Source organism: Amia ocellicauda, chromosome 5, assembly GCF_036373705.1.
Source record: "Amia ocellicauda isolate fAmiCal2 chromosome 5, fAmiCal2.hap1, whole genome shotgun sequence".
NCBI lineage: Eukaryota > Metazoa > Chordata > Actinopteri > Amiiformes > Amiidae > Amia > Amia ocellicauda.
Genome location: NC_089854.1, coordinates 13,407,324 through 13,533,943, shown reverse-complemented (window position 1 = coordinate 13,533,943; position 126,620 = coordinate 13,407,324). Strand labels below are relative to the sequence as shown.

The 126,620-nt window shown below is 39.4% G+C and overlaps 4 protein-coding genes across 5 annotated transcripts; 3 read left to right on the top strand and 1 right to left on the bottom strand.

Moving 5' to 3' along the window:
- Nucleotides 1-11,829: 11,829 nt before the first annotated feature.
- LOC136749526 (DNA-directed RNA polymerase I subunit RPA34) lies at nt 11,830-14,815 on the top strand. Its single transcript, XM_066703924.1, has 3 exons — nt 11,830-12,064; nt 12,951-13,092; nt 13,809-14,815. The coding sequence occupies exons 1-3, from the start codon at nt 11,956-11,958 to the stop codon at nt 14,551-14,553; spliced, it is 996 nt and encodes a 331-aa protein (XP_066560021.1). The 5' UTR covers nt 11,830-11,955; the 3' UTR covers nt 14,554-14,815.
- A 20,096-nt stretch (nt 14,816-34,911) lies between these two features.
- LOC136749525 (RNA-binding protein Nova-1) lies at nt 34,912-86,397 on the bottom strand. Its single transcript, XM_066703922.1, has 4 exons — nt 85,409-86,397; nt 74,086-74,229; nt 54,921-55,087; nt 34,912-40,849 (listed from the first exon to the last, which is right to left on the bottom strand). Exons 1-4 carry the CDS (start codon nt 85,569-85,571, stop codon nt 39,830-39,832), a joined length of 1,494 nt encoding a protein of 497 aa, XP_066560019.1. The 5' UTR covers nt 85,572-86,397; the 3' UTR covers nt 34,912-39,829.
- Nucleotides 86,398-95,025: 8,628 nt separating this feature from the next.
- irf2bp1 (interferon regulatory factor 2 binding protein 1) lies at nt 95,026-104,121 on the top strand. Of its 2 annotated transcripts, none has more exons than XM_066703921.1 (2): nt 95,026-97,608; nt 98,867-104,121. In XM_066703921.1, the coding sequence occupies exons 1-2, from the start codon at nt 95,662-95,664 to the stop codon at nt 98,882-98,884; spliced, it is 1,965 nt and encodes a 654-aa protein (XP_066560018.1). In that variant the 5' UTR covers nt 95,026-95,661; the 3' UTR covers nt 98,885-104,121. The 2 variants fall into 2 exon arrangements, with proteins under 2 accessions (XP_066560018.1, XP_066560017.1); XM_066703920.1 differs by having other exon boundaries at nt 95,030-97,641.
- Nucleotides 104,122-108,378: 4,257 nt separating this feature from the next.
- On the top strand, nt 108,379-114,060 carry foxa3 (forkhead box A3). Its single transcript, XM_066703919.1, has 2 exons — nt 108,379-108,917; nt 110,847-114,060. The coding sequence occupies exons 1-2, from the start codon at nt 108,846-108,848 to the stop codon at nt 112,083-112,085; spliced, it is 1,311 nt and encodes a 436-aa protein (XP_066560016.1). The 5' UTR covers nt 108,379-108,845; the 3' UTR covers nt 112,086-114,060.
- Nucleotides 114,061-126,620: the final 12,560 nt, after the last annotated feature.

The window sequence follows — 126,620 nt, the reverse complement described above, 5'->3', positions numbered from 1 at the left end:
CTATAAATATGCTAACACTGCTGTCTTCCTCCTACATTTTTTCAGTATCTTCAGAACAATTGACTTCACTTTCGCTTTAGTGCAACATGATAGTCTAAACTTCCAGATGTAGCTGTTTTTGGAACAGTGCTTTGAATTATCATTACCTTATACAATCCACCACAGTTCTGTTATGCCCTGAGATGTTCTTGCATGTTTAATCTCTGAAAGGTTTGGCCTAAGGAGCCCAAGGCTGCAGGAAATTCTCATTTATGTATTTTTATTTTTATTTTGTTTTGACTGTTGTTTGGTTTAAATAATCTTGAGAGAGTTCATTACCAGATTATTATCTTCATGCCTCAGGCTAGGTGGCAGCTCGAATACATTCCATAAAGCTGAAGAAGTCAAAACATTTCACTAAGAAACCTTTTGGTCCTCCAATAAAAGAAATATTTCCAGTCTCCTTTTGGAAATGTGGCTATGGAAAAAATATTTCTGGACTTGAATGTACTGTATCACCAGAGAGACAGAAACACAGATCACCTTAACTGAGGTGGATTGTCTTGCCAATGAACTTCCCCAAACATTTTTGTCTGGACTGTTAAGAAACAGAGATGTTGTCTTAATGTTTACTAAGATGCTCATACCTAATTTCTATGCAGACTGCCTCGTCAACTCCACCCCAGCCCCCACCCTGCACAAATTGTAAATACACAGCATTAATGGCTATAGTTTGCTGGCCAAACACTGTTACTGTAATGTCTAGAAAACCTATAGTGGCAAGCTATTACCTCAGAAGGCAGTTCTACTGTATCTATAATTACTCCCTGTATAATTTACCCAGTGCGTATGATTTAATCTTTCCTGCTAAAAACCCCCAACAGTAGCTGAATACAGTTTTAAAACAACAAAACAAAGAATGTATACAAACCCAGCCCCCACTCTATCCCACTTTTATGCTTAAAAATTACAAATGTTCCTATCTGAATGCATGATCTCCGCAAATAACTGATAGCAAATAAGATGGAATGTTCCACATAGCACCAAGATTGAGGAAGCAATTTGTATTTGGGCAGCTATGTACTATCCCCCAACATTTATTTTGTATTATTCCTAAAGTGAAGCCATGAGTGGGCAGGGTGGGGGGGGTCTGTTTCAGTACAACTTGTAATCAAAGGCTTTTCATCACCTTTTCTTTCTTTTCAATGTCTTCATCCTCAGCAGTGTGCACTACTGTCCAGCTAAGAAGAATTCTCTTAAAAGAACTGTGCTTGAGTAAAACCTCAACTATTGGTATTAGGTGATTAAATACTATTCCCTTTGTGGTACTCCAGACTGTATGGGAAAACACCACCCACCACACCAAATCTATTTCCTTTCTTAGAAAGAGGCAGCTTTGTTTGCCACTATTTGTTCCTTAATTTTTCTTGGCACACATAACAGCAGTGGTCATACACACAGAAACTAAAGGCGTGAAAACAGTGATTAAATTGCTTTTTTTGTCTGTGATTGTTTGTCTGTTTTGTTTGAATGAGCCTTCTTGAAAGACTATATATCCGCCTAGAAATACAATTATTAAACTCGTTTTTGTGAGACCTGAGGAATGAAACCGAATGCCTAAATTATGTGTAACTAATGGTATTTAATAGTTCCTTACTAGACCATCATTAGCAATTTTAATACAACTTCATTGTTCAGCTTTATTTTGAGTTACTGGTGATGCTTTAAACAGAGATGGTACTATTGAGAACCACTGAAAACTGTGCATAATTACAATTCCTATTCTTGCATACATTTTTTATATATATATTAGGATGAAGCTGTTCAGTAAAATTAAAATCATCCACTTGACTGTGATTCCACTGGCTTTGTTTTGTGGTCTTTCTTGAATCTTTGTCTGATTTGTTTGTGTGTTTTGTTTTCATTTGTTGTTTTTTGTAGCAGTATTGGAAACACAGGTTTCTGTTTCCAATCAGCAACCACCACAAAAAGATAAAGAAAATTATTTCTTATTTGTTCAATGCTGTAGAGGAGAGGGTTTCTGTTTTTCTTTTGTAATAAAAATTGCAATTTGAAAAAAAAAGCCTGTTGTGTCAAGTCTGATCCTAATCATTCACTACTGATACATGGCTTTTCTGAAATGCATAGAATGAGATACATCTTAACTATCCTATACTGGTGGCTGTTCATTGTGTTTAAAGACTTCAGGGTAACACACCAAGACATTATATCACCATCTTATCCTACAATTAGATGACGTTGGAATCTTTACAACTTTTGTACTCCATAACGTATTAGTGAGACAAAAAAAACAGTGATTATGCTATATAACTTTAACAATGCTCTGTTAGTCCTGATTCACCCTGTCTATAAAAGGGTTAGGGGGTAAAATACTGAGGTAGGAAGTTGTGATCTGTCTGGGAGGTCGGTGAGTTAAACATTCCAGGAAATTCATCTGACATTAAAAAAAAAAAATTAAGAGTACGGCCAGGAACCGAACCTTGCAACGAATTAGGCTTCAAATGTCAGCCGGTCCATATGTGGCCTGCAGCATTCCATCCCCCGCTGACAATTGATGTTATGAGTGCCAGGAAAGAAGAAAAAAATATATATATTCTTTCAGATTAAATTACAGCTCCATAGTAAGTGTTAATCGAGCTCTGTGAAACCATCCATTCATGTTCTGGTAATCCAACCTTGTTGCCCAATAGGAACTTTGAACACGACCTTTGTTTTCATCCCTGCACAAGTCTGTAATATTTGCTTTTGTCCCCAAAAAGGTATGGTATGGTGGTTAAGTTAAATGAAAGCTACAAATATGCCAAATATACCTTTATTTTCAAATAACTTTTTATTCAAGGTACTTTAGTGGGTTTTTTGTTGTTCTTGATTTGGTTTCTTATCCCAGGCTACCAAACAGAATTAGATGCAATCCTATTTTATCTGTCAGGATATTCAAAGCTTACTACACTGTCCCAGCTTTGGTTTTGGTAAGTGTGGTAGGCAGGCAGGAGCATTGTTTTTATTCTTGCTTACAATTATTGGAAAAAAATGCTTAAGTCTACAAATGTATTTAAACCAGTTTACTTACAGAATCACTGTACTGTGGCAGTTTTCATGAGGGGGGTTGGGGGGGGTCTGCACTGAAAGGTCAAAAGTGTTTGTCACAACTCATTGAAAAAATAAATAAATGCATAAATGCATAAATAAATACAGTTTGATTACAAAGGACAACAGTGACACCCTGACTTCCAAGAGTCCAACTCAGGGTGAGTGCAAATAGTACAAATAAGGAACTAAAATTACTCTCAGTTCCTTCCTTCCTTCCTACAGCTTCGTGGCTATTTGTAATACCATCTGGGTGACTGTCTATCCCACATGCTAGGACATTTCTAGACTTCTAGTTTTATGGGGGCTTCGAAATGGTGTCCAGGATCAGGGGGGGCGGGCAGACGGTGGCTTTTTCCTTTGTAAGGTGGGGGGCTGCAGACGGTGTTTTGTTCCTGTGTAAGGTGGGGGGGGGGGGGGGGGTTGCTGACAGTGTTTTGTGGAGTTACTTATTCATTTCTGTATTATTTTGGTTGTATTATTTTTAGGGGGGCTGAGAGAAAATCCAAGGGGCGGCTGACAGTGTTTTGTCGGACTGTTTGACCGCGCCGTTACTTCATAATCATATTATTTTCATGGGGGCTGAGAGACACCCCTGTCTCAGACACACACTATTTCTGTCTGTCACCTGTACTTCTTTCCCTTTCTTTTGCTACCTCTTAAATTTACTCATTTATATGCAATTTGTAATGTATAATTGATAGTGCATTTTAAGTATTTTATTTTAGGCCAATACAGTAGGAGAGCTTTGCACTTTGATACAAAGGAAATATAGTAAATCATTTGTTTTATATTTTAGGTCAAATATTTTTTTTAAACAGCCAAATTGGTAGTTTACAGGGATAACAATGAATTTGATGGGCAAATAATGGATTCTCCTAAATGTTTGTTCTGAACTGTAGCTATTTCCCATATTCCTGTTTCCCCTTAAAACACCTCTCCAACCAAGTCAGTCCTCTTCAACCTATTTTAGAAAAGCAAGCCTACATTTAAGCATATTACTTTAATCTTTTGCTCGCCTTTGTATCTAGATTTGCCAGTTGAAAAAAAAGATTTAAAGTGTACATTGACGAATCTTAGTATTTGAAGATTTGTCTTTCCTTAAAAAATGTGGGAAGGAGGGATATCTGAAGAGGATGGTGGGACGTGGGAAGACTTACAGTGTTTTTCCCACTCCTCACTCTTGTAGTATAGTCACTGGCTATCAACTTCACTCATTGACCTAAAGGAAGGGCATCTTCAACGTTGACCTCACCCTCCATTATTTTCTAATGCCTAAATATTTACAGATGGTTACAGATGGAGAAAGTCAAGCAACAGCTGAGTCAGAGACAGTGTGCTATTCTTTTAGCTGAAAAAAAAAACTGATGCAAGGTCACCATGACGCAGTAAACCTTTTTTTTTTAATAGTAGAGGAGTCAAACATAAAAAAGGGCTGTAGATCAAATATTCATAAGAGAAGGCTTTGCCTAAGACAACTTTACATTATAATTTGCTGAAGGTAAAATGTTCTATTTAAATTTTTTTTTTGTTGTTGTCATCTTTGTCTGATAGCACTCTTCTTTGTTTTCAGTGGTGGAAATTGCTCCTCAACAGCTGCTGGAGGTAAAAATGTTTCCTTTCTGATTAGAGATTAACTGTCTCAGATATATATTTAAGAACACAAGAAAGCCAACAAAGAAGAAATTACCTTCTTCTCATCTTTAGTTGCTAGTAGATCAATAGACAAAGAATCCCAACAAATTAATTCTCAAATGTAGCCTACCCATGATTCACCTCAACCTTTGTTATTGTTCAGACACTAACCAAGTGAGCAGTTTACAAAATGGGGATTTTACCTAGGTAAAGTACCTTTCTCAGGAAAAGAACCCACAATCCTCAATTTTAAAGTCTGCTACAGCTACTGCTACTGTTAAGCCACTGGTTAAGCAGCTCAATGATTTGATCCAGAGCACCTTTCCCATAAGAGTTTGCTGATTTGAAACCTCCTAAACCTGGATTTCCACATTTTGGTAAAGCACCTTTCTCAGGAAAAGAAGCCACGACCGTCAAATTAAAAGTCCAAAACCTGAACTGCTACTGCTGCCCATGGCTATGCAGCAAAAATGTTTGATGCAGAGCCACTTTCCCATAAGAGATTGCTGATTTGAAACCTCCTAAACCTGGATTTCCAGTTTTAGCATCCTCTAGTCCTTGTAACATGGTTGGTCAATCTCAAAGATGTCCTTTTGATTGACATGGTCAGTGTCATTCAGAATCTTGGAGACCTGAACGAAACCCATTCTGTTCCAGGCAGAAAAGATAGACTGCCTGAGTATGATGCCCCAATGAGACTTGGAAGTAAGCCAATGGCTTTCCTTTGAACTGCCTCAAGTGCCATGAAATGCTTCTCCCGGAGCTTGGTGACTAAAGCTTGAGGGTCATGGCAACTCCCCCCACAACCCCCACCCCCCCCGCCTCCCTGCCTGGCCACTTGTACATGTCTGTATGACAGAGTGAAGCAGGAGGAAGTGTGTGTGCGCACTTTCCAATTTCCTGCCTACGTCACCCATTTTGACTCTGAGCCCAGGCACTGACCCTAAACACTTTCCCTGGGCAGTAGAGATGCTGTGAACTTTGATGGAATGTATTGAGGGAGGGGTGGGGTGCGTGTGTGTTGGGATGTGGTTGCAATTGCTGTGTTCCCATCACTTTTGTAAACAAGACCTCAAAGAGGCCTTGTCTTTTTTTTTAAAGAGGCATTTTCATCCACCAACAATGACCTGGACACTAAGCAACCAAGGACATACTAAGGCCAAGAGGAGGCCACACCTTCCCTCCAAGCAGCCTCTCTTTCATAAGCCATTCTTTGAATGGAGATATATTGAGAATGAGGTACTGCATTATAATTTTGGAATTTGTCTTTATTCTATCTTATTCCTGAGCACAACTGCACAGCTGTGTATTGTGTAGTACAGAGAACTGGAAATTGAATCTGAGGCCTAGACCTAAGGCACTGACTTAACAGTACCTGCAAAATGCACTTTACAAACTTGTACTCACTAGCCTTTTTAATTTATAAGTAGTAGAAAATGGCCTCTGACAATTAAATAATGCGTGACTGTGTACAAGTCCGTAATTTGTAAATTGCAGGTAGCTTTAGATTTAATGTGATTGAGGTGGATACATGATACATGCTGCAAGATCTAGGACAACAATCAAGTTAACATTTTAACCAAACAAAGAAGAGACATGCAGCCAGAAGGGAAACTTAGAACAAGAAACACCAATCACAATAATATTGGGGCCAATGCGGCAGAGACTCCAGCTCCCTTGATTGTCAGTGTACTAATGTAAAGCATAAATGCATAAATGCTGCTCATATTTTTTAGCAGTAATGGGGGTACTGTATTGGCTTGGTGGTTTCAAAACAACTATATATTGTGTGTATATATATATACACACTCACCTAAAGGATTATTAGGAACACCTGTTCAATTTCTCATGAATGCAATTATCTAACCAACCAATCACATTTCAGTTGCTTCAATGCATTTAGGGGTGTGGTCCTGGTCAAGACAATCTCCTGAACTCCAAACTGAATGTCTGAATGGGAAAGAAAGGTGATTTAAGCAATTTTGAGCGTGGCATGGTTGTTGGTGCCAGACGGGCTGGTCTGAGTATTTCACAATCTGCTCAGTTACTGGGATTTTCACGCACAACCATTTCTAGGGTTTACAAAGAATGGTGTGAAAAGGGAAAAACATCCAGTATGCGGTATATATATATATATATATACACACAATATCTCCATCCTTGATTTTACACCGCTGCAGGTTATGGTTTTTTTTCCCAAAATGAAAGATAGTAAACCAATTTGAACACCCCAGTGTTGGGGGAGGTCACACAGTGGCTTGGACAATGGCATTTCACAACACTAGCACAGATTGCTCCAGCTGAATGCAGTACAGAAGCACAACACAACATACTTTTAACCCTTAAAAGTGGTATTGTGCTCCACATGAAAGATCCTCTAGTGCCCTCTATCAATTAATCTTGTTCAAGCAAGATTATCGTTAGCGCTTATCACTATCAGAACCTTAAACATTGTCGTCTATGTCTCTGATTGTGTCCAGGAGAATGCACCAGTGTTAAGCAGTGTAATACTGAACATATAGTATTATTTATGCATTGATTGCACTCTTGTAAACTGCACTGGATGCAGTCATCTGCCAAAACAATAAATAATCATTAAAATTATATAATATCAGCTGTGGTGACTTGTGTAGGTTGATATATGCAGTGCTGCAGTGTCACAGTCCACACCCAAGCCTTTCAGAAGGCTGAATAAACGTAGTGCACTAATATTGGTCTTTAACAAATTAATCTTTAATATTTGTCCTTAATAAATATTAGTGAATCTGGAGAAGTTGATTTATTACAAAGGCCTTTGGAGATCCTTTTGAATGATTTATTATTGAAAAAGTTTCAAGAAATTTAAAATAGTGCAATAAGTCAATACTATCATATTCTTCCTTTAGATTAATCTGAAGCTGTGTTTGTTTAAGAACAGATCAAAAACGTTAGTGGCGTTATTAATATTACACCTGAGAAAGCAGAAAAGTAAGAGATTGAAGAGAAATATTTATTGGTTTCACCCTGGTGACATGACTTCTGAGCTGGGAGTTTGGATTAGTGTCAAGAGGTAGCAGAAGCCAGTATGATTATTTTGAGATAGAGGATGGTAGGAAGGGTAGAAATGGGGCCATGCTTCCATATAATTTGAATATTTTTTTATAGTGAAGCAGTGAGATTATTCCTTACGAGGGCCAATCTGTACCACCTACCTACAATGCCCATATGGGACATACAGTGAGGGAAAAAAGTATTTGATCCCCTGCTGATTTTGTATGTTTGCCCACTGACAAAGAAATGATCAGTCTATAATTTTAATGGTAGGTGTATTTTAACAGTGAGAGAGAGAATAACAACAAAAAAATCCAGAAAAACGCATTTCAAAAAAGTTATACATTGATTTGCATGTTAATGAGGGAAATAAGTATTTGACCCCTTCGACTTAGTACTTGGTGGCAAAACCCTTGTTGGCAATCACAGAGGTCAGACGTTTCTTGTAGTTGGACACCAGGATTGCACACATCTCAGGAGGGATTTTGTCCCACTCCTCTTTGCAGATCCTCTCCAAGTCATTAAGGTTTCGAGGCTGACGTTTTCTATGGGATTAAGGTCTGGAGACTGGCTAGGCCACTCCAGGACCTTAATGTTCTTCTTCTTGAGCCACTCCTTTGTTGCCTTGGCTGTGTGTTTTGGGTCATTGTCATGCTGGAATACCCATCCACGACCCATTTTCAATGCCCTGGCTGAGGGAAGGAGGTTCTCACCCAAGATTTGACGGTACATGGCCCCGTCCATCGTCCCTTTGATGCGGTGCAGTTGTCCTGTCCCCTTAGCAGAAAAACACCCCCAAAGCATAATGTTTCCACCTCCATGTTTGACGGTGGGGATGGTGTTCTTGGGGTCATTCCTCCTCCTCCAAACACAGCGAGTTGAGTTGATGCCAAAAAGCTCGATTTTGGTCTCATCTGACCACAACACTTTCACCCAGTTCTCCTCTGAATCATTCAGATGTTCATTGGCAAACTTCAGACGGGCCTGTACATGTGCTTTCTTGAGCAGGGGGACCTTGCGGGCGCTGCAGGATTTCAGTCCTTCACGGCGTAGTGTGTTACCAATTGTTTTCTTGGTGTCTATGGTCCCAGCTGCCTTGAGATCATTAACAAGATCCTCCCATGTAGTTCTGGGCTGATTCCTCATCGTTCTCATGATCATTGAATCTTCACGAGGTGAGATCTTGCATGGAGCCCCAGACCAAGGGAGACAGTTATTTTGTGTTTCTTCCATTTGCGAATAATCGGACCAACTGTTGTCACCTTCTCACCAAGCTGCTTGGCGATGGTCTTGTAGCCCATTCCAGCCTTGTGTAGGTCTTGTACAATCTTGTCCCTGACATCCTTGAACAGCTCTTTGGTCTTGGCCATGGTGGAGAGTTTGGAATCTGATTGATTGATTGCTTCTGTGGACAGGTGTCTTTTATACAGGTAACGAGCTGAGATTAGGAGCAGTCCCTTTAAGAGAGTGCTCCTAATCTCCGCTCGTTACCTGTATAAAAGACACCTGGGAGCCAGAAGTCTTGCTGATTGATACGGGATCAAATACTTATTTCCCTCATTAACATGCAAATCAATTTATAACTTTTTTGAAATGCGTTTTTCTTGATTTTTGTTGTTGTTATTCTGTCTCTCACTGTTAAAATACACCTACGATTAAAATTATAGACTGATCATTTCTTTTTCAGTGGGCAAACATACAAAATCAGCAGGGGATCAAATACGTTTTTCCCTCACTGTACATCTATGTATCTATATATCTATCTATACTTGTAATTAATAATCTGCTCGACTCAAGTTTATGGCACAGGTTTATCATTTTGAAACTCCCTAAACTGCTTTCATTGGGGACAGCTTGCTTTGGGGCTCCCCTTGTTAATGGTTTCCCCAGACTCTGATTGAGGGTCCGGGTTTGTCGTTCACTGAGGCCTTTTTTAGTTTCGGTTTTAAATACAGAAAGATGAAGCAAAGTGTTATTCAACTGAACAATTTTATTTCTGGACAGGCCAAGTTTGCCATTTTAAAAAGCAGAAAGAACAAGGTCAATGGTTTAGCGAATCAGGATCTGGTGCATATTATTACAATGCTAGTGCTGCATAAAATCAGAATAGACTTTTAATTCTACAGAGGAATGCAGGATCTAGACAGGTTTGAGCGCAGGTGGTGTGTTAATAATGTGTTGTGTGGAGTAGAGGGGTGTGAATTAGTGATGAATATATTTTGTCTTTTTTCTTATCTTTGCTTGTAAATAGTCAGCAGTATGTGGGGGTTTGGGGGGTGTGAGGTTTTTGGAGTGTTTCATCTTTGCATCTCTTGTTGAGTTGCTGGGTTAATATATGGTCGAAAAGTTATTTTCCAGAAGCAGTCAGATTCCCTCTTCATTTCAAACAGGTAATGCCATCTAGTTTTGTTTTGTTTTGTTGTTTTTGCAAAGTTTTCATTTTGCAGCAGATTTTTCTCCCATAAAACACAAGGATGTTTTCACTGTTTCTCGGTGATTGGAGACAAAAAATATTGTATTGTTAGATATGTCTAACCTGTGTATTTTTTCGGTGTCTATACTTTATGTATGGTAGTACTTAAAATAGAAACTTGTCAGTAAATATACGAATGTTGGCGTTTCCAATGCAGAATGAGACGTCACACCGGTAACTGTAAACTAAATTAGGATATTATTGTTTATTTATTTATTTCTCAGACACCCTTATCCAGGGCAACTTACAAAATATAAGCACAAGCCAAGTGCAAAAATACAGTGCAATTCAAAGCATAATACATTTTACAAATTCCAATTTACACAAGCATATACAATATATGAGGTCTTACATCCTGGATTGTAAAAGCTGAGTGCGGAGAAGATGTTAGGTCACAGTCAAGGGCCAAGGGAAAGGGAGCATAGGGGAAATCAAAATAATATTAGTACTAGTAACGCAAGTCAAATAGTGTGATAAAACGTTGTAAAGTGCTATATTACAGGAGAGTGAAGGACTAAATTACAAGTACTGTCTGTTCAAAAAGTTGCTTCTAGTTACAGTTACTATTTAATTTATCAGTAATGTAACTAGGGGGTTCTGATTTTCATGATTTGGGAGATTAAATCAGATTTTAACCCCCCAAATGCTTATTTCAGCATTCGGGTTAAACCTGAAAAGTCCTAGAATCAATGGAAATTTGTGCAAAAGCTTCAAACGCAAGAAAAGAATATAACCCGATTTCTGTCAGATTATTTCCTCTGTTTGGATCAAATCTTATCTGGTGGTTTGTTGGTTCAAACAATTCGGAATCTATTAATATGAAGTTGTACAATTACAAGTTCAACCTTTAGCCTAGTCAGGACAACTGAAGGCTCAAGCCTGTCCATGCTATGGAGGATTCTACGTTCATTTGCCTTTGCACATCTAAAGCCCATACATTTCCCCATTGTAATAAAAGCAAAGCTATAGAGCTAGGAACAATATTCTCATAGTACCATACCATACCATAAATATATAGGCGTCTCCAAAGGTGGGCTAAATGTTGCAATAGTTAAATAATAGAATAATCCATAGTAGGAGTCAAAGTCTTGGTTTGGTTCCAGTTGCCTATAACCAAGTTAGCATTGTTAAAATAATACCAAACTAGTGGGCTTACTAACAGTTTACACGTTGTTGATGTCTGGAGTTCAGTTTCTTCTTCTTCTGAATAATAATGTATTAGATATATTTGAAATATGTTGATATATTAATGTTGCTGGCACTCTTGTTTGCAGATAACCCAGGACAGCACAATTACCCCATCGTGTGGACAAGCATCATTTTGAAACCTTACAACAATTGCTACCATTATTATTACTATTACATTCAGTTCTGTTAAATTATAGCCTATCTATACATATGTTAATATATTAATATGCTATGATGTTGTATTTTACTGAATATCACTACAACACTGTATATAATTTCTACAGCAAAATTACCTGTTTAAATACCCGCTGAAAGAAAACGCTCCGCCAACTGCTCGACCCCCCAAACGCTCTAGACCTCGAGCTGGTGTCGATGGTGCTGACGTCACTAGAGCTGCGACGCGTATTTCCGGCGGAAGGGGAATTTTCCGGTAGTGTAACGCACGTGTTTATTTGTGTTAGAGCGGCGTAACTATTGGCGTGTTTTTAAATGTGTTTCCATGTAAATACTAATATATATCTATATATTTATTAACGTAAGTCATGTCTGCGAGGCATAAAGATATATCATATTTGAGCAGCGAGGGAGAATCGGACTCTGACAGAGAACCGCTGCCTTCTGCACAGCCACAACAACAAACCCATGCAGCACGTAAGTACACTAAGGGTCCAAGGGAAGACGTGTATTATTGTATCATTGTTATCGTTGTTGTTCTTTCTTAGTAGATGCCTTTATTCTGGACGATTTAAGTTTACATAAATATTTCATAGCTTTACAAACTGTTGTAGTTCAATACATAAAGAATAAAATAAGCATACATTAATAGTGCAATGCGCTAATAAGCGCATAATGTTTCTGTGCTGCTTGATAGTGATATGGTGTATTATAAGCAAAATGTTAAGCCACTCGAATTTGATGGATGTTTGAATTGAAGGTAAGAACCAACAGTTGACCAACTTGTATTTAACATGATTGTTAAATGCAAGTTAAGTTAGCCAGCAGAATAACTTGACGAATGAAGTCCGTTTGTGCATTAAATGAAGCAGCTTTACATTTCAGTCTCAAACTGATACGAGCTGTGTCAGGCATACAAGCTCTTAAAAGTAGTGGCTTATTTCAGACATCAGGTGTTACTGAGCAATAGTTCGTCGTCTCAATCACCGAACACAGAAATTGTTTTAATTTATTTTACACATTCATTGTACTCTGACACCTTTATCCAGGTGAAATTATCCTTGTAATGTTTGTCATTTGGTATATTGAGCAAACCTTTATATTTACATCAGTCTTTTATTATTATTATTATTATTATTATTATTATTATTATTATTATTGCCCACCTTTTGCTTTGGTCTGTAATCGTCCTAGGAAATAAACGACAAATACAAACGTTTAAGACTTTTATGACCTGATTTCACTGGCTGGCAACCTGTCTTTGCACAATAGATGGCGCACAAGCGAATTTGCTGGTATGCCTGATAGGAAGAGGGTGAGAATTCTCATTGCATTGATTTTTGTCCTCCTTCTGACATTGCAGACAGGATCACGAAATTTCAGTGTCCTGCGGATTTCATTTCTTCTCCCTACAAACCCTGTAGTGGTACGAGCTTGAAGAACTTGACCAACAGCAAAACAGAAGTATGGCTGATCAAAGCGCCAGCCAACTTCAACCCAGAGAGGTAAGATTATTGCAGTTGGCTTATTCCCTGCCCCGTTTGCTTTCCTACTTGTCACAGTGCACACAGGAGCTGGAGTCTTATAGAATTGGTTGATGGCAATAATTGTGTGTAGTATGTATGCAGGTAGTTTAACAGTCTTGTTAAATGCATGTGATGTTTTGTGATGATCATGTCTAATTGCTTTGTTTCCGTTTTTTTTTTTTGGCTCGATATTGTTTTTTTAAATGTATTTTATATTCTAAAGGTCATTGGCATTTTGCTAACCTTGTTGCATAGAAATGTTGCCCACATGTACGCATTTAAAACTACCTCCAGTTACTGAATGGTTCATGCCCAAATCAGCTATTCATCGTCTGCCTTCTACCAACCCATCCCATTGAACACACGGCACACACTTACTGATAGTGTTCAGTGTCGGCTTAACCTCGTGGAAATTCAGGCATCCAACACCTATCTACTTGAAAATCTTCATTAAATGGTCCCTGAACTAGTGTGGGGGTCTTAAGAACTGCCACGATAAGCTTTAGATGGGTGGGGGCATGTCCCATTTAAATTCTGCGATGTCCCATCTCCTGTGTCTGGTAATATCGTAGAGAAGTTTAAAAGGTAGGTTTACTCATGCGATGTTCGGGAGCGGGTTGCTTTCTCGGTGTCAATGCACTATAGTGTTCCCTTCAGTTGGCTTGGAGTCTGATCTGGAGTCTTTTGTTTTTCAGCTTTGCTGGCACCAAGATTCCCCTGATTGGCACTGAGACATTGAAACCGAAGAGCAGCGGTGGCACCCAGCAGGTGTACAACATCTTTAGCACCCCAAAAGAACAAAGGGATATGTGCTTGTTGACATCAAGTGGAGATTCAGGCAAGATTCTGTGCACCCCGGGGTTTGCAGGCATCATCAACATCTGTGAGACTTTTGGCGACTGTAACGCCAACCAGGCCCCCAAAGCTATACCAGCAAGCCCCCCTCCTCGAATCCCAGAAGGGCTGAAGCAGAGATTCCAACCGTTTGGCAGCGAAACCCCCTGCGGCACAGGCAGGAAGAGGTGTCGCGAGGACGATCCTGCTTCCTCGTCTGCATCAGCCAAGAGATTGAAAACTGAGCCACCTGGGTCCCCAGTCCTGCAGGAGCAGGGTGCCATTCGGAAGACTAAGAAGAAAAGAAAGAAAGAAAAACGGGCTGAACCGGAGGAGATGGAAGCAGACGTGGACCTAGCGGCAGCGCCTGAGGAGCCGGTTCTACATGAGATGACAACAGAAAGGAAGAAGAAAAAGAAGACAAAGAAAGAGAAGGACCAAGGGGGGACAGAACAGAGCCCTTGGGAAAAGACAGAGGAGGAGTCTGGAATGAAGGAAGAGGAAGTGGAGGTCAAGATCGAGCCACTGCAGTCTGGCTGGGGGGATGAAGAGGATGTGAGAAGGAAAAAGAAGAAGAAGAAAAATAATTTAAAACTGGAGAACTAACTTGCTTTATGAAAATGTAAAAACAATATGTGGTTCCCAGGACTAATGATCACCTCTTCCTCAGCAAGCATGTAACTAATGAGATAACGGGACACTCTCAGTGGTCAATACTTACTGTTCCCTCATCACAATTATTTGTTACCATGTAAAATTTGTAAGAAATATTTTGAATGTGCACCTTTTCCCTTTGTGATGTTCCAGTATATCTTTACCTGAGTTGTTTGGTACTTTTTTGATTAATTAAATGTTCGCTGAAATCAAATGCCTCAAACCTGCTATATTTATGTACAGAATTAAGTGTTATCTGCTGTGCAGGTTGGGCACATGTATGGCTGCAGTAGTACACAACACTCACCGGCAGGTAGTGCTATTACACTATAATGACTTTTCTAAGGGGGGCTGGTTATGAAACCCTCGTGTGTGTGCCGACATGACTTTGTTTTCTTTTCCATCCAGTTCTGCAGTGACGCATGGCCGTATGATCTAAAAGGAATTTTTTTTTCTCCCAACATCATTATCATACGCAGGCTGTAGGGTATAAAATATGCCTCCTACATAGCATAACCGAAATTGAGTTCAGCATGTTAAAATACAATCTTAATCAGTCCTTTATGTACCTGTATGCTAGCTTTTATTATACAGTATTTGGTAAGTTTATCTACAACGGAACCAGTATAAAGGTTGCATGAACCTAATCGTATACCGTATTATTTAAAGTTGATTCTGCAAATGTCCCTTCTAAATAAAATGCATTATTTTTAATAATAAACCACATACACGTTTCGGTGCATTGTGTATATATATATTGCATTCTTCTGTTGGCTGTTTTTTGTCTATTCTGTGTGCATCTCATAAATGCAAACGGAACAATTATAAAAAAACATTGGAGAATGCCAGGCAACGAGTCCCATTGCTTGACACACACGACACATGCGTTAATGTATCGGCTCTTCTCTCTCTTTCAATCAGCTCGATTAGCGTGCGTCCAAATAAAATAGAAGATAGACTTTTCTTATAGACTATTATTAATAATCAGTAACGTTTGTATACAGCTATTTTTTTCGTAAATCGGTAGCTAGTTGTGTTTGAGTCCTGCTTCTCTTAGAATAATGAATGAATACAAACATGAATTTTGATGAAGACAATAATCTGATCACAATGATGCAGGAGCTTTTAGAAAGTCCATAACTGGAGCATTCTAAATTCCGAGACAATCTCGAATGCCATTACTACTACAGCAGCTCTCTCTCTCTCTCTCTCTCTCTCTCTCTCTCTCTCTCTCTCTCTCTCTCTCTCTCTCTCTCTCTCTCTCCCTCTCTCCTGATGGTTTTTTCTGTTCAGTCCTCGCTTCAGCTGGCCTGCGGCACGGAGGGGTTTCCATGGCAACGCAGACCTGCTGAGACCCCCAAGCCTCCGTGAGCTGGAGATGCAAAACGTATTCATCCGTTACAAAGGCGAACCTGCATTTTGGAAGGACGACTTTAAAAAACAAAAAAATCTGCATTTCCCCTATTTTCTGCTTGCAACATTAAAATGCATCATGCTTTCTCGGGGATTAGTTATACTGGTGCGCTACATTTTATTTTGAATAATGCGACGTGGGTTGGATTTGGGAAGATGTGCAATTTTTTTACATATATATTTGACGTGTGTGTGTGTGTAGGCTATGTATAGAGGCTATGGAAAATTAAATAAGTTATTAAAACGCTGTTACTGCAGAGTAGGTGTCGTGCTTGGAAATGTAATGTTTCAAGCCCCTAGATTTAATTTTGAAGATTATTCTAAGACCTAACTAGGCCATTATAACACAAACACTAAAAGTCTGTCAGAATCAGAGTAGAATTCAGTAATTTAAAATAATAATCATACATCTGTACTATTGTGTATTTAAACCTGTACTAAAACATATTTGCTAGATTATGTCCTTGTTTAAACAGAGCAGTATCAAGGGCAATGCGGGTTTTCATTGTATTACACTGCTCTTATTACATTTTCCTTGCGGGTTGTTTTAATAACATGTTTTCATCTAATTTCTAAATGCGGGAATGGGTAATGCTTGTCTGCGATTTATTGAGGAGTTATCCTTGTGTTGTCATTTTACTATATACATCACAGTATACTTTATTCTGTCATTTGCCTTCCCCCTTTTGCAAGGAAAAAGTTTAAGTATAGACTATACTCTCACATGGATTCAAGGGTGTTTTTACATTATCTAACCATTCATAGTATATGGGACAACACATTTTTGTAATATAAAAGCAACAATGCGTTTTTATCATTTTCTCTTATTAATAAGCCTTAGTGTTCCTTTTAGTCACAATTGTTTGTAACGATGTGAATATTAGGCCTAGGATTTGTAATTAAACTATAAAGTTTGTAGTCAAAATATGACTGTTAATATTAGACAAATAAACAGTTAGATGATAAATATAAATATTAGACGTATTTATTGGCATATCTAATCTCAAATCAGTCTGAAAAGAGAAACTGGTCTCTCTGGCAACATGATTCAATGAATGAATCCCTCTTGGAATAATTAGAAAGAGGTCTCTTTGAGTGAATATATCATTTGAACTTCAGCAAAAATAAAATAAAGGATTTCCCGATTCCAATAACTGTTACACACACACACACACACACACACACACACACTATATATATATATATATATATATATATTGTACAAGATTGTACAATAATATATCACTTACTGAATCAATACATTTTTAATATGCTGTTTTAAATATAAACCTTTCTAATTAACGTATTTGATCCAATAGGGGGGTGTCCAGTTATGAAAGAGAGAATGCAATCCAAATGATTCTTGGTTTTTGTTTTGTCTTTGTATTACCTCCATTTTATAAAAATATCTATAATTTTTTCTCTAAACGTTAATATCCAGCTTAAAAACTGTCATTATAATAAGAATGATGATATTGTTGTTTATAATAATAATAATAATAATAATAATAATAATAATAATCATAATACATTTTTCTCTATTTAAAACCAACGTGTTGATATTCTTCAAAATGCATGACTATTTGTTTAAAAAAAAAATTACAACAGGGTACCGTTTACTTCTCACACAGAATCATCATTTACCAGAATTTTCTTTAAGAGGCATCTGGGAGTTCTTCTTTTTCCAAAAAATGATAAATACTGTATTTGGCTGAGGGGTTTCTTTTTTTGTGTGTGTTGTTTAATTAAAAAAGAATGACCAAGGTCGAACTTTGGTCTGTGCTGCAAGACAAGACCTCCAGTGTCTATTCTGGGACATTAGTGCACACGTGTGGGACATTTAGTTTCACAGATTAATTATTTTTAAAGGCATTTGTCAACTGCTACTGAGAAGATGGTGGGATCTTAGTGTTTGAGGCATGTGTACAGGCAGCTTCTGCAAAGGAAAAACACCCGCCGCGCTTCAAAGCAGCAGAGCGCGGTGATATGAATAGTTAATCGGCCAATTCCATTAAAACCGAGAGAGAAATCGAGGGTTTGGTGTGGAAACGACGAGGGACTGAGAGACTGCAAGCACTGCAGTGAGGGGCTCCTAATGGCTGCGCACTGCTTCCAGCTCCTTGCTCAGGGGAATCTGTGTGGATTTTATTTCCCACCCCACATTTTTTTGTATTACCTCTTTCTGAAAGACACTTTTAATTAACTATAAATCAGGAAGCAAATCGTGGATGTGCGTAATTATTGATGCATGCGTAAATGTATGTGGTGTTGTAAATAATATGAATAATACGAATTCAGTGTTAATAGTTTAATTGGAGCAAAGGCTTTATGTGCTGCACTCCTCTTGGGGGGAGGTTTTCCCAAACTGCTTCGGTATAGTATTCCTGTGCTACCACACGCATGGTGATATAACAGTTGTAGTAGATTGGGAATGTGCCCCCTTCCCTAACCCTCAGTGGCAATATAGATATCCTTGCCAGTCCTCCCGTGTGCCCATCTGTCAACAGATTAGAGGGCATCGCATGTCTTACCTCCAGGGCTGTCATAACGCAGAGAGAGAGAGAGAGAGAGAGAGAGAGAGAGAGAGAGAGAGAGAGAGAGAGAGAGAACGAAAAAAATAAAACGATTATAAAAATAATAATAGTAGTAGTAATAATAATAATAATAATAATAATAATAATAATAATAATAATTGTTTCTTGTGAGTAACTATAGTTTACATGTTTATACTATATGTATAGGCTATATTAATATATATTTACCGTTCAAAATGCACAACCGTTGTTGTGTGCACGTTTTAAAATACAAATGCATTGAGTTTAGTTAAATTCAAGTGTAAATTATTATGGTCATTGGGGTTTTCTTTTTTCACATTTGTCGAAAGACTGTTAAAAACAGCAGGCCACCCTGACAGTCTTCAGATTGGAAAGGATTTGCCAGATATTCATGAACAGTTCCGGAATTTCCTTTGTTTGAAAAGGATATCGCACTGTTAATATTGGCAGACTAGAGAATTATGAAAGAAATTATAAATGAACGATACAATTAGAATCAATTGTTATACACACACACACACTTCTATTCCAACGAATATATTTATCCTTTCTTTTGTAGTGGATGAAAGCTTGTGGCTTTACAATAAATAAAACGTATCACTGAAGGACATCTGGACTGAACTAATAAGACAGTTTGTGAGGATTGGCTGCGACTTTATGGACAGGCACAATAGTATATGTAAATTTTTCTTTAAGGTTATTATACATTATACATATAGTTTTCCCTATGAGTTAAAAATAAATAATGAAACAAAATCGCTGATTTGACGACTCAGTGGCACACTATGCTGTGACACTAGTAGTGGTGACCCACTCGGTGCATTCCAAGAATGATGTATGTACATTTTCTCTAATGTATTTGTTTCTATTGTGTTTATCTTTCTTTTCCTTCTTCTTCACTAATGCACTAACCCTTGCATTGGACCCCTGTTTATTGGAGCTGTAATATAGGTTTGCTAAGAAACAGTAAACCGAGAATTAATGGCTCAGCCTTGTTAATCTGGGTTATATAAAAATGATTTGGATTATTTTATGCAGTGCCATAAATGGGTCTGGAAAGCACTGGCGCTAGCTTCAGATTTCGTTTTTTTAAAGTAGAGCGATCATGATAAATCTTGTCGTTTAACACTATATGTTGTACTTGTATATATGCGTTTTAATGCATTGAGTAGTGTTTTACTCACTTTGAAATACGACAAAATGCTGGAAAATATTACGTATCATCTAATTCGGATTGTTACTAATATGTTCCTGTAATTTATATTCCAGGCATATCATATTATTATTATTATTATTATTATTATTATTATTATTATTATTATTATTATTATTATTAAATTGTTGTTGCTCAATATCAGGTTCATGGATACCTACCAACCCTCAGATAATGTTTGCAGTATGTAGCCTATATAATATGTGTGAATATTTTTTCCAGCTCTCTGGGCCCTATTGCCAGCAGCCTGCACCAGCCAATTTTCCTTCTATCAATTAATTTCGAGCAATAACTGCTTGCAATAGTTTGCAATTGAAAAAAACAAACCATAGATAAGACAGCACTGTCCGGTACAAGACAAGCCTGTGGGATTTTTTAGGTATATATAGAGAAAAATGACATGACACTGTCAGTGGGTGATTTTATTTATCGTTTTCCTTGTTCTTGAACTCGGGAAAGCTCTTTCTCAGGAAAGACGCACCTCTGTCTTCTGCTTTGATACATCCTCCACAGGGTCTGTGTGCTCGAGTGGCAAGGCACTGATCCTTCCCCACCTCCGGTCGTCAATCACAGTCGCCTCGGCGCTCTCTGTGGATTTTAGCCGTCTCCTCCAGAGAACTGCCTCTCTTGTCCCTTTGTGGCAGAGTTCTCGTCTCCTGTCTTTAAAAAGAGCAGAGGGAGAAAAGGGGGATTGCACATCCTGTCAAATACCGTATTCCCCTATCAGTGAGACCCAAGGGAAGATTGTTTTGATTGTGATCGCTTTGTGTGCAGAAAGCTTCTTCCACACACTCTGAAGTTGAGGTCTCTGAGGTTCACTGTGAAGGTCTGGCTATGTCATCACTGTTTTACAAAGTGTTTCTCTCATACAGATCAGTCCACTAAAATGGCAATCATCTGATTTTTCATAAGCTGGTTGACACATGGCCTAGTTCCCAATGATTTCCTTGAGCTTTTTTGCAGAAATAGATTGAAATGGAAGGAAGCGGTCTCTTAAAAGGGACGTAGTCCGAATACAACGTGTTTAAATGTTTTTTCTGGAAGCAGACATACATTGGATGGGATGGGGGTCAACGTCATACTGTTCTCGCTGACCACTAGTAGGACATGAGACGAGAGAAGCTGGACTGTTGTAGATCGACAAGGCCTACCAGCCTTTCTCCTTGTTGGCTGCACGACCTCAACATGGGGCCGACTCATTTCATCACACCCAATTAAATCCCACGTAGCGAATCCGTTAATTAGTCAAAGCAGCACCAAATCTCCCGAGACCACATCATCAAAGAATCTGGGAAAGAATGTAGCCGGCATAGACATACATGCCTGCTGTGAGTACGTTGGGATTGTCTCTCTTTCTCTCTTTTAATTTTTTTAAACCCAGCTTCTGATCAAGAGCAGAGAAATTCTCAAGACGAGCCTGTCTGGCATGCTGTGAAGTGCTTGTTGGTGATTAATATCTCGGTAAGGAATCGAACAGTAGAAGGATAAACGTCACAAATGGAATATCTGGTATCTTAGGGCTCTCCCTTTGTGGCACTTTTGGATTACTTATATGGCTCGTTTCACAGACCTCGGTTAGCATTAGTCAAGGATTACTCGATTTAAAATAACATTGGCAAGTCCATAGCCTGTGCTAATTTGAGTCTCTGAAACGGTTTTATATTTATTCACACACACACACACACACACACACACACACACACACACACACACTTATTAACTATTATCAGGGTATCGTTTTCACAAAAGTCTATTGACTAAGTTTGAACTTTCTCATCCTTGCCTTAACCCATGGCCTTGGCACTATGCAGTTCCATTTGCCCAAGTGTGATGTTTCTTCTGCGTGTACGTTTGTCTGTTGCAATACAATGCAGAAGGCCAAGCAACTAGATGTGGTCGTGTTTGAGCCTGATCCTTTTTGTGCCTGGTGCTGATTTTCATTTGCATTATCTTGATGTGAAAGCTGCTCATTTTGATTGACAGTAAGGGCATTCTCCATGTTTTTTTCCTAGTAAGTATCCTGGAACGTATATAATGAGCTATACAATGCAGGCTTTTGTCATCTCTGCGCCTAGCAAGGCTTGTAAGATTCTATGTATTATGTATGTATACATTTATTTATGTATTTATTATTGCTGCTGTTACTATTGTGACCTTGTGTCTAGTGTATGGTAGTTTGAATACTCATAACAAATTAAAATAAAAAAAACTTTAATGAAATGCGGTTTGCTTTTATATTTTAGAAAATCAATTTATTAAAGCATGTGCTATATAACGAAAAATAAACAAACAAAAGAAACATCACCTGCAAAGTTGCAGAACACATTTGATATACCATAAAATTGATAAAGAAATCACTGTAAACTGTACAGTGCTTTTAAAAATTCAGTTCTTGCATTGCAATTCATATCATATTTATATTCGTTTACATACATGTTAAACCTTTTAAACATTCATTCCATTGTATATTTGGTCAAAGAAGAAGAAAACGAAACATACTGAGACGTAAATTTTCTTTAACTTTCAAAACAAACATTTTCTTTTTAAATTTAAGAAATATGGCAAATCATTCTTATTCAAAGTAATGAAAAGTAATTTATCCATAATCTATAATGATCATTAAAAATGTTTACAAAACCCTATTACAATCAAAATCGTATTTGTTGAAATTGACTAGAAAAATTTAAATAAATACATAAATACATAAATACATAAATAAATAAATAAACAAAAATAAATAAATAAATAAATAAATAAATAAATAAATTTCATTCAGAATGAACATTCCAAATTTTGACATTGCGTTTTTTATGTATTTATGTATTTTCCTCATGGGGATATTTCTGCCTTCAGTCCTGAAAAAGAGCAGATAAGAGTTCTTGTACAGTGAGGATCGAATAATTCGCTCTTCTCTTCCAGAGTTAGGGGTTTTGATACTGTCCTTGCAGCTTCTGAGCGCCTCATCCGCGGTCTCTTCTGTCTCAACTCCTTCTCGCTTCAGGGAATTCAGAAATTCGGGACAACCAAGGGACGGCAAAGATATCTGAGATGTTTTTAACACATCGCTGTTGCTTAAGTTTAATAGAATCAAGACCTTTCTGCATTTTGGCTGAGGGTGGGGAATTTTGAAATTTAGGCAAAACATGCAATCACAAATAAATACATAAATACAGCCTCGAAAATGTGCTGCTTTCAGAGCTCCTATGTTCTACTAATCAAGGATGAAAAAAAAAAAAAAAACTTTTAAGGCCTTTTTCCTGCACAACACATACAAAGTTTATGGCCCTGTTTGTAAATAGAGCTCAATCTCATTTCTCTGTATTCTCAATAATTTGTAAGGTTCTCTTTGAACAGGCCAGTTTACTATAATGGTAAAAGTAAGGTTTCAAAATACAGGGCTTAATTCCTGGATGCATACAGAGGAGTCCGTTCAGACTGGCACCAATTAAATTATTTTGGTCACTCATTGGTTAATCCTGAAACTAATCAGAAAATGCCAGTGGGAGAATATGATATGAATATACTAAGAAAATGTTTATTTTTTATGTTTTTAGCATAGTTTAAAATACCCATTTAAGACTGGTATCTATTCGTGTTCGGTATCCAATTCATAATGTTTGGGGATGATGAAAAATCCTCTTGCAGACGGCAGCAGAAGATTAGACTTTTATTCTTCTTCTCATTGAGTGACTTCATTCACTTTCCAATTAGTTTCGTTATCTGGGACTTTGAAAACAGAGCACTGTAATCTGCAAGGGTTTTTGGGTGTCATAAACCTGGACTTCAAAGATACATATTAATAAACCCTTCTGTATTGCCCCTGTATATCTGTTGACATTTGATATTTGTGTTACAAAGCATCCAGTTATAAGTGCATTGAATAGCTTTTGAAGCCTTAATTAATGACATTGGAACTAGCAGCATCACCTAAATATTTTAATGTATTTGCTTGGGATTATCATTTGAATTAGCTGGTTTGGCCCTGATTATGTTTCTTTTTGTTCCTTACCATGACCAGTGCATTTCAACCTGCACCCCATTCCAGGGTAGGGAGTTACTTTCTTTAAAACTGCTATATAATTTTGAGGATTGAACAATCTGCCTTTAACATAACATTTGGATGAATATGATGAGGGAAAACCGGATTGATCAGACAGTATTTTGGGAGATAACTAGAATAGATATTTGGACCTTAAGGTTAACTGGGCCCTGATCTGCATCTTCAGTTTTTAACTCACCAGTCGCATGCACTAGTTTGAATAAATTGGGGAGATGTGCATTTTGAGTAGTTCAATAAAACAACAGAGAATGAAAGTCAAAAGTTTTACTGATTTACAGATGTAACGATTGGAGTTCCCGAAATCTTATGTAAACAGAATAATTTTCAAATTGAATCTACATTTGCGAAAGCAAGTCAGAGGATTTTGTTTTACTCCTATTTTATCTGCCATACTTTTTTATAGATCGATATCTATGAACCTCTATGTTAAATTCATTTCCTCCCACCACAAGTTCATTTTTTTCAATTAAATGATAATAATCTGATGTGCAGGCTAGTTCAGAATTAAGTGTCAGATTTCCAGTTACGAGGAAAAATCTTGCCCACGTAATGACGCCTTATGCAAAATGAAAATTAGGAGAACAATATCTACACCAGCTTTCAATTAGGAACGAGCCCCTCTCTGATGGTAAGGAGGATTAGACACTTGTGTATTTTTCCGATTAAAAACATCTGCTGTTTGTTCTGGCGCCAAGCAGAAAGCCCCACTGATGACCTGGGCAACAGAAAGCTGGGGCAGGCGAGATTACTGCACATTTATAAAAGCAGCTTCATCAGCCAACTTAGAAATATGGAGAGCGGAGACAGAAGGGGGCACATGAGGGTTTTGTTAATGTAGTGCAATGCGCTTTTATCAAGGCCAACTTACTACTGGTATGCAAAGTACACTGCAAGGTTTAGCAATGGTTATAGGATGGTGGCAATTCTGGAGAAAATGAAATGGCCTCATTTAGTTTTTCATGCATTTATGCATTTTGCAGTCAGGAGTCAGGAGAGATACTGTACCCAAATAGCATAACATTTGATGTCACCTCTGGGACTCCAGGTTCAAATGTGCTTTCATGTAATGGCCCATTCAAGGGCAATCAAAATTATGCCCTTGAGTATCATTGGAGATACCTGAGATTTTCCTTTTGATACACCCTCACGAAGCAGGAGGAAGACATTTTGTTTGAGGTCTCACAGTGCTTGAATGCTTAAACTGCACTGGCTATATATAAGTTAAGATCTAGGCCACTGGGAAAATCTTTTTCAGCTCCTGAAAAGGGTGGAGCTGTGACAGAAGTTGAAGAAGATGCTGTTTTTTTGCTGCGGTTTCAGACACAAACGAAAATGCTCGCTGTCTGAACAAATGGGGCCCAGGCTCCCTAAGGCCCAGCCTGCATTCCATACCATCACCTCCACACGTCCCCTTGTCCTAAATAAAAGGAGCCCAGCTCTGTGGAGAGTTGGATTCGGTCAGGGGAACAGCTGGTACTAAACTAATGATGCTTTCAGTTCAAGGACCTCAAAAGAGAAATAGAGCGAAGAAAAAAACAACAATTGGAACACGTTTCCAGTAGAAAAGGTGTATAACTAGCATGATTAAATGAATTGGAAGCTCTGGTGTGAAGCTTTCCAAAGCCCTGCTGCCACATGATCGAAACGGTGGAGAAATAATTGGTGGGGAGAGGGGTAGAAGCTACCCGGTAAAGGACAGGATGTCAAACTTGGGTTCCTTTGAGGGAGGAAGGGGGTGGGCAGCAGTTGGTACAGTGTTTTCTTGATTTTGTTCCAACCCAAGTCTCAGCTACTAATGACGCAATTCATTGGATGCGTTTCACACTTCACACTTCTCTCTGGGCTCCTAAAAGATCTGTGGGCGCTATAGTTTGACGACAAAGTTTAAGCCACTGTTTCCGATCCCATGTGCTGTGGCATAATGATGTGCCAGCCTTAGGCATCAACAGGTGTGGCACTTTAGAAAAATACAGAAATAAACAAGAGTAAATACCTTATCTATCTATCGTAAACCTCAAAATCCTCACTTCGTAGAGGGAATCTAAATTCTGAACTATGATACCGCATTACAGACTTTACATATTAGTATTCCATCGGTAGTTTACCCACCCCCATTTTAGGCCCAGGCCAACAGCCCAACCCGAACCCTTGCAAAAATTCAAGTTAGACGCATACAAAACTACTTCCAATTTACTTAACATAAAAGTAACCCTAACAAAAGACTCTAGGTCAGGTCAATATATAAACATAATTATAACATTTGTCTTAATTCAAATGCAAATGTTGCCTAAATTACTCAAAATATAATGGGGTGGGCAGGCAGGAGGGATTGGTGTGCTGCTCAAATGTTTATGTTGAGTAGGTGTGTCTCACACATGATAGGTTTGGGAAACACTTGTTTAATCTATCAACAATAAAATAGTATTTCAGTTGCACCCCTGTAGTAAACTGTACTGGCAACTGTATTTGGATTTTCTTAAATAGCCCCACACTATCTAGTGTGAGCTTCTTAACCCGATTGAACAGGATTACTGCCTGAAATCTATACAGGTAATACAATGTATTCAAATGAAGACTAATCAAGAACCTCGAAAACTTAATCTAACACTGGAGGGGCAAAATAGTGAGGAAGTTTTGTACTGATACACAGATTTATTTCCTGGGAAGGTATCATGTGTAAGTTAGTTTATGTCATCCCCCATTGACTCTGCATGGCTCTTCTGTTTTCCCATAAAATGGGTGTAGATTTGAAGACTCTCTTGATTCTAGAAGATACTTCTTGACACTTGTAGTTGGTTAATGGAACTAATAACCAAGTGTATATCAATTCCCAAAGGTGTTCCTGTAACATGGACTGTTGAGGTCTGTGGCCCAATCAAGCAATATGACAAGTAGGTGGGACCATTGAGCTGAATGACCTCTTTCCTCTATGCTCCCAATGGAGAATCTTCACAATCAGTTAGGTGCATTTGTGCTCAGAAGGTTAGTGAATGAAAATGGTGCTCATGATATGGTTGTAATCAATGGGTTTTTTGCTTTGGTAAATACACATCAGCTTTTCTTTTGGAAACCTGTTTTTTTGTTGACACATTTATATAGCAAACTGAAACTATATCAATTATGTGGCCCAATTCTCTAAACATGTTCCTGAATTGTGTTATTTTAATCGGCATATTGATGTATCAGTGGCCATGCAATTTTTTCATATCATCAATTTTATGGAGACAGACAGTAGGTTTATTGTTAATGTAACATTTGTTAAAATGTGTCCAATATGGATGAAGAAAGCCCCATTTACAACCCTTAAAGTGCAGCTCTAAGCATGACACCAAGGCTTGTTTATAACCTGCAAAACATTCTCTGTTCCCTTGATATAAGAAATTATAGGACTTACCTTTGGATAGCAAATATACCAGTATTTTGTGAAATCAAGGTCATACTTTGATATAAAGGTCTTATGACTACTCAATCTGAGAACATTGTATACAATCATTTATATGGTGCTAGTTTATTTGTAAATATGAAAATCCCGTGGGTCACATTTATTTAATGTCTAGATTTAGAAAGTTTTGGTATTTATTGCTATAATATTTAATAGTATTTCATAGCATATATCTTCAGCTTCTCCGAGATTAGTTAAGTAGTCAACTTAAATGATACTAGTATGTTTTACACACATAATTAATTGAAAAAGGTGAACTCACCGTTGACTCTCCTTTAACTCTCTCCGAGTTAAATTAATTAGTCATGCATATTCTCTCTATAGAGACTGTTTAATGCAACACATACAAAAAAATCTACTTTATAAGATAAAATGTTCATAATTGAACAGGATATGAGAAAATATGCAAAACTAAATACAAAAGTAGAAGACTGAGACCAAAGCAATGCTATTTGAATTTCCCTGACTAGGTAGTTAGTGACCGTGTCTATAACTGAACTTCACTGGTTAAACCATATGATTTATTTTGATGTATGTATAACTCCTATTTATACAATCTATTTTTATCCTTCCACCATCAAAAAGTAATTTTATAATTTAATTTACACTTATACTTATCACTTATTACCCATAACCTATTTGAACATCATATTATCACAATTAACCAATACACCAATTAAACATATATTCAAGGCATTGCAGGAAATAGAAATACAAATAAAGAAGAATAAGCAGTGTCCAGGGTGTCATATATCTCTAAAGATGTGAAGCAATTTTGGTTTTCAGCAAAACTCCTGTAAGTCCTTCCTTCCTTTAATTTGGAAAGCATTGTGATTTTTTAATACCATATATATACTATACAGTCACCACCTCCAAAATAATTGGAACCCTTGATAATGATGAACAAAAAAAGCTGTATACAATAACACAGGTAATGAGCTATATTTGGAATCGGGTGCTATGGGCCAGATGAGCTGGCTATGCACACCAGTGGTGGGTTTGGCGTTGAAAGAACTGTAAACTATGGTTGTGGATCTTTGGTGTTATTGGTCTGTTTTGTTTCCACTAGGCCTGGGGCCCTTGTAAAGGTCAATGGTATCATGAACTCATGATATTTTAGCCAAAAACCTGGTTGCTTCTGCCAGGAGCCTACAAATTGACTACAAAATCTACATTTTTTAATGGCCATCTCAGTCTCCAGACCAAACCTGTGTTTGAATTGAAGAGGACGGTCCATAAATGCAGACCAAGGATCTGGAAAGGTTCTGTATGGAGGAATGGTCTCAGATCCCTTACAATGTGTTCTCCGATCTCAAAATGATAGAAAAAGGCCCCGTGCCATTATCCTTGTAAGGGGACAGTGAACAAAGTACTGAAAACAAGGGTGCCAATAATTGTGACACTTTTTTGGGAGGGGAGGAATAACTGTATAATTTGAGATGTTATTTTAGTTGATTCCCTTGAATCATTAATAAAGTTCAATATAGTTCACGTTGGAAAATTACAATATAGCTCATTACCTGTGTTTTTTGCTCATCTTTATCAAGGGTGCCAATCATTTTGGAGATGGCAGTATATATTTCTCAAAGTGGGAAATGCTTATACCCTTTGTTGTCTTGTCATTGAAAGTAAAACAAAAATCCTGATTGGATTAAACCCAATGCAGAACACTGCAGTAGAGCAGTGAATATAAATTGAAAGTGAATCCCTCACTTTGATGTGAGGTATGAAGCAAAACATTTTGCTGTTTTTTTTTCTATGTCTACAGAAATATGTCAAATTGCTGGAGAAACCAGCAAAGATATCTTAAATAAAATTAAAAAAACATTGCACAGCATAACATTTGATAACCCAGTCCTAATTGCATCATAAACCTTTACTTACTTTATCATGGACGCCTTCAGAATCAACCACAGAACAAGCACCTATTTTGTAAAAATGGAAACCTGGTATGTGGGACTTTTGCTTTGTAGTTCAGAAAGGTTTAGATCATCAAAGTGTAGCTACCAGCTTATGTTAAATCAGAGGCCAACAAGTTTAAATGTTTCGAGGCTAAATAATAAAATGATATTCAAGATAATTAGAATAATATGTCCTCTGTAGTAACAGTACCAAATAAAACGTTTTTGCAAGAATGCAAACAATTATTTTTTCTATTTCCGTTTCCCTTTAGCATTTCCCTATGGAGAGAATATTAGTTGTTGAAATATCATATCAATGTGAAATGTGTTTTGTGTATGCTACACCTGAACCATAACTATCAAGGGAGAGATGCAAACTGGGAAGAAAACAAAAATAATCCATACGTCATACACATTTGACATGAGAGTTTGCCTTGACAGCTTTGACAGGCCAAATAAGGTATTTAATGCCAAATATGAGCAGGTTTTGAACCGGGTGACACAGGATACAGAATAGATTGGAAAGCTATGCCCAACCCATTTGGTGTGTGGTCTCTGTTACTGTGGCTGGATTTGGCACAGGGTAAGTAGGAAAATGGTTGCATTTCATCAAAAGCAGACACGACCAACATGCGACTGACCGCTTGCGACATGGAGACAGTGTGTTAATGTTGGTCTTGTACAATTGTATGTTGTCAATGGAATACATAACATGGTGCGAGGGAAAGGGGGGAGGGAGGCGGGGGAGGAGTTTGGATTATGGACGATCATCTGACTTGAATCAAACAATAGCCATCAGCTAATATCAGCAGGTTCCATTTCAAAATGGACGCCTCACCTTCTTAGCTTTGTGAACACACCATCTCCCACTCAATGTCATACAAACACACACACACACGCACGTTCACGCAGTTTCTCTTTCACACACACACAGACACACACACACATACAATTCTGGACCCCTAAACCCCCTCCCTCCCTCCCTCCCCCTTCCCTTCCCAAGCAAATGGTGTCAGGCACAAACTTGTGAGGTGTTACTTGGATGAAGGCAAAGTGTGGTGAGAGTGGAGAATAAAACAACAGAAGACAGGTGATGCTAAAATGAACATTTATAATGACTTTTTGTCGCCGCTGTTGTTGTTTTTGAAAAATAATAGTTATAATAATAATAATAAAAAAAAATATTTAATATATATTAGCACTAAAATGCCGACTTCACTGGTAATCCACACGTCAAAAAACACAACTTACTTTTACAGACACAATGCTACAGTAACATTTAAATATTCATTACTCTTTAAGTCAAGTTAATGAATGGTGCCCAAAATAATAATAATAATAATAAAACAAAGAAACAAACAAAAAAAAACAAAAAGCAATAATTCACCTTTCCAGTCATTCCCTTTTTGTATTTTTGTTGTTGTTGTTTATTAATAGTATATAATATGTTAAAATAAATAGCTCATGAAAGAAGCAACCAAAACAAATGAGGCCAGCAGCATAAAGAGTCTGTCTGTGGAACTTGGCACTAATTGGAAAAATGGAGCAACCCTTCTGTTTGAACTATTCTGACCTTTTCAGCATCTGAACTATATCTGCCTTGTCTTATAAGACATATTTGGCATTTCTAACTCCCTTGCTTTGTGTGCTTCTAGCATCCTGAAACATGACTTAAAACACATAAAAACACCTGTTCTATGTTTTTTTAACCTTTTTTATTTTTATTTTTTCAGCTGTGGTCCTTCTGGTAATAAAGTCAGCCATATATCAAAACATTATTTTGACCATTATCGACAAAATGACTCATCTTTGTTCCGAGATTTTGTAGGAATTTTTATTGGAAATCCATGTATATCATATGTATCAGTAACATTTAATGCATTTCTTTCAAGCGGAAGCGCATCAAACTAGACCTAGAACAGCAAAGGTGACGTTTTATCAAAGTCAAACTACTTTGCCCATGGGGAATCTCTATCCCCCTCAACAAATCCGTTCCCATAAACTGTGCAGTTATTTGAAGGTAGGCCCTTCTCCTTATAGTACTGTATGGCAGATATGTAGGGGTTTATGAGATATGTTCAAAGGTGGAAGCTTGAGGTTGAAATCACCTTCATTTTCAAACAAGAGATATTTTAATTCATGCCTTTGAAAAGAAACAGCTTGTTAACATTTCCTTCCCAGCTAAGCCTTCGCCAGTTACCTTTAGGACAAAACTGCTTGTGGTCGATGTCAGACTTTCCCTAATTCCACAACGTTCCTTTTTATGCTGCCAGCCTTGTTACGTTGAACACGAAATGGGTTTTATTTTTTACAGTTCAACAAAATCGAAAAAAACACAAAATTCTCTATATTTACAGTGAGGAAAAAAAATGAAGGGGTGGCAAACAGTTTGTGTTTTTTTGTTTTTGTTTTGCCTGTCTGTTTGTTTCTCTCTCTCTGAGAATCGTCCCAATGGCAAACGAGAATAGAAATCAAACTGAAAAGGAAACCGAAAAAACGTAATAATCCAATCAGATCAACTAAAATTGCACAGTCTCAAAGAAGTTTGGAGAATGGAATGGAGATATAAAATCCAAACAGGGTTGATGAACATAGAAGGGAGGAAAAAGGTCAATAGTTCATGGAGGGTGAAAGTTCAAAAGTTCAGAAGACAGTTGAAAAGATGTCTGCCCCAGCCGGCGTTATAAGCTCCTCACACATTTTTTTTTTATAGTTTAAAAAAAAAAATTGTTTGAAAATGAGATATTTTTTTTCCATCGAAATAAAATGGAGAGACTCTGAGTGAAGAGTGACAGGTGCCCCCAACACTATGGCACACAATCAATGATGTCCTGGAAGGTTGAAGAGATGAAAGAGAATTAGGAAAAGCAGTCTAAGAGAGGTAGCCAGCCTTTTTACTTTGTTAATCCAAGTCTGCTTTTGCTTTTCTTTTTTTTTTGATAATGCTGAGGCGTCATGATTTAACATCATGTGATGAAGGAACATGCTGGCCTCATGAGTGCATCCGATGAATGTCCAACATACAAGAAAACTCAAAGAAGTCTGGAATGGTATTGTTTTTGTTTGGCACTCGGGAGAAACAGGAAGGATAGTGGCGGGTAGTGGGGAGCTGGGGGGGAAGTGGGGGCGGGGTTTGGGGCGGCAGTGGTGGAGGTGGTGGTGGTGGTGGTGGTGGGGGGGGGGGAGATCGGGAGTAAACAAGATACATATGAATGGCATTTTGTTATATTGGTCTAGGTTAGAAAGAGTAGTAAAACAAGAAAGAAAAAAAAAAGTAGTGACATGACAAATGTAGTCTAACATTGCTGGTGCTTTTAATGGAAACAAGCTTATAGAATGGCTCATTGAATCCAAGAATGTTAGGGGCAGGGGGCTTTAGTGAATGGAGAGCTTTAGTGGCATATCCTGCCCACAGTCATGACCTTACCAACACCTGGCAGCCCTTCATTTTGCGTTTCGTGATACGCCACACAAAACCAGGCCCTTCCAGTAACATAGAAACTCCAGCTACACACTTCCGCTAACTTTTGTTTTGCGCTACCTAGTGTCACCCAAGTGAGATCAAACTATGCCACATTATCATTTTCGAAACAGTTAAACATGTGAACCCCCCCCCCCCCCACCCAACCTCCCCAAACTATGAGAGGCAACAAACGTGTCAGGTTTTCAAACTTTCTTCTTCTCCACAAACATCACAGAACTGACTTTTGTTTGAGCCTGTACAGACCACACAGCACAGTTCATGGAAATGTAGCATCGTATATTGCATGGGTAATGCTGCTCTATTAGATTAAATGGAGGAGGTTGTCATTATTTGGCACTCTTTCCCTCCCTTTTTATTGCTTGGAAAAAAAAAAGTCAAATTTTGCAATTGTAGAAGTATGAAATTAACGTCTCAACGTAAATAGCAAATTTGCAATGTAATTAAATGGGGGGAGGGGGGGATCAGGTAACCTCTTTTGTGAACTTGCAGTTCCCGAATACTGAAGCAGAAACAGTATTTAGGCTAATGACAAGCATTTGTTCTTGTTTTTGTGTTTTTTCCTTTTTTAAAGATTTTAATTCAATGCTGAAGTTCAAAGAGTCATTTCAGCCATTTCTAAAAGCACTACAATTCATTCCTGAAATACGAAAAGCCCAAAGATGAGCTGATATTAAATTGTAGTTATTTTTTGTGTCAGATAGTGGTCAATTTTACTGTACAATTTAGGGAGATTTTGATGCAAGAAAAGTGATGCCCACTTTTTCCATGCCCATGCGTGCAGCAGGTCGACAGAAACGATGCACATGCACGATTGTCTTGTTCAGTGAACATCTTTAACAGCTTTGCTTTTGGAGGGAATGTAAAGCAGTGAACAGCACATGGGATGAAAAGGAAGCGACTGGGGAAAAACAAAACAAAAACAAACATGCTTGCCAGAAATGATACACATCGCTGTTGTGAAATTCCTGAAAGACCCCCATGAGTGGAAACAGATCGGATAACATAGCAATAGAAGTGCAAACCAAAAAATGCCTCAATAATCATTACTTTGCATCCAAGCTGACATTACGGGGAGGTCCATAACAGTGCGATTGACTAATCTGTAAAGTGCATATTTACAAAAAAAATAAAAAATCTTGTTCATAGATCGCAGTAACTGCTTCAATGTTACAGAGGCCTGTCTCAGTCTACCTGACTTTGTTCAAAGAAAATAACACTGAACACTCCAGATATGAAGTCACATAAAAAATAAAATTAAATAAAGAACAAGACATCTTTAAAAAAGAAACATGTTGTCATTTTTTGTCTCTTACAGAAAAAGCTTACTTTCTAAGCTCATACTACATTCAAGGATTAGATTTTGGGTCTTCGTTGGCTGAAATTTAGTAGTTTAATGCTCTTTTGAAGCCATTTTTTTCTTAAGTGTTTAGTGAAGTGGATGCAAACTAGATTAGAACCCAAGCCTTATAAACACTACATTGTTTTATAAACATGTAATAAAACACATAAAATCACCAGGACATTTTGTAAAACAAAATTAAACTATTTGCATTTTGTTTTTATGTGGATATCTTTTGGCTACACTTTCAAAACCTAGACCTTTTAGTTTGCACTAAACCAAGAGAGACCTACATATATTCAGTTTGAATTTTAAAAAAAAAATGTTTTTTTTTCAGAATATTTGTTCATTGGGGCCTAATGTCTGGACTGCATCCCAACATGTTCAGTGTTGGTGGAATAATGATATTAACAATATGAAAACAAAACAAAAAACAAAAAAAAGTACTCGTGAAAAGTGCTCTATCGTATCATGCAAAGATATGTCTTCAAAAATAATGACACTGTGTTCCTCATTTTTTTTAGTTTTTTTGTTGTCCACGCTTCACTTTGATATCATGCAATATAGACGTGCAAAAAAGAGAACATCTAGCTCCACAAAATACATTTTCTTAACTATAAAAGGCTGCATTAAGAATGCTAATAACTTATTCAGCTCTAAACATGCTATCCTACCTAAAAGGTTTGATATAACAGTGATCTGTAAGTCCCAGTTTTAATGAGCATTCACAAAATGGTGCTCTTTCAGCAGTCTCTCATTTCTGTAAGGTTTTTTCTGAAGATTCATATGTAACAGGGACAGAAACTAAGCCTTGCAATTTTCTTCTTCTCTGTTTTTTTATTTTTATGTACTTTTTGTTAACAAATAATGTCTCTTGGACAATTTCTTCCCTTCTATAAATAGTTTTTGTTTGGCACTTCACATTTTTTTTTTTTTTTTACTTTTTAACTTAAATAGTAATTTTCCCACACATTTATGGATTCAGAAGCTGCAAAAATCTATTTTGGCACAGGTTTAATCAGTTTAACTTTTGTATTATTACTATTATTATCTTTGTTAGTATTTATAATATTTATTACACCTCCTTTACTTTCTTGTAACTAAAACATCTTGCTAGTTAGCAAGCCAGATATGTTTCTTAATATATCACTTAGTAAATAGCAGCATTTTCATAACTTAGAAAATAGTAAGTATGTAAACCTATTCAACATCTAACTAAAACCACAGATAGAATTAAAGGACAAGACAGTACAACATGCTACTATATTGCTTCCAGTGTTCTTCACATTATGTTTTCTACCCCCTGCCCTCCCTCCCCGCTACACTACATTACAAAAGCAACTCAAATAGACATGGACAGCCTCTAACCCTTGCAGAGCATATATTCCAGTTGTAAGGTAGAAACAGAAAAACAAAGCTCTTCTCGCTAGCTAGCTTTGTTGGCACCTAATCCATCTCTCCCATTACAAATTATTCTTCACATTGTGTGTTGTCACAGTTAGAGAGCACAGAATTTGTCTATATTCAGTCTCTGCTCGCGCAATAGAGTGTTATCATTTGACAGTTCCCATCCTTCCGTCAGTACGTCTCTTCGTCTGCCTTGTTAAGTTTCTGGTAGTGTTCGAGTTTTTATGTTACGCAACACAATTTTCCTCTAAGGTCATAATGAATTTGGTCCCTTTTTTTTCCCTAATACTCAACTAGCAGAATTAGAAGATTATGTGTGTGTGTGTGTGTGTGTGTGTGTGTGTGTGTGTGTGTGTGTGTAGTTTTTTGCTGAGTTAAAGGGTGCAAATCATAGTGTCAGTTTTCATTATCCTCTTAAGCCCTCCAGGAGGCTCGCTGGTCTATTTTTAGACTTCCAACTCTTAACCACAGTGGTTCGCCCTTAAAGCATTCTCTCTTAAAACGTGTTCTACTCCTGGACCTGGATTTTAAATGGAACATGAGAGAATGGTCTAATTTAGAAATTGACTAAAAGCACAAGGCCAGAGACAAAAATGTATTTATTTTGTAACGGGTAAATATTATATCTCCTTCTGAAATGCCACAACACAAACGGGTTAAATGTTTGAGTTTTGGAGCTGGGAAGGCTCCATAGTCCCTCTTTTGCTCATATAGCTTAACTGTACAAACCCTGGGCACTGGAAGCCTGGAATGGTAACTGTAACTGACGGAACAGAAATGCAGATTTGAGTCGATGGGAAAACGATAAAACCCCATGCTGGTAGTCCATGGCAACGGGTGACTCTTGGGCCAGTCGTCAATGTAATTGGCTGGTGTTGCGGGTGCGGGGTTAATCAACAGTGAGTCGACAAATGACAGACAGACCTAGTTGTCCCTGCGCTTGGAGAGGGAGCCTAATGTGCTGTAAGACCGAGCAAAACTGGTGTCTATTGAGGTGGACACTAGTTACAGAGTTGATACTGAGACGTGGTTAAGTGACAATGTCGTATCAAAGCTACTACAGCCATTGAGAACACGCAACTTGGTTTGTGGTCATATTAGCAGGCCAATAGTTGGCCCAGTATAGTCCAGCTATATGAAGTCCATAAAACTTTCGAGTGCTGAATATATACCATCAAACCAACACATATTGACTTGTTTTCTATGAGTCTAGTCAATCGAGTGAAGCTTTGAACACCAGTCCTCTTTTCAAATGAAGAGCAGTGAGGGGAAACTGGAAGAAAACAAGCTCAGGTTCCAAGTGTGTTAAGAATGGGGGTGCAGTGGGGTACAAGGGGGGTGAGGGAAAGTGAATGACATTGAATGGAAAGAAAGAAGCCTCCTTACCAAACAGCAGATAAAAGCCTTTCCTTGTTGCTGTGTCAAGGGAGACCTATTTTAAACAGGAGAATCCGACATTATGTTGAGTAGCTGGTGGAGTCAGGTAAATGAACTGTTATGAACTTTAGGAGAAGATAGTTGATCTTCCCAGTGGGTTGGACAGCCAGAATGACCTCTATCCTTACACAAGAGAATTTACTTGCGTGTAAATAATTGCATGTTTTGCATCACCATTGCGTAATTGTAAAGTTGGGATTTTTCTCAGCACTGACCTGCCTTACATGACCCAATATCATACCGTTATACTTTCTTCCTTGATCTCCATTAAACTCCCACTTGCCAAGTTGATACCCATTGACTTTTTTCAACCTTAGCACCAAGGAGGAGATACCCAAGATATGTGTCTCAGGCTCATATGTGTGGCATACTGATCACTTCTGAGTCTTGTCGGCTATCTCTGGAAGTACAGTATTAGCCATCAAGAGTCTGCCACCAAGGTGGTCTCTCTCTGTGTTTGGCATATTAAACCACCACGAAACACGAAGCAAAAGGGATACCTGCCGACTTCTCTGTAATTTCTCTCTCTCTCTCTCTCTCTCTCTCTCTCTGTCTTCCTCTCGGATTAAACCCGTTTCTATAATTTTGCCCTTCGACAACACTAATCCCTCTCATTTTCAAAGCTGATTACAAACGCCTCTGTACTTGATTCCAAGATCATTGCCGGAGAATGAGGATAAACTCTTTGATATATCGAAACAGGGTCAGTATAAGATTGAGGATTAGGATGCAGTTAAGTAAAAGAAGGGTGAGAAAGGCTGGTTTGAGAACCCCTGCTGTCGAGGGGTTTGATCACGAGGCCTACTCGAAATGGAGAATTCTGTGCTATGCAATATGCCTCACGTTATGCTATCCTTTCTCTCCAAATCAAATAGTAGGAATAAAAAAAAAAAAGCCAACATCATGTGTTGTTCCATCTGCTGCATTTAAGTAATCAACCAGAAGTGTATGGCATACATTTCTTCAGACGTTCGAGCTATGTTCAGGGTGTTTGTGAAATCTCTTTAATGGTTACTCTTTGAGCAGGCATGGCACCCAGCCATAAAATGATAATCAACAGTACGTAGTGCAACAAATACAAAATCCAGTGTATTCCGACAGTAAATAATAAAACTACTAATACAAAAATCTGCAGCAGTGGGTACATTTAGTGTGGATTTTGTCCAGTGCAAAATAATCCCAGTGCTGCCTTCCCACAGTTCACAAACTCATCACATCATCAGTGTCTGGACTAGTAATAATAAAACAAATTACAAGGAATTAATCCAATATATAAAGCAGAGCAGACTTCGATCTAGTTCTGTAAAGCACCTCTGGGTTTCTACCTGTCACAGGCACTTGTGAACCCAGTTTTCAGGTGTTCACCACAATTATTTGTTGTCTGTGAATCTTTTCATTGTACCCTCTACTTGGATGACTAATGTTGTTTTGCTTTAGGATTAAGATTAAATGGAAAGAGACTGATGCAACTTAATAAGGAAGGAAAGCATTTTTCTTGGTTGCATTCTACCAATAACAAGGGGATATCAGAACGATATCTCTCATGTTTACCTCCTGCCATATTGAATCCAAGAAGATAGAATAATCATGTTATGCATCTGTATGCATTACGAGAGAGAGAAAGAGAGAGATGAAGAGCTTAACCGGGAGCCATGCTTCAATTTTATAATGGGTTATGGTAGGTATATCTCTGCTGTAGCACCAAAGACAAGACCTAGCAACCTAACAGACAATTCCTGCACTACAGCTACATTATGTGTGGGTGTGTGTGCGTGTGTGTGTGTGTGTGTGTGTGTAAAGAAACCTAAGCAATTTATAGTTTTCTCCATCACTTGATTTCAAATCTGACCTTCTGCATATGACCTTTGAACTCAACACTCAGTGCCAATGACTACGGACGTTCTCACGGGGGTTTAAGTTATACATATATTACGCTATGTGACAAACTATTTAATTCATTTATATATATATAAAAAAAATTAAATTAAAAATATAGTTTATACATTCATGTCAACCTGAATTCACAGATTTTGAAAAACCCTAAAATACTTCTTAGTCTTCATGAGTGAAATCATATTAATAAATAATGATGATGGTGATGATAATAATAGATAATAATAATAATAATAATAATAATAATAATAATAATAGTAATAATAATAATACCAGAATGCGAACCCTGTAGAGAAAATGCCACAAACTATGCTTTCTGGTACCAGTTCAGGATTCAGAGTCAAATTTCAGTCGTTTTCTAGCGCCACACTCAAAAGATAACCTCTGAGACAAGTCTAGCATTCTATGGTGTTTGTGACGTTGAAATTCGTGCATAAGCAGGCACCTATTTGAGTCAGCTTCCTGAACCAGATACTAAAGAAACTGTACTATGAGCCACCGGCAAAAGCCTTTGGCAAGAGCACGTCCCACCCCCCTCTTTATATGCCCGAGTAGGCCCGGGGAAGAGGAGGGGGGAGGGGTGCATAGGTTGAATATCCTTATTTTTCAAAGCAAACACTTGTTTGCGGCTTTGATGGACTTACAAGGGGGAAGGGGACGGGGAGGGGAGATTGGGACTGAAGGCGTAATATTTTCAAAAGAATAAAACAAAGAAAAAAAAATACGAGCTACAGAGAAAGGGATAGGGGGAGTAAACCTGGGAGCAACCCCAGGAACTTTGACCCGGCAGCGTGCCGGTTTGAAATGCCGTTCGCAACCGTCCAAAGAACAAAAAAAGAAAAAAAATCCCCAAAAGATCAGGATTTAAGTAAGAAAACCATATTTACATATTACACATTTTCTTGGTTTCTTTGACACCTTTTTTCCTTCTGTGACGTTTTTTTTCCCCCACGTCATCCTTTTCTTAAATACTGAAACATGACCAGACGTTTGGATGATTTGTTTTGAATTTCTTCCTTCCTTTTTTCTGTAATCTTCCCCAGCCCCCATTTAGATTTTTATTTTCTCCTTTTTTCCCCCCATTTTAACCCACTTTCTGTGGGTTGGTAGCACGCACTCCTTGCTCATATGTGATCCTCTGGCTGATGAGATACTGAGCGGCTTGCGTGGCAGCTGGCGATCCAGTTATGGTAACTTTACGGTTCCGGGTGCCAGGGATAAATTCCCCTTTTTTCGATATCTGGATGCGGGCGCCCGTCAGCTCTTGGTATTCCACTAGCGTCTTCCCCCCTTTTCCTAGGATGGCTCCCACTAGATTTTCAGGGACAGCAATCTCCACCACATCTTTCGCTCCTTCTCCCAGCTTCTCAGTGGCCAGGAGAGAGCTGGCCACCAATGGGGACGTGGCGCTTAGGTATCCGTTGGTGGCCCCAGTGGCTGCCGCTAGCGATCCTAATGTGAAGCCGCCTAGTGTAGCTGCGGGGTGCCCGGCGCTGGTAGAGGCATCACTGGCGTAGGATGCCAGGAGGTTGGCTGCGGCAGCAGCTGCGGGGTTTGCACTGGCTGCCACTGCTGCCAGGACTCCAGAGGCGGCAGCTGGATTGAGACCCAGACCCAGGGAGTTGGTGTTGTATCCGTAACTGGCCAGCGTGTTGAGGGCTGAGGTGATGGCAAGAAGGTCGTTCCCTGAGAAACTTGACATGGTGGTGGGGAAGGCGCCGACTCCAGCCAGGCTGGCTTGGCCCAAGAGGCTGGAGGCTGTGGCAGCGGCGGCAGCGGCAGCGGGCAGGACCTCAGCTGAGTTGGCGTAGGGCGAGCCGGTGGGGTTGGAGTTGGCCACTGGGCCTGAGATGTTGGAGTAACTGATGTTCAGGCAGCTGCTACTCTGGGGATCCTCCTGGATTTTCTGCACGATGATCTCCACAGCCTTGCGGTTTTGCTCTGGCTCCCCACTGATGGTCACCACGCGCTCCTGCAGGTTGATGCCCTCTGGCTTCTGGGACAGCTGCACCCAGGCCCCCGACTGCTCCATGATGGCTTTGACTGTAGCGCCTCCCTTCCCGATGATCAGTCCTGCTGTGCTATTGGGCACAATGAGCTTGGCCTGCAAAACACAGAGAGAAAGGGAGAACAAAACAAGGAATGGGTTACTACATTCATCTTTTGCCCACTGACAATAACAACAACACATCATAATCTCAAGAGACAGTTTGTTTCTAAAGATGGGAAACTGGGAGATTCTCTTTAATATTTCAGCAAGGGTCATTTGTTGATGATGCTTCCCAGTGCGACTTTAATGTATCTGGTCCTCAGTTGACCGGGCCAAAGAAGATAAATTTGAAAGAATGTTTAACTAGCACTTGCCGAGCCCCCTCAGGTCTCTTCTTTGGAGTGTGAAGTGAATAGGTTTTCATTTTATCAAGCGGCAAAAGAAATATGAACAAAGACGTATACCATACTGTGATGCTGTTAAAAACTTCCCTTGGGCTTACAAACCCCATCCTCCATTATCAATTTTCACAAAAGTAGATGCACTACACAAGCTGGTCAACAGATGGATGCATGGAATCAGCCACAGGGAATCATTTTTCATGTTCAGTAGACCCCAAGCCACTTTATACAACAAGTGTTTGAATGAACTTGTGTACTTTAATTCAGGCACTGTATCCTATGTGTCCTTACATGATACTGCATGGACCAGAAGATGTTTAAAGCTTGTGTTCATTGTTGAAGCCCCCCCTTTCCTCTTCCAGCCAAAAACAAATCATTCATCAATTAAGATTTGACTGCCCAGTCTCTGACCCCCCTGCCGATAAGACCTCTGATAATTCTGAGCAAAACCTGCCACCCAAAGCAAGTGAATCAAAAGTTGTGAATTAGGGTCATTCTTTTTTAGAATTAAAAAAGAGAGTGTCAAAGTGAGAGAGAGAGAGAGAGACTGAGAAAAGAAAACATTCACTGTTGCAAAGCAGGTGCATTTTAAACCTTTCAGAGGGGAAAAAAAAGGTTTTTTTTCCCTTCTTCTTTTTAAAACCGAACCATGATTCACTGGATACAAAAGGGCTCTCCATGAAAAGCATCCACTCCCAGGGGCTAGTGTTACCTTGGAAACGCAGCTCTAGCATTCATGAGAGACTGAAAGAGACTTGGAGCAATGGGTAGCAACAGAGCAACAGCCCCCCTTCCACAACTCGCCCCCCATCCCTGCAAACACACACACACACACACACACACACACACACACACACACCTCCCCAAGCCACCACAACCCCCCCGTCAGAACAGAGATGGCGAGACAGAGAGTAGGAGGAATGGAAAAACACAAGAGGGAGAGAGGATAGTGGAAATTGAAGTATCTCTGAAATGAGGGAAGAGATATACACACCGAAGCCTGTTTTGGTTTCCTTTCCTTCTCTTATAGCTGTACTAGGAATGCAGAGAAGGCCACACATTCAGAAGCCTTTTTTGTGTGTGTGTGTGTTTGCTTTTACAGAAAGAAGGAGGATAAAATAGAGGAGCCGCTAGCATGGTTAAAGAAAAGAAGGGTGGGTGGTGGTGGAAGCAGGGGGGGAGACGGGCGGGGGGGGGGGGTAGTAGTTGAGGGGGGGGGGTTAAGAATGAGCGTGGGAAGACAGGTTGAAAAAAGATAAGTAGAATGAGGGAAGGAGAAGATGAAGGGAATAAATGAGAGAAAAAATATTGGTTTCAGGAGGCTGTGAGGCTGTGTTGGAGCCCCAGCCTTCGCTTTTCCTTGGGGAAAGATTTACGCATTGTCTAGCAGGGTTTGCAACAACAACAGCAACAAAAAGGGACCCACTAACATTTGTTTGAATGTTCAAGTCTCTCAGCAACACCTTCACAACTCTACTTACTGCATCTAAAAAACAATGCTTTCCTGATGGCTAAAAACTGGTGTTATTATTGTGGGCTCTAAAGTCAAATATCTTGATTTATGAGATAGTTCTTTTTTTTTTGCTTTTTTCTCCTTTGTTTCTAAGCACTCCTTGAAAAATGAAACCTAGCTTTGGTAGCCTTGACCTTAGAGGGCAGGGTAGGAAGGGACCATGGATGTGGTGATATGTGCTGATCAAACTGAGAGAAAGCTTCTAACTGAATTCCACTTCTGCCACAGAACAAAAGGGGGAGACATGCATGTATAATCCTTGAATGTCTTTGAGATGGTAGGGATTTTCATTTGAACTTAGTTTGAATCTTTGCATGTAGAGGGTTTTAAGTCAGAATCAAGCATCACTGACTTGCCTTTCTTTTATCTTCTATTTTGGCTTATTCTGCACCATCTTTTTAAAATGTTACCGTATTTGTTCTCCCCAGGAAGCTCCCATTTCCATTCATCTTCTGAGTGTGATTTTTTTTCCCATCCCTCTCAATGTTGGTTTTACGTTTGAAACTGTGATCAATCCTTTATAGAACAGCCTGCCTCTTCAATTCTATGGCACATTCTCTTAGCTCATCCTCCACCCTTTTCAGTGAAAGAGAAATGGCTGCCATTCTGTTAAGTGCATACAGGACAGCCCCCCCCCCCCCCCAATAAATATAATAATACATTTATAAAAATAAAAAAAAGCATATTGAATGATCACTTCAAGTCATGCCGGTGCTGCTGAAGTACCACCAACTCTGGAATGTGCTTTCTGCCCCAGGCAACATGATGTAGCACCTGAACAGCCTGAACAGAATGAATGGGACACCCCAGTTCTGCACTGGCCGCTGCCGATTTATCCTGTGATTTATTGGTGATGTAAAACGCTGGGAGCTGAGCAGGACTTTTTGCAGTGCAGCAAATGACCAGCAGTAGGAGATGTTCAGAAATGGGCATAATTGCATCCACTGGGGTTGCTGTTATAAGTGGCAAAAAAAAAGGCATGCATTACATAAAATGAAATCATCAAGTTGCAGACAATTGTAATCAGGATTACACAGGTAGCTATTATTATTATTATTATTATTATTATTATTATTATTATTATTATTATTATATAGGATAATATATGTTTTAATGTGTTTTGCTAGTCTGTGATTGAAATGCAGCTGATTTTACTAGGGACGAGAAAGAGCTGCATCGACAGATACGGCTGTGTAATACTGCTGAAATGTGCCTTAGTGCTGACGCAAGCTCAGAGAGAGGAGCAAAAAAAGGAAAAGAAAGAGGGTGGTTGGGGGGGTTGCAGGAGAAACTGCTGTCTCATCAGCTACACAGGACAGGTAGTCCTTGAGGGCCCAAGGAAGGGATGAGTGACAGGACGTGTGTGTGTGGGCGCGTAAGTGTGTGAAAGCTTAGGATGAGATAATACACCCACACTTTTTTCCCCTCGTTAATAAAACACAGAGAGAAAAAATATATACTCTAACCAGACCAACATGAAGTGGATGGACTGGAGGAAGGACTAAACTTTTTTGGTCCTACAGCTAAGATTCAAAATTAGACTTCTGGAACACCATATGACAATATTCATTGAGAAGTCTTGTAGGAAACTGAAAGTAGAAGTTGAGATTGTTGTTTCTCCTCACTGACACACCTACAGAAGATAGATGGCAATAATAACGTGCTTTAGTGTTCAGAGCTCTGGAAGTCAAATCCTGCTGAATTTCAGCGAGTGAGTAAACAATACTGAATGGCAATCTCCTGGCGCATTCTGTCCCTGCATGTGCCACTGCTCACCAGCTTAGACCTGCAATTGCACAGGAGCTTACGGTGCAAGCTTTTACACTTTGATGTCTTAAGCACCAGCCTTCAGTTTAATCACAGGCCTGTTGATCCCAGGGCTTAGCCGGCAATCCAACAGATCTGTCTTTGGTTTCTGTCCGATTCCGTGAAAAAACAAGGGTTAAAAATAAGTGTTCTATCCCATCTCCACAGTACTGAGTCTTTAAAGCCAGTAAAAATAAAGAAAAGCATGTATATACAGTGAGGGAAAAAAGTATTTGATCCCCTGCTGATTTTGTATGTTTGCCCACTGACAAAGAAATGATCAGTCTATAATTTTAATGGTGGGTGTATTTTAACAGTGAGAGACAGAATAACAACAAAATTCCCTATCAATCAGCAAGATTTCTGGCTCCCACGTATCTTTTATACAGGTAACGATCTGAGATTAGGAGCACTCTCTTAAAGGGAGTGCTCCTAATCTCAGCTCGTTACCTGTATAAAAGACACCTGTCCACAGAAGCAATCAATCAATCGGATTCCAAACTCTCCACCATGGCCAAGACCAAAGAGCTGTCCAAGGATGTCAGGGACAAGATTGTAGACCTACACAAGGCTGGAATAGGATACAAGACCATCGCCAAGCAGCTTGGTGAGAAGGTGACAACAGTTGGTGCGATTATTCGCAAATGGAAAAACACAAAATAACTGTCAGTCTCCCTCAGACTGGGGCTCCATGCAAGATCTCACCTCGTGGAGTTTCAATGATCATGAGAACGGTGAGGAATCAGCCCAGAACTACACGGGAGGATCTTGTTAATGATCTCAAGGCAGCTGGGACCATAGTCACTAAGAAAACAATTGGTAACACACTATGCCGTGAAGGACTGAAATTCTGCAGCGCCCGCAAGGTCCCTCTGCTCAAGAAAGCACATGTACAGGCCCGTCTGAAGTTTGCCAACATCTGTATGATTCAGAGGAGAACTGGGTGAAAGTGTTGTGGTCAGATGAGACCAAAATCGAGCTCTTTGGCATCAACTCAACTCGCCGTGTTTGGAGGAGGAGGAATGACCCCAAGAACACCATCCCCACCGTCAAACATGGAGGTGGAAACATTATGCTTTGGGGAAGTTTTTCTGCTAAGGGGACAGGACAACTGCACTGCATCAAAGGGATGATGGACAGGGCCATGTACCGTCAAATCTTGGGTGAGAACCTCCTTCCCTCAGCCAGGGCATTGACAATGGGTCGTGGATGGGTATTCCAGCATGACAATGACCCAAAACACACAGCCAAGGCAACAAAGGAGTGGCTCAAGAAGAAGCACATTAAGGTCCTGGAGTGGCCTAGCCAGTCTCCAGACCTTAATCCCATAGAAAATCTGTGGAGGGAGCTGAAGGTTCGAGTTGCCAAACGTCAGCCTCGAAACCTTAATGACTTGGAGAGGATCTGCAAAGAGGAGTGGGATAAAATCCCTCCTGAGATGTGTGCAAACCTGGTGGCCAACTAAAAGAAACGTCTGACCTCTGTGATTGCCAACAAGGGTTTTGCCACCATGTCGAAGGGGTCAAATACTTATTTCCCTCATTAACATGCAAATCAATGTATAACTTTTTTGAAATGCGTTTTTCTGGATTTTTTGGTTGTTATTCTGTCACTGTTAAAATACACCTACCATTAAAATTATAGACTGATCATTTCTTTGTCGGTGGGCAAACATACAAAATCAGCAGGGGATCAAATACTTTTTTCCCTCACTGTATATATATGTAGTGTGTGTGATGCCTGTATATAATTCGCTACGTATATTTACCAGGTGCACATTATTATCAATATGTTTAGTATCAGTGTTGTAGTAATATCTTGATCTGTTTTACATCACTTTTTTGGAGATGGAAAGCTTCATGCATTTTACAAAGTATGGTAATTGCATTTTTTAATGTTTCCCTTTTCCTTGCATTTGAATCTCAGGTCCACTTGAACTGAAATCGAGCCCTATCCACATGTATTTCACTTAACATGCAGACACACAGTGTTTGAAACAACAATAAACAAAAGGGTGTTATTCACGATGAGAGCACCTACTGAATTATCCAGCAAGACATCTTTAAGTACTGTTTAGTCTCCTTGAGTCCTATTAATCCTGCCTGAGAACAAAAGGTCATTTAATGCAGACATAAACAATCATTTTTGCCTTTGAACTAATTTGTGCTGGCGCATCATTTAATTTTTGTTTGTATTTGTTTCCCGGAGACAACGCTGCTGTTTGTCATGACAGTTTTTTTAGTTTGCTTGGCCCACTTTTGGTTCTTTTTTTTTTTTTTTTCGCTCAGGCTTTTAAGTTTTTCTCTTTTTTTACAGCCCTTTTATTACATTTTGTAAGAAAACAAGCACCATGCTCACCATGTGCAAATGTGTCCCAAAGAGATTTGTGTGTGAAAAAGATGCAACATTTGTAGGACAGCTTTGTGTTCCTGTGTTAGAAATAGTGAAATTCAAATACTGCAAAGAAATGGGTGGGGTGTTGTTTCCAGAGTATGTATATTTCAACTGAATAATCAGATTATTTAATTGTGTTACCACTTGGGCACAGACATTTCTGGTAACACAGAGTCTCAAAATCAGGGTGATTGGGGAAGTTGTTGTTTTCCTGTATTAGAAGTTCTCCTGAAGCTTAACAAATAGGAGAAGCCTCATTGCAATGACTGTTTAATCTTTTAAAAACCAAATCACTAACTACTTAGTGAACAGCAACATCTGTTGGCCTTCATTCCAACCCCTTATCTCCTTGGAGAAAACTCTGCATAAACAATTAATTTATTTGCCATCCTTTCCTATAGAGACAACATTAATCTCTGTCATGGCTGGACCTTATCGCTTCATGCACAGTGCTGGTCCTGGCTTTGTTTGGCACTCAGCTGGCTTGTTTCCCGAATCAAGGCCCAGGCTCCTAAGCGGCCCCACGAGGCCTACATGTCTGGCAATGCTGGAGTAACTAAATATAGCATATCCTTTTGCAGAGGTTGGGCTGGCTCTAAATTAAGTCATGCTATTGTTTATGGAGAACATAAAATATTAATGTGGGATGGAATGATATCAAATGAATAACCTGGGATTTTAAGAAATTAATTTAGATATGTACTGCTCAGTTGGCAACGGTAAGGCTAGTATGAAGCAAGATGTCTTAGCAGTGACTGACTTATAATGCCATCTTATGGTAATAATAAACTTAAATCAAGTTTTGTATTTGGTACACAAGGCAAAGCACTACAGACACAACACTGTTCTGAAAAAAATGCTCTGAAAGACAGTGAAATACCACTTGCATAAAGTGACTGTGTCAACTGCATCCATTTTAACCTGTTGTTAGAGCACCACCTGTCACAGGAGATTACTTTAATCCCAATCCAAAGGCATCTGTCGTGAAATTTTTTTTCCTCTCCAATAAATATTTAATTCATGTATATTTAATATTTAATTCCCTTTCATTCAAATACAGACAGTTACTAATAACCTAATTTCAGCACAGGACATGAAGTCGGGCACACAGAAGTCCTAGCCACCCATCGAGAATTGGAATTATGAAATACTGTGCAGAGAAGCCTTCAATTTCAAGGGATTTATAGAGTAGGAATCCTTCAATGAGAAATTCTGGTTGTAAAATCTACATCACTGCAATCTGAAAAATGCCTCAGGGAAAATAACCAGAAGTTCAAGATACTAGATATTTATGTCTTGTTTTCTTAGGAGACAAATATATCTAATGTTTTAAACACATGCATTTATATAATAAATAAATAAACACAGACCATAATATCAAATGCATGTCTCATTTCTAAGTAACCCTCATACATTATTTTTTGCCTTCCAAATGTTGGCGGAAAATAAGTGGCATGGCAATTTGAATATCACATGGATTTTGTAAATCAATATTTTTGGTGGAGACAAATGGCTATTCAAACAAATTAAAATTCAATACTGGGAGCTGTCCTGCTGGAAATGCGTTTCTGTACAAGAACACTTCCAAACCCAAGAGCCAAACATCCCTCGATTTGGATTAATATTCATAGAAGCAGGTGGATTCCCCCAGGCAACACACACGCAAACACACACACCAGTACCCCCACCCCGCCTCTGCCCCCACATACCCACGCACAAACCCCCCCGACACCACCCCCTCTAATAGTGCTTAACCTAATGTTAGAATGTCGAAATCCTTGTCAGTCCATAAAAAATTGCGTATTCATTTCCTACAGCTTTCTTCAGATTGGATCAATACCTGGCGGAGAGGGGAAGGTGACCTTTACCAGACGGCTGATGGATAACGAAGGTTAAAAAAGGCATAAAATATTTCAGCTGGCCATCAGTCCCAATGGGAAGAAATAAGGGGGTGTGTGTTTTGCTGGTGACTGAGAGCTTAGAAGCTGTTTTTAATTTCAGACATTATGGAAATGTTCCTGATGTCACTTTCAATTTAAAAGATGCCCCAGCCCACGCTCCATTATTTATTTATTTCTTCTGCCCAGCTCTATAGATTAGTTTGTTTTTCAACCGTACCATTTCAATGAGATCTGTTATTAGATTCAGGATGCCAGTTAATTAAATAGCGGAGGCTCAGTGGTGTTTGCAGGAGGAGAAGAGGGAAAGATGCAAAGCTGGGCTTGAAAACTGGCAGGAAAAAGTTTCAGAGCTTAATGCAAGCAGTCTGATTCCTGATCGGCCCAGAAACCATATGCGTACATGTGCCTATGGCAGTGGTTTTGAAAGTGTGGGCCTCGGACCACCAGTGGTTTACGATGGTCCTCCAGGTGTTACACGGGCTAATGCACATAGGTTGTTCCACAAATAATTACAATCTTTATAAATTTTGTTCCAGACATGAAATAATATTGAACTTATGATATTCAACTTGAAAATTAAGTTGGGTACACTACCCTGATTAAATTAAAGCAGCATTTTCCAATTAATGATTTTCATGAACAATATTTAATTTTTACTGGCTGGAATAAGCCACATTCTTATCCCACTCTACTATAGACACAGCCTATACACTATGCAGCACCTTTTGTCCCATTAGGGTGGAAAATTGTAGTTTTGGGGTTAAATATAATGGAGGGATAAGATCTAAATGCACCCCCCTAAAAATAAACCTTTTAGCTGCCAAAAAATTGTCTTCATGTCTCCAGTAATATGAATATATGAATTCTTGTATATGACTGGTATATAGAGATAACTTAATGCATGGGTGGGGTCTCGGTGGTCCACAGAATTGTTGCATCGTCTGAGTGCTCCGCGGCCCAAAGAAGTTTGAGAAACACTGGCCTACTGAGAAGGAACTTCGGCCAGATTACATCACCCAAAGCTTTGGTATCTCCTGCTGTTTCAGTTGCTTTAATTGCATGCAATAAAACGTCTAATATATCGTCAATGAAAAACAGATAACGTTCACATTAACAGCGTAAACTGAGTTAACATGACGCCGCTCTTCATTAGATCTCTACAGACATTAGAAGATTCCGTCTAATAAGCAGAACATTTAAGTTGCTCTTATTAGCACTGTCAGCACTTTTATTAAATTATCGTCGCTTGTCTGATCGTCTCCAGACCATGTACTAGATCTGTTCTAAAGATGATGTTTCTTAGTTTTTTTTTCATCAAGGTTAAGACTAAGACATTTTGACCATCTATTTATATCCACAGTATTTATTTTTCTTCAGACTGTCCAGAGTTTTAATGTAAAAGGCCAGAAAATAGAAAGTCTTCTTAAAGTTTGCAAGTTTGTTTCCCTTCCTTTTTTTACCAAATGTTTGATGACTGGGATCATTCTGAGTTTTAAAGACAGGGGAATCAGTAGTTTCACTATAGCTGTTTACTGTATGTAAGGCCAATTGTGGACTTTGAGGAATATATTCTGAAGTTCAGGAGAGACCCTTGATTGAATGTGATTTCAAATGAAGCTGACTCCGTATTTCCTTTACATTTATGAGCCACTTCCTGCAGGAGCAAGTAAAAACAGGATGTGGGAAGCAGGTGTTCTGAACTAGGGTCAAAGGGCACAGGAAATGTGAGCCGAGTGCACTTTCCAAAAAGGAAGCTGCCAGAGAGAGGAAAAGCTGAGACTTTTAAAGCTTGGGGATACAGAGAGCAGCCATGGTTCAGACAGAACAGTTCAGCAATGGAGACGACAGATCAGCTGTAAGGTAAACTGTTCCAGTCTATAAAGAAACACAAGCAGCTGTTGTTTAACATGACTTTACACATCTTATCATCCATCTTTCAGTCAATCAACTCCCTGGAGGACCAGATAATGAAAGAAATGCCACAGACAGCCGGGAAAAATATACATAAAAGTAACCCTTCCTCAGAAACTAACTCCTCAACCCATCGTGAACCAACGGAAAACTAGTCCCATATATATATGTATGTCTATTTATTTCTGACTATATTTAAACAATAAATACAACAATGTTCAGAGAAAAGTGTGAACAATGTCCAATTAAGCAAACAAGTAGTTCAATTAGGTAATCAGAAACTGAGGTGGAATGAGAACCAGAACACCCTGTTGCAGTCAAGCAGTTCCTGCATTAAACACCTTAATTAATTCCAGACTTTACAAGTGAATAGAATCGGTGGCGTTGGTGGTAAAGAAACCATTTCAAACCCATACCTCACCCACTCGCTTCATAATATCTCTCTGGGGGACTTCTCAGATTTTAAGTAAAGGATGGTCAACAAAAAATGCTTTGCAGGGCTGTCAAACTTGACATTTGTGCTTGAGCTTGCTAAATTGATCTAATGCTTTCCCCATTGGGAAATGTTTAACCTTTCTTTAAGGTTGGTCCAAGCTGATTACTTGAGGATTTGGTCATCTGAGAGTCCATATAACACATTGTTGTGGACTGCATAGACCATGTGAAATTTGCCCAGTTATCAAAACAATCAGAACCCTGCAGATCAGCTGGATCAAAAAATAGAAAACACAACACAAACCTCTGGTATGGCTCGAAAGCTCACTATAAGGAAAATACCAGCGTTCTGGTTGTGCAGAGCTGCAAACAGACCCTTCCAGCCTCTATATAGGCTCTCCTATGTTTGATTTTGTTGTTGGTGTAACATTTCTCATTACGCAACAAACACAAGCTGAAAAGCTCCACTATTCTGTGGAAACGATGCATAAAAAAGTCAAGTTTCCACAACACTTCCATTAAGTAGATTGAAAGAATATGGACAAACACACAAAAACCCCAGAAAACAAAGATCGATGCTGTAAATCAATCGTACGGGACACATACATTTGGAAAGTACTGATCAATGGGATGTAATCATCCACTGGCCAGCAGCGATAATCTCTTAAAGAGATTGGGAACGGAATCAATTAATTGTCTAATTGAGCCACACCATGGCCCCCAGGAGCTAAAAGGAAAAGCTGGGCAGAGTGAGGCATCAGGGGAGGATGATGGGTTCATCTGATGATGCACTTTTCCACATGCTAACACAACTAGAGCCATATCAATAATGTATGTCTCTACGTCTACGTATGTAGGCCAGGGCTGTAGTGTAACTGGTTTACAAACTAAAAACAGACAACAGAAATGAATACGTAAGCTTGGGATGAAAACGCAAGTGAACTAGGTTTCTTTCCTAGCCAGAACCACCTTAAGCAAATGGTCTTCAGTCTCAGTGAGTTATTTCCTGGTTGGGATCCATAAATAAATAACAATGCAAGCGCTCTAAATTGTATTAGAACCACTGTGTCTTAAAGGTGTAATAAAGTTGCGAGGCCACAATTGGCGATGAACAATTTTCATTACTGTTCAGCTCATGTCCTGAAACTATTAAGAGCTCTTTCCATTTCTTTCTGTTATGGTCCAAACCAGACACCCAAGTGTAATAGACTCTGACTTGCTCTTTTCTTTGTGCTTCTATTGAATGTCAGTGCATCAACACAGGGAACACATAGAACTCCTTTGTTGTAAAACAGATGAAAAGTCCACTGCTTCCCAAGGTTGGTTTGGCAATTTTTGTTTTCAGATGTAAAGTTTTGCAGCTAACATTTATATCATATATCTGTTCTGTGCTTCACTCCTAAAATGACTCAGTGTTTCAGTTTCAAATCTGAAGCTAGGTACAACTGCCAGAGTGAAATGCAAAGGACTCTATTTGTTAGTACATTTTTCTTTGCATTTATGTTTTATGTTGTATACAGTATATATACACTCACCTAAAGGATTATTAGGAACACCATACTAATACTGTGTTTGACCCCCTTTCGCCTTCAGAACTGCCTTAATTCTACGTGGCATTGATTCAACAAGGTGCTGAAAGCATTCTTTAGAAATGTTGGCCCATATTGATAGGATAGCATCTTGCAGTTGATGGAGATTTGTGGGATGCACATCCAGGGCACGAAGCTCCCGTTCCACCACATCCCAAAGATGCTCTATTGGGTTGAGATCTGGTGACTGTGGGGGCCAGTTTAGTACAGTGAACTCATTGTCATGTTCAAGAAACCAATTTGAAATGATTCGACCTTTGTGACATGGTGCATTATCCTGCTGGAAGTAGCCATCAGAGGATGGGTACATGGTGGTCATAAAGGGATGGACATGGTCAGAAACAATGCTCAGGTAGGCCGTGGCATTTAAACGATGCCCAATTGGCACTAAGGGGCCTAAAGTGTGCCAAGAAAACATCCCCCACACCATTACACCACCACCACCAGCCTGCACAGTGGTAACAAGGCATGATGGATCCATGTTCTCATTCTGTTTACGCCAAATTCAGACTCTACCATCTGAATGTCTCAACAGAAATCGAGACTCATCAGACCAGGCAACATTTTTCCAGTCTTCAACTGTCCAATTTTGGTGAGCTTGTGCAAATTGTAGCCTCTTTTTCCTATTTGTAGTGGAGATGAGTGGTACCCGGTGGGGTCTTCTGCTGTTGTAGCCCATCCGCCTCAAGGTTGTACGTGTTGTGGCTTCACAAATGCTTTGCTGCATACCTCGGTTGTAACGAGTGGTTATTTCAGTCAAAGTTGCTCTTCTATCAGCTTGAATCAGTCGGCCCATTCTCCTCTGACCTCTAGCATCAACAAGGCATTTTCGCCCACAGGACTGCCGCATACTGGATGTTTTTCCCTTTTCACACCATTCTTTGTAAACCCTAGAAATGGTTGTGCGTGAAAATCCCAGTAACTGAGCAGATTGTGAAATACTCAGACCGGCCCGTCTGGCACCAACAACTATGCCACGCTCAAAATTGCTTAAATCACCTTTCTTTCCCATTCAGACATTCAGTTTGGAGTTCAGGAGATTGTCTTGACCAGGACCACACCCCTAAATGCATTGAAGCAACTGCCATGTGATTGGTTGGTTAGATAATTGCATTAATGAGAAATTGAACAGGTGTTCCTAATAATCTTTTAGGTGAGTGTATAAAAGGCACTATGTTCATTATATAAGTTATATGATTATTATTACCATTATCAGAGTGTTTACTGTTAGTTCAACCTTCAAGTTGATGCTTCAGGGAACATTTTTTTCTATGGACTGCAGGGCCTTCTTTCCAAACACGGTTACGCTGAATCCCAAATGTCAAGAAATGCTTGCTGACCCATGTATGATTAGAAATGTGTGGGTTTACTGCTCTCTTCAATGGAAGTGACAATACCCAAGCTTCATATTTTGTCTGAATGGATTAACGTGGTTCAAATGGATGTGTCTCATTGTATTAAAATTTCTGCTTTGTAGATTACCCTTTTGTTATCAAATTAATGTAGAAAACTTTCCAATATACTAATCGTTCTCTTGCAAAAGAATCTCTTAATGATTCTTTCATGTAAGGTTTTCCAAACCATTTATTTCATAGGCTTATCTAATGACAATATTTAGTGCTGATTGCTGCCGTTTTATCTGGGTAATTTTTAACAGGGAACTTGAAAGAGTGCAGAGGAGCATACTATAAGTGAGTAGTATGTAAGTTACCATACTTACAAGGCAGAAGATAAAATACAATTCCTATTCAAAAGGAACAGTATTCTGTGAAGGAAAGAGAAATCTGTGGGACTATAATCAACTGATCTAAAAAGGTTGCTATGCAAACTAATTTGGTTGTAAAGCCCAAAGCCAATAGTTTCTGAACTTGCATTAAATGAGTTACTGACTCCAATACCACAACAAGACTGAGTTAATGCCACAATTAATTCAGGATGACTCTCTTCGAAGTAGGAGTTTGCAAAGGACTGACTGTAAGAGATAAGAAGAACCGAGAATTATAAGTTTTAAATCAGGTCTGCAAGATAGTCACACCTTAAATTTTTATTTGCAGAAACGGGGAATAAAATGTTTGTGTCTGCTCCCTTGAAGGATAACAGCAGACAGGTGGAGTGACACAATAATCCACTCAAAAACCTGAACTCAGCGTTGATGGCATACTAAATTAAATTCTTCCCATCAGTGATCGCTTGTTTTCTTTGTACATAGGAGTACGGGTGGCACATAAATCTCACCTGTTTTACGCGGTCAGGGTTGACAGTGGTCTGGGGCTGTAGAATGCTGACAGGTTCTGATTTCTGGGCGCTTTGAGGCATCTCGCGCACCTTGTCTGCAATGAAGTTGTGGACTCCATTTAGCGCTTCCACTGTGCCTTGGATAAGACACACGCGCTCCGTTGTTCCTACAAGAGGAAAGATAAATAGGATGAGACATTTGTTCCTTATTTTCATTATATATATATATATATATATATATATATATATATATATATATATATATATATATATTTAATGTTACACCTTTTTTGTGTGGGGGTCTTTAGTTTCAAACATCACCGCGCTCCTGCATCTTTCACCAGAGCTGTACAACCCTGTGGCTTTTTGGAGGGACCCGATCCAATTTTTCTAGATCACGCTTCAATCATCAATTTTTAAACACGTGAAAACATTTTTATTAAGCAGTAATTTAGTTAAGTTTTGAAATCAGCAGGAACAAACACCCAAATACCCTTCAGCTTTGACAGAAACCATTTCCCATGGTCATTTCCTACATTTTTCAAAAACGAATGTGTTAAAGAAACCAATTCTTTAGAGTGACCTATAAAACTGACTGGATTGGGGCAGTTCAGATCTATGTTTGGACACTACCTCTACTGTTGAAACTAGAGATGGATTAAGGTGCAGTTTCAGACAGATGATCTGAGAAGAAGCAGGCAAAAGGACCACATCACCTACATTGGGATGCAGTTACAAGCCTCATTTATGCGTGTCAGTAAACTTTGTGAGCTGTACCTGCAGCCAAGGAACAGGTCACATATGCTTAAAAGAATAATTAAAACTCTAACATCTCAACACATGGAGGTGAAAGGGATTGATCCATAAACAGGAAGAGATCCTTAAATCTTCAAAATTTAAAACAACTTGGATCTGGGATTTACAATCTTCTTGGTTTTCAATATCAGAGACAGTCCTCTGGGTAGGATGCACTCGTCAATGCTCTGCAAAACATCAAGACTGGTCAATCTTAACCTGCCCTTTAGGATCTCAGTGCCAGTCCTCAGCATATATGGGGTTCTCCAAGGAAGTATAAGGGACCCACTGATTCTCTGGAGATGCAACCTCACACTATATGGAATTCAAGAAAAGAGGAAGCTCTTGTTTTATCCAAATGGGGAGGCCACAAAAACTGAGCATCCCTGTGCTTTCAGTATGCGATGCACAGCTATTCACCATTTAGGTAGAATGGTCGATCTGAGCAGCATCCTTCCAACCACAGACGTGTATTCAATAAGAATCCTTCTGCCTCAAGGAGTCAAATCACTCCCCCAAAACAATGTTCATACACGTCTAAAATATGACATGATTGTGTCTGAAATGCAGTCACAGTGCTATTTATAGCTTTCGAACATGTTCAGCACATACGAACGTTACTTTCTAAATGTAATTTATAGAATCGCCTAGCATGCTTCTATTGCAAAGCTTTAACCGTGCCTGCAAGCCCATACATTTCAGAGATGGGTGCCGGGGAAGACTCATACATTTGTCTGTTTAATGCCCCTGCTTTTCAATTAGGTTGATGAGAATCGCTGCACTCTTTCGCTGGAGCCGGGACACACTGAATATTGATTTGGTGCAGAGCTTGTAAAATGTAACCAGCGATCTAGATTCCAGATGACAATAATAAAGAGTACTTTATTTTAGTTTGAAATGGCAAATCTAGTATTTATTATATTTTATTTTATTTTATTGGAAGGACAATGAGGATTTTTTTACTAGTTTTTTTAGAGTTTGTTTTACTATATTTTATGAGAAAACGGCATTCAGACGTGTATGTAGTGGGAAACGCTTTATGAATATGCCCCACAACCTTGTGGTTGATATGAAAATAAATAAAGAAAAAATAATAAGATTTGACTGTTCAAGAATATCCTGATTAATAATGGGAAAATCTGTGAAATATGTGTTTATACTGGTTTTTGCAGGGAAAGTGAATTTGGGTCATAAGAGCTGGTCAAAAATCAGTACACTCAGCACCTTAAGGATACTAAAGTCCCAAAAGCTGGAGTTCATAAAACCTCAGATATCCTATGCAGACAGGATTCCTTGTTTTCAGGAAGAATCAATCAAGTTCCTCTCATTTATTGCTGTACTATTGTTCTTGGTCATTGTTTTTACTTAGAGCAATAAGGCTGACGACCACTGTGGTGGAGAGCTATTAATATGGTGAAACTGAGGAATCTCAGGCCCCTCGTTTGTTCAAAAGCTTTTAGAGCTTGTGACAGCTGGTGTCCCAAGGGTAATCTGGGAAGAACGAATCAGGCTGTGGATTAATAGAGCATAGACCGCCATTGTTTCGTAGGAAAATGAAAGAAGTACAACAAAATAAAAAATAAAAAGTGGCATAAAATCAAACAAGGGCATCCCATTTCATAGGGTTTGTGCTGTTGTTGTTGTTATTCATATGTTTATGTCTCACACAGAGGAAAAAAAAGTATTTTATTTGCTGTCAGTAGTGTGGTAGTAGAAGGGTTGGAGAGGTGAAGGAGGCATACATGAAAGATATTTTTGAAAGGAAAACTCTCAAGGGCACAGCAAAGCAGGATGTCTTAAAGGCCTAGTCGATTTTGCTACAGCATTTCAGTCTCTGGCTTTTCTGTTCTGTTCTTTTGTTGCTTTCCTTCTCTTTTCTTATTTCTTTCTCTCTGTCAATCTGTCTTTAGTTTTAGTGAGTTGCAGAGGGGACAGGATGGACACACCTGACAGATAAGGACCTCTGTCTTGGTCCAAAATGTGGATATAATGCAAGCAGCCAAAACATCCACACTGCCCCAACAATCTGCCTTGACTTGCCCTAGAGGTACCTCCCATTTGGGGTTAAAAGTGAAATTAAGTTCCTTGTCAATGTTTTCTAGGTCTTTTGTCTCAAGACTGCCTGTCAGTTTTATTTTTGCAATACACTTTACTGGCATGAAACTGTTCTCTGGTGAGCACCTAAAGATGGGGACATACAGAGAAAGAAAGACAAGGCAACACATTTAAATCAAAACCTTGAACTTTCAATTATTCAGGGACTAATTTTAAGCTTATTACATTGAGCTGTTTAACCTGTGCCTAAACCCAGTAAGATGTCTATGCTTTAACTAGCAACACGATTAGGAGCTCCTAATGAAGCTTATATGATAAGGTTTAGATCTTTGCAGTTTCTGTGTAACAGTTGACTCTATAATATAGCAGAATTATGCTCATATTTGTAAGCCAATCAAATCTGCTAATATTTTTTGGAATCAGCAGCAATAAACAAGGACAGTATGTGAGTACAATGCCGTGGATCAGTCAATCTAATCAGTTTGTGATGATTTGTCGTATTGTCAGGTCGGAATTACATTAACTTTATTTCAAGGCTGCGTGTTTAAATACAGTGAAGCTCTGTAGATGAGAACACTTGGCAATTCAATTAACATGAGAGCTGGGTTTGAACCCTAAGAGTGCAGAAGCCGTCTCTACGTTTGAGTGTCTTTATTCCTTTCCAGCAACTAATACATACATACATAAATTAAATAGCCAAGGACACCTTCTCTTCCTTTTAGGCCTCTGTAAATCAGTTCTTTATTGGGGCTATTAATGGAGTATTGGAGGAACGCCAACAGGAAAACAGCACTACAGCTGAGGTGACTCACAAATATTTTAAACCACAAGTCTTCAAGAGTAAGAACACACACTACTATGTACAGTAGCACTGCGTATTGGTACTAAGGAGGGGAGGTTTGTGCACACATCCCTCCAGCAAAACATGGGCGCCGAAGGTCACAGACATTTCCTGGCTGTAGTCTACTAAGTCTCCACCCTTTTCCTTCATGACTTTTTATTTTCCAGTCCACCCATTGCTGGCATTTAATCACAATTGATAAATACAGTGGACATCAGGGAATCCCGGCCATTGTTTTCGCTGGAAAGCAGCACAATGCATGAGAGCGCTGGGGAATACTGTGCTTGGAGGTGGGGGGTGAAAGAGGGACCCAGGGGACTCAACGATCAGAGCAGAGACCAGTCTCCCTCCCAGCCCAGCGCCCTTCTGTTCCCCAGCTAACTTTGTAACTTTGCAACAGCAGCTGGGCAAGGTGATGAAACCTAATCTCGGGGCAGGAGTGTCCTGTCATTCATGAATACAATTATTTAGTTTACATTTACTAGAGAGGAGGTGTTGAAATATCTCAGATTTCTCCTACACACACACACACAAAACATGGAATATGGTGTACATATATATGGTATATAAGTAATGAGTGAAATATTGAATTCTTCTTCAGTGATGTCACTGCCTCAATGGAGTTTTTTTATTTTTTATTATGGCATCCCAGCCCCTCACCCTCTCAGCTCGGCAGGAGATGCGAACTCCATTCAGATCCCGATTCCAAGCCCTCTGATAATGCCGTAACCATGACTACCTCACTTCCCTGAGTGTAAACAGCTGAAAAGATTCCATTTCATCTCTCTGGTGATTCAAGCTCACAATCATCCCTCTCCCTTTCTCTTTTGTGTACCTTCTCCACATCTCCAAGAGGCTGCCCCCGAACAAACGTCTTCTCGTTCCCTCTCGGCAGTGTCCGACACTTCCCAAGATTCAATGGGGCTACAAGCTAGAATGTAGTAGGGTTTGCCGACATGATTTGGTGGAAAGATTTTCCAAAGGAATCACAGTCACGTTTTGGTGTTTGATTTTAAACAGTTTATTTTGTTTTCACGCTTCCATATATGGTTTACTGTTCAGAAGCCATCTTGAAGATCACCAGTAAAATGTCACGTGTAATAAAAAAAAAGAGGAAAGTAAAGAAACAAAATCCAAAATAGCTTTGAAAAAAAGTATTCTTTTTGGTTTTGCCACTGCCTTGACTTAACCCCCTTAAAGAAGATAACTTTTTTAAGTAGAGTTGTCTAAAAAAATATATATTTCATAAAAAATGTGTTAACTGTGTAAATGTTATCAGTGAATTATTTTATCTTACAGTGTTCAAAGAGAGTAACTAAAGAGCTTTGCCAACTAGAAACAACAACTTGTCGAAACCAAAGGACAGTAAGATACAAATCAGAATCCCAGTCATTTACAATCATGCAACGTAACAAAAAGACCACATATTAGCAAAACAAAAGGAGAGAGGCCGACTGGCCAACGGGATTTGATTAATTAAGGACCTACAAAGAGAATTATATCTGACACCCCAGCCACATATTAGCTGTCACTGAAGGCGCTTCACGTCACCTAGGGGGAAACTGGCTCCCACGCTGTTCCAAACAACGCGACCCATGGTCTTCTGTTCATCCACTCGGAAGACACTCTTACCTCCTACGCTCACTACATCACACAGTTTTTCTTTAATTACGCCTCTTGTTAAACCATCATATAGAAATCCATTCTGCCTATTATGATGCATGGAGGAAATATGTTTCTTTGTGTCTGTGCTATGCACACACCCAATTCTATGTGTGGTGTTCCTAAAAGGTTCATTAATAGAATATGGCTGCAGTATTGGCTGATTGTGGAGTCCGTGCTGGATTGAAAATCCTTATATGCATATTTAAATATATATTTTAGAAAAATAGATGACAGGCTGGAAGTCAGATTAATTAAAATTGCAACCTTTCTCTATGCTGTTCAGCAAATTATTTTATGTGGCTATTTTCATTTCATTTAATGGGTGCAGTAGAGCAGGTCGATAATAGTCATCCCTCATTATCCCGCCATTGAATTTCTCAGAAAGCAGGGTATGGTATGTAAAGAGGGTGGTATCGAGAGGAACAACTTGCCATTCATAAAGGAAAACTGTTTGTTAAGCGGGGCTGTAATTATAAAACACATTATATTTGGGAATCTGGTGTTTTTTTCCTTGAACTTTATCAAATAAGAGCTTACTTTTTGTGTCTTTATGTTGGTAATAATAAGCATATGTAATCTCGGATAGTGACGATCTGGAAAGGACAGTTGTGTCCATCAAAATACGTGGACACGCTTAGACAAGGAAGTGCAGGCCTCATCTGGAGAACTGCAAAGCAAGCTTAGTGTTTGTACTTGAAATGAGTAAACTGGTCAGTGCAGGTAGCCATTACTCTCATTGATCATGATTCATAGGGAGCCTGTTTGTCTGTGCGGGCCTGTTTCTTTTTTTTTTGTTTGTTTGTTTGTTTCTTTTTTTTTTGCAGTGTTCCCCCAGAGCAGCAGTTTGCCTAATTAATATGCTGGCCCTTCTCTCCCCCACTATGAATAATTGATCTCCCTCTCAGCTCCTTCGTAATGCATCAGGGAGTGTTGGCAGACAGCTCACAGGCAGAGAAAGCTCCACTTTCTAATCCTCTACTGGTCAAGCAGCTGCAATCTGGAGCTTTCCTTCTACTTCAGCTCCTGGAACATACTGGGTGTAGTGTCACCCTATCTTACCTCAGAACAGAAATCAAACAAGAAAGATCTCTTTAATGCAGATCTTACAAAAACAGAATTAAAACTGTGTTGTTTTGTTTCTTTACTGAAGTCAGGATATTAAAATGTCAAATTATGTTTCTCCTTGAAGGTCTACACAATCTTGAACATTACCTGAGTTAAACATTTTTTGTTTTTACAACAAAAACAGTAACTAGAAGGAAACCTTTTCTGAGCTCAGTAAGGTTGATCTAAAATATGGGGGAATCTAGACAACACAACATAAAGCTTGCAGAACACAGCTTTGTAGTTTTTAAGTGATGTCAGAATTTGTGTCATTTTAGTGAAGAAGTGAAACATCCTGTAACAATATACAGTTCAAATCTTGTTCTCATTTTGTGTCGCCTTGTCACTGTTTATACTTAAAACAGAACATCGAAAAACAGCATATTCTAATGTAATCAAAAGGCACTGTATAAGTTGACTGTGTTCGGTCTGATGATATAAATATACAGGGTAATCTGTAAGGGAAGAATGATTTATGAGTTTAATATTTTAGAATTAAATTAACTTGCATAAAACAAAATGTGGGGCAGCACTGTTTACATTTAATATATGCCAATAAAGACATCTCCATTGTATTACCAGTATTAAACACTCCCATTAGCTTTGCATTGCTTCAAACTCAAGACTGGTGAGTCACAATATAGTTCTGTATAGTTCTGTCAATTTTAGGCATACCAATTGCATCTCAGCCTTGTGCTCCATTTGCAACCTTGGCGACAGAAGTGTCGCTGAGAGCTGACCATCCCCAACTTTGCCAGAGCTGCATTAGATACCACACAACTGCCCCCAAATGCACCTGTCAACGTTTTGCGATGTCAGTCAAAGCTGTCAAAAAGTCTGGCCCGGAGAAGTTCCAAGCACATTAGTTGGTCCCTGCGGTCCCCATTATCTTTAAGCCAATTGCCAAGCCCTTGCTACTGCTCTCAGATCAAAGCGCAAGCCCTTATCCTTCAGTTCCTACCACCTAGGGCTCACGCTCACTTGCAGTTGTAATCCTAACCACAAAAAACACATTGTCTCCTGCTGCCTCCAGCTTAACCAGCAGTCTTGACTAGTTCCAGCCTCTCACTTGAGCCCTCAGCATGGCTCTACAATTCCCTGCCTCGGCCTCACAATCGCTGGTAAGGCCTTGAGGATGGAGCCAGCCCCTGCTCTCGTCAGCCTCTTCTGTTACTCCTGTGCAAGTATAAGGGGCTCTCATGTCTGAGGTCTGGAGCCCCAGAAGGCAAGGCAATCCGTTAGCTTAAACACTGCAGCACAGAAACACAGATGTACAATAATTCTGCAGCTTGTCATTCAGAGCCCTGAGGCTGAGCTGCGCAGGAAGTGTGAAAAAAGCCAACGTCGTCTAAAATGAAACAGCCCCCCCCCCAAAAAAGAACAAAGCTGCTTATGCATGTATTGTTGCTTGTTTCCATAGAAACAGACTAAGTATGAATACACATATATGTTTTAAAGGGTCCCCCATCCCTTTTCATCATTGTGTATTTCCATAGAGTACCATACAGACAAACATTCAAATCTCACTGCAGTGCAATTTTTTCACTTGGTATTTTCATTTTTTTTTTTTTTTTTCTTCAATAGATGGGTGTCTTTGTAACTGTAGTAAGTGAGGCACATTCCAGCACAGTTTGGTCTCCAGTCTGGTGAGGGATCGACCCGTGTAATGCTGTTCATGCCACTAAGGCTGTTGGAGTGCCTCACTAGTGGACACCTGCCAATGACATTTAGCAGGAGGTCATGAAATCCGGTTATAGGGAGTGCAAGCTCCCACTGTAAATTTCCACATGGCCAATTTTTGGACAGAACCTTGATCGGGGTTTTGATCTGTTTTGTTGGAATCTTCCAAAACTTGTATTTGATTCTATACTTGCTCCCTGTCGTGTGTGAATAGGGCTCAAGTTTTGAAAGTCATTCTGACAGGGGATGCTTCAGAAAGAAGCCTGCATTTCAATTTTACTTGAAACATGTCTCTCTCAATCCTGGCCTTAGCCAGTAGTTCCCGCACCTGCTGGGGTCTGGGGAGGGGGACAGGGGACGGGGAGGCACGAGGGGATGTTGAAAGCTGTCATTGTCAGCTACAGAGTGTGTGCACTCACAGTCGACCCTCTTCCTATAAAGTTGCATTGTGGGCTTTAATGAAGACACAAAGAAAGGCTTAATTATAGGGGCTTCCGGTCCTGGGTACTTCCAGAGGGAATTAACAAATCAATAAATAGGACTTTCTTTCTTTCTAAGAAGAGCTCTTTTCTGGTGTCTTAAGATTCAAGAGAGCGTAAAAGTTTTGGCAACCATGCAGCTAGCATAGCTTGTGTTTCTGGGAAGCGCATATCCAAGACGTTCTTGACCCAATCAAAGCAAATACAGCTCTTAAATCATTAACTGCTTTGGACGTGGCTCAAGGGTTAACACCACTGGGCCTGATATCCATTTCAATAAAAATAAAAAAACATTCATATAATTGAGACATGGTAGAAGAGACAAAGAGAAGGACCTAGGAGGTTGGAAGGCATAAAATATTAAAGGAAAGAAAGAAAAGCTCAGGTGGAGAACAAAAGCCTTGAAGCTCAGTAAGGAGAAAAAGAAAGTCAGGGAAAGAATGATTACACTTCTGCAGCCACAGCTATCCACATTCAGCTGATGCCGTGCTACAGTTACGACGGCAGCATAAATTCCTTAATTACCCATCATACAATCGTGGGGGGCCATCACAGGCCTTCACAAAAGCATAGGACAGATTGTTGTTGCAAAGCCCGGCGCTGACCGATTCCTGAGCGCCAACATGACCGATCGTCCCCCCTCTCGGCCGAGAGATCCACTTAATTAGCAGTCCCAGGTCTGCTATAATTAAAGCGAGATCGCAGATTGTCTGTTGAAGGGGGCTGCTCCAACAGCTGATGGCTTTGTCAGCCATCGGGTAAATTAATCATCAAAATGGGAAAACTTTCAGCTGGGATTAGAGATAATGGGGGCGGGGGGTGGGGGGTGGGGATAGGCAGCTGCTAGTTTGGTCACTGCTGGGGTTGTATTTGTGTTTGGGGTATGACGAGGGGGTGGGGTGCTGGCCAGTTAGAGATTGATTGTACTCTGTGAAGATGGGAAGACAATCGCTAAGATCAAACAACCCACTCTGTCACTCTACAAACACACATACTGCGTCGCTGCATAGACAAACTCCAGTAAGTCTAAAATAAGATCACATTTTCTATGGCCTACAGTTTAAGCAGCCCTTTAGCTCGTCATTTCTGTTGATGCCATAGCGATATGTAACCTAAGGCAGTTAATTAGGAAGTATACCAATGGATTCCTAACCTGATTATACAATCAAAAGGCTTCAGATTGCTGTTGAAGCCAAAGCCATCCATGACTGCTGTCTAACAGAAAAGAGCCCAGGAGGCCGTGAAAGTATATTCTGGAGATCCTTATTCTGAGGCATGTATAGATATTGAAAATCATACCCACTACAAGGCTGTAACATTCCTCGAGTTAATTAAGGGATACTGGAAATACATTTAGAGTCTACTGTACTTTAAAAAAATACATGTGCTACATTTTGGGACATGTCATCGCAAGAGCACAGTTGATTGAACAAATTGTTTCATGATCCCCTTGAGTGAATTTAAAGCTTTCACGGTGGTCTCGAAACTAACAGGGGCATTCCAGCCTAGTGCATTAAATATGGGTAAAAATAAGAGACGAACAGAACATATGCCCCGTGTAAAAGGCAAGGGATTGCTTTTAGAAATACCTTGCTACTCATACCATTGTGTTGCAATCTTCTGAGCATTTTCCAAAAGCAATTGCTTGCAGCTCAGACCAGTTTTTTTTGCTTTACCCGTCTTTATTAATGATCTTGATACCTAGTCTTTTCTGTGTGTGCATGTGCATGTGGATATCTCCTAGAAAATAACATACGTTTTTTTGGGTGCTTTCCCCCTACCCTCCTCCTGTTTGACAATATCTTAAGATGAATGTCTTATATTCTCTCTGACCTGAATATATATATATATATATATATATATTTTTTTTTTTTTTTTTTTTTTTTGTTTTGTCTTCACATGATCTTATTCCTTGCTGCTCCTAAATTTCCCTGTCTCTCTGCTGAGACAGCTCTGGCCCGACATGTTCTACAGACAATGCTCTGTATAAGAGGTCCACTCCCACCGCTCTCTGTCCTCTGTCGCACACCTGCTTCAAGGAGCCTGAAGGGGCACAGGTCTTTGAGCTGTCACTTTAATTAAGATCCCAAGGCCGAGTGAGCATGCAGGCTGACAATACAGCTCTTTGTCTGGTCGTGGCTTGGGCCTGAGTTTCATCTTCCATTGCTATGCCTTTCTCTCCCACCCTCTTCACTGGCCCTTCATCTCCGTACAGGAGAAAGGAAGAGTCTGTTTTTACCTAGGTCCCAGCGCCTTCTGTTGATTGCTAGGATTCGGCACTTCAGTTTTAACAATAAAAGTCTGAGGGGATCAAAATTAGAAGGAAGGCTAGGCATACTCTTTCTATCTTACTTTGAAGTCTCTGAAGTAGACTTGAAAGATCTAGGTGTGATCAATATTTGGAGTTTGTTCCTTTCTTTTTGAAAAGCTGGTGCATTTCATAAAGACACCACCCCAAAAAGAGTTTGCTATATACTGTACAATAAGGATTGTTATACCAGTTAATCCAACAGTAAACTTGGTAAGGAAATTCAGATAAGGTCCCCTGCTTCTTTTGGAAATATGATTATAATAACAGCTGTTATTTATATATTTGTGTGTGTGTTGGGTAACATTACAGAAAAAAAAACAATTAAAGAATTAATATTCCCAAGTGCTGTGAATGCAACCACATACCTGCAAATTACTTAGAGAGGCCTGTGATCGATTTGTGATCAAAGAAGTGCACAGTACAGTAAATTCAGCACTGTGAGTCAAAGAGAAAAAAATTAAGAAAATGTGCATCGCACTGTTCCATGGGAAATCAACAACCGAAAAAAAGTTGTCCATTGTTCTCAAGCTTGCGCACAGAAAAAAAATTACCACCATTAATCATTTCATACCCTCCAAGGAAACACCAATGTGAGCTTAACATTGGATATCAACTGATCCATCTAATTTTAAAACAAGCATTCCCAAAAATACTGCAGTTTGTCCACTTTTCCCAGAAGGATTCCACTCTCAATGGCTATAAATATCAGCCTGCTGCCCACACATCTGCATGTACATCTGTATGACCCTGCAGGATTCCCAAGACCTGCCTACAGCATTTGTGACGGTGCTATGTTGTGTTGCATGTTGGCGTACATATATTATTTCTGTGTCGAGATGGCTGATTAAAAAAAATTGGGAAAAGTGTCAATTTGATTTTTAATTGAAACAATCTATTGTTAAAACATACCTTCTCTGCCTTACAAAAAAAACAGACCTTACAGAATTTAAACTAAGATACTTCTGCAGGGCTGTTTTATTTTATATGTTTTTTTGGGGTTGTTTTTAACCACACTGCGGCAAAAAAAAAAAAAAAAAAATCTCCCTTGAAATAGCTGTGTGCGTCTCTGTTTCTATAGCAATGCTGGAGTACAGTAATATAAAAAAGGCACATTTTCTGAAACCCCTATCCTCCCCCACTCTCTTTCACACATACACACACACACACCACCATCACATCTCAGCAGATGGGAATAGAAATCCCTGCCCCCCCTTGGGAATGATACAGTCACAATGTCAAAGACCCAATTGTCATGAAGAGTGGCCAGCTACACCCCATTGTTCTATCTTGGTTTTTCCCTTTTCTTCTTTTTTTTCGCATTTTCCCCCTGGTTCAGAAGTCTGCACCATCTTCTGTAAACTAAAGGGTTTGCTTGTAATTTTTGTAACCTATTAAGTGGAATTTTTCAGTAGCGCCACACAAAACTACAATTTTGTTTTTTATTAAAACAGATCTCAGGTTGCTAAACACGCTTACATGACAATGATTATTGGCCGTCGAGTGTCAAAACAAAAAGAAAACAAACAAACAAGCATGCAATAAAATAATGCTTGCGTCGTGTGCAGCTGGATAGGGCTTTGTTATGTTCAGCACAAAGAGAGAGATTGAAAGGCGTTTTTTTTTGTTTTTTTTTCCCTGCACACATAATCCCACCACTTCACTTTCCCAATCATCCTTTTCGACGAAAACTAATTGTGTCTGACAGAGCGCATGTGTTAACTGTTTATCATTCACGGTGGACTCGCATTTGTCTTGTTGCGTTATGGACCGCTTTCTCTCTCTGGGGGGGGTTATAATGTTGGACTGTGATTAACAATGTGGGTTAAATTTCAGCTTTTTGGTTGATGTCCACATTCTGGCGAAATGAGCTGCGTATTGAGAGGGTGGTTAGATGGATTGCAGTGGGAAGGCAGATTAGTTTTAATGGTTGTTTATCATCGGTTTAGGATTTTCTTTCATTTTTAATGAACACGTTCTTTTTTACACTAAATATTTCCACACTTACAAACAATTTGAAAGATGCAAAGAAAGCGAAAGTCAGTCAACTAGTCATGCCCCTTTGGGTATTAGTGGCTAATCCAGATTTGTATCTAGCTGTATCTTGAAAGATTAGCTTTGAAGACATAGTTTGGTGGTTTGGTCTGCACCCTTCTAGCATTAAAGTCCAATGCATGATTTTTATCTAAGAGCCTCCTATCTCCATTCTTAAATTGACTTGCTCTTTCCATTTAGACCCATTCCAGTTTCCACTCTACACTCGCGGTCTATGTTTCTGTGTTGACACTGAACTAGTGTACTGAGTTGACTGATAACTTCAAGGGCACCCGTCGATAACTGCGTGAGACTGAGCCAAATCAAGGATACATATGGCAAATCAATATTGGGAGTAATCATGCAGAATAATGCAATCACTTCGCTAGAACACGTCCCAGTCTTGCTTCTATACACCGCTATGAAGCACGCGATGTATTGCAGATCATTGTGGTAGGAATCTAATGCTAATACATCTGTATACAGGACTGGATTCCTTTACAGTGTAGCTAATCTTTTTGAAATACATTTTTATGTAGAGAATAGAAGATGATCAGTACTACACCTGGTCTCTTCAGACTGACTAAACGAGAAAGGAGATTGAACGTGACAGCTATAGCTCCAAAACACATCCCGTTTTAAGGGCAGCTGTAACTCAAATGAGATTCACACTGCAGATGTTTCAAAGTAGGAAGAGTTCAAGATACCAATCAGGAAATGTTATGCAGCCCAGCTATTTTGGAGCCACATGTTGTGAAAGCCAACACTGCAAAGTACATTACTAAAAGTATTGAAGCAATGGCCACATACCAAACACAGCTGTTCACAATGTATTCAACAGGGTGTTGTAGGCCCACCCCTTGGCCAAAACGACTGCTGCAAGTCTTTTGATAGGTGGCCAGAGACATACTGTTCTTTTTCTAACACTGTGAGAAAAGCTGGTCTTGATGAAAATTATTTTCAAAGCTATTATTCTTGAACCACATTGTCACACTCCCAGCTTAGTGACATAGCTGGAATTGTGGGCTCTGCTTGTAGTATTCTATCAATTGCGGTCATGGTGGATGTGATGTCCTAAAGCAAAAGAACAACGCTCTGTAGCATACAACCTGCAATGCAATCTCTTATTGGTGAAGGGATTACTTTTGACAATCTAGTGTTTATGTGCTAACTTAGGTGAACTTCTCATTCTGAAAGGGGGGAAAAATCACCTTCTTGCTTAGCGAGAGAGGTTTATGAGGTCTGGGAGGGATGGGCCAGATCGATGGAGATTATTTTGCAGACTGCAGAGAGGAATGACGGTGATAATCTTTCACCAGGCGCTCGGTGTCAGCCGACTGCGGGTGGAATTGATTGCAGGGATATTTGTGGCCGTCTATTTTTAGTGCCTCCCCGATATCCTCTATTATTTTAAATTAAAAGGCTGCTGCGAGCCGGTCTCGTTAAAGCAGCCCCCAGCGAGCAGCGGGACAGTGATTGGGATAGGCCTGTTTTGCAGACAGCTGTGAAGAGCTCTGGTAATGAGAAAGCCTTTCTCATCTCTCCCTGTTTCTTCCCTCTTAGCTCCCACAGGTATCAGACATTGCCCCGCCAGTTCCCATCAAAGCCTGCTCCTGGAGGATTGGAGAATGGAGGGGCTGAGAATGGAGCCCCTTTCCTTCCCATTGGTGTCCCCAGTCTCCATCTAACAAGCTGTGGGCCTTGCAAACACATTCTCCCTATAAGACTTTGGTAATAGACATATGGTTTGAGGTAGTTTTTGAGTTCAATTCAATTAATGGCCTGTGTTGGGAAAGGGGTCCTATATACAGTTATTATATCTATCTATCTATCTATCTATCTATCTATCTATCTATCTATCTATAATAACTATTGTATGTTCTTTTACACTTTTATTAAGCAGTTATATAAATTGATAAAATGTTAATGTACAAATAAATTGCAATTACAAAACATAATCAAAAGACATTTTAAAATGTGCATTTCTAAAAAGTACAATTCTTGAGTATTCTTGATTATAAGTGTTGTGTTACTATTTTTATATTTGTAGCATTAATTCTGCGATCATATTCCCTCTCTATTCACCCAGTTAATAATCTGTTGGTCTCAATAATTTTTCCTTATTGATTGGGATTTATTAGTTGGCATGTATTAACTGTGCCCAGATATGCTAAAACTCCCAGTAGACCAGTGTTCCTATCAAACATGTACAAACCTGATTTACTATTACTATTACAAATTACTCTTGCTGACTTTGCAACTTTGCTGTGTTTTGTTGGTGGTTGTGTTGCTATGATGTAATACATGATCGATAACTCACAGGGATTTAAGGAATTGAATCTCTTTGTGCCTTTTATTGCATTATTTGATGTAGAATACATTCTGAATTACTGCAGTGGTGACAGGAAATATTAACATCAACCATCAGAGGCCTTTAAAACAAATTCCCTTGAGTTTCCCAGAAATATTACAGCTGAGGAATAATACATTAAGATGCTACAATAATACTGATGGCCTATGTAGTGGTACATTGGTTGTGTGTGTGTGTGTGTATTATACAGAGAGAGCGAGAGAGAGACAAAGGGACATATAATTTATATTTACACACCATGGATGCAGCAATACATGTCCTTTATTTTGAGGGATGGAGGCGGTTCCTTTGGATAGACATAGGCCCCTCCCCCTTAGGGTAGTATAATCCACTTGAAAGATAACTATAATTATCAAAATAATCATGTGCCTGAATTTGATCAGTATTCAGCATAAGAAAGGCAGCAGACATAAAAGGTTTCCTCATCTTTTTAATATTATATCTGACTGGGTCACATTAATACATTGTTGTGACAGTGGAATTAAACTGTAGCTTTTTGTGCAGGTGCTGGTGTTTATTTACAGTCTGAATATCTTATTAAAAAAAGAACAGACAAATAAAGAATAAGAAAATGTACATGCATTGAGTGCATTTTCTCCAGTCATTTTGCCCTTCTTCTTCTTCATGTGTGGAGTGTATGAAATGAAACTAGGACCTGGAATGGAAGCGTTTGCGGAATCCGAGGCCAATCAGAACCAGGAAACAAGTTTTATTAATTGATCCGGAGGGTCTGAGACACCTCAGTCACACACGCAGCACGCTGCCATATCCTCGGCTTGAAACTGCATGGCGATTTCTGCCAAGCATCACACACACATGGCCCGTCAATCAACGTGCCAATGCTGACAGGAAGGAAGGGGTCTGAGCAGGTGGTACCCAGTGAAGAGATGGTGGGGCAGGAGGAGGGGAAAGGAGGTGGGATGGGGGAAGGTGAAATGAGTGCATTATGCTTTATCCGACCCCTTTCAAGTTCATGACTTCTTATTTCCAGATTTGGAATGGTGTGTGGTATTCATTTTTTTGTTTTGTTTTACTATACTATACTATAGTAACTGGAAAATCATAAAATCAATTCAGCTTACTGGCTGACCTCTGAATGACTTTATAAGACCACTTGTTTGTGGCATTATACATATTAACATGTGCCCACTCACTGAGTGTTTCAAGCTTCCTATAAAAACTGCATAATCTGGTATGAAATACAGGCTTATAATAATATAATAATTATATTTTTGCTGGTTAACCTTATTTAATGCACGGGATCTCTTAAACTGCACTGACCAATCAGCAAGACAGTATGAGAGCACCTTTAAACTACTGAACTTGAATTAGAAACGAAGCATAAGAAAGTAAAATTAATTTCTCTTTGGGGAAAAAGTTGGTCTCTTTAAAGATATGATCTCGAGACTCTTTTTCTAACACCAGGAACATGGATGAAAAAAATTAAGAAAATTTTGGATCCAGAAAAAGGAAACATGCTGGGTTCATGTGCTAAATCACAATTCTGTGTCTATATTGTAATGTACTTTACCGTTTGAGATATAATTCTGTCTCTGATGTCTCTTACTTACAGTGGTACATTATTTTTGGAGGGGGGAAAAAACTAATTTCAGTCAACAAGTTACATGTAATATTACAGATTTTAATCTTTCAGTCAAAAAATAAAGCTAGGCAGTAAGCTGCTTAAAACAGAGAAAATCAGTAATGTCTATAATACGCAGGGGCCTGGCTGGGTATTAAATACTGAAAAACGCAATCACAGTGCAGGATTAAGATAAAGCTTTAATATTCTTCCATGCTTTGAATTGATGGGGGTGTTCAACCTGGTTGTCTCGGGGAGCAGTTGAGGCAAATAAAGTGCACCGTCAACATTTTAAAATCGGGAAAATGGAAACATTCAGTGGGAGAAAAAAAACAGACAATCTGTAGGATGACATGAATGAATGCATCAGTGATTTGTACTGCTCCTCTCACTGAATAGCCAGTGATTTTCTACGTGTCCATGCGCTGTACTGGTTCATTTTTATGACAATGGCAGACCTGTTCCTTCTGATTGCTTTTCACCTTTTTCCCCTTAAAGAAGAATAGTAACTGATTGAGCACAATGCTTTGCAATTTAACGTCTTGCTCATTCTGTGCTAGAAAATGTGAAGCTTCCTTTTTGTGGGGTCATTTCTTGTAATTAATAAAAAGGGTTTAGGTAGGAGACAGCGGATAAGTGCACAGATACGAAGCTTGGCTGGTGACTGAAAATCATCCAGATGCACGTCTATTCCCACTAAATGACGTACTAATACAAAAGTTGGGTCAACAATGTTAGACAACAGTAATGGAGACATATTTGAGAGTCTCCGATAAGTCACATTCTTGCTAACAGACAGCAGATGTTGTCAACCCTAACATGAAGCCACAGCAGGTATCTCCTGAGAAATAAATTAACATCAAAGCAAAAACCCTCCCTCCCTATCTCTCTCCCGGTCGCTCCTGTAGTACTATTCTGATTGAAGTCTGTTTTTTTCTAGTCAAGATCAAGTGGTAGCTCTCTCTATTCTACTTCTCTGTAACCAAGCTCCTTCTATTCTAACCCAGGCCATGCAGACCGCCCCCGCTCCCTTCCTGCAAGGATCAGCAGTTGCTTTGATTCTACACCCAGGAAGAGCTTGTGTTTATTTGCATACAGATGTCCCCTACATCCCAGACCTGAAGGAAACCCCTAACACCCCCCTCTTCCCCCACATCTCTCTGCCACTAGGACATCTCAGATCTCACTCACCACAGTTTCTTTTATTTGTGCTTCTCAACTAACTTATTGTTGGACACCGGCAACTACTGACTGCCAGTTTTTTTGTAGTTTTTTTCTTCTTCCTGAATGACTGAAAAGACTTCCATCTGATATCTGGCAGAGGTGCAGCGCGCAAAGAACAGGTGGGTGTTTGCTAGGCCAAGGCGGAAGGAAATTCGGCTGTACGAGCAGTCAGACAAAGATCTTTCAGTTCGCATCACAAGTCATGCATGTATTATAGGATCCTAGAATCTGACCAAAACAGAACACCAAATGCTACCTGATGTCTGCTTCAAGAAATGGTGTTCTCAGAGTCCGATTACTGCGTTTGCCATTGTGTATTCTCAGAAACGTATTCTAAGACTGACATTTGATGGCGATGCATGTCACAGGTTTACAACGGCAGAGCAGTGATCATGTTCTGTCTGGTTTTCCTCCATCTAAGCGCTTAATGACTTCATTGAACAAATTATTTGGAATAAGTGGTCTATAGCCCTTTGCAGATTTGAAGTTACCTACAAAATCTGCTGGGCTATGGCTCTCCATGTCCAGGAGTGAGTGTCACGGCTCTAGAAAGTTAAATGCGTGGTTCTTTCATGTTAGTTATCCTGTTAGGTATTGGACTGATTATTCCTGTGAGGCAGACTTGAAACTCCTTCAGGTGTCCATAGCAATCCTAAAATAATAAATAAATAAATATACATATATATATATATATATATATATATATATATATATATAAATAAAATGTTCCATTTGTTCTGATGTGTACGAATTCTGCTGCATACATTATATTATAAGGCAAAAGATGGGGATCTGAAAGTGAGAACTGAAACAAAGGTTCTCTAGATACATAACCACAATGTAAGAGGATTATTGAAGAGAGTTAGATAAGATTACTATGGAGTTCACTGGAACTAGGCGGCAACTTAATAGTCCAAGTAAAGCACTCCCATACAGTGTTAATAACCTGGGAAGCCTGTTGGATGCATCTGGTTCCTCCCTGATTTGTTCTCTTCTGACAGCAGCAGACTTTGCATAGGCCTCTTACCTGGATAGAAGTCTTTGGATTTGGACAGCTTGATGGTGGCACCAGTCTCCTTCTGCAGCTGAACAATAGTCTGTCCCCCTTTTCCAATGATGGAACCAGCCGCGTAGCTGGGGATCAAAACCTTCAGGAAATACTCGCCCTCCTCTAGAGATTGGAGAAATGAAGAGAGTTATCTCAGGGGGTGTTAGAAACTGGATCAGAAAAGGATCAAATAATGCTGGGATTCACAAAAAATCAAGGGCCGGGTCCGCAATAATTCAAACATACAGGGGACCATCTGTAGGATGACGTGAATGAATGTGTGTGATTCGTACTATTATCCTCACTGATAAGACAATGGCCTGTTTAAGCTTCTTTATCTCTGTAAACATAGAAAATACCGCAACCTTCAAAACATTAAAACAGACGCTGTGTGAAATGGCTGAGCTACTGATTCCCAGTATTGTGACAATAATGGACAATTTATTTGAAACACGTTCGCAAATCTAGGCCACCAACTTCCTAGCAAGTGTATAAAATCAATCACTGCTAACAGCAAAGGTTATAGCAAAAACTTTGACTTGTCTTGGCTGATCTAAAACATCAGTCAATATGGTCCAAAGCTTGATTTTCAACTCTCAGTATGTGTGCTTATAATGTCCACAGCTCCACACTTCTTGGCCAAAAACCTTGCCATTTGTCTTTGATTTGAAAGCCCACAAAACTGCATCCATTCCTGAATTACCATTTTATTATCTTAATTGAAATGTTTTAAAATATTCAGGCAGATATTTACCCCCAGTAATTATGACAGTAGTCATGTTAAGTCTGCACTTTCATCAGGGGGACCAAAACAAGAACAAGAAATAGTGCATTATCCACACACATGATTCTCAATGAGTGCGAGTAGTGAATGTGTCCTGTATCTGCTGAAACAGACTGACCTGAGCAGCGTCTCTACAGCAGATGAACACACAATATGTTGGTCAGTGAAATGGTGGTGATTTTGCACATCAGTGAATTGGCTTTTAAATAAACCATTTGGTTGGAGTTCTATAAACAGCTTGGTCAGATATGACCCCACACACACCCTGTCACTTCATCCGCACAGACACACACACACATACACACACACACACACACACACCCATTTGCCATAATCCCTAGCAATTCCTGCCCTGGCTGCGAAAAAGCATGCAAAATGTCACACTGCAAAAGGCTATGGTAGACAATGGGAAGAAAATATATATGCCTTAAGAATTTCAGCCACACAAAAATATATATGAATTAGCATGTTTACATTTCTATGGCTATCATAGAAATGCTACATTCTTGTATGTTCTTGTATGTAAAATAACAAAACAGACAAAAAAAAAGACAAACAGCTTAGCTAATGCTATTATCTCACATAGTCATGGTAACAGGTCGTATCAGCCTGCATTTTGTATGTCTTTCTCCAACTTTAAATTGACACCATTCTTTGGAATTTAATAGCAGAAGTCATTAATTATTTTTGCTACATTTAATCAGGGACACTTCCCCGTAGGCCTTCTAATTAAAATAGAATTTTAAATGTCCTTTTTTATAGCAACTTTGAAGATAATTTCGGCTTTACCCTGTGACAGGCCTCTTTCCCCCATTAAAGATAAACAATTCTTATAACTGAACCAATGAATCAGAGAACCTCATGCTAAGGGATTACATTGACACTAACTGTGCGTGAGAAATATAAATAATTTTACAGTGTGGTAAATTAACACTGGATCGTGTGTGATACCAGCCACATGTAACAGCCCTCTGTATCTATTGATGTATTTGTTTTTAAAATTAATGATTATACATGTATACCAAGATTTGGCTTTCAGATAGTGTTTGCCAAAAAAAAAAAAAAGGTGTTTTATATATATACACACACACACTCATACAAAATTCATTGAAGAGGTACTCTGGAAAAATTGTATTCCTTCATCAGATTGATTCACTGTTTGCATTTAAAACCCCCGTGCTGAACTGCGCCTATAAATTAATAGACTGTGTAGACTGGAAAAAAGACTGGAAAGGATAGTGGGTAGAGCAGGAGGAAGGGGGGAGTTAGAGATCGGACCAGTATCTTCTGCTGAAGAATTCATCTGGTTTCCAATGGCATGTCAACAGGAGGGGAACAAATACAAGAGAGAGGAAGGTTTTGGTACGGAGGATTATGAATTGGATGGGCTTTTATTAAACCACTCTACTTGCCTTAATCTCATTAAATGCAGTACCCCAGACTGTTGCTCAAAAAAAAAGCAAAAAGAAAGCTGTCTTCAGGATCTGCCTGTAAGTCAGGTTTACAGAGCAATGCTATAAACAGGCCTGTACTGTGATAGGCACAATTAAAATGAAAACCTTTCTAATGAAGGAATGCGATTTCAATGTTCAGAACTTAATAAACAATCCAAATTGCATTTCCATTATGAAGCACAAGCTTGCAGTTTTTAGTGTTTCTTTCCCATCTTGTATTTTTCATGAACAGTCCTTAAAGCTTGGCTTTGTGATGCTACTCTTCCCGTCATCCAAGCCTGTGTTTAAACCAGGATGCGTTGAAGTTCCGGATACACAATCACGCCGCCCCAGATACACGATGTGGAGAAGACTGACCTATTTTTAACTTGGATTAATCTAATTTTAACCTGCCTCAGTTAATTAGGTTTGAATTTAATAAATAATTTGACACATATACTTCTCTACTTACCCTTACCTTTTTCTCAGTTTCAGTTTCAGTTTTTCAAACAAATCTCCCATGCTTCATCTCTATGTTTTTAACACCCTGATCTCTGAATGCCTCCATAGAGACGCAGATCTTTGCATTTGTGTTGTTTTTTGTTTTGTTTGGTTGGTTTTAACAAGATCATTGAGAAGACCCAGGAGGCTAATAACAGACAATACAGATTCACGACTGATTAACCACTGCAATCCATTTCACCAAGCAGCACTTCTACATGTAATTGCAGAGCAGCATAATGTATTAGACTGCTTTGAATAATTCAACAGAAAGAAAAGAAAAATATCTTAAAGTAGTTTGGACTTTACTCTCTCTGTATATTAGGCAAATGTATTAATATATATATATTTAAATTATAATTTAACCTTCCCTTTTCTATATTATTATATTATTGTAGGATTTTACATTTGATGAACAAAGCTGATTCCAAACACAGAAAAGACCCACTCAAATTTAGTTTTTTCTTAGCTAAAGTAAATTGTACACCCCAAAACATATAATCTTAAAGTTTGTCCACAGTTCTTTGTAGCATTTGCTGATTGACTAACACAGGTGATTTCAAGCACAGACATGACTGGTAGCTATTTTGCTTCTTAGCCAGGTACATTTCACCCCTCTCCCAAAACACATACAAAGATAATGTATAATGTTAAAAGACTCTTAACCATACTTTTCAAGCAATTCTTCAGAAAAAAAGCCTGCAGGAGCTAAGTGTCATAGGAGGCCATAATTTGCACGTCTGAAACTTGTGTTCAGATCCAGTGATATTTGTTAAGCCTCAATTACTCAGTGAACTAAACATAGCGACTAAATGGGAGTAGAAACATGTTTACATTAAAAAAAAAATTACTCAGTGAAGACATACAAGAAATATTGTCCAATGTGACAGTAGCAGTTGTATAATACCTTGAATTTAAAGCTTCTATTTATTTACATTATTTTCATTATAAGTATCTGTTTGGGTTGTAGATTTCCATACAGAGAGTGTGGCTGAGAAAACAGGAGAGGAGTCTGAACAAGTGGAGCTGAAATAGGTGGACCAACTAACTACACTTGGGAAGGCCTTCTCTGCTGGTCCATTACCCCAGTCTATTCAGAAACCCGATGACAGCTCAGGGAGTAACTCAAGAAAAAACATCCTGCTTTTTTTATTCCCTGTGCAGGCCAGCTCATCCAGACGTGCATAATCCATGCTGGAGCAAAAAATGGCCTTCTCAAATAGATAAACGCATCACATGCTCGATTGACATGACAGAGTAGACTTCTTCTCAAGGTGATTTAAGGTGGTGAGGGGTGGGAGGAACTTCTTCACTGCCTAGAGGAGTGTTTCCCAACCAGTGTGCCATCAGAAATGTACAGGTATGCCAAAGAATATATTAATTAATTGGTGTGCTGTGAAATGTTTGTGCCTTCTTGGATTTCCTCAGTTAACATCAAAATATTAATATTTTATCTTTAATTTCTTTATCCTCAATTGTGCTACTGGATTGCAGTGCCAAAAGGAGAGACTTGACAATACACAACTGTATTACAACAGTTGGTAACCTGACCTATGTCAAGGCCAAACAATAGCCTGTACCCTTAACCAACACTAAAATGTCAAGCTACAGACATCAAAACCAAATCAAAAATATACTTCTCCTTGGTTTGAAACTCCATGGGGGAGTTATTTAAAAATTAATAATCTGGAACTGGCCTGCAAATGACTCATTGGAGTCTTCTTGGATGAGATAGAAAATTCTGAAGTGCTATTACTCATGACATAAGATACAGGTGTTAGACAAGAAAAATATACAAAAAAGTGGGAATGCAGAAAAATAATCAAGCAATCTAAATGTATTTAATAGCAATGGTTGTATTGCACAGTATAGTGTACAAAGGTGATCGGCTACACTATGGGTCTGGTATTGGTGTTTCATTCTCACCAAAGTGCTGTTTCAGCTTAGTATGTTTTTGAGGAATGGGAACAATGTGTTTATTTTTAGTACATTACTATGTGAATCTAGAAGGCACTGGTTTGATCGGAGAGATTTAAAAATGGTGGTACTAAAGGACAGATGTGCTTCAAAATACACACTTATGCAAGAGAATAGAAAAGAGAAGATCATGGAAGAAATCAGAAAGATAGCAGCTGAGCCTGGGTTTGAGCCTAAAGCCATACTTAGTTCTGTGTGTGACCTGGCTTAAAAGACAATGTTGTTGATTTAAAATAAAACCCAAACAAGTATGCAGTAAATTAAAGTCCATTCTAAGGTTCATCCATTTAGACAAAAGTTCTGGCCAAGAATAATACTACTACTACTACTACTACTACTACTACTAATAATAATAATAATAATAATAATAATAATAAACTAAATGAGAACTACAATCAAACTGCAACACAGAGAAGATGCACAAGTATTTTAAAGGAGATTGGCAGCTTTGTTATGATGGCCGTTACTACTAGAAAAAGTGAATCTGCCGGTTTATCATCGGCAAAATGGTGTTTCTGTTACATCTGAAAATGTGCAGGCTTCCCAACCCCCACCAACAAAGCCCCTGCTAAGCCACCGCTGCATTAATCTGATCCATGACAAGAGCTGCATACCTCTGATGTTTGTTTGTTTCTTTTAATTGATGGAATATTATTAATTGATTGATTCTGGTGAGCTAAAAATAGCTACAAATGGGGATTATCTGCAGGCAGCAAATTTAAGCATGATCCTTTCTCCTCGCACCTGTTCATCAAAGAAGAAACCTGTTCAGAGAGACTGGTCAGGCCAAACTAGAAGGGCTGAGAAGAATCTTTCCAGGGACTGTTCTAGAAGATTCCAAATCCAGTAACTGCAGCACTCTGTCTTAAGCGGAGGACTTTGTGAGCAGAGGGCTGACATTGCAATTACAAAGGCTCAGTCGGAAACGCCGCAGCATGGGAGATGTTTTTATGGCTTGTTTTATGGAGGGGGGGGGTCCCCCCACGTCCCACCACAAGGTTTTCCGAAAACAGCTTCAACCGGAGATCTCGAATCTTACAAGCACCAGTGCAGTCCTCAATATGACAATTGCACCTTGTATACAGGTAGCTGAAACTCACTGATCAATAAGCATAATGTGTCATTTATTTTATTGTTTTTTTGTGTGTTGCTTTTACCTAACCACATTATGAGGACTTTCAACCAGACAATTTTGCTAAGTTTACTTGTAATCACCATAGTGTTTTGTGAAAACATCTACATCTACTGGCTGAATGGGTTTGGGATGTTTCAGGCTTTGAAGCTCAATTGGATGAGTTATGCCAAGGTTGTGTATGTGCATGAGGTGTTTGTGTGGGAGTGGTGCTCTGTTAGCTGTCTGTGAGCTTCTGTAAGAATGATGACTGTTTGGTCCTTTGTCCTGCATACAGCTTGGTCATTTTTAACTACGTGGACTGAAAGTGGAAATACTCTTTGCCAGTCAAAATGCATCGACCAACTAAAAAGGAAAAGTGTCTGGCCTAGTTTAACCTTCCAACAACCCTAAATCCAGTGAAGTCCATCTTCTTTCGATATCGAGTTAGTAAAGAAAGATTTAGGTAGCTATTTCAGTGAATGTTTACAGTGCCTGGGGAAATGTCATATAAGGAACTAGGATGTTTGTCAAAACAACAACATGGATTTGAAGTTGACTTTTTGAAAGCTAATCCAAAGAACAAAATGAATCATCCCACTAAGATCCCACTCTATCATACCCTGCCATATTGAAGTGAGGATGGACTGAAATAAAAGGAACTGTCCAAGCCACCCACAATACACCCCTGCTCCTATATATCAGCCTGCTGCCTCAGGCCCTGCAGGGACCCCAGGGCCAAACTCCCAGAGACAGATGTGCCTGGGTCAGGTCCTTTGTGTGCTTGGTGTTTTATCACAGTGGACCTGCCTCTGTGTCTAAGCTGCTCAGTCGTACATAATAAGACAGATCCCTGTGCTTACATAGACTTACTGTGGCTGCTCAGAAATATGGTGCTATAACGTACTAGTTCTGTGAAATCTACTGTTCCGAAGACATTGTGTGAGCCTTCTATAGCCCCGATTAAGTTGCCTTTTTAAAGTTGGGGCCTATGCCTCCTCCTCCGCCTCCTTTTCTGCCTTTGTTTCATCCATATTCATCTAGCCTCCGCCCCCCAATTCCCCTGTCTGCAGCAATGAGAAGAGTCGGCCCTGCTTTCCTATTCAATCCCAGCGACCATAACCAATCCACCCAGCCCTCTCCGCGGCATCTCTTCCCCAATCCGTAACAATGAAACTGCCGATTTTGACGCAGTGCTTTAAATATGAACGGGCCGCATTGGGCTATAAAGGAAAAATCCACACCAAAAAGAAAAAGAAAAAAACATTGATTTGTGCTATGGACTGCATTCACCACACTAGTCAATAGTCTTGTGCGATTGACATACAGAGGGAGAAACTGTGACCAAACGAAGAAAACAATTATCTTTGCACAGCAAGAGGATAGCAAAAATCATTCTCCAGCCATGTCTCTGGGTGTGTGTGTGTGCGTGCCTGTGTGTGGTAGTGGTGGTAGTGGGGGTAGTGGGGGGGGGGTCTGAAAACGCAGTGCCGCAGAATGGTGGAGGGATGGGTAAACATATTCAAGCTTCAGCCCTGTAGTCGGAACTGATGGAGCGTTCAGCGGCTCAGTGCTTACGCAGAGAGATCGTGGCTGTTTTGGGAATGATTGCATTAGATTTATACCAAAATCCTTCACTTGTTTTTAGCCACTCTTATTATTATTATTATTATTATTATTGTGAGCACTCCATGGACTAAACTGAGCTACAAAGTTCTGCCCTATTAAGATGAACACACAAAACACAGAGCACAAATTGGAGCAGACACAAACAACTAAGTGTTCCCAGATTTGTGCATCATGCACAAAGGGGCCAGATGTTTTTGCCAGGATAAAAGTCAGAAAACCTGCTAACTTGAGGATGTAAGGTCTTCAAATATGACAATGTCCTGCAAAATTGCTTGTTCTGCAAAGTGTATATAATTATTAATAATATTTTTGTATATTATTATTATTATTAGTAGTAGTAGTAGTAGTATTTGGTAGAAGAATCCTTTATCCAAGCACAAGGTTTAACAGTTGCTAATATACATCTACTTCTATAAGTCCACAATATTACAAGAGGAACAACAGAAATATATGTACTTATTCTACATATTACAAATAATAAAAGTAAGGTATATGAGAAAAATAGAACAGTCTGTAAATATAATCTAAGAAACGCTTCCACCACCAACTTTCAAAAAGCCATCTTCTGTCTGACCTGAATCGCTCACTGGTCAGACACGCACCAATCCTTCCATGACTAAAACGGCCCAAATTGCACCAGACTGTGTGTGTTTGGCATCGAATTGTTGTACTAATACTAATTGGGGGTTTGGGTGTGTCACCCCAGTGTCAGATCACTAAGGACCAGGTTTCGATCCAGGCCTTGAAAGAAATCTAGCCAATTTCCTTGCTGTACAGTCTGGGGCGGGTTACACAGAATGACTGTGTTGGTAAAACAAAACAGATAAACCAAATCATTTTGTAATGAGATAGCATCTTCCTCTGTACTGTCTGGAGGCTCCCCAGTGTTATCTTCCTGATGAAGTTTCATGCAAGATGCAACCTAGACAGCATAGATAGCTACAAGGTCAATGTTTGTTCGTTTTTATGAAGGAAAAGGTCAGCAGTTACATTCGGCTGCTTGGCATTTCTCAAACTCTTTCTTTTTTCTTTCTTTTTAAAACAATGTTCTTCAACTCCTGTCAGTTGTCAGGCTGTCATCTTTCAAGTTCGTAGTCTTTCTCAAATTCATATGAACCTAAAAGGCATGTATCGTCACTGATTAATCTTTTTATGTATGTATTTGTTTATGTAGAATACCATGCCATTGTATCATAATACATTTTAGTGCTTTGTTTATATAATGTATTGATGTATGTAAACAATAATAATAATAATAATAATAATAATAATAATAGCTTTTCGTAAAGTGTCTACATCTGTGTTTACTACCCATATGTCTTTGAATGGTCTTTAAAAAACAAATTCTAGCATTTAGAAAGTATGTCTTTGAAAAATACAATAATGATGTGTGTGTGTGTGTGTGTGTGTTAATCTACATAAATGGTTAGTTTACATGTTAGTTAGTTTACATGCAATGAGCAGCGCCATTACATTATGGATTGGGCAGTGTGGACCTTTAATTTGACCTTTCTTGAAGACTGTTGTTACAATTTGAGTGGACGGTCTATATGTAGAGTATCTCAAATGATCAGTACAGGACAATGGTGGGATCATTGTAGATTATGACAAACCGAATAGCTTATTGAATAAAATAAATTGAAAATGCGTGTGTTTAAGGAAAACAAATCTTATTCGTCATTTCATTTTCGCTCGTTATTTCGTGACTGTGGTTTCCCGTTGAATCCCTGTTTGGAGAGAGAACGTTTCCTCCGAAAAAAGGAAGAAAAATAAAAAACATTGACTCGAAGGTATAAAAAATGTTTTCACAAAATGGTAACACGGAAAATGGTGCTACGACCAAACAATGCAATAGACCAACAGTTAAATTAAGGTTATGTACATGTATTTTATTTGTTGTGGAAAGTGCATTTAAGGCGTTGTCATATCTACCAGGAAAGTTTTTAAAACCTCTAATTTCCGCAAATGAGAAAGTTGAAAACAATAGTTCAGATTGAAAAACAGTTAAGAGGAAAATTAAGATAATAATAAATATTCACAGAGTGCACAGAAATTATTATTATTATTATTATTATTATTATTATTATTATTATTATTATTATTATTACTTTTGTAACTGTCCAACAACTGTTGTTGCTGCTGCTGCTTTTGTTTATTTGGGATGCAACTGGATTGCATTAACTATTGAATTATTTCCGAATTAATTAAAAGTTAGTGTTTCCAAAGATTCTTATACTCTTACATTATTGGTACTGTATAGTAAAAGATGATTAAAACGAGAATGCGTGTATTGTCGTTTGGCAATGTGTGCCAGGTCGATCATTAATAAAACTCTAATATCTGCTCTGAACACCTTGATCCCTCGACTTCAATTCTCACATGTGAAAGTATACATTATTTTATTTGTGTCATTACAGTTGGATAGTGTATTAAGTTTTTTAAGTCCTTTTCTTTCTTTTTTATATCCCCTTCCCTGACAAGGAACCACATAGGACGAAATCAAAAGTCGAGACAATAAATTTGATTAAATATAAAATCAAACATTATGTATTTTAGTTTTGTACAAGCTTTCAATTATCATATATATATTAGGCTATTATTATTATTATTATTATTATTAGTAGTAGTAGTAGTAGTAGTAGTATTATTAATAATAATAATAATAATAATAATAATAATAATAATAATAATAATAATAATAATACTGTTATTGTTGTTATTATTGTTACAATGTATAGTAAAATGACTAATCATCCGCTATATTTCAAAGTAACATGTGTAAAATCCAAATTGAAATTCACCTAGTGGCATATTCATGTGATATTCAATACAGTATGACAAGGTTTTTAAGTTGTCACGTTGCTTTCAAATCCTTAAATATTAAAGGTTTATTTGGTGCATTTCTTTATCTTGGCGCATGAATGTGAGTGTAGGTTACGTGGACAGCTTTTGCAATTAAAATATTCAACGATTTGTTAAGGTCTGTTTTTTTTTAACAGCAAAAGCTAACAGTAGGTAATGTTACCAGTTGTGTGTGTGTGTGTGTGGGGGGGGGGGGGGGGGGGGGTTGTATCAGGTTGTATCATACAGACTTCAAATGAAATGAACATATTCAGACACCACAGGTATCTATTAGCCTATATGTCTGGGTAGGGGGACACTAACATTATTACCGAAATTGCAGATTAATCTTAATGGCGGTATCTGTGATCTTTGTGAAATGCAGACCGCAAAGTTCTCATTACAGTACTTTAATGCTTACAGATACCCGTATGACCTTTGCTTGCCGTGTGTTTTTTTTATCGATCTAGATTCCTTCAAAAAGGAAGCCAACCAAAGCAACCGAAGTTTGTTTTTATAACTGTGCATGCAAAAGCCATGCTTGATAAAGCACAGTGTACGTGTTAAGGCCAGTCTGAAATCAGTGTGCTGTTGTTGATGTTTTCTTGTGTTTTTCTATTGGTCGACTTTGTTTCAAGGATGCAATTGCCATGGTAGAAGACAATCTTAGCAAGAAAAAAAGGTCAGAACAATCCCGCGATGCACGGTATCAAACCCATCTCGCTTCAATCCATTTTAATGTTTATTAGTCGTTCAGTGCTTCTATTTTTAATTGAGAGGAATAGAAATCGTGACAAATGCTACCCACCTCTTTCCTCTGCACCCCTCCTCCCTGTGATTTGTTTATACACTGTCACTTAGATATTCGTATATAACGTTACAAAGGGACCGTTTAAGCGGACCTGCACTAGTAGTAATAGTTGATTGTGCGTCTGTTACAGCTGGACAACATTGTAATACTCTCTCTCTCTCACACACACACACACACACACACACACACACACACACTGTTTGTCCTAGTCTTACCCCCAGTGTTGGTGCGCTTGGTGCTGCTCGCTTCTGTCGGGGTCTCCAGCGGTCTCTTGCGGGAATCGGGGGGGTCTGACTCCATGTGAGGTGGCTGGTTGTGGTGGTGAGAATTGGAAAAAATCCCGTTCTGTTGAACTGCCCCACCTGCCATCATTTTCATAGTAGCTTCACTCAAAAATAGTGTGATCGCCCAAATGAAAGCAGAATCAGTAGCGGGGAAGTGGGGGATGATATTGAAGAAAGGTTCTCAAGAGTTATCGATCTGGTCTTGTCTTCGTGATCTATTTTCCTTTCTCTTCTTTATTTTCTGTTATGGCAAGCAAATGCAGACACGGACACACAATAACAAACAAGGATGCGACGTGCCTTATTTGTTACAGTCTGGTGCGAAAAAGATGCTTTTGGTTGCTGGGAGAAAAACAAAACGTCACATCTAGGCTACAAGAAATCCAGTGAATGAGCAGTTTCCTTTCACCTCCTGTAAACTAGAATGAGTGTACAGCTTCAACGCGTTTAATGATGTCTGTTTCCCCCCCCCTGTTTTGATTCATATAAGTGAAGCATTAGCTTTTGCCGTTTTGGCTTTACAATGACGCTCTTCTTTTGCAGGGATTCCGGAGAGAGACAGATAAGTCAAAAAAGCAATAATCAAAAATATATACTTATGTGCGGCTGGTGAGCGGGTTCACAAAGACATGGAAAGTGTGACAGGAAGAAGAGGGAAATGAAACGAAGATTCGCTTGCCGTTATTCTTCGATTCTCGCATGAAAGCGTCTCCGTGGGTCGGTGCCAGCAAACAGGGATGGTTTTGTTGTTGCTTTTTTTTTTTCGGGCAGGTCTTGGAAGGGAAAGGATGCCGAGAATGGTAACAAAACAAAACAAAAAAAATCCTGTAAGAAAGAGATGCGATATCTGGGAGCTGCTGTACAAAAAGATGCTGCGGTCTGGCTTTCACAGCATCCCTGGATTGACTGACTGTCGGAGCGCCGGGAGTCGGGTGACGTCATGGGGACCCGAATGCATCCCAGTCAGAAGTTAATAACCGAGCCACCCCCCTTCCAGACGCGATTGGCTGAGAAAGATTTGTCTTTGGCGAGCGAGCTATAATTTTCTGGTGTCACATGACTGGGGGAGATGGCGGGGGGGGGGGTTAGAGGTTGACGGAGGAGGAGGAGGAGGAGGAGAGTGGGGGGGGGGGGGGCGGTCGGTGGACAAAAACATCCTTGAGCATCGGCGTACAACGACTGGAAGGATGCAAAAAATAGATAGCTTTAATTCTAACATTGTCTCATTCAAGAAAATGTAGCGTGGTGTGTTTTCTGAATACTACATGAAGGAAACCTTCCACAGCACACGCACATAACGTGTGCATAATGACAAGGTCTATCATAATAGTATTTACAATATTAACATTATTATTATTATTAATAATAATAATAATAACAACAACAACAAATATTAATAAGTTTTATCTGATGAGTCGTTGGATCGTTTTATATTGTTCTAATCGGATATTAACCTATTTAAATTATTATTAGTATTATTGTAATTATTGTTATTACTATTGTTGTTGATAAATCATATATGTTATATGCTAATAATATGCATATTATGATCTGACTAATGGAATCATTATACAATTGCAAAATGAAAAAGAGAAAGCGTCAATTAAATAATAATGTGGAAAGGAATGACAAGGTGACATTGCACTGACTGCGGCCTACAGTGCAATCTTCAAGAACTACTCCTTAGGGAGTCAGGGGGGAGAAGGAAGGAAAATAAACTCTGTGATGACACCCCTATGCTCTCTACCCCAAGACTATCTAAAAATAATGAACATATGCCTGATAAAAAATAGTAATGTCATTGAATCATTTCAGAATAATATCAACTACACACTCAAACAGATTGATCCATGAACAGCCAACTTGTATTTAATTGAAACAGGCCTTTTTTGCTTAATCAACAACATCTTTAAAAGGGCTCATATATGAGTCTCTGGAGAGTTGCTCTGTTTGAATGGAAAGGAATATAATGTTCAGGCCCCTCTGTGCAGACCATTATAAGGTATTCCTATTTGGCAAGCGTAGGTGTGTAAACATGCGCATAGAAACATGCTTATTTGAGTGCTTTAATAGCAACTTTGGCTTACCAGGAGGATGTTTGTTGTGAGAAAATCTGCAAATGTATGTACACTGCCCTAGCATCATTCAGTGAGCACCCCTTAAAATTGTGGATCTGTGCGATCATCCCACAATGCTTCTGAGCCTGTGTTTTGTTTGTGTTCTGATGTTCTGAGATACACTTTTTGTTTTGTTTTCCTTTTCTGAAATTGTGAGAGAGATTAAGTTAAAATCAGCAGCAATTTGACCGCTTTTTAGATGCGGATTACACTTGAAGCCTATCAGTGTGCTCTTATTTTTCCACATTGTTTCTGCACATTTTGTTTTCATACCTACCTGCTTTTCTGTATATGTTGATTGTTCTACTGAAATTGAAACAGTAACTGTTCTGGCAGTTTCCTTCACAAAATTACCTGCCCTGTGAAATATTGGAAACATGGTTAATATATTTCACCTGCTTATACACTCACCTAAAGGATTATTAGGAACACCTGTTCAATTTCTCATTAATGCAATTATCTAACCAACCAAGGAGGAGGAGAATGGGCCGACTGATTCAAGCTGATAGAAGAGCAACTTTGACTGAAATAACCACTCGTTACAACCGAGGTATGCAGCAAAGCATTTGTGAAGCCACAACACGTACAACCTTGAGGCGGATGGGCTACAACAGCAGAAGACCCCACCGGGTACCACTCATCTTCACTACAAATAGGAAAAAGAGGCTACAATTTGCACAAGCTCACCAAAATTGGACAGTTGAAGACTGGAAAAATGTTGCCTGGTCTGATGAGTCTCGATTTCTGTTGAGACATTCAGATGGTAGAGTCAGAATTTGGCGTAAACAGAATGAGAACATGGATCCATCATGCCTTGTTACCACTGTGCAGGCTGGTGGTGGTGGTGTAATGGTGTGGGGGATGTTTTGTTGGCACACTTTAGGCCCCTTAGTGCCAATTGGGCATCGTTTAAATGCCACAGCCTACCTGAGCATTGTTTCTGACCATGTCCATCCCTTTATGACCGCCATGTACCCATCCTCTGATGGCTACTTCCAGCAGAATAATGCACCATGTCACAAAGGTCGAATCATTTCAAATTGGTTTCTTGAACATGACAATGAGTTCACTGTACTAAACTGGCCCCCACAGTCACCAGATCTCAACCCAATAGAGCATCTTTGGGATGTGGTGGAACGGGAGCTTCGTGCCCTGGATGTGCATCCCACAAATCTCCATCAACTGCAAGATGCTATCCTATCAATATGGGCCAACATTTCTAAAGAATGCTTTCAGCACCTTGTTGAATCAATGCCACGTAGAATTAAGGCAGTTCTGAAGGCAAAAGGGGGTCAAACACAGTATTAGTATGGTGTTCCTAATAATCCTTTAGGTGAGTGTAGATATCAGATAAACGTATAACAAGTTTCCAATGAGTAACTGAGGCTGTTACGACTTCTTTTTACATTTATATGAAGCCTTTCCATAAGACAAGGATTGGTTCCCTTTCCCTTTATTGGTAGGCTTTATGTACAGTTTAGAGCTGGGCATATATTTTGGCAGCCATATACATATACAGTTAGGTCCATAAATATTTGGACAGTGACACAATTGTCATCATTTTGGCTCTGTATGACACCACAATGGATTTAAGATGTGCTTTAATTGTAGACTTTCATCTTTAATTTGAGGGTAGTTACATCCAAATTGGGTGAACGGTGTAGGAATTACACCACTTTTTATAGGTGGTCCCCCCAAATTCAGGGGCTCAAAAGAATTTGGACAAACTAACATACTCATGAATTAAATTATGAGTTTCAATACTTTGTTGCAAATACTTTGCAATCAATGACTGCCTGAAGTCTGGAACCCATAGACATCACCAGATGCTGGATTTCTTCCCTGGCAATGCTCTGCCAGGCCTGTACTGCAGCTGTCTTTAGTTCCTGCTTGTTCTTGGTGCGTTTTACCAATCATAGAGATAGCAAAAACATTAGGTGTGGCCAAATCAACTATTTGGTACATTCTTAAAAAGAAAGAACACACTGGTGAGCTCAGGAACACCAAAAGGCCTGGAAGACCATGGAAAATCACTGTGGTGGATGACAGAAGAATTCAGTTGGCCAGATCAAGAACATCCTCCAGGAAGTAGGCGTATCTGTGTCAAAGTCAGCAATCAAGAGAAGACTTCACCAGAGTAAATACAGAGGGTTTACCACAAGATGTAAACAGGAAACAGGAAGACCAGACTAGAGTTTGCCAAAAAAAACATCTAAAGAACCCTGTACATCCTATGGACAGATGAAACAAAGATCAACTTGTACCAGAATGCTGGGAAGAGAAGAGTATGGAGAAGGGAAGGAACTGCTCATGATCTGAAGGATACCACCTCATCTGTGAAGCATGGTGGAGGTAGTGTTATGGCATGGGCATGTATGGCTGACAAGGGAACTGGTTCCCTTGTATTTATTGATGATGTAACTGCTGACAAAAGCAACAGGATGAATTCAGAAGTGTTTAGGGCTATATTATCTGCTCAGATTCATCCAAATGCTTCAAAATTCATTGGATTGCGCTTCACAGTGCAGATGGACAAAGCATACTGCGAAAGCAACCTAAGACTTTTTTAAGGTGAAGAAGTGGAATATTCTGCAATGGCCAAGTCAATCACCTGACCTGAATCCAATTGAGCATGGATTTCACTTGCTGAAGGCAAAACTGAAGGCAAAACGCCCCAAGAACAAGCAGGAACTAAAGACAGCTGCAGTACAGGCCTGGCAGAGCATCACCAGGGAAGAAACCCAGCATCTGGTGATTTCTATGGGTTCCAGACTTCAGGCAGTCATTGACTGCAAAGGATTTGCAACCAAGTATTGAAACTCACAATTTAATTCATGATTATGTTAGTTTGTCCAAATACTTTTGAGCCCCTAAAATTGGGGGGACCACATATAAAAATGGGTGTAATTCCTACACCGTTCACCCAATGTGGATGTAACTGTCCTCAAATTAAAGATGAAAGTCTACACATCTTGATTGTTTCAAATCCATTGCGGTGGTGTACAAAGCCAAATTGATGTCAATGTTGTCACTGTCCAAATACTGATGGACCTAACTGTAGCTATATGTATGCTTCCCTTCATGCTTTGGAGATTTACAAGACTCTTAATATTTAGTTTGCATATGAACAGATTTACAAAGCCTTAAGAAATTGTTTTTGTATATGTTTTTTCTAGTTGATTTGTTATGATTGTGTGCTCATTAAATAACTGGCACTGGAAACCAAGCTGATATATGCTATTTGCAGTTGTAATGTATGCTGTGAGATCTGGGTCAATGGGAAATGGATAAAAAGTACAAGTATATATTATAATGGAACTCATTCTGTAATGTTAAAGAAATGAGGAGACTGAAGAGGAGAACATAAGCCAACAGAAAATGACTGAATGACTTTTTTGGCTCCTGCCCCCTGCATGGAAGACAGGAAAAGAAACACGTGGTACATTCTAGTTAACACAGTGTTTGGATTTTATGGCCGTGTGTGAAGTGTATGGGTGTACCATAAGCCCTGAAGGAAAGAGAGAGAGATGGAGAAAGAATGAGATGGTGAGGGGGAAGGGGAAGGAGGGAGGGTATGGGGGGACCTGCTGTCCTCTCGTTAATGTGCTCAATTGCAGTTGACCAGGGTCAGTGCAAGAGAAAAGGAAAGTGCACGCCCCAAATCTGGGCATTTGCACTTTACAGCTGAGGGTTTTTCTCTCTCATTTTTATGGGGGTTGGGGAGCTTTTGATTACACTGAACAGAGGCAGGGTTTGGGGGTGAAACTGTATTGTAGATACAGGCTGTTTCTGCCCGTGGTAAACCGCGCACTTGCTCAGTGTGTGTGCTTCTGCAAAACAAATGCTTTTGTCTCCTCATTACTCTTTCTCCAAGGGAGGTGGGTGTGGGGGTGAGGGGTGGAGAAGGGGGGTCAGCAGCTTAGGGTAAGTAGTAGTAATAGAGCCAGGGGTCAACACAGTGCCGCAGGAAGACCATTCTAGGAATGAGTCTGCACAGCCCCTTTATTCAACATGAGGCTTAATTCTGAAGCACAGTAGATGGCTCTTGCATTTCACTTCACTGAGAGATTTACTCTAGTCGGCTGAAAAATATATTGATGTTTAGCATAAAGCCTAGGCTCTCCATGTGAAAGGTGGTTCATTGTTATGCAGCTCATAGACTGCTCTGATGAAATAGGATGACAAATGGGTCATGCAGAGAATTTTGTTCTGAAACCTGAGGTGGTGTTCTGAAAAATAAAATGCAGTGTATTTTATTCATAGCTGTTAGATTGGCTTTGTGAATTATACAGGGCCTATATCAAATATTAAGAATACGATTGGATCAAGTTTAACAATTGTGTTGAACTGTACCTGACTATTGTGGAACCTATGGTTGAAGCGACAATCCACTGTGTTAAACAGGAGGCAGATGGCCATTTACATACCCCTCTATTCCCTTTCTGTTTCTAGATTCACAGGAGGGACATAAACCCATGTGTCTCTCTCTCCCCCTCTCTAATGTGAGTGAATAGGGGGAAAGCATGAATGAATGAATGGCAATAGCCGGTTACTTTCAATCTCCTGGTCTATTATTTGAGGGCTTGTCCCCATCTGCCCCCTCCTCCCCATTCTGCTGTCTAGCTCGACCAGTGTTCAGACCTGGCCAATGCACAAAGCGGGAAAGTGTGTATGTGTGGGGGGTTGGGGGTTGGGGGGGGAGGTGTCAGGCATTATCAAAAATTCCCTGGATTGTGCAACATCTGCTCTCCTTTCACCTCTTTTATAATTGCTTTTGTTGACTGTGTATTTATGACTGTAAAACTTTAAAATAAAATTTGCTCTGAATGGGAATTTTCTCTATTTAATAATAATAATAATAATAATAATAATAATAATAATAATAATAATCATGGATAGTATATCTGTTTGGATTATCTCTATTATATGTATAAATATAATAAATAAATATATAAAGATATTTTTATAAAGATGTTTATAAAAAAATCAGAATTTGCAGCATGTCTGGGTCAAAATATACTACTACTACTACTACTACTACTACTACTACTACTATTATTATTATTATTATTATTATTATTATTATAATAATAATAATAATAATAATAATAATAATAATAATAATAATAATAATAATAATAATTGGTGAGAAGAGCTGGCCAGTGACGCACCTTACTTTAATTGATGTATCACCAAATGTATTATGTTATTATTTCCAAAATGTACATGTGTGTATATGTTAGGGGGTCGGATGGTAGCTGGGGGTGGGGGTGGGGTTCATCACAGATTTTTAAAAGCTATAATAAACTAACAAACAAATCCTTACAGTGATTGGAAGGTGCAAACATTCATATATTCTCTCTCTCTCTCTCTCTCTCTCTCTCTCTCTCTCTCTCTCTCTCTCTCTCTCTCTCTCTCTCTCTCTCTCTCTCTCTCTCTCTCTCTCTCTCTCTCTCTCTCTCTCTCTCTCTCTCTCTCTCTCTCTCTCTCTCTCTCTCTCTCTCTCTCTCTCTCTCTCTCTCTCTCTCTCTCTCTCTCTCACCATCCTGCCAAAGAAATCCACTGACAGCTTTCGGTTCCATCTGGTTAGCCAAGCAGCTTCGCCGTCTGGGAGACTCTTCCAGCCAGTGCGGAGCGATGTGAAGTGTACAGGGACGCTGCTGTCCTGGACAAACCGGGCACATGTGGAGAGGGTCCCGGGAGCAGCTGCGCGTTAACCAACACAGCCCCAAATTATAGGCGAGTTATTCCAAATTTGAAGAAAAAACAAACCGACGAGCAACGGTCTAACAAAAGACAAAACAACGCGCACACCTACATTTGTCAAACACAAAACACCACGCATACAACCTGAGCACTTCCTAGGATTGTTTCGGTAGTGCGCGCAACGTTACGTATAAAGTTAATGTCATATAATTTATATACAAAGGGCTGTTTATTTTAATTAATTTCACGTTAATGTAGGTACAACTAAGTGATATTCAAATAAAAACGAAATATGTGTCGAGCTTGTCTTATATGACTGTGGCCCCCTCTGGCGACAGAAGAAGTACTGGCATGTGCAAAAAAATGAATGTGCAAACGTACATAATCGTGAAAGCAATACCAGTATTACTAAATATGCATAAGTAATACACTGTAAACCATTGCATCGTAACAGAACAACAGTGTAATAAAACAGAATGATAAGTACATGCATACAAACTTAAATAAATACATTCATACATAAACGCACGCGCTCGTCAATCCTGCGCACCAGTTTCCATGGGAATGAGCGTTGTCATGGCCACAGTTCGAGCCTGCGACATATGTGAGAAGAATACCGATCGAGTCCTAATTACTTCATTTATTTAATTTATGTATTTACGCTTCTTCCGTATCACAGCAACTTCTGGAAATCTGTTGTTTAAGTATCCTTGCATTACGATTATAGCACAGAAGCGCCACTAAACTGAAGCATTTTAACAATCATTTACAAATGCCAATTAACCTTTTGTTCTAATACATACATAGATACATCATGCATACATACCACCAAGCAAGCACACACAACATAATTTCCATACAAAGCAAAGACAATGTGGTCGTCATAGCAATTAATTACTTGCTTAAAAAAACGAATGCCCGAACACTAGAATTGTAGAATGACAGCAAAACCATGCAAAACCCATGTAATCATAGCCATACAATGACGTCATTTTAATGTTGATTGCTTATATTAATCATTGGGGATAATACGGGCTTAGGGAGCGGCACAAAATCCCACGACCTTCCACATTTCTGATGAGGAGGAACCTCCCTGACTGTCAAACATGTTACATAATTAAGGAGGCTAATTTGTTGGCAGACCGAATCGCATACTCGCGTTCGGCTCAGACATGAATGGAATGTTCCCTGACTGCGCGCTGGCACGACGTCGTAAGGGAGGAAAGAGATGACGTCATGGCTGCCTGCGCAAAGCACCCTGGTAGTTGAAGTTCCAAGAAAACCGAAGCTATTTTAACCTTACGGCTATCAACAGTATAATAATAATAATAATAATAATAATAATAATAATAATAATAATAAAACGGAATTATAGCTATGATGCTTGTATGTTACATAATACAAATGTAATAATAATACTAATTATTGATACTATTATTATTATATATAAGTATAGCCTACCTACTGTAATTATTATTTCTGGCTAGCTCATTGTTGAATAAATTAAAAAAACGAAACTTACACAATCAACGTATACTGTACAATATATAAAACCTTAAATAAGATTTACAACAACATCTGGAAAATAATGCTGGATAATCTTGGCCATTAAATATTCAAATAAAGCTCTGTATGTCTGTAGTGTGAATATAGGCTTTATCTGGGAGTCGTGTGCGAGGGATTTTCCTTTATGTTTCCATTTTCAGGTTAATCTTCATATAAGCTGCTTGGCTATATCTTAAAACAACAACACCTACTACAAAAACAAAAACGTTTAAACGTGCATTGTTGTCTATATAGTAGATCTGTGAACACACTGCAGTTATTACGATTTGAACACTAGTGTAGACAGCGTATCTAATGCTCTTGAAAATGAAAGTGTTTCTTTAAAAAAAAAAAAAAAAAAAAAAAAGCCCTACTTCATTTGTGGGATGAGAGAACAGACACGCACAAGTGTTGATGCAAATGGGAACCGGGCCACGCTGCAACGGATTAAGTACAATAATTAAAACTAATAGTCGCACTTCATGTTGTGTGAACGCCTTTGAGACAGACAGCCTTTTAGCGAAAACAAACAAACAATCAAAAAAGACTACAGTTCCCAGAGTGCAAAGCCCCGGGGTTGTGTAAGTTTCCAGCGCCTTCTTAGGAGAAACAGTCCCACTCCGGCAGAGAGACACACGGGCGGCCGAGAAATCAAAAGTGAAGAAAGGACAACAAGTATTGAAAATACTCCAGAACGGACAGGGTGAACGGAGGATTTAAGCGGTTATCAGTCTTTTGTGGAATAGGACGGGGGCAAGAAAACTCGCATAAACAGGGCGGGATTTAACAAACGGAGTAGGAGAGGGCCTGAAAAAAATGTCCTCTGCTTCACAGGCTTCCTCCAGGCGGCAATGGTGCTACCTATGCGATTTGCCCAAGATGCCTTGGGCAATGATATGGGATTTTAGCGAGGCTGTGTGCCGAGGATGTGTTAATTACGAGGGGGCAGACAGGATCGAGTTCCTCATTGAAACAGCCAGGCAGCTGAAAAGAACGCACGTCATGCAGGATGGGAGGTCTTCAGGTTCCCAGTCTGGGAAACACGGCCCAGCTGGCAAAGAGGAGGGGGGCAGGCAGCCAGTGGAGAGGTTTGAGAGAGGCAGGGGGGACTATGGGGTGCCTGCAAGGCTCCCCAATGGCTTGGCCAGACCTGAGGATGGGGGTCCCCCAGAAGTGAGCAGACAGAGCCCCAATTGCAGGAGGGCCATGGTGGGTACGGTTCCCCCTAATTTGGTGGCGCAGGGTCTCGTAGGGACACCCCATGGCTTGTTGGCTGCCGTGCCTGGGCTGACATCCAGGGCAGGGGGCACACCCTTGACCATCACAACCCCAATCCTGAGTGAGATCAGCAAACGGCAGGCGCAGGCGGCAGCGGCAGCGGCGGTGGGCATGGGTATCAGCATGGGAGTGGGCATGCCTCACTTTGTGGGGCCCGACTACGAGAAGGAGCTGAAGGAGAAGCAAAGGAACGCGGAGGCCCTGGCTGAGCTGTCGGAGAGCGTGAGGAGCCGGGCCGACGACTGGGCAGGCCGCCCCAAAGCTGTGCGAGACTGTTTGGTAATGCTGTCCAACTGCACCCCCTTCAACGTGCGCTTCAAGAAGGAGCACAGCCTGGTGGGACGCATCTTCGCCTTTGATGCTAAGCCTGGCCTGGAACTGGAGCTGAAGATCTTCACTGAGTTCCCCTGCGGCTCTGGCAACGTCTTCTCCGGTCTCCTGAGTTTGGTGAAGCAGATGTTCCATGACTGCATGAAAGACTCAGGCAAGGTCGTCAACTCCGGGTTCAAGTACGTGGAGTATGAGAAGAGGCACGGCTCGGGTGACTGGCGGCTCCTCTCCGAGCTGCTGGGCGACGGCGTGCGGGGATTCAAAGAGCCCCCTCTTCCCGAACTCCTCCCCCAGCCCTACCTGGATACCAGCTGTTCCCTGCTGCCCACTGCTCTGTGCAGTGTCAGCCGCTCAGCTGCACCCAGGAGTGGTGTGCGTCGACGCAAGCCCTCACCAGAGCCTGAAGGAGGGGAGCCGGGGGCTAAGCTGATGGGTGAAGATCAGCAGCAGCGGCAGCACTGGCCTTCAGTCACGTCGGCCACAATGTATGCAGGGATGCCCCATCTCCCCGCTTCCATCACAGGAAGCCACCCCGGCCAGCCACCCTCCCAGGATGGGGGGCCCACTCACAGCGAGCCATCTCCCATCTCAGCGCTTATGAGTGTGGCGGACAACCTGGGAGCCAGTCAGTCACCTAAGGACACCCCCGGTGCTGCTAGCAGTAACAACAACAGCAGCATGGCCCTTTCATCCGCAGTGTCACGTCAGAACAGCGGCAGCCCTTCCTCGTCCTCACCAGCTGGGCAGCAGCGCCGCTTGGCATCCAGGAACGGAGAGCCACCGCAACAGCAGCTCGGACAGGGACCTTCCAACGCGGGCACTGCCAGCTCCAGCGCCGGCGCCACACCCACCAGTGCCCCACTCCCCCTCACCACGCCCGGTGAGCAGAGTGCCGGGGAGTCCTCAGGTGTCAGTGGCACCCCACTCTGCTGCACCATCTGCCACGAGCGACTGGAGGACACCCACTTCGTCCAGTGTCCCTCGGTGCCCAACCACAAGTTCTGCTTCCCCTGCACGCGCGACTTTATCCGCAACCAGGGGTCCAGTGGAGAGGTGTACTGCCCCAGCGGAGACAAATGCCCTCTGGTGGGCTCCAACGTCCCCTGGGCCTTCATGCAGGGAGAGATTGCCACCATCCTAGCTGGAGACGTGAAGGTAAAGAAAGAGCGCGACCCCTAACTTGGCCAGGTAAGCTAGAACGTACTTGGGTTCAGAGGTTACTTAAGTCAGTGCAGGGGCAGGTGTCTGTCTGTGTGTGTTCACTTTTAGAGCTTTTAACTGTTTACCACCTACCAGCTCTTGTAGCCAATATCAGGTGCTAGATATTATGTACTTGTAAGGAATGGAAAGTCCAAAGTAAGAAAATGAGGAAATCAAAAAGCAAAACTTAAGACAGTGCTAAAAATAAAAAGGAAGGCAGAGGAAAACAGGTGAGGGGAGAGCAGATAATCCTTGTCTAGGGTGGGAATTTAAGAATGATGATTATTAAATGTATCAATCTGCTACTGAGTGGAAGTCTTATTTTAAGGCCCTGCAGTGTCATACATTTGAAGAAAATAATCTAATATTAATATTGCTCTTTGCTCAGTAAAGGCTGTTCTGAAATGGTTCAGCTGTTTCAAAAAGGTTATGTATTATGTAGAACTCCCTGTAGTCAGTCTGGGCTCTCACAACTACCTTTAGGTAAGAAGATTACTTTAATCCCTTCCTTCCAGGAATCACTCAGTCCGGCAGGAAGTTGCTTGGGAGGTGTCTGGAGGGACATTATTTGTTTAAATTGAGTTAAAATGAATCAATCCAGACATTAAATAGTATAATTTATCGTTTGCCACCTGTTATTTTGCTTGTAGGTTCACCACGCTGTGTTGTAACATAGCCAAGCCACACAATATTTTTACATTCTGATTTGAAGTTCATTGGCTTCAAGGGTGCCTTGTTGTTACAGTAAAAACATTTTCTTTTTAAATATGTATATATATAGTGCAAACTTCTGAAAGTATGTTATACATTTTCAAATTGTACAGCGAAAAAGCATGCAGTCTGCAATGATGACTGTTTACCCCCATGGAAGTGGAAGTTAAAACATATTCTTTGGATGCAGGTTAGGTGGGGTTTTAGTCATTGTACAGCAAGGTTACTAATCTCAGTCCTTGAGGGATCTGTAGCCGGAGACATGACAGGGTTGATTCAGGTCATGTTTGCTTAATTGAAACAATGATTAGGAGAAGAAGTCAAATCACCTGTTTAATCCAAGTCAGCTGCTAACTGAAAAGTTCGTATAAAACTTGCCTAATCCTGGCCCAGAGGACTGGAATTGCCTACCCTTGATATACTGTAATAAAAGCAATACTTCCCAGATGTGTATTTTCTCTTACATTTCTAGTCATTATAAAAATGTATTTTTCTCCTACAGGTGGTCTCCAGCCAATGAGGACCCTGAAATGTATCTTCTGGTCTCAGCCAGTGGGTAAAGCAACAACCAAAAGATGACACCTTCGAGACAGTCTGCTAATGCTGTTTCTTTAACCCGGGGAACCACCAGACAACCAGGAAAAGCCATCGGTCCAAAAACTGAATGAGCGAATGGTGAAAAGTCATCAGGTTTAGGCTTAAATAAAAAAAAAAAAATCTGTGTTTCTGTCGCCCTACTTTAAAATTAGTATGGATCCGAGAGGCAACATTGATTTGCTGAAAGAAGCATACTGCGGGGAAATGACAGAAAGAATGGGGGGGGGTCACCAGGTTGGTTTCCCCACTCTACCCCCCCTCCCCTCCCCCTCCCACCAAAGGATTACACAGACTCTTCCTCGCCTTTCATTGCAGAATCCTCTGAAATTGACAGCCTAGACTGGGGGGGGCTCACCATGCTCTGATATCCCAACAGTACCTCAGAATGCTGGTAAACAACATCACTGAGTCTCGCAGGTGCTTTTCCAGCCCAGACCTAGTGATTCATGGAGGAGAGCCTTAAGCTTGCAGAAAAGCCCATAGAAAGACCCCCCAATTCAAAATTCCTGATTTCAAGGGGAGGGGGCTCCCTTGTTTGTTCTCTGACCGCCCTTACCAGTATAAGATTGTTTTCTTCATAAAAACTAAAGAAACATATATATGTATATGTATATATATATATATATATATATATATATATATATATATATATATGTATATGTGTGTGTGTGTGCATATATATATATATATATATATATATATATATATATATATATATATATAAATGTATATTGTATTTGCATATCAGAATTGGATCTTGCGGACTACTTTTTAAATCGCTTTCAGTATCTTCACACCCCTGCCTACCCCCCAAAATATGCCTTTGACTGGCTTGTATTATAGGAATTTCTCTTTATATTTTATACTGTATGTAAGAGATGTATGAACTGTTTCTCTCTCTCTATTTGGATATAGATTGTGCAATCTTTAGTTTTGATACCAGATCTGCTTTATACGTACCACTAAAAGTGTAAGCGCAAGTGAATAGAATACCAAAGATAGCTTCCAGTTATTGCTGAGGTGTGCAGATGATGTAATGCTGTAAGTAAGTGGCACTTGGCTCAGTTTTTTCGGTTTTATTTGTTTATTGACAGGATAATAAATAAATATATGTACAAACATTCATACACGCTATATATAAATCTATATAAAGTTGGTCTATTCTATGGATCTCTTACAGAAAGCTTTCAGGGATGAAATCTAGCATAGAATGTAAGACATCAAACACCAGTTCCAGTTTGTATTAGTGTCCTTCTGTTATATTCCTCTTGTTGTAGTATGGGAGCCTGTACTATAGTATATTCTACAGTGTGTGGTTGAAATTGCAGTTACAAGTCAGATGAGCTTTATACTGTTTGCTTTTTAAACTTGGCAACTATCGTCATCAGTTCTCTAGTGGTTGGTTTGCCAGCAGTTTTTTTTGTTTTTGTTTTTTTAACCAGTTTTGTCAGTGCATTGCTGCCAATTGTGCTCCCAGTTTTGCCTACGAAAATAAATAAGTCATGCTTACACTTCAGTCTTTAGTGAAGCTAAGCTGAGGTAAAGTTATAGTATGTATATTGTTTATGTCCATAGCCTTTCAGTTTCTTTTGCCATCATTCAGAGCAATCTTGCTGAAAGGCAATGATGTAGCAGTATGCTGACTAGCAAATATTGATCTCAGTAATTGCCAACTTTAAAGTGTCCATGGTTTTCAAAGCGAGGTTAATCAAAGACTATGCAGGAAATAATGCTTTTCTTTTTTTTCCCTGTTGTATTTGATAAAAAAAATATTTGTGTTAACTCATTCAACTTTATACATAACAAAACAAGGGAGGAAAGATTGAAACAAGAAAAAAAAAACGGACTGTGCAGATACCATCTACAAAAGCCCCCTAAAGCTGGATTATAATTAATAAAGGCCTCACTGTCTTGAAGTGGGCAAACAGGACAGTTGAAAAAAAGAAAATGTCTTAAAATGGAGCACCTCTCCCCACCAGATCCGTTTACCTGCTCAGGAAATATATTGCATTCCAGTCACAGGGACGGAGAGAGCAATGGGTGTGGCGTGAGAAATGGGAGTAGAGGAAGTAGATTGCCTTTCAGCGCCAAGTAGTTTTCTCTGGCCTGTTGGGACTTGAATAAGATGGCAGAGCTACCTTAGGGCAACTGGGCAGGTCGTGGCTTTATTTGTTCCATTATCTATCTCATTTTCCTTATCTTTTTGAGGCTTGTTGAACCAGCTCATTCATTCTACCTAGAAACTGGTAAAGGATTCTAGTTGATTGGACTGAGTTTAGACAGGGGATGCCAACTCATATAGATCCATGGTTTTAGTAGAGGGTGCCAGTACTTTTCTCCATGACTGTATATATGCAAAGCCCAAAACAGAGAAGAGTAAAACATCGGTCTGGTTGAGCTGGGCCTTACATCGTCCTTTAATATGCAGCACTCTGCAGGCATATATGGTGATACATACAAATACCCTGCCATGAATTTACATAAAAGGCACAGGACACTGCTGATTTAAGCGCTTTGTACAATAAGCTTGTGGCTTTGTCCGTTACGATGAAAAAAAATGGTTCCGTTTCTTAGCATGGGTCTAACTCATGGCACTTCTGTGTCATTTTATCCTTTGTATTTGGTTATAATCTACAATTCCTTCTTAGTGTCATTACTTTATGTCACAGACCATTAGAAGGGAAGACAGTTACAGAGGACGTCTGCACCTTTTTTTCTTGCCTGGCCTTAAGAGATAACATCTCTGAAACAAGGACAGTACACAGAAGCCTTGAGTTATTTTTAAGTCTAGTAGTTCCGTTTTGTAAGCAGGATGTAGCTCCTGTGATACTGCCTTCAAGAGTGTTGTAACATTGTGGCTGGGTTTGAATTTGTTTTCTTTTTATTAGCCTACATCCATTGCTGTCATGTAGCATTCCTGTGGTGGTGCAGGATACTTCTGAGGTGATTTAAAAAATAAAAAACAGAAGACTTGGTGGAAGATCAGATCCTGTAGCAGGCTAATTTTGCACCAAGACAGAACCAAAAAGCAACGACAACAGTAAAACATTAGATTCAACTGAAGTTGAAACCAAAACTGTTACACTAAGACTCATTTCCTCTGCCATTGGGTCATTGCCATTTTGGGATTTCAACACTGCCTACTGTACAAATGGCAGACAGCAAGGTGACTTTCTGTAATGGCTGCACAGTGAGAATTGAGAATGTATTGCAATGTCCCATGGGTGCTTAATTTACCCAGGAAATAGGATCTCACCTAAATTTGTGCAGTGGCTCGATTTCCTGCCTTAGAAATTGTGTGGTATTTTGGCTCGAACCCCAGAACAAGTGTAAGATGTGCTCCCTGTTTGCAATGTTGAATTGGGGGGTGTCAAATTATTTGGCCTGTTTAACAGGGGGGTTGGGGTGGGGGAGGACATGTGTTCTTGCCACAGAGACTTCTACATTTGTGAGGGTGATACAACTGCAATTTATAACGAGTGTGCTCTGCAGCTAAACCAGCTGAAGGGTCTGTCCTCTTTTGGTTAGTTTCTTGTTTCCTTTACAATATTTGTTTGTGCTTTGCCTAGTTTCTGAACAACACACTGACTTTGCCTGTGAAAGTCCCCAGTTCATGTTCCCTCTTCCTTCCCTTTTGTTTTTATCTGTCTTATGTATTGTACAAGTCTGAGGATTGCTATACAGTGGGTATGGAGTAAGAATGTCCAATTCATAGTGGTCTGAACCATTCCAGCAAGTACCTAGAACAGTGTTTCCGGACTGCAGACTGTGAGTCCAGCATCTAACCCAGTTTTCGTACAAATCCGGTTCTCAAGAGCCGGAGTACTTCATATGTTAGTTGCACACTGGACTTTCAATTGGTTAATTGAAGCAGGTATTCCTTTAACTGAATCAGTTGAACCCCTTAAATAGGATGAATGCAGATGAAGAGTTAAATTGATTGATTGTGGCCCTCTTGTTTTGAAAAGCAGAACTGCGTTATGTACAAAACGCTCCTGTTTCCTTGAATTCACACTAAAAGAGGTTATAGGAGTGGGTACATGCAGTGAATTGCAGCTTTCGAAAGAAACACCCAGTATTTAAAGTGCTCTTGTATCCATGCCCCTGTATCAGAATTAATCATATTTAGCAGCTTCTGGTTTCTCAATGTGTTTGTGAGACTTCAGTTTGCCCGCAGCACGTACGGAAACACTGTCACGTCTGTGGTTTTTGCTTGGCATCCTTGTGTGAGCTGGAATGGTCTGCAAATGTGCTGTGCAGTGTAGGATGGAATTTGCCCCCACCTTCCTGTACATGTGAGGATGTATGTAGCTCTTCACAATCCCAGATGGACCTTCTGATTATCTCAAATCTATATTTGCTATACAAAGCTGCTATCCTTTTTTAATAGTGTCTTTTATTTCTGCACCCCACAGCTGCACATACAGAGCTGTACATGGCAGTTGAAAGTTGAAAAAGGAAAACGTTCACCATCTCTTTTTCTTTTTATGATTTAGCTTTCCTTCACTTTCTCTTGACAGCAATGATATGTAGCTGCTTCATTTTCACCTGTGTTGCAATTGATTAGGACAATCCAGTCTGACTGGCCGTCTAACTGCACTGATTAACGAATCAATCAGTCTTTGTTTTATAGAGTGCCTTTCCACAGGGAGCACCATCTGAAAAGGTGTTGCACAGGGTTGAAGCACGTCCAGTGGCCTTTGTCAAAGATTTGAAAGAGAAACAGCTTGGTAGGCTATGTGTATGTTCTGCCACACTTACTGGAGTGTATCAGAAATCCTTTCACACTGTTTGTTGATTTGTTTTGTTATCTCTTTGTAGTTCAGGGTTCAAAGGTGTTCACAGTTTCCTATTTTCAGTGTATTCAGGGTGTGCGGGGATGAGCAATTCTGAAAAACCGAACTGTTATTTTTACTCCCTGAATGCAAACTGTTCATACTTTAAAAAGTTATTAAAACTGACTTTATTGTTAGTTTAACCTGGTTGCGTTAGTTTGATAGCCCTGGTTCAGATTGCTCTATTTTGTAGCTGTCATGCTTTTACTATTTTTCTTGTGATGCTTGATAGTATAACAAAAAAACATTAATTTTGTACAAAAAAAATAAAGAAAATAAAAAAGTTACTTTTTAATAATGTTTTAATAAAAAAACTGGATAAAACTGACTGCTCTGACTGTTTTTTCGTCATAACCAAGTTATTCCACGTTATCTCTGTATAATATGCTGCATATTTCTGTTGCTATACTTAATCGTGCTTTTCGAAACGTAAAAAAGTAAGCTGTCACGCCTTTCACGTTTGACTAATGAAGAGCAATGAATGGACACAAGGGGGTACTGCAGGACTATACTACAAGGGCTCTGTACAGAATCAGTGGTTAGTGAATATATCGGGCTGCAATTGCATTTTAAAGGATGCACTGTGGACAAATAGCCAGCATGTGGCGTGGGTGCGCTTGGCTGTCAAAAAGAAAGAAAACGCAAGCCAGAACAGTCTATTCTGCCTCTGGTAGGTTAGCAATGATCCTGGTTTATGAATCGTACGTATGTGTTAATTTGTCCAACTTACTTACTTTGCGAATAAGACTATTAAAACTCCCCATTTATAGCACCCCCCCCCCCCCCCAAGGAAAAAAAAAACAATAACAACAAACAAACAAACAGATAAAAAAATAGACATTTGTACATTCTATACACAACCTAAACCAGTGAACATACAAAACGAAGGATTATAGCAGAAAGCTTCGGAGTGTCGTATACTTACAGGAACCATATTTGCAAAAACTATTCTTTCCTAGTGTCTTTGAAGATAAAATAATATCTCGCATTGTGCAATGCTAATTTCTATTGCAAATAATGTGTGAACGTGCCTTTGGAGTTCAAGAAATATACCCTATTATTTTAACACGTTGCTATTGTATAATTTGTTTATATATACCATAATTTAAATAATAATATTAAAACGATATAGGCGATAAACTAAGTTACTGTAGCCACTACAGATGTCAAAATTGCATATGCAGAATGCAGTGGTAGTCTATGCATTCAAATTGCCTGCAACACCTCTTTCCTGAGCAAAGCAGTCCCCCCCCCCCCCTGATTTCAATCGTCGGCTTCCTCTCTATTAGTGTTAACTCATTAAATCCTTTGTTATCTAATTATTGAGGTGTTAATGAACACCCCCAGAATGTATAGGCATGGTAACCGGTCCGTCTGCGGGAGGATGTCCGAATGTGTTTTCAGGGATGAGTACTAAAAAGGGGAAAGGATTAAGAAGGAAGTGAGTATCGAATCAAAATGCAACCCATACTGGCGAGAGGACCCTACTGATACATATATCTATACAGAATGGAAGTTTCTAGAGAGATAATCAGGCACAATTTTCTAAGTATATTTCTTGCACAATAGTTAAATGAGTTGATCACTGTAAATATCAGCATACTATCAACTTTGCCCTGTATTCATAGTTGTTCTTAATTACATATCAACGGCCTCTTCAAATATCCAACTCTCTTCGGAGCTGAATGAATGCAATTAAAAGATTGCCTAGACAAAAACCCGAGCACCCAAAAAGACACTTCGGGATCAATTTGTACAACTAGTGGATTAGGTGAACAAAAAGTCTTAGCCTAATTGCTATGTTGACATTAAAGGTGTAATTGATAGTATATCCAGTAATTATGCATTTTTTAAGTCTTTAATGGTAGCAGCAGTAAAATATCCAACATGAAACAAACAAAGAAAGAAACGATACCATTAAAAATTGAAGTTTGTATTCAGACAATCATTTAATGACGCTAATTAAAAAGCAAGGACCTGTGCTCCCCCTGGAACGTGTTAATTGTCGCAGATGACATTAAGTCGAAGTGAGAAATGCTTAGTAAATTGACACGTAATTGTGTGTTAATTGTCGGAGCAATATGGATTCAGTCTAGGAGGGTAGATTATTGCTGGTGTTGTTGTGAGTTTTATTTTATTTTTTATTTATAGAATACGATTCACAATCAATTTCGTTGTTGTGGACGAGATAAGTGAAAGTTGGCCTTCTAGCATTTTGCCGGCGCACTTAGCTATCTTGGGCTGTCTTCTTGGGTAATTTATTTCCGTGGCTGTCCCCTCGCTAATCCCATTGCCCACCTGCACGTTTATCAATTACATCTCTATTCATTAGCAACTAAGCACTGTATTCATATTCAGATTGACTGTCTGTGGTTCGGATGTGTATTCAGAAGAAGAAGAAAGTAACAATAGACGTGACAAGTCGGTGCCAGATGTTTGTGTGAACTGTAATTCCACAGAGTTCAACTCTTTTATCGGCTCTACTTTCAACACCAGAATAAAAAGAAAAGACTCATAGCTCTGCACAAATAAACAAGCTATAATTATTTCAGTTAAAGTACGTGAGGTGTTAAGTCAAAATTTAGCAAAAATAAATAAATGCCCACGTAATAGCAAAACTTAAAACCGAACCAAAGATATCATAAATAGAAATAGAAAACAACTGTAATAGGAAACCAATAGTAACAGTATTTCTGTGTTATGATGTCTTGAAATCCAAGAGAAGTGTTTTTTTCTTCCAATAAACATATATTTGTTATGTTAGCCTCATATTCGTCAAAAATAATATCGTCTTTGAAATGTTGCATATAAAATTACATTTTCCTTTATGTTTCTTTCTTTCTTTCTTTCTTTCTTTCTTTCTTTCTTTCTTTTCCCTTCTAATGAGAATGATCGATATATCTGAGTTCCAAACCCAGAATGGACTTTGAACCGGAACATGCGTTAGACGTAACAGACTTTATCCATCTCGGTCATCCCACGCAATAACTGTGGGGACCAGTTATATAACCTACTGATTGAATCCGTCAATTCGGTTAATTAATTTTAGAAGGAAGCGATATGATTAGATTATGCGTTACATCTTCTTGAATATTACAGTGTAATACAGTGTATGAACAGTGGTTTCATATAGTGATATATTTCACATAATGTTATTAGTTATTATTATATTGATCCAATTACATTTAATAAACAATCCGTTTGTTGACCCTCCCTCCATCTCTCTCTCTCTCACACACACACACTGTTTAGAAACGGCAAAAAGTGATCTTAGGTTGATCTAGTAGCTGTTTAATAAGCAATCCGTTTGTGTACACCATTTGCCCAGTGCCAATGCTGTTTTTTACCCTTTTTACCTTATTGGCAATGCAAGTCACGTTCATTCAATGTTCTGTGTAGGGTATATAGGGTATATAGCAATGATGAAGTCCACGCTGAAGGCTATGGGCAAAGGGCCTTTTCCTGAAACGTACATGTGACAAAGCGGATGCGCTACCTGGGTGGCGTAGTGACAGACTGTATTCTCTCATTAATCAGCGTCGCTTAATTGCTCCACAGAATGAAGTGATAGTCACTGGGGCAATTAACACAACTCTTGCATAACACCTTTCGGTTCAGGTCACACCGCCAGTTGATTCACTCAGTCATTGACAAGATTATATTGTGAATAGATCAGGAATAAAAGAGGAGACCCTGAACATAAAGGAAATTCTCCCATGGCCTGATGTTGCGCATTACTCAAATTCCAATGTGGGACATTGCCAAATTAAATATATCTTCAGATAATCTAATTTGTACCACAAACAATATATGAAAGCACTACTAATGTAATCCCTAGTGCTAAAAACAATGTTCAGTTTAAGTCAAGGGAAAGTTTACTCGTCTCAATACTTAACTAAAACAGTGTACTGTGATAGATGAGTTCTGAATGCCTTTAAGGCTGTATTTACAATTTGTGATGTTACCTCGATAAAACCTTAGAAAAGTAACGTTTCGAGTTTTATTTTGAGCACTTGATTCTTTGACTTCAGATCACTTCCTCCGTTTTGCTTAGAACATCTCACGGCCGGACTGAATTTCCACTTCATTGTTTCATTCTTAGTGGGACACCTCAATAAATGCAAATGTGCGCGTTTTTACGCACGTTTTCATTATGTGCTGTTGTTGTTGTTTACACAAATATACAAAATGCATTAATAACTGCCTTCAATTCAAAATTGAATATAGTGTTTTTATTTGTACTTTTCCCCCAACGTGAAACTTTTTTCCCTACTAAATTTAACCAAACATAAATAAGGGATAGACTTCAGTGCAGCAGGCAAGGTTTTGATTAACCTCTCCAATATGTATCCCTCCTTGCCCACGCTGCAGCACCTGTGTGAAAACAGTTTAAGAATGTGGAATGCATTGCTATTGAAATGGAACAGTGTGTCTGACCCGGGCTAATAGACGGAACACCAGGGGGCAAAAGCGACCCTTTTAACGGATTCTTCCTGGCTCCATAAGGACGGAATTCAAATCGCCTACGGGGCGGGTCCTTACCTGGGTTTTAAGGACTGGCATTAGAAGTCTGACTGTACTTGACTATAGCTGACTGAAGGAGAAGCAGTCCATACCACAGCTACACAACCGCGCCAGGACTAAACGGACCATTGGTGAGGATTTATAAGCGATACAACAACAAAAACAAACAAACAACGATTTGTCCATGGAAGTACCGAAATACCTTTGCAATTTATCCAACATGGAGAATTAATATCAGGAAAAAGGGAATGGACTTTGGCGGAACGCAAACATTTATTCATTTATCTATGGTTATTTCAATCTGTTTCAACGTATACTTTATTTTTTATTTTTTGGAAACAGTATAGCCTTTTATTAATCAATAATTTCTTACCTGCTGAGATTTATACTTTTACGGGACTCTGAAAACTGAGTTTAATCTACACAGGAACTTCAACAATTAAATACCTTAATTCATCTGGAGGCAAACTACTTGATTTTTTTTGTTTGTTTTTTTTTTTTACAAAAAGGACATTTTTATTGGGGATGTTGGGTTCAGTGAAAATGGAATCCCACGAAATTCCAGAATGGAATTCATTCTACAGCGAAGCCAATGATGTGAGTAAAAACAATCACATATATTGACACGATGACATAACATTACAATTTAGATAAGTAAAACTTTAGTTAAACGTTTTTCTGTATGCAGAACTAGTGTCATGTTGTATTTATCTTTTTGTAGTTGCTGAGAATATAAGTGCTTTCGTTCCATAACACTAGAAAATACAAATAATTGGCACTACGCCTCAGAAAATGTACTTTAAAGAATGTATAGTTTCGTAAAGTAAAAAAACATATTTATCACTTTTGTACGTGTGGCAAACTGCGATTATTACATATCAGAATTAAGTTGTTCATACTTGGTTTTCAAGATACTGAACTTGAAAATATGTAGGCTATGTACTAGCTGTAAAAAACCCCAGCTTATTCATCCGTTGTATAGCTATATTACTTATTGCTTTTCTTGTTTGATTAATATTTTCTGCCAATTCATCTTTGTCAACATTTGATACGGTAGTAATTTTCCTGTAATTCTCATATTTTCCGCATATTTGTCATGCATAAATTGATTTTCTTATTTATTCTTCACTTTAGATTGTCACCTCACTGAGTTTCTGAAAGTCGAAAACGGAATTACATGATAAATAAATAAATAAAAATTCTGTTTAGGTGATTAGAAAACAAAGTGTAGGCTATATACTGATTGACTATCTACGTCTAACATATAGCTAATCATTGTGACCGTGACAATTAATAATAGTAACAATCGTACATCACTTTATCTTTATAATGACTACAAAAATAAAAATATCAATACAGTTTTATTCAAGTCATTTCTGATCATCCTCTGGTAGGTTAATAAACGCAGACAGAATATTCGAAATGTATGCTGTACGGTAGCTCCATACGCATCAGATGGCTGTAGTTTATTATTATTGTTAATAATATTAATATATTATTATTATTAATAATAATAATAATAATAATAATAATAATAATAATAATAATAATAATAATATATTGTCTATTACAGACTAGGCGCGGAGTGTGTGGGATTAGAACTCCAATGCCACATTTTCACCTGTGTGAAGATTGTTTTTCCAGTAGCCCCGGAATAAAACCTAAACAAGCTGGTATTAAAAAACCTCGTTAAAATTGGTTTTAGTTAAATAATTAATTTCCATTTAAAAATAACAGAAGTAAGTTGCTGACAATTGAAGACATTAATACATATGTCTAAAGCGTTAACAGTGAGAGTTTATTGATGCCAAGAGGTCATTCTTGTGTTTATTTGTGACAATGAAATGGGTAAATATTTATAATAAGGTCTGTATATTTTTATAACCGACTGCATTTCAGCGGAATGCTCTTTCAGTGCCCGCCCTACATTTCTGCATATAACGTGATTAAAATAGTGTAGTCTTACAAGATTAATTTGCATTCCTTGGTATTGCATGCTTAATAATACATATCGACAATTTATTATTATTATTATTATTATTATTATTATTATTATTATTATTATTGTTACATTCATATTCTGGAATAATTAATGTATGTATGTATTTATTTATGATAATATTACCCTCAGTAACTCTGGTTATATTACATTTAGTTATGTTCTATTCGGTAGCCTTTACCAAATATAATCACATGTTACAAAATAGAAGATAGAAATAAGTGACGCCTTATGTATTCTAGCAACAGTACAATTAATATGGTTGGATTCATTATGAATTTTTGAAAGAGTTCAGAATTAATTTGGTTTAGCACAGCCTCTCATGAACATGCCACTCAACAGGCAATTGCAATACCTTTCATTATGCTCCTGGCTTACAGGAATATCTGAGCATGGGAGTTTGACTATATTTTTGAAGAATCCTGTGGCAGTTCAAAGCTGATCCCATAGGTTCTTTCCTTTGCTTCACAGCTTCCAAACTCAGCCTCAGGTTTCTGACTGGCCCTTGTCTCTTTCCTCCATTGCAGATGTACCCCTCAGCCAGCACAATGAACTCAGGTCTCGGATCCATGAACACCATCAACAGCTACATCAACCTGAACCCTGTGGGTTCCTCTGCTGCCATGAACATGGGCTACCCCAGTAGCGGGCTCAATGGTAGCCCTTTGGCAGGGATGGGCAGCGGGGCAAACCACATGAGTCTGTCCCCAGTCACTTCATCCCTCAACCCCAGTTCTCTGACCCAGCTGGGTTCCTCGGCACCCTCACTCAACTCCCTCTCCTCCTACCAGAACATGAGCCAGCCCATGACGCAGCTGAGCTATCCTTCGCAGGCTCTGAACCGGGGCAAAGAGATGGCCAAACCGTACCGGCGCTCCCTCACCCACGCCAAACCCCCGTACTCCTACATCTCCCTCATCACCATGGCCATCCAGCAGTCCAACAGCAAGATGCTCACCCTCAACGAGATCTATCAGTGGATCATGGAACTCTTCCCCTACTACAGGGAGAACCAGCAGCGTTGGCAGAACTCCATCCGCCACTCCTTGTCCTTCAATGACTGCTTTGTCAAGGTGGCCCGCTCCCCTGACAAGCCAGGCAAGGGCTCCTACTGGACCCTCCACCCCAACTCGGGCAACATGTTCGAGAACGGCTGCTACCTGCGGCGACAGAAGCGCTTCAAGATTGAGGACAAGGCCAACAAGAAGAACGCATCCAAGTCCCAGGAGGGAGGCAAAGGAGGCCACCAGGATGGCCTGCAAGAGGAGCACAGCCCCAACCCAGGCTCTGAAGGGGCTGAGTCAGCCCACTCTGACAGCTCCCACCATGGTTCCTCCTCTGAGGAGCAGCAGCAGCAGCGAAATCTACTTCAGCTCGACTGTCCCCCTCAGCCACCCGTTCAAGGCTCTCCATCCATATCTTCTGCCCCATCTGCCACCACTTCCAGCCACCCTCTCTCCCAGCCACTCGGGGGGAACCACCTACTACCCAGCTCCATCCAACACCTGGACCTGCAGAACGACCCCCTCAAGTCCATGGATCCCCACTACAACTTCAACCACCCTTTCTCCATCACTAACCTGATGTCCTCAGAGCAAAAGATGGACCTGAAGTCCTACCAGGATCAAGTGATGGCTTACAATAACTATGCAGTGTCCTCCCCCGTGGCCACCAAGCACAGTTACGAGAGCTCCACTTCTTCGGCTATTGACACAGGATCATATTACCAAACCCTATACAGCCGTTCAGTTCTCAATGCTTCGTAGCCCTATACATCCCAAGAAACAATAAGCTCAATGGTGGTTGCTAGGACCAGGATCACCAAAGGAACATATATGAGTAAAATGGAGGGCACCTTCTCCAGGCAACATCTATAGAAGAATGTATTTTGGGAGTCAGACAGAGAAAGGGTGCCTTCACCAAAGAACATTGCGTTGTGATGTCTAGACTTATGCCTTTGTGGTTCCTTTCAGTTCCCACTACCAAGAGCTTACCTCTAGATGGGTTCTAGTCACTTTTCATTGACTGTCATACCTTCAGCTGTGAAGAGTTCAGAAAGCGCTAAAATGAAAACAAGACAAAACACTTGATACAATTCTGAAGCTTTTGAGAGCTTCCCATCAAAATCTTCATCAAAAAAGACTAGAATAGCCATCCAGATACCTTTTCAGGGAGTGGAAACATATGTTGCTGGAATGTGTGGAGGAGGGGAAGGCTTTTAATGATAATAATTATGAGAAATAATAAGAAGCAATGGCAAAAACAAATAAAATAAATAAACAACATCAGGGGTGCATCTCCGGCTCTGCGGAGTTTGTACAAAAAAATGTAAATATAGTCAACAGAAGGCCAGGTGCAATTATTTATAAACCCCTCCCAAAAAAAAAAGGTGAAGAAAAAAATAATTTTTAATATATCTTGTACAGTATCGTGTTCTTAAATATAATTTAAATAAATAAAAAAGATGCAAAGGTGTGGAGAAGGTGTGGAACATGCTGAGATGAAAATGGTTCAGGTTACTGCATTGAATGGATGTTACTGCATTACAGGGAATTTGATGTATGTTACAATATGATACTATTTACCAACTCCTCATCTATGTGCTGTACTTTTGCTGTAGTAACCCTTATCAACAGGGAAGACAACAAGAAAGGTATTTGGTGGGAATAGACAGCAATATATTGTTCTTGTTGATATTATTATTATTATTATTATTATTATTATTATTATTATTATTATTATTATTATTATTATGGGATAGACAAATATTTTCCCCTGCTTTTAAGAATGGCAGTCACTAACTTTAATTCAACTTTTACTCTTGTGCATCCAATTCAAAACCAATTAAAATCTCTACAAGCAACCAGCCATTTTCAGAAAAGGAGCTTTTGAAGCAAAAGAAAGAAAGAAAATGATAAATACAGAAATAAAATAAAATAAAAACGAGTAAAAAGGCAAGGATGTAGTATTTTAAAAATGTAAAAGGCTCATTTAAAAAGAAATGAAATTACTGTAGTCAACATTGATTTTATTTCTGCTTACACATCACTTCCCCAACTTCACTAGAGAGTCTTCTGGTACTCAAAAGTCAATTTCCTTTTATATAAATGTCAGTGACTGTTTTTATAGCATGGTAATCAGCTGAATTTCCATTTGACTTTTTCAAATTAAAAGGCATCAGCTATGTACTTATAGGTAGGGGTCAATATTAAAATGTACAGAAGAAACCACACATAATTTGCACTCATTTTTTCCTTCGTTATACCCACAAGTTTGTGGTATGAACGGGTGCCTTGTTAAGTTACTTTTCAGGAGAAGGACACGAGTTTATTTATTTATTAAGTCGAAAAAAAATGGAACACAGTGTCTTAATCTCATGGTGCTAGTGGGACCATCTTTCTGACTTATAGACAAAAACCTTGACTGCCTTTCTTGAAAACATATGGGAAAATGAAACGAAATGAAAAAAGATAGAGGTTTCAAAGGGAAAAACTATAAGCAAAACAAAATGGTGTAAGAAAATAAAACTTATAAGGTTTCAGGTCATTAATGTTATTGTTTTTTTAATGGAAGGAAATGCTGTTTATTTAAAAAATATATTGCTTTACAAACAGGGAAGACAGTGTGTTAATATATCGTAGGTTTGTTATTATATCTTCTTTATTGTTGTCTGGTTTTTGTTTCACTTTTGTGTTGCTGTTGTTGTTCTTTTCTTATTAAAAAAAAAAAGACGGAAAGAAACCCAGCTTCAGAGTGTGTCTGTTGTCATAATATGTTCATATGGTAGTGTTGAAAAATAAAAATGTATTTATTTGTGTTTCTAAAATCATTTTGCTGTTAAATCAGCAGCAGTGAAACAGTGGCAGAAGCAAGTCCATCAACTGTCTGCTATGCCCTGAGAACAAACCAGATATAAATCCCACCAGAAATTGCTGTAAACTCATGGGTGCTAATCTTTGGACATGATCAGTTTTATTTATTTTTCTTTTAAGTTAGTTCATGCAATAAAAAACTGAAAGTTGTCAGATTGTTTAACGTTTAAAATCAAAACCTAATCTAAGTATTTGTTTTAATTTAAGGGGGTAAAATGTGTATCGGAAGGACTGCAACTATGAAAATGCATGTCGCAAATTTTGAATTAGCTTGATTCACATTTTCTCCTTCCAAAATCATGATAGGTGCTCTGGTAGACGCAGACATCACCGGCAGCATCTTTCCCATAGACTAAACTTTCCACAAACTCATACTGGCCTTCTGACCTCAAAAGAAACATCATAATTGCCCTAGACCTCCAAAAAAGTAAACTAACTGGATAAACCAGGTGCATAACAAGAGAATAAACTCTGTTAAAACTGGCATATTTTTATGATCCAATTTAGTTACAGTGTTACAGTTACAGCGTTGTTAGTCCATCAAAAAGAGTTAAATAAGGTCTTGTTTCCAGGATTTGCATCGCTGTGGTATATACCTGCTCCACAAAGATCCACTCCGGAACTGACTCACTTGTGCCTGCAATTATAAAACCGGGTTTTGCCCCTGTTCTTCCATTTTATAATAGTCAGTCAGAGTCGTAACCAATGTGAATGAATATTTTTTAACTTCATTTATTCGTTGTTTTCTTTCCCACACGGAGCACCATTAAAACCTCAAAGGTAGCCTTCCCGGGTAAAGAAGACGCAGTCGAGGTTCAGATAAAAATGTACATGACAAAACGACACTGGACAAGACTTCAGTTAGGACACTGAAGTTAAGGTCAAGCAGAAGTTGTTGTTTTTTTCTTTCTTTTTCTCATAGCATTATTTTTCGTAAAACTTAAGAAAACAACACGAACAGGTGCCCGATTGCCAAGCGCACACATGGGTCACTTAATAGTTGCAGAAGCTCAGTTGCATTTGCAAGATGTTACAGAACGATGCTGATTTCAATCTATACATCATTTGGGTGGGAATTGTGTTGATCATTGGATTTTAAGTAATTTTAAGGGAAATTAATTTAGCTATCACTTTCCATATAATAGTCTCCCGCGTCACCCTTAAAGTGTCAACTTGTCTGTGTGTAGATTAATAACGCAATATGGCGGTAGGTCGACTGAGACGTGCTTTCCAAGCTACATGGCGCATGGAAATGGTTTATCCGGTGTAAAGTTAGGAAAGGTCGGTCATTTTGGTGCACAATTGTAGAGAAGGAGAATATATCTCAATACGCCGTACTCCCAGTCCACACATGCATTACAAAGTAGTCACTGAAAGTGCAGTCTATTTTGCAGTTGACATTTCCCAACGCAAAACACCACAGCGGGGTTGATTTGCATGGTTACAATGGTGAGCTAAATGCCCTTTCGACCACTGAAAGAACAGACTTCGGCTTTTTGAAGTATAATGCATATACTGGAGACCCACTATCAATGGCACACAAAGGCTGTAGCACCCTTGATAAGATAACCCGGTGCTGCTGATACGGTTTCCAAAGCAAAACTGAGGTCCCTTTGTCCAATGGCAAGAAAGGCCCTTCCCAGCGCCATCTCGAAAATAAGTCACCTAGAGTCACCCAGAAGCTCACCTCCTCCACGTCTGACATTATGTTGGGCTACTGATTTATAACGTTGGTGGGAATGGTCAGACATACTTCAAAGTAAGCTGTAGTAGCAGGCCTACATGGCGCACAGAAATACGATACATTTCTAAGCCACTCTTATACACGGGATAATGCTTTGGTTATATTATCTTTCTATATATATGTAAGCCCCCAATAGTTTTTAGCTAGATAAAAACAACACATGGAAGAAGAAAACATATTATAATAATAGTGTGACTTCGATGATCGTCACAGCAGCGACAGTGAAAACAACAGTAGCCTCATATAGTTAACAATTACCATTACCATTATCAAGTAGCATTATAACGATGACGTCATAACATTTTGTCATAGCAAAGACCCCCTGCATCGTTTCCCTCTGCTCTCCGGCTTTTTGCTGTAGAGACGGTTGGCTTTGTGACTATGCACAACTGATAGTGAAGATTTATTGCCAATAAATGGCCTGCGTATAACGTTTGTTGTGTGCTGTCAACTGACGTGTTGTAATGAACCTGCTGCTGGGTACTTCAGACATGGCATACTGGTGATTGGGCAGTTAAGAAAAGAGATGCCTCATAAAAAATACAAATACAAACTCTTCATCCTCCTCAACTCCTCCTCCTTCTACTATTAGTCTACTAATAATAACAATAACAAATTAGAAATGATGTTGAGAGGCGTTGTGATAACCAGTATGCGCAAGTGTCTTTAGTCCCATCAGTGTCTGATTGAGGGTGGGATTTAAACTCATATTCATCAATGGTTTCCACGAATTCACAATTAACGACTCCTATTTCTTAAACGAATCAACGTAGCCACAAAATGAACGAAATACGACTCACACACCTTTAAATGGAAGTTGTGTTGTGCATCTTAATTAATGTATTTATACTTCAACCATAGTTGTACAATACACAGGTTAAGCAAATTATGCTGAAAATCATGTTTTATTTAATTGTTTTCACTGCACCCATTAACTACGAATGTAGTTACTAATCGAGACTCATACTTTTCAGTGTCTACTAATAAACTAATTTCGCTGATAGTAGAGTATTGCATGTTGAATTAAATTAATAGCAGCTTATATAGAAAAATAGAGAGAATGGCAGCACACATCCTTAAATTCGGAGACGGATTAAACAACATCGAATTATGATTTTGCACCATCCCAAAAGTGAGACTTGACAGTAATTATCTTCTGTTCAGCACTAACAAAATAGTCAGTGGCCTCTTGCTACGCATGAACCCATATTCTAATACCATATTCAATAGGGGAAAAATGTCACCTAAACCTGTCAGTCTGAAACTGGTTTTCTACATCCTGTATGCGCCACTGTATCCTGTATAGCACATAAGTATATAGATTGTTGACATTTCCCACTGTTTGGAAAAAAAGGAAGCTTATTTTGGAGCAGCCCAGTCGAGGTTGGCCACAGGCTGTTTACTTTTCTGTATTTGTTTGCTATTTAAAAGGCGTCTATAGGTTACATTAAACGGGGAGAATTACACATAACAGCCAGGTGAGGCTACATTTCTGTCTGCCAGAATGTAACGAGTTTTGCCAAGAAATCTATATCTATATATATTTGTACATTATGTCTCGCACAGTACACGTTTATAACTTTTTAACTGGTTTATATTTAACTTTTTCACAATAGACATATTTGCCAAGAATGTGAAACAATTAATTGATAAGATAAATACAAAATGTGACGCAGTGCACTGAAAAACAAATGTTTTAACATATAGGTCTAATTCTATTTTTGCACATAAATTGTAAATAGTTGTTGAAAACGCAAAATTATTTTATTCACACGCCTGAGCCGTTGCCTGCATCATCATCATCATCATCATCATCATCATCATCATTATTATTATTATTATTATTATTATTATTATTATTATACACGATGTTTAAAATATTATTTTGAACTGATGGTCAGTAAGTTTTCCTATTAAAACAAGTTCGTTTCCTAATTTTTTGAAAATAGTGACTTTGAGACATTGCATATCAATTATTCGGGCTAGACCACATCAAAACTTTTACCGCCAATCGCAAAAGACAAAGTTGTATCCTATCGCGTTTTGAGTCATAAATAGTATAAAGTGGCTTCTGACAATACATTAACATCTACATTTGTACTTTGAGCCGTGAGGTCAACGTTTTGGTTTAGCCCATATGCTATCGGCCTCCTATTGCAATTGAGGCTTGTCTAAGTATTTAAGCAAAATATTTTTATAAAAGAGGACGTTTCAATGGATAATACAGAGACATGAATACATCTTGCACAAAACACATTTATTGAATAGCCTACATTGACATTCAATAAGTTGGACATAACATTTTACATGCTTATCGCTGTAAATGTCCCTGTTACGTTTCGGCATATTTTATTTCGCTCCAGGTAAGGTGGTACACCAAAAGCACCAAATAAATCAAAGAATTCTTGAACGTGAACATTTTGAATCATAAATAAGAAGTGTAACAGTCTGTATAGGCTGCGCGTTGTTTCAGCTTCAGCTGCGCCATGTGGAAGGTAGCCAATGCGCACAGATAATGAGATGGACTTTGTTCTTTGGGTTGTGGGTGTTGTTGAACGGCTGCTGATAAACTGAACTGAAAAAGAAAAAAGACTAAACGAAGCTGATTAGGTTTCCGTGTAAAAACTCACTGGATCAATCTCTGCCTGATCTGCGCGTCATCGGCCACAGAGTAGACTTGTGAAGGCAGGTTGGGGCCGGTGTTGCCTGTCGCGCAATGCCGCCTGGATTGAGCACTGAGTCTTGTGACTGGGTTTCAACTAGTCATACACATTATTCTCGATTAAATCCATACTCATCCCGCCCCCCAGCGTGACAAAATTGCACTTTTAAAGTTGGTGTCGCCCACACCCTAGCTCTTCTGGGTCTCTAACTCTGCCCAAATACCACACTACTGTTGTGTTTGGCTAGTTGTGATCATTTAGATTGGAAGCCACCGTGTTCTTCTATGGATTCATCTGATGAGACCGAATATGACACTTAATTCCGGTCAATGATTGCATTTGTGTGGGGCTTCATTTTTGTAGCAGTCATATATTTTCAGTCACCAAGTGAATGCCAGGGCAAATTGATAATGTTTAATCATATATTGCTAAATTTACATACTTTCTTGACTCTGTAGGCTATGTAAAGCATTTATTGATTTATTTGGTTTTAATTATTATTAAATCATCATTATTTAATTATCAGACTTAACATATTATGGAGGTGGTTGAATTTCACCAAAACCTGCAAATAAATATATTAATTTAAATGTACTGATTGCATAAGTAATCTTGCTTCCACCAAGTCAGTGCTTGGTGGAAGCATATTTTGCAGCAATTAGCTGTCTGAGTCTTTTTTGATAGAGTTCAACATGCTTTGCACAGTGGGATAGTATAATTTATACCCATTCTTCCTTGCAAAATTGCACCAGTTCCTACAACTACATCTGGTATTGTTGATGGCCACAATCTTCAAGTGTTGGCAAATTAATGTTCTATTGGACTCAAGTTTGGACTTTGATGAGATCACTAAAGGACAGTTACATTCTTCATTTCAAACCATTCCAATATGGGTTTGGCCTTGAACTTTGGGTTATTGTACTGCTGAAATTAAACTATTTCAAACCCAGTATTGATTCTTGGCTGACTGAAGCAGGTTTTCCTCTAGGATTCGCCTGTGCTTTGCACCACCCATTCCTCCCTCAGTCCTGACAAGCTTCCCAGTCATTTCTGATGAGAAACATCCCCATGATGCTGCCACCACCATGCTTGACAGTTTGGATGGCGTTGGATGACTGAGTGATATTCTATATATTCTATATATATTCTATTTATATATGTATTCTATACAATACTTTGAAATAAGACCAGCAGGTTCAATTATTGTCTTGTCTGAACACAAAACCTTTTGTCACATGTCTGGATTATCACTTACATGCTAATTTGTAAACCACATATGAGATTTAAAATGGGTATTTTTGAATAATGGATGCTTTCTTTCTACTCACCCACACAGGCCAGCATTGTGTAGCTATTGGGGTATTGTTGATGTATGAACACTGGTTCCCATCTCAGACGTAGAACTTTGCAAATCTTTCAAAGTCAGTGGGATCCCTAACCAGTTCTTCCTTTGGCTGCTCAGGTTGGAAGGGGTTTGGAAGGGTGGCCCTATCTGGGTAGTGACTGGGTGGTATGAAGCACATTTCGCTTCTTAATGGTGAGCTTCACTGTACTCAGTAACTTTACACATTTCTTGTAACCTTCTTCTGATCTGTGCTTCTCTGTCACCTTTTCTCTGAATTGTATAAAAACTCCTTGGTCTCCATGGTTGGTTTATCGTATCACTATGTGAGTTGTGGATTGAAATTCAATATGTAGCTAAGGAAAATTATGGAAACAGATTAATTATACTCTGAAGTCAAGTTAAGCCACAGGGACAGAATGAGCATAACACTAATTTTGTAACTTTTCAACCAAATTTAATTTAGGGTTGATGTAGCAAAGGGGGTGAATTCTTTATCAATTGAGAATCTTCAGAATATCAAACATATTGACATAATATCAGCATTGTTTTAGCTTCATCAGCTTCAAGTTGATTGTACAGATTATAAATATGAAGTCCTTATTTAAAGCTTTATGATTGCAAACTCAGACGGCAACAAAATGTGGAAACTTTGCATGGGGGGGTGCTGGGGGCTTTTGCAAGGCAGTTTATATTTAAGGAACACACAGAAATAAATCTGCAGTGTCTGGGGCTCCAAAGTGTCCAGGATGGGACAAGGGTTGTGACAGGGAGAGTTTCCATGGTCGGACAGTGATTTATGGGACAGAAGACAGTGTCTGTCAGGTCTAGTGGTGTTGTCTTAAGGTCTAGCCGTGGTTGACACACTGGCCTGTCGATCTCACATGGCCTCCAGATGGGGCTGGGTTCCCAGGCACCCATTACACTTAACCCTTTCCCCCCTCAGACCCCTGCCATCGCCAGGCACCTTCTTCAGCAATGTTTTTTTGTTTGGGTTGACCTTTTCATCACAGACACCTATCCCAAGATTACTGTTTCTCTTATCACAGCCCTCAGTATTAAAATGATAGCCACTCAAATCAGAGGGCAGCTGTCTAGTTTTCCCACAAAACCTTCTCACCCAAGCTAGAAGTTATAGCCCTGCACATGAACATCTGCCCATTGACAAGCTACTGTATCAGTAAGTGTTGTGTTTTCAGTCAGCTGTCTTTTATGCTTATTGTCTGATTTTTAGTTCATGCATGTCTGCAGTCCATACTTTGGCACCCTCAGAAATGAATAATAATACCAAATATGTTTGTGTTGTGCCTGACTTAGTTTTGAATCTGTATCATATGATTAAGAGGGCTGATGTTATTCCCCAGTAGGATCTATCTGTTGTCATGACTCATGCTGGTGTTGACTGTGAAATCTGTGGATTACATCATCTACTTTTTGCCTGCATGAAATTAATAATGTTCTGTACATTTTGTAATTCGTTTTTGTTCTAAAACTGCAAGTGATAACCTTGAATGATGTTCAATTTGAAAATTGCGTCCAGTGTTATTTATCTTACAGACTTTTGCTTTTTCTGGTAGGTGGTGACGACAATTCTCTGACTGTTCCGTGGTCCTAGTGTGACTGTGTATAAGCATGCATTCATTAGGGCTGGAGTTTATGAGCCTGCTATATTTCCACCTCACCAAAGCTGGCCTTTCTTTCCCCCTTGGCTCAGGAATCTCATTGGGCTTTTATCGCGGCATAACACAGTTAACCTTTATGATAGGGGGATTACTAATTGATATTTGATGGTATATATCATTGTGGAAATTGAAGCTTCCATTTATGGCTGAACTTTATGCTGTTGCCACACCTATGTTAAAAAAAAGAAAATACAGTGACGTATGAGATTTCAGTAGAACATCCTGTTGTAGTTTAGATGAGTAACACAAAGGACTTAACACAAATTAACAATATAACTACAATTTAAATAATAAAACAATATATTGTCTAATTGTCTGGGTGACCTTGGTACACAATCAGCTCAAAGAGTATGGAATTAACTTGTGGCTCAATTCAGGTAATTTAGTAATTTTATAGTAATTTTGACATTTCTCAACTTTTTATAGATATCAAAGCATTGGTTTGAATAAAGAAACTTACCCGTATTAAGCTTTACTGGGTTTTAAGAACGACAGACAAGATTTTGGACTCATCCTTTGTGCCCTGTCATACACATAATAGTTAATATTCTTTCAACAGAAATGGAAATGAAACTACCATGAGGATGATATAAAATATGACCGCAGTGCATTACCTTACTGAGGGTTTATGTCCCATTGCAATAAAAGCAGGTGGAGGGGCGGGGGATCTCATAAACAGTGAGTTCCTGAAAGACATAAAACCAGTTGACTGTTATAATGTTAGTGGTTTTTGTTTCTGTGTGTGTTTTAAGTATGACAGTGCAGAGCGGTGTTCTTTGAAGTTACGGCCTTTGTTAATAATACAGCACTTTGAGGAGGGACTTTCTTCAAGTGTGAGGTTCCCTTGTCCATCTGTACCTTTCCCGTTACTCCTAAGCTCTTTAGATGGGAGTCCTCATGTTTTAGTCCATTTGTACAATTACATCCTGTTATCCTTCCAGACAGGGCAAGATATTATACGGCATTGATCTCACTGACAGATTGATGTATATACTAAAAACTACACTGCTATTACTGCTGGCATCAAAGGCATTTACTTTCATTAAAGCCCCCTGTTCAGCAAATAAAGAAACAAATAGTGGCCTTACTCAGTGGTAACTGCCAGGTGTGACCCTTCTCAATCTCTACCAAAGGGGAAAGTCACAGTTTGGTGGGACAACTGCACCTTTCTTACTGCGCCACCACCACCACCCCCTTCCCCATCGCAAACCTATGCTAGAGTTTTGTTTCGTTTATGTGACCAGGCAGCCATGGGTCCCCTCGTTAGCACCAATTAACACTGACAGAAACCCAGCTGGGCCTGATTAGCATCAGGCGGCCTTCATCTTTGGTTATGGGGAAAACAAGGAGCTAGAAACAACATGAGCATGCGAGACAGAGAGAAAGAGAGATAGAGAGAGAGAGAGAGAGAGAGAGAGAGTGCCAGTGCCAATCACATCATTCAGCAAATAAACCACCCTCCAGGAGTCTGAGCAAGCCTTAGATTGTATTTCTTTTTCATTTGATTGCAGGTTAGTGTTGGTATCTGTTCTTCCAGTTTCTTAGACTTGTTGCCAGTACTTCAGTGTGCAGGATCTGTGAAGATGCAGGAGGCTTTAACATTGTGTATATATATATATATATATGTGTGTGTGTGTATAGGCAAGCAGGGAAGGGTGGTGCATTGTTACTGTGTATCCAAGATATGTCACATGCAGAGCCCTTCCATATTTAAACTTATGTGCAATTAATTAACGTACGTAATTGTAAAGTGCATGTAGAGGACTTTAACTTTCCATCCTAGGGGCATCCTGCAATTCACACTGTCGAGCCGTAAACAGCACTTGCTTAAAGGGGGAAAAAAATATATACAAAAAAATTGAAGGAGAAGCCACAGCTAGGCCGGACTGGATGAATGAGGCCTGTGTCAGACCCCTCACTCCACAGCATTCTCCCAAACAAGACATAAGAAAAATAAAATGGCATGCAATAACAGAGCCACTGTTCATCAGCCTGACTGTATAACAACCCAGAAAGCAGACAGAGTGAGGCCTCTCCTGACCCTGAGATGAACAGAAAAATAATTAAAATAACAACAAGAGGAACCCACAAGAAATTTGACTTTCTTGCTATCCTTTCTGTCTTAGAGTCTTAGAAAAGTCCCCATAAAACTGAACCTCTTAGGCTAGAGGCCAGAGTCTTATTTCTTTGGTCGTGTTTCTCTGTCTTCACTGAGCTGGGTTCCTGGCTCAGTCGGTCACTGTGCTACCACACCAGACCATCCTCTTCTCCAAACCACAACCCCCCCCCAACCACTTTTTTTTCAGGTGTTATTGTTTACCCTTTCTGGGAAGCTTGTTTCACAAGCAGCAAATTTCCGTCACTCATCTGTAAGAAAGACCTGAATAGAAGCCTTCTTTTCGATGAAGAGGACTGTAGAGTCCCGAAATATCTCTTTCTATTTTTCCTCCTTTCTCTCTCTCTCACTCTCTCTCACTCTCACCCTCTCCCTTTAAGAAAATAAACACATCAAAATTGGGCAAGGGGGGTGGATTTCTCTCTCGCTCTTTCTCTGAATACAGCAATTTCCAGTCTGCCTCTGGATGTGTTCCGGCTGTTATTTATAAACAGCTTGAAAAGGATAAAAAAAAAAAAGGTATCTGACATAACTGGCTAAGATTTCTCTCCCTTTCCCTCCCTGTCTCTTGCTACATATTGCGTTCCTGGCAGATAGGGTGAAACCACCATTGGGGTAGCTTTCTTGGCTCTGCAGAAGGTTGTACAATTGCTCCTTTCATAGGAGCAAAAATTTGGCCCCTGGCTCCTGCCGAACAGTTAGGCCGCAAGGAGAATTCCTCTCCCTCTCTTTCTCTTTCTCAAACCCCTGCATTTATAAAGCCACCTTTTACAGGTTTAAATTTAGAACACCTCTTTCCCTCTCTCTCTCACTCAAATGCAAACCATTTCATAGGTGCTGGGGCAGTCCTAAAAAATACATTACATTTTTCTAAAATTACCTTATTTATGAAAAAATCTATCATTTGTTCAACGTAAATGGAAGACAGGGAAGTTTAAGGTCAAGTACTCGATCGGTTCTTGCAAATAAATTATAGTGTGTGAATATAGTAATTGTGGGGTGCAGTAGAGGGAAGACGTACATTATCAAATAATTAAATATGTGCATATATTTTGAAAGAGGTAGCATAAACCAAGTGTTTGCATGGTCTCAGCTCTCATCTCATTCACTGAATTCAGTGCGGTTAACTGAAATGTTATGAAAGTAAAAATGAAAACTCAAACTCTATTTTGTCACTTTTCATGTGGGTTTGTAAAGATCATTTTGTTTTCTTTCATACAAACCCAGTAGTTGAACAAATAGAAAACAAATCATTATTCTTGTATTATTATTATTATTAAAAAATATTTTTAGGACCATGTACCAACAATGTATTTTATTGACTAATTCTCTCAGACAACTTGATTGTTGTCTCTCTCTCTCTCTCTCTCTCTCTCTCTCTCTCTCTCTCTCTCTCTCTCTCTCCCTTTTAGTGTATTACTGAATCATGCAAATGGAAAGGGCTGTGTGCATGTCATGTGGCTTTAATGATAATGTCATTGTTGTTTATAAATACTAGATGTGGCATTTTTTCCCGGTCATGTTTCTCCTTCAGATCACATTTCTTGTGCCTTAAATGAACTCCATCCTATGTCATTATCATTGGACCTCTGTGAACATATTTTGTATTGGTAAGGAAACATGCTTTGAGGCCATAGCAGACAGGAGAGGGGGCAGGAACACAGAGCTCTGCCCCTCACCCTAACATAAAAACCAGGATCAGAGTCCAACATAAAACAGGAAAGAAAAGTGGGGGGTAAGAACCTGTACACCACTCAATTAATTAACTAGGAGCAGGGACAAAAGGTCTCACTCGACCGGGACTCAACCCATGACAGGAGCCAGGACCAGAGGTCATGCTTAACTGCCCGGGAAACAGTAGTGAGAAGGAATTCGGTTTGTTAAGACCAGGAGCCTACCAGGATGTGCAGACCAAGGGTGGCAGACAGGTAGAACAAAAGGCGAGAGCTGGGGAAACACAGCTCAACCGTCCACCAAAACGGAACAAGACCAGTAGCTTGTGCTACACAGGCTACTGGGGCTCGAAAGAAGTCAATACTGGAACATGGAAATACACGTCCTTCAGAGCTCCTGCAGTGAACCAGTCGCCTGGTCAGATGGCCTGGGTGATGGTGTGCTGGTTGAGCATCTTGAAATGCACCACCTTCAGGTGGCGGTTTGGGTGTCTCAGATCCAAAATGGTGCAGGAAATAAGGGGAATAAAATCCTTACGAGTTGGTGTATTTTATTTTTAATTTCACCGTATTTAATGGTCTTCATGCAAGCAGAGGAGGGCTGCTTCAGTGACAAGTACAGTGATCAATAGGCAGCTTTGTTATACAAAATGCGCTCACGAGGTCTCATGGTTATGACATCCTCGACTGGAAAGATGACAAGTTAGTTTGTGTGAGGGGAACCAAAATCATGGTTGCATCTGCTCATTGGCAATGCTTTTTCTTTTTAGATGATCCGTCTCTGAAATATCGTTTTTTTTTCTATGTAGACTTAGGCCAAGACTGAACCCAAACTTTGACCTCCTAAATTACCTGCAGAATTCTTCAACAACCCAAATGTCTTTGCGATGGCTAGGGATAGAACACAGTGGGACAGTCTGAGTGCACATAGAATCAGTCATTGAGGTTGCTGTATATGAGAGAGAGAGCGAGAGAGAGAGAGAGAGAGAGAGAGACGTACTGTGTATGAGAGGAAGTGAAGGCACATTTTTATTACAGGGTTCTGCCCTTCGTGTGAACCGCAGTGGGACGGAATGAATCTCACCTTCTATTCCTGTGAGGCAGTAGGCCAGCTTGGGGAAAGGAGGATAGCATGTCTCCACAAAAATCCTCAATAGCAGGCAGGCAGGCAAGCAATCAGGCAGTCAGGCCAGTGGTCAGACAGGGATC

What these genes read in the sequence shown, in the direction of transcription:
- LOC136749526 (XM_066703924.1), top strand. Translation starts at nt 11,956, where the DNA reads ATGTCTGCGAGGCATAAAGATATATCATATTTGAGCAGCGAGGGAGAA. An exon ending in ACAACAAACCCATGCAGCAC is followed by an intron (nt 12,065 to 12,950) that starts GTAAGTACACTA and finishes CTGACATTGCAG; the next exon opens with ACAGGATCACGAAATTTCAG. An exon ending in GCCAACTTCAACCCAGAGAG is followed by an intron (nt 13,093 to 13,808) that starts GTAAGATTATTG and finishes TTTGTTTTTCAG; the next exon opens with CTTTGCTGGCACCAAGATTC.
- LOC136749525 (XM_066703922.1), bottom strand. Translation starts at nt 85,571, where the DNA reads ATGAAAATGATGGCAGGTGGGGCAGTTCAACAGAACGGGATTTTTTCC. An exon ending in ATCCAAAGACTTCTATCCAG is followed by an intron (nt 55,088 to 74,085) that starts GTAAGAGGCCTA and finishes TTCCTCTTGTAG; the next exon opens with GAACAACGGAGCGCGTGTGT. An exon ending in ACCCTGACCGCGTAAAACAG is followed by an intron (nt 40,850 to 54,920) that starts GTGAGATTTATG and finishes TGTGTTTTGCAG; the next exon opens with GCCAAGCTCATTGTGCCCAA.
- irf2bp1 (XM_066703920.1), top strand. Translation starts at nt 95,662, where the DNA reads ATGTCCTCTGCTTCACAGGCTTCCTCCAGGCGGCAATGGTGCTACCTA.
- foxa3 (XM_066703919.1), top strand. Translation starts at nt 108,846, where the DNA reads ATGTTGGGTTCAGTGAAAATGGAATCCCACGAAATTCCAGAATGGAAT. An exon ending in TCTACAGCGAAGCCAATGAT is followed by an intron (nt 108,918 to 110,846) that starts GTGAGTAAAAAC and finishes CCTCCATTGCAG; the next exon opens with ATGTACCCCTCAGCCAGCAC.